This window comes from Antechinus flavipes, chromosome 1 (genome assembly GCF_016432865.1).
Source record: "Antechinus flavipes isolate AdamAnt ecotype Samford, QLD, Australia chromosome 1, AdamAnt_v2, whole genome shotgun sequence".
NCBI lineage: Eukaryota > Metazoa > Chordata > Mammalia > Dasyuromorphia > Dasyuridae > Antechinus > Antechinus flavipes.
In genome coordinates this window covers 650,846,875-650,949,204 of record NC_067398.1, presented here as the reverse complement: position 1 = coordinate 650,949,204, position 102,330 = coordinate 650,846,875, and the positions used below count along the sequence as shown (strand labels likewise).

Genomic DNA, 102,330 nt, shown 5'->3' with positions numbered 1-102,330 from the left:
ACTAGATATACAATTTCAGATATAGTCAATGTAGGGATTTGTTTATTGACTATGTGTATTTGTTACAATGGTTCTGTGCTGGGGGTGGAATAATTGGGATGGGAGGAAAAAAGGAAGGAGGGAAAGAAAAAGGAAAGAAAGAAAAAGCAGGGAGGAAAGTAGGAAGGAAAGCAGGGAGGAAAGGAGAAAAGAAGGAAAGAAAGCAGACAGGAAGGAAGGAAGGAAGGAAGGAAGGAAGGAAGGAAGGAAGGAAGGAAGGAAGGAAGGAAGGAAGGAAGGAAGAAAAGGAAGAGAAAATAAAGGGAAAGAAAGAAGCAAAGGAGAAAAGGATGACTACAACTTTTAAAATAATTTTCTATTAGAAAGATGGAATTATCAGAATCATACAGAAGCAAGAATGTGAAAGTTACATATTTAATTTATTATTTATTTTTAAAGAAAGCTTTACATAAAAGAAATTCAAAGTTTCAAATACAATCTTTTTTTTTTCCACTATGAATTTGGGAATGTACAATTGGTGCTGATAAAAACATTTAAAAAATAAAGTGCTATAGAACTTCAACTACCATTTCTATGAAGATGTCTTCCAAATATCTTGCCCCGAACTCTACTAGTTTAAGATGTTCATCAAGCTTTTAGTGAATATATGAAATGAAAAACATGCTCAACTTGGAATCAGAGGATCAACTTGAATCCCAACTTGACTCTGTATTATTTGTGTGACCTTTAATCTTTTTGGACTTGCTTTGGAGGAGTAAACTGGATCAGGAGTTCTTAAATTTTTTTGAACCCTTTGTCAGTTTGGTGAAGCATATGGACTCTTTAGAATAGTATTTTTACATGCATAAAATAAAATACATAAGTTTATAAAAGGAATAAATTGTATTGAAATAACAATTACCAAAATATTAAAAGAAAGCAAGTTCACAACCCCTGAACTAGGTAATTTTTGAGCTCTAATTGCTATACTCTCCAATTGTTTCTGCTTTGCTCTTCTGACCTCACCTCAAGTTCCATTAAACTTAACTCATTTTTCTGACTTCCTTATTTTATATGTGACAGCTGTATCATTTATCCATTCTCTCATGTTTGAAACCTTTGCATTAGTTAGCTTTTCTCATTCACCTTTCATATCTAATCTGGTAATAATTCATGTCCATTCTATATCTTTAATCTTTTTCACATCAATCCTGGTAAAGATGAACCTGATGCTATTATTTCAAGTAGAGACACTTTTAGATCATTGAACAATTAAGCAAAGGGATTTACTTAGATATAGCACAGAAAAAATATTAGCAAAGACACAAGTGGCACTTAGCTCAAGCTCTAGTGAACACAACCTTTGAGTCAGATCGCTAGAGCAGGTAACCAGGGAGACATATCAGTACAACCAGAGGTTATCAAGAACTTGTGTCAAATACTACATAAACTAATCTATTTAGTGCCATACCTATCAAACTCCCAAGAAACTATTTTATTGACCTAGGAAAAATAACACCAAAATTCATCTGGAAGAACAAAAGGTTAAGAATTTCAAGGGAATTAATGAAAAAAAAAATCAAATGAAGGTGGCCTAGCTATACTAGATCTAAAAATATGTTATAAAGCAGTGGTCACCAAAACCATTTCGTATTGGCTAAGAAATTGATCAATGGAATAGGTTAGGTTCACCGGACAAAGTAGTTAATAACTTTCATAATCTAGTGTTTGACAAAACCAAAGTCCCCAGCTTTTGGGACAAGAATTCACTATTTGACAAAAACTGCTAGGAAAATTGGAAATTAGCATGGTAGAAATTAGGCACTGATCCACACCTAACAGCATATACCAAGATATGCTCGAAATGAGTTCATGATCTAGACATAAAGAATGATATTATAAACAAATTAGAAGAACATAGGCTAGTTTACCTCTCAGATCTGTGGAGAAGGAAGGAATTTGTGACCAAAGAAGAACTAGAGATCATTATTGATCACAAAATAGATAATTTTGATTATATTAAATTAAAGAGTTTTTATAACTAATACAGACAAGATTAGAAGGGAAGCAATAAACTGGGAAAACACTTTTACATTCAAAGATTCTGATAAAGGCCTCATTTCTAAAATGTATAGAGAAATGACTCAAATTTATAAGAATTCAAGCCATTTTCCAATTGGTAAATGGTCAAAGATATGAACAGACAATTTTCAAATGAAGAAATTGAAACTATTTCTAGTCATATGAAAAGGTGCTCTAAATCACTATTGATCAGAGAAATGCAAATTAAAACAACTCTGAGATAACACTACACACCTCTCAGATTGGCTAAGATGATAGGAAAAGATAATGATGAATGTTGGAGGGGATGTGAGAAAACTGGGACACTGATATATTGTTGGTGGATCTGTGAATGGATCTAACCATTCTGGAGAGCAATTTGGAACTATAACCAAAAAGTTTTCAAACTGTGCATTACCCTTTGACCTAGCAGTGTTTCTGCTGGGCTTATATACCAAAAAAATCTTAAAAGAGGGAAAGGGACCCACATGTACAAAAATATTTGTGGCAGCCCTTTTCATAGTTGCAAGAAACTGAAAACTGAATGGATGCCCATCAACTAGAGAATGGCTGAATAAATTATAGTATATGGGTATTATGGAATATTATTGTTCTGTAAGAAACAATCAGCAGAATAATTTCAGAGAGGCCTGGAGAGAGTTACATGAACTGAGCAGAACCAGGAGATCATTATACACAACAAGAAAACTATACAATGATCAGTTCTGATGGATTTGGCTCTCTTCAACAACGAGATGATTCAAACCAATTCTAATTGTTCAGTGATGAAGAGAGCTATCTACACCCAAAGAGAGGACCATGAGAACTGAGTGTGTGATACAACACAGCATTCCCATTATTTCTGTTGTTATTTCCTTGCATTTTGTCTTCTTTCTCAATTTTTTCCCTTCTTGATCTGATTTTTCTTGTGCAGCAAGATAACTGTATAAATATGTATGCATATATTGGATTTAATGTATATTTTAACATATTTAACATGTATTGTGTTACCTGCCATCTAGGGGAGGGGATAGGAGGAAGGAGGGAATAACTTGGAACAGAAGTCTTTGCAAAGGACAGTGTTAAAAAGTTACCCATGCATATGTTTTTTTAAATAGTTTTTTATTGACAAAACATATACTTTTCCCCTCCTCTCTACCCCAACGACACCACCAATTCCACCAACAATGCATCAGTGTCCCAATTTTCCCACATCCCCTCCAACATTCGTTATCTTTTCCTGTCATCTTAGCCCATCTGAGAGGTGTATAGTGATATCTCAGAGTTGTCTTAATTCATGCATATGTTTTATAAATAAAAAGCGTTAATTGTTAGAACCCTTACAAAGTGATAAGTCAGTTGCCTAATTTAGCATAGTACTTAGCAAATTCTCTAGCTCACTAATTTAAATACTCATTGGCGTTCACACTTTTGGGAGATTCATAAGTCAGTATTCAGTATAAGATTCACAAGTCAGAAACCCACAATCCCACTCTCTCGGAGGAGGAGTCAACCTTTTACACTGAGCATAAAAAAGAGCCAGAAGTCACTTCAGAAGATGGACAGAGTGAGAGTCAGTTCAGAAGAAGCCCATTCTCGGAGGTGGAGCCAGATTCATTCACTTCATTTCACACCATGGTGGTGGCTGGCCTCCTTCACTAACCCCACTGAGACCAAGGCTGGTCTGAAAGGCTCTCCAGGAAGCTGCCCAGCCCCAGGCAAGGAGACAAGATTCAGAAGGAGAAAATAAACATTTGGATTTTATCAGCTGGCTGTATTTGAAATGATTATTACTTGGAACTGAAACTAAGGCTGCCTCCAGAAACCTCACCAAGAAACCTGCTCACAGAGAACCATCATATATTATATAAAAGAACACCACATTTAATAAAAAAAAAAAAAGAAGAAGAAGAAGGAGGAGGAGGAGGAGAAGAAGAAGAAAAGAAAAGAAAAAGAAAAGCATTTGTGTCAAAGGAAGCAGAAGTCAATGAGGTCCTGGGGATATTGTCACCATTGAGGGAAGACTAATCCATATTAGGAGTTCTGTAGAGGGATAGGCCTAACTCAGAAGAGACATAGGTGGGGGTGAATATAGGGAAGGGACAAGATGAAGCCTGATAGGTATTAGTTCTATCATACAATCTCTTTTCTCCATTCCTACAGAGGTCCTCATCACAACTCCCAGACCACTTTATTAATCTAACAACAGTCTAACAGCTTCTCTAACTACTTCATACTGATGTCAAAATAATTAGCCTGAGGCACAGAAAAGCATGATACCTTAAGAAATCACTCCTTTGCTCAAACCCTCCAAGGTTTCTGACTTGCATATACCAATTTCACATTTCTTCGCCTGGTATCTAAAACCCTGCACATCCTTGTATTACTCTCACTTTCTAGCCTTATCTCATTACTCTCATCCATATATTCTACTCTCTATACAGACTACTTCCTTTCTTCTTTAACAGAATCCAGAAAACAGTTCTCCTGCTTGTTTTTCCTTATGGATACTTTTCCTTCCTAGAATTTTCTCCCTCATCCCTACCACAAACTGAATTCAACCTCTACTTTCCCTATCCTCAGACTTCTCAGCCTAATGCACACTAATTATGCACTTATGAATAATTATATGTATCTGAGTAGACTGAAGGGTCCTTTGGGACAAGGACTTGGTCATTCCATCTTCCCTAGCTTAACACAGTGTTCTTGAATAAACACAACGGGGATTTCATAAATGTTTTTTGAATTAAAAACAACTCTTGTGGGCTTTTGAAAGTCACTTGATTGAATTTCCATTAAGTAGAGAATGAAATAGTGGTTAACAGTATTTGTATTTTACAAGATGAGCTATTTAACATAAATTAGTCTACAATTATCTAAGAAAATTTAAGCTTCAAAAGATTTAGTGATCTGCTCATGGGAGTCACACTGCTGGTCAGATCAGCAATTGAAGTGCAGATATTCTGACACCAGATCCAGTGCTTTTCCCACTATCCCCACTGTTCATAAGCAGCCATGGTACACAGGACAAAAAACTGGAGGAGAGCTAGGACACCTTGTCTGTGTCACCATAAGTTACTTCATATTTCAAGTATTCTAAACAGGATGGGACTGGCTGGCATTCCTACCAAGAGCTCCCTCAACCCACCAATGAACTATAAGTCTAATCTCTTTTCCACTGCAAAACTTTGTGTTGGGCCCTGGGGTAATATAACAGATAATTAAGACAAAGTTCCAGACTCAGAAGAGCATATAGCAACTCAAAGTTGCCAGAGGAAATCAGTAAATACAAAGAGCTACAGGATGGGAAACCCTTAATCACAAATGTGGAGGACTCAGGAATTTAAAAAGTTTTTTGGAGGGAAGGATGATTCAACTAAAGTAAGGTGGTCATAGATAGCAGCTTCCTGGCCTCAATTCCTGGTGTGCAGCAAAGTATAGTGAGTAGGAAGGCATTCCAAAGGCACCTGGGCAAAAACAACAGGACTTAGATGCACCAGTTTTTATGTCATTTTCAAATGATGAGAGCTTCTCTGGGGCTTTCTCTGAAAGTCATCACTAAAATTCTTCAGCTTCAATATAATATTCAATATAATGTGGTATACACAAATCAAACTCTGCCTCTATAAAGGTATAGAAAAGTAGGTAGGAAATGCACAGTGATCCACCTTTTCAGGGAAGTTATATGTCTTAGGATATGATTGATGCAGCTCACTCCACATACTGAATGAGAATGTAAACTGGACAGGTTACTTCTTAAGTAATGAGTCAGTCATGAAGTGACAACTTTTTCATGGGGTCCTTCTCCTATGTGAACTCTCTGATGTTGAATGAGGGATATTCTGTGACAAAACGATTTGCTACATTCTTTACACTCATAAGGTTTCTCTCCAGTATGAATCCTCTGATGTGTAAGAAGATGAGAGCTCTGACGGAAGGCTTTTCCACATTCATTGCATTTATAAGGTTTTTCACCTGTATGAATTCTCTGGTGTCGGATAAAGCAGGAGTGTACACTGAAGGATTTTTCACACTGATTACATACATATGGTTTTTCTCCTGTATGTACCCTCTGATGCCGAATAAATTCTGAGCGTCTACGGAAGGCTTTCTCACATTCACTACACTCATAGGGCTTCTCTCCAGTATGAATTCTCTGGTGTTGAATAAGGGATGCACGAGCACTGAAGTCTTTCCCACATACATTACACTGAAAGGGTTTTTCACCATTATGAGTTCTCTGATGAAATAGAAGTTGAGAGTCCTGACGGAAAGATTTTCCACACTCATTACATAAATAGGGTTTCTCTCCATTATGTGTCCTCTCATGTTTAATAAGAGTTGACAACTGGCTAAAAGTTTGTCCACATTCATTACATTTAAATGGTTTCTCTCCAGTATGAATCCTATGATGCAGAATAAGGGATGAGCTCTGACTGAAGGCTTTTCCACAGTCATTACACTCATAGGGTTTCTCTCCAGTATGGATTCTATAATGCAGAATAAGAGATGAACAGGTAGTAAAGGCTTTTCCACATTCATTACACTCATAAGGTTTCTCACCAGTGTGAATTCTCTGATGCCGAATAAAAACTGAATGCTGACGGAAGGCTTTTCCACATTCTGTACACTCATAGGGTTTCTCTCCAGTGTGAATTCTCTGGTGTGTGCTAAGGTTAGAAAGCTGACTAAAGGTTTGCCCACACTCATTACATTCATAGGGTTTTTCACCAGTATGAATTCTGTGATGAAGATTAAGGGCTGAGCTTTGACGGAAGGTTTTTCCACATTCATTACATGCATAGGGTTTCTCTACATAATTAATTTGATGATGTCCAGATTGGGTTGAGCTTTGCTTGAAACTTTTCTGATATGCATTAGGTTTACAAAATTTCTTTTCCAATTGTCCCTTCATTTGGTCTAAATCTTGTTTGAAGCTTTGGCCCATTTTAGCACATGGCTGAGTATTCCATACAGAAGAAATTTCTTTGTGTCCGACAGGATTTGACTCCTTTCTGAAATTTTTCTGAAATTCATCACATTTTCGTTGTTCCTCTCTGATAGATTTCTGGTGGATCATTTTCACTGGCTTGAAACCTCTTCTCTGTGAGAAAAGTTTTCTCAGTCCTTCTGTTAGACATTCCTGATTTTCCTTTGATTTATGTTTCTGGGGAAGATGCCCTCTAAATCTTTCCAAAACTGTTGCTTGCAATTCCATCTCTTCAAGAATTTTCTGCTTTTGAGACAACCTCCCATTCTCAGTCCTGGTCTCAAAATCTATAACAATGAATATAAAGCATATATATTACCTGTTTATGTTGGGAGAAAGGAAATTACAAGAATAGAAATGAGACAAATCTTATCTCCTAAGAGACTTGGGGCTGAAAGATTTTAATGCTAGCATTATAGTCTCAGCAGAGGTTAAAAAGGAGGAATAAAGTGAAAAGAAGAATTATAGACACTAAGTTTGGATGAAGGCAGAGAGTAAAAGCCTAAGGAGGAAGGGGGAAAGTGTGAAGAGAACAGAAGAGCTAAAAAAACACCATACAATGAATAGTAATATCAGAGAGGCAAACTGAGAATAAGAGAAAAGAAGTTCTTGGAAATCATGAGCAGAATGATTGAAAAGGTAATAAGCTAAAGATATTAAAAAACTAAGAATATTTAGAGAGTTGCATTACAAATACATTATTGGTAAAGCTATAAATCAGGACAACCATTTTGAAAAGCAATTTGAAATCATACAAATGAAAGGACTAAAATGCCCACAACTTTAGGCCCAGAGTTTCCATTACCAAAATATTTCTAGATAAGGACATTTTGTGATAGCAAAGAATTACAAAAAAGATGCCCATCAAATAGGGAATAAATAAACAAACTGGTATGTAAATATAATGGAATATTACTGTGCTGTAAGAAATGATAAAGGTGATGAATATGAAGAAACATGGAAAGATCATATACATGAACTGATGCAGAATAAAGTGAGCACAGCCAAGAAAAAAATATACACAGTGACTACAAGAATGCAAATGAAAACCATAAAAAAAAAAAAAAGTGAACATTGCAAAAATATAAAGAACAAGCAAGGCTTGAAAGAAGATCTATGAAAAGAAACTCCCACAAATGTCATACTTATTTTCAGATTTTTTTTGATGTATTAATCAATTACACTGATTTTTTCCTTCTTTTTCTTTTCTTTTGTCTTAAAAAAATACCATTAGTTATATGGGATGCCTCTCTTCAAGGAGTCATTTTACACTTATCTGGCATGGATGTGACTGTAATCAAAACAGATTATGGAGGACAAGCCAAGAATTTGACAGAATTAATGGAAAATTAATTAATGGGAAGAATATCACCAATATCTGGTGATATAAAATCATCAATTAAAACTATTTTTAAAAAAGCAGATGATGTAAAATTATAAAGAGCTTGTATAGCTTAAAAGAGATATTAGAAGATACCCTCATTTCTTCCCTCTGCAGAGGCAGAAGATGCATAAATATTACACAATGAACATATTTTCAGACCTCTTCAACAAACTGATCACATACACTGATTTTTTGCTTTTTTCTTTTTTTGTTCTAAAAATAAATAACGTGTATTTGTATGTATGTGTGTATATATGTGTGTGTATATATGTGTGTGTATATATATATACATATATATATATATATACACACACATATATACACACACATATACACACACACATATATATAAAACTATATATGTGTGGGTGTGTATGTGAAACTATATTTTAGATGGGGATGTTGAGGGGAGTCACAGTGACCAAAAAAACCCAGAAGACATCAATAAAAATTTATTTAAAACAAAAGAATGTTGCATAAGGCCTTCCTTTAAACGCTGTCTATAAAGTGTTATGTTTATGTATTCTTGAGAAGGACAAGCATAGGCAGAGGTACTAAACCTGAAATTTCATTAATATAGGGAATTCCTAGATAAGAAAATTACTTCTGCCAACGAAAGTCAATAGCTTCTCTGAAATACAGTAATTGAAAGTTGTTTAGAAGAATGAAAGATCAAGTGGCTTGTGTAGGATCACATACAATGGTCAGTATATGTCAGAGACAAGATTTAAATTTGTGTTCATGAGCCCAAGGCTAGCTTTCTATGTACTCTGCTGACTCAAGGCTTATTATTACTTTAAATTATGATTAATTCTTTTTATTATTTAATAAACACCTGTTAAAATTTAAGTGTTGAAAGGCCAATAGGGAAAAATCTATATGGGAGAGGCAAACTTTCTTAGGACTAGCGAAATATACATAGAGCAGCAAAAAAAAAAATAAAATAAATGAAGATACCATATCGGTTGTTAACTAATGGCAACTGACTAGGGAAGTAAACAGCAGAACCAAATTCACAGTCTCACTAAATCAAAAAGAATGAGATGAACATGTAAAGGAAGATTGGGTCAATGGCCAAAGTCAGACAACTGGGTAAGGACCTAGATTACCTAACAATTCTTTTTTGCCCAGACTCATAGCTTTATTAGCTGTTACAGCAAGCCCCATGGTGTGGAACCTCCTTTCACAAATATAGATCAGTCACTCTTCTATAAAGTCTTAGTGTCCTTCTCTTACTCATATCCAGGATATCTCAGAGGCTGGACTTGAACCAGATTTTCCTGATTCTAAGGCTGTCTATCAGCCTACCTATTATGCCACATTTCTTCCTCAGTCTAAGAATAATCACTCATATTTCTCTAGCACTTTAAGGTTTGCAAAGCATTTTCCTCCCAATCCTGTAAGGTAGAGAGTACAAGTATTTTTAGACCCATTTTGCATATGAAGAGTAATTTGCCCATGATTACACAGACAAAATTCAAACCCAGTTTCCTAACCTGATCAAAACCTTTAAGGGAATAAGATGTAGAGAAAACACCCATCCTCCAGTACTTGTGCAACAACTCCAAAGGTCTGTAGGCAGCAATGAAGAGAGAGACCTGAATGAGAATTGAGCCAGACAAGACCAAGATCTCAGTCCCTTCTCTGCCTCTCAATACCTGTGTGACTCTGACCAAGCCATTAAATGAATGAATGGACAAGCAATGGTTTATAAAGTAGCTACTATGTACCAGGCCTACGGATGGGCCTTGGAGATACCAATAGGAAACCCTCTGAGAGTTAGTCTCTTCATCAGTAAAATGAAGAGGATGGACTAGATGGTTGCTAAGATCCCTTTTTATGCTTAATCTCTAATTTTAAGTCATCTTAAGGGAAACAAAGTCATAGTAATTGCAAAGTTATTATACAAGGCTGTCCTTTTTGACTTAGTGTTCAATTCTAAAATCAGTGATTAAAGCAAAAAATCACATATAATCAAAAGTGGCCTATCTTAAGAACCTTCAATTGCCCATAAAAGACAGGAGATATGGATAATTCTAAGCTAGATCTGTAATTTCAGTTTAAATATTGGTTCTATAGTCAGGTAGGTAGAAGTGGAGCAGAAATAAGCAGAGCATAAGCCAAAGCTAAGATGAGATGCCACCATCTTCCTGCTTAGTGACTTTTCCTTTATTTTCCCCTCTTGTGCTGGCCCTTTCCTTACCCTTCAGAGGAACAAATTCACATCTCATTCTCATTCTGGAGCATATGATTATTGAGTGTTATTATTTATCTCTCTCTCTCGCTCTCTTTTTCTGAAGGGTATATGTAATTTAAATTGAGTAAAATTAATACGGTCTACTCTATTGTGCTCAATTTTAATGAGAAACACAAAGCCAAAAACCAAAGGTAAGAAATGAGAGGATCCTATGCCCTAAAACTGGAATAGATCTGAGGGTACATCTAGCCATCCCTTTCATTTTAAAGATTCAGAAACTGAGGTCCACTGAAGTTAAATTGCTTATTCTATAAACTCATACAGATAGTGTTTTTGTGGTGATAAGAATTCAAAATAAGAAAACAATAGTTGAGACAGACCATCATTGCTGTAGGTATTTTTAGAAAATTAAGAATTTAGCTCAATAAACCTCAACAGAGAAGTCTTCAGATAGTTTTCTCAGACAAGGGTCTTAAAGAATCACTAGGGTTGACTGAGGTGGTACTGCTGGTTATCTGAGTGGTCATTGCTAAAAAAATTTTTTAAAAAGCCACCCATCACTCGGGATATGATGTGATATCACCACCTTATAAAGGTCAGGTAATCCTAGAAGCTCATACATGTTGAGCACTAAGACTTACATAGTCCTTTTCCCACTAACTCTCTGAGACAAGTTATATTATTATTTATTATTCCTATTTTGCCTTATGGGGAAAACCAACAATCAGAGGGACTAAATTGCTTAAGGGTCATACAGCTGGCAAGTCTCAGAGTCAAACACAACAGTCAATACATCTAAGACCAATGCATTCCAGAACTAAAACAGAACCACAGTAGGAGGTAGATTTGTTAAAAGTGGGAACCTCACACAATATGGCATGGAGGGTACAAATAACATAATTTAAGTCAACATTTATTAAACACCTGCCTTTTAGACATTAGGTGAGACTGTAAGTTAAAGAGAAGGTGTTTTATCAGTACTGGTGGAGGCAAGTGCTCATTCAGAATTTCTCTGGGTCAATGAAATCACAGGTCTAGTTTCTATTCCTATTTCTATAAGCCAGACACTATAAATAAAAATAAAAATAAATTAATTATTTATTTTAAAAAATAAAAATTAAGCTGTCTTTGACTTAGTGAGTTTATATTATCCTGGGGAACAAAACATGTACACAAGTGCTATTGAACCTCTCACCTAACCTCAATCCCTACAAAATAAAGGGGTTAGTCAAAGTGGCCTCTAAAGTCACTCCCAACTCTAAAATTCTATAATCTTATGACTCTTTGAATTAATATCATATCCCCCAAGAAGCCTGTCCTGCATACTTTTCCTTTGCTTTAAAGCTTCACCTCATCAGCCACTATGAGGCTAGTGAGACTCCATACACTGCCTTCACTTGTTCTCTAGAGTTTATTTTTACTGTCCTTAAACAAAGTAACCTCCTTTAAAGAAGAAACTGTCTCTTCTAATTACAATAAGCTTGACTCAAAAATTATGCCTAATGCCCTACTAAGCACTTAAGAGATGCTAAGTAAAAAAAAAAATCCCTGTTCAATGACTGAATGAAGAAAAGGTTCTCACACACTCACCTGAACAATCTCCTTTCAAGGTCACTTTTTCCTGTGTGTGCACAACCCATGGCTCTTCCCCTCGCTCCAGATGGGAGATCACATCAGGTTTAGATACTGGAAATCCTGCTCATAGGAAAGGAAATGGTGTCTGGTAGTTTGTCCTGAATATACAGAATATACAGAAATGCCCCCAGCATTAGAGATTTGGATCTCTAAGAGTATTAACAGGTAAGGGGAAAAGTTATGAAAGTCTCCTAAGGCTTTAGGAATATGCTGCATGTCCTTAAGCACTGGAAGCCTTGGGGAACAAAGGAATGATGGGAAGGGAAGTAAGGGCACAGAAAACAAAATAGCTCATGTGTCTTCTTCCTATTAAAAGGATAAGAAACTCCCATCTATAGGTACACTCAATTCAACAAACATTTATTAAAGTTCCACTACATGACAAGAACTATGTTCAGTGCTGAAGATACAAAGACAAAAACAAGAAGCTGAAGATACAAAGACAAAAACAAACAAACAAAAAAAGACAAAAAGAAGAATGCCTTTATGATCTATGGGAGGGGGGAACATGTATACACAGAGGGAAACATAACATACATACAAGGCATATATAAAGTCATGAGAATGGGCAGAGTGAGATCTTAGCAACTAGAGTATGGGATGAATTTCATAACATTGAGGCTAGAAAGAAATGAATGCATTCTAGCCAAGACTATGCAAAGAAACAGAGATGAAATGTCAGGTACAAGAAAATGACTAATAGACCATTCTGCTTGGAAAGCAAAGTAATCTGCAATAAACCAAAAGGCCAAGTTGAAGCCAGACTGTGAAAGGTTTCAGATGCTAAAAAGAGGCATTTTCTCTGGAAGTAACAGAGAGCCAATGAAGCAGCGGAATGACAGGATTACATAGCTCTTTTAGGAAGATCAATTTGGAAGCTATATGGAGGATGGAATAGAGAGGAGAAAGGCAGGAGGAAGACCAATCAGGAAGCCAAGTAATTGAGACCTAGACTAGGTGACTTTGATGTTAAAGGAGAAAAGAAGAAAAATACAAAAGATCAAGTGAAAATTAAATCTTCAAACCTATCAGCATTTACTAACTATCTACTATGTACCAGGTTCTGTGCCAGGTCCAAGGAGACAAAGAGCAAAATGAAAGAGTCTTTGTTCTCCTCTGTTCCTATGACTTCTGGGCAGTTCTCTTTGATAATTTCCTGGAAAATAGTGTCCAGGCTCTTTTTTTCATCATGTTTTTCTGGGAGTCCAATGATTCTCAGATTGTCTCTCCTGGATCTGTTTTCCAGGTCTGTTGTCTTCACATTTTTCTCCATTGTTTGATTTTTTTGGATTTGCTTGACTGATTCTTCTTGTCTCCTCGAGTCATTCAATTCCACTTGTTCAATTCTGATTTTCAGTGAAGTATTCTCTTCACTCACTTTTTAAAAATCTTTTTCTAATTGTCCAATTGAGTTCTTTTGTTCTGTGGAATTTTTTTCCATTTCGCCAATTTTGTTTTTTAGAGAGCTGTTTTCTGTTTCCAGTTCACTAATCCTATTTTTCAAGGATTTTACTTCTTTATCCACTCTCTCTTTAACTGACTTCTCCAGGCTCTTTTGCCAAGCCTCCCTCTCCTTTTCCCAAGCCTCCCTCTCCTTTTGCCAAGCCTCACTCTGCTTTCCCCATTTTTCTTCTAGCTCTCTTGTGAGAGCCTTTTTAATCACTTCTATGAGGTTCATCTGTGCTGAGGAACAGATGATCTCCTCCTTTGGGGATTCACCTGGGGACTGCCTGTTTTTAGTCTCCTCAGGATTTAGAGTCTGCTCTCTATCTGTATAGAAGCTGTCAAGGGTTAAAGTTCTCTTCAGCTTCTTGCTCATTCTGTCTAATAATCAAAGACAAACTACCAAAGAAAAACAGAAAAAACTGGAGTCTTTCTTTTGGGGGGCGGGGCTGTGTGTGTTATCGAGCTTCCTCTACAGACTGCAGGGGGCAGCAATGAGGCACTAGCAGGACTGTGCTGCGCCTGCGCTCTGAGATCCCAGAGCGTGCTGAGTCACTGTGGGGGGGGAAGGGGGGGCGGCCAGGTCCCGAGAGACTCCAGCTGTTTGGGGTTGTATTCCTCACTCCTGGTGTTTTTAGCTTCTCTGCTGGGCTGCTGACTTGCTGCCGGAGCAAAGTATCCAAACCTGTAGCGAAGCTGTCCCCTCAGAGACGGCTACGATCACTCCCCACCCCCTCTCCTGTCTGCTCCCGTGCTCTCACTGCCGCTGCCCTCAGCCTGCGCTCGATCTAAAACCGTCCCAGCCCTCCAGTAAAGACAGACCTTTCTTGGCGGATCTCAAGGATGGCTTCTCTTGGTAACTATATGTGGGTTTTTTTCAATCAAGCATTGATTCAGAGGCTTGTAATGAAGTGGGTAGTGAGAGAAAGCGTGGAGCTTATGCAGCTGTGAGCCTCTTCTCCGCCATCTTAACCGGAAGTCCAGAGTCTTTGTTCTCAAGGAGCTTATATTGTGCTGGCAAAGTTCTTGGTGGTTTCTAGACAAATGACTTCTGAAGGATATGGGGTACAGGAAGTAAATGAGAGCAGTGCCTTGTGTCCCATGATGGCATCTAAGAGAGGCAAGCCCCAGGAAGTCTAGGAAGAGGGTAAGGAAGAAAAGGACCAATAATAGTAGCTGATGTTGTACTTTGTAGTACATAAAACATGATTCATACATTATTTCATTTGATCTTTCTATAAGGTTGTACTACAAGCTTATCCTATTTTACAGATAATGAAAACAAGGTTCAGAGGGGTTAAGGGACCTGATTATGCTCACATAGCTATTAAGATTGAGAGGTAGTATTTGAACCTAGTTCATCTAATTATACTATGTCCCACTGCCTTTCAGAACCTCAAAAAGCCGAGGTGAAGACTAACAGCCTTCAGAGTAGGAAATAGAAAGAAAGATCATAGGACTGAAGGGTACATGGGCCTGGGAAAAGGGCTTCCCAGAGACTCAGGGCAGCAAGATTTGGTACTAACTGGACATGAGGGATAAGAAAGGGGGAAGAGTCCAGGATGACTCCAAATTTGTAAACCTAAGTAACTGGATGGAAGATGTTGCCTTCAACCTTTCCAGTGGAACCAAGAAGAATTATGGGACTAAGGCAAAGAAGCTGGACTTCCTACAGAGAACTTGAAGCAGAGAAAATTATAATTCCAGGAATCCTTAAGAAAGTTGTTCATTTTCAGTTCTCAGAAGACTATGCTTGTTGAAAACAAACAAGTAAACAAATGCAAATATCCATGTTTGAGTCTCAACAGGACTAGTGATTTCTGATTCCTGAACCTTTCAAACAATACAAATGGCCCATCAGAACACATTGCTATTCACTAAGCAGGAAGTGAAGCTGAGAGCTAGAGGACAGAACTTACCCAAAGACAACATGTTTTCATAATTCTCCAGCATCACATCCCTGTAGAGCCTCTTCTGAGCAGGGTCCAGACAGTCCCACTCACCTCGGGTAAGGTATACAGCCACATCCTCAAATATCATGGGTGCCTGAAATAATATGTTCCTGTTGCAACCCATACACAGTCCCACTTCTCAGATCAAAGGTGAGAGAATAGGAAGAGAAGGTGCATGTGGGAGCTCATCGAGTTATATTTAAGAAGGTGGACGGTATCCAATTTATACATGTTTTGTTGAGCTGAAAGGAACAGAATATGTAAAATGCCTTTCTCAGCAATGGGCTGGGGCTGAAGGAGTGAGGACAGTCATAATTTGGGAAAGGCCCAGACTTTCAAAAATTCTTTCCAAATCCAAAAAGAAGCAAAGTTATTCATTCTACCTATAATGCTTTTTTTGAAAAGGCCCTTGAGCTTCAAACTCTTGTAGCTGTATGGATAAAAGGTCTAAGTGTATGCATATATACTGGGGACAGCTTAGATATCTGGGATACAGGTCACAGTGTTTATCATCCCCAAACCTGGGTTAGACCCCAAGGAAAGGGTATTTGGGTTCCAGGACCTGAAGGGGAAAGAAACCAACAGAGAGATTCCTGGTCAAGGAAAGAAATCAAAGCCACATTGGGTCTGGAATAATTAGGTAAAAGATTACTCACCTGAGGCCTGGTTGACAGACATTCAGCCTCCATCATCAGTTTTCCTGGCCTTTCTGTGGGGTAATAGGCAAGAACCTAGGAAGATTTAGGGAGGGAGAGAACTTTGTGAAGACCAGGACAAATCCCAAATTTCTAGCCCCTATCATCCCTCAAGAGGAAAAGTCTATCCTCACTGTCTTTATCAGCTCCTTCTAAGCCAATTTACACCATATCTACTTGTTACTTACCTATATTTTTCCCCACTGAAAAGGTATTTTGAAAGAATTTGCCTCAGGTTTATGGGGGAAGTGTTTCATCTATATTTTTTCTAAATATGCTATTTCAATAAATGCCTCTGCTTATGCTATGTCCTCGAGCTGATTAGTAAATGTAAACACATCAGTTGGGACTCACAAGCTAGAATTATTGAGCCATACAAATCTAAAGAGCCCCAAAACTGGGTACAACGGCCTTGTTTGAAGGGATCTCTTTAAGAGTTGGGGATGCTTCCAGCCTGGGATTACAGCATTGAGTCATATTCTCTCTATAATTTGGGTTGAGTAATTTACAACCCACTCAAGTCATTTACCATGTAAAATTTTGTATTACAGTTACTTCTGATGATCTCTAATTCCCCTACTATGAGAGTCTGACAAGCATGATCTAAACTTTATATCTCTTCTGACACTGCTGCTGACCTTTACAGTGAAATTCCCTGTCCCCTCTGCCAATGTGGAACCCCCAGACTCCTTTCAAAGCTCAAAACATCACAAGTCTCTTTTGGTTCCCCCAGCTGTTAGCCACACTCCTTCCCGTAGTGTGCTTGGTGGGTTTTCCTGGAGGTCTCTGAGAAGCCTTTGTTTCAGTTCTGTATAATCACCGGGGAGAACAGCCAGGTGTTAAAGCCCCAATTCTTTATTGCCTCCTTGCCTGGGCCCGGGTTAGCTTTCTTGAGGCCCTTCAGAAGGGCCTAGGTCTCAGTGGAGGAGCAGGACAGGCCAGCCACCACAAAGCTGATGAAGATGGCAATGAATCTCTCTGAGTTCGGGGGCTTTTGCTTCAGCCTCCAGTCACCACAAAGGTGGACGATGGAATGAATCCCACCCTGGCTGAGTTTGTCCCAGTTCATACACTCTATTACGGTTAAATCCATTCATTATATTGAGTGTAAGCCAATCATATCACTAGGGAACCATTATTTGTGATAAGATTAAATCAATCATACTGAATGAGAGAACTATTAATCACCATGCTAAACTAGATAACCATTGTCTCATCAGTTCCACTGGGTTAGTTCCTTGTAACGATCCTTGTTTCAAATACAGAGTTCTGGCCCAAAACATCTCCCAAACAGCGATTTTGTGTTTTATGGGGGCCCTTTGCCTCTCCAATCACCCTGATCTATATCCGGCCATCGGACCCAGATGGCTCTGGAGGGGAAAGTAAGGTTGGCCCTTCTTATTCAGATCCAATTCACCTGCACGCCACGGCCTCCCCTCTCTGATGTCACCGTGCTCAAGAATAAAGGACAAACAACAGCGCTTGGTACAGCGTCCATCACACGGTAGGCGCTGTCTGTCTATGAGCACAGCTATGTACACCTACGTAAGATATATGCGTGCATGTAGATTGTTACTAAACGCTTGCTGTATTGCTAGGTTTGATGTTTGTAGGGAAATGCAACCCCTGCCGGTCTCAGGTGGGAATTCGGCTGCGCTGTGTGGGGGACTGGGGTGGAAGGGAGTGGGGCTGTCGGCGGGGGCTCCGGGGAGAGTCGGCGGGGGCAAGGTCCGGGAGAGCGCTCGGCGGCACCCTCTTCCAGCCGGCCACACAGGCCAAGGGAACGTCACCCGGAGGGACTGGGTAGGGCGCGCGCGCGCAGCCCTGGGTTGGCGCTTGTGGGAGGGCGGAGGGCGGAGGCCACGCCAGCCCAGCTCGCCGGGAATTAGAGCCCCTCCCTGGGGGAGCCGCCCCAGACGCCCAAAGACCCATCTCGAAGTTCGCCCCCTGCCGGCATGCCGGGCCAGGTCTGGCCGCCAGGGACTGACCCGCCCCTCTCTCCCGGGAGGCAGGGCGGAGGAATCCCAGGCGCGCGCGCGCGCGCACAAGTCCCCGGGGCGTTCATCCTCACACCCCTCCTCCGGCCTAGGCCACCCCCGACTCACCCGCCACTCCAGAGATGCCCGAGACTTCCCCCGCGAGACAGAAACCTCTGACCGGAAGCGAAGGTCTCGCTGCCTTAGCCAGGCCGGCAGGGCCCGCGCGGCCCCTCTAGGCGGCGGGGAGGATTCGACATCTCAGTGGCCGGCCTCTGCCCCACCTACAGTTTCAATATCCAATGTGAGGCTTTCCCAAGCTTTTTGTTTTCATCTTCCCGTTATGTATGTACCAGGGTTTCCGTCTTCTCTGCTTGGCTGTTTAAGAAGTTAAGGTTGGTTGATTCTTTTTAGATAGCTCCCCCTCTTGCTGACAAAAACTGATTCTCTGTATGTTATTTACTTCCAAAGAGCTTGTCCCCCCCCCTTCCTCCCTCTCCCCCCGCCTCCCCCAAATGATTTTCTGTCACAATCCACAGTGCCCCTCTTTCTCCTTATCCATTAGCTCCCTTCCCGGTACTGCAAACTTTCCCCATCCTTAAAAAAGCCTTCATTTGCTCCTGCCAGCCTTCTCACGCTCTCCCCACCCCCGCCCCCTTTCATAACCAAACTTATTTAAAGCTTTGTCGGCTGAATCCACTGTCATACCTCCCACCGACTTCTCTTCACCTCACAAACTTATTTCACACCTCATTATCTTAGCTTAAACGGGTCCCTCCAAAGCTATCCATGATCTTTTCAGTGCTAAATCATAGAATTATAGATTGAGAGCTGGAAAGGATCTAGACTTTTATTCTACAGATAAGGAAATCCCACAGAGTGTCTGAGATAAATCCTAAACCCAAGCAGGTCTTCCTATTTCCAAGTCCTGCACAAGACTATGCTATACTGACTCCATCCCATCCTGGTTCTCCTCCTACCTATTGACTACATTTTTTTTTATTCTTTGTTGTCATACTGCTTACTAAATGTGGTTGTTTTTCTAGAGTGATGATGATGATAGGCTTCCTCACCTTTTCTTTATCATTTCTTCCTAGTGATTTTATAAGTTCATTTACCAATTCTATGCAGATGACAATTCAGTTAATACATCCAGCACTATTCTCCTGAAGTACCATATCAGTAAACCATGCTGAACAACTCCATCTGGATGTCCCATCAGCATCTCAAACTTAACATATCCAAAATGGAATTCATCTTTCACCCCAAACCCATCCTTTTTCCAAATGATTCCATTTTTGTCAAAACTCTATTATTCTCCTAGAAGGGGACTGTTAATTTTTAAATCTAAAGCAGATTAAAGCCCTTCTATCTTTAGCATTCAGGAAGTTAACATTTAAAATGAAAAAACAAAAACAAAAATTTTAATGTATCAGTATTCTGGGTCTGTTCTAAGTCTGGAAGAATTAATTACCTGGAGTGAGGACCCTTTTGAAAAAGCCATTGTAACCAAAGCAGAATTGAGGTACATTTACTATGGGAAGAAGAGGCAAACGTGGAGGGATTTTTCTCCTAGTATAAAATCCCCTGCCTTTCTGAGAAGGTTAAAGTAAAAATTCCCTGAACTTTAAACTGGAATTGAGAATGGCAAGTCCATTCTCCATTTTATAGCAAGAAATAGCACTTCCATCAAGTCCATCTGAAAATTAAAATAGCACAAAGTTATTACTTTTTGAGTAGTGGAGATACAGCTGTTAGTAACCAGCAGAGAACCAGAGATCAGCAACCATGTTATAACAGCATGGAGCATGGCTCACAAGAAATTACATGGCATACTGAAGCGGGAGTGTAACTGTTCCCTTTAAAATTATCACTCTTAAACTGTGTTCCCTTTTGATCTTGGGAATCTCAGGCCCTCCTGGGAAAGCATATCTCCCCAGATTAAGTTAAATGTCATTATTCAATTACAAATCTTGGTCAAAAGCACCCCTTTGATCTTTTGGGGATGCCAGATCCTTTGAATTCTAATTGGAGATCTGGGCCTGGGAACTTTGGCTTTCTTTTCAACCTGAAATCTGAGCTTCAGGATTCCTTTTTAAAAAGCAATTTCTGCACTCATTCTTTGCAGAAGGTCCAAAGCAGGACCCTGCCTGCTAAAAAAGCATTCTCTTCTTAGTGCCAGCCTACATTTCCCTAATAGGACTTTGCCACTAAAGAAGTCAGTCTCTTAGCAAAACTGGCTTCCTATTTAACAATTAACTAACATTTTTGCCAGTTAATATTTGCCTTCACGAAGAACCTGCGTCTACTAAAAGGGGATTTCCACAACTTTTTGACTGCCACTAACTTCATCAATACCCACATGTCTTCTGGGACTATAAGACTGGAGCAATGTTGGTCTCCATGCAATGGAGGTGTAAACTGCTTCTGCATACATGTATTTGCATACACACACACACACACACACACACACACACACACTGTATGTTATATAGTGTAGTTTTAGATGTGGGTCCACATCTATATATAAAAGTATATGTATATATGTATACACACATGTGAAACCCAAGTTTTTAGGGAAGTGCTTTATTGGTAGTCCTCTATGCTACTATATTACACGTTTGAATGAATTGTCATCTAGCTGACAAGTAAAGTTGATACATGGTTAAAGGCTCATAAGTTATGGTATTTTTTGTTTTTTTATTAAATATGTACTCTTGGAATACAATAAACTTGGTATTCCAAGGCCTCTTCTTCAAGATCTACCATGTGAATTGGTGGCTGCCCCAAGGTTATTACTATCATTTCATTTTGCACATCAACACTCCATCTTCTCCCTTCTTATATTTACATGCTAAATAACACATCAGTTATGATGGGCTTTGTAGTTCACAGATTGGAATGTGGCCTCTGTGGGTGTCAAATACTGACCTTGTCTCCTTAGCCAACCTTTTGTTTTTACTCAAATTCATTTCCATGTATTTTGAAAAGATCTTGGAAATAACTGACCATTAGATATGTCAGATACGGACCTTGTCTCCTTAAACAACCTTTTGTTCTTAGTCAAATTCATTTTCATGTTGTCTGAAAGGATCTTGAAAGTAACTGATCATTAGATAATGATCTGTTAAGGACTTTGATATCTCTTCTCTTCTTTCTTCCTCTCTTCCTGTCACTCCTTCTGCCCCATTCTTTGGGCCAAAAATGGAAAGCCTACTATTAGCCTGAGAACACTGCCTCTTTTTTTTAGCTAGATGTAATGGCTTAAGAATTAGCCTATCTTTATCAATCTCCACCCTACTATGACAGAGATGGGCCCAGATGATAGCATAATAGGGCTTTGCCCTTGCCCAAATTACCTAAGATAGTCACACTCATGAAGGAGATCTACAGAAACCTGCTTCAGAGAGAAGACATTCTGAACTCTGTGTGTGTGAAGCCTCTTTGCTGGCTTCTATAATAGTATCAAATTGGAATAGTCATTCTCTCTTTCCAGTTGTTTCTGATAGCTAAAGGTCCTGTTTACAGTACACAGTGTGGACACAATGAACAGAGCTGGGTGTCTGTCAGGAAATAGAGGCCAGAGTAATCAATATCAGAATAGTCCTGGGAGCTACAGAGTAGAAACTTTACGTTCAATACCACTTGAATAATATTCACCTGAGACCTTTAGGATCTATTGCGGAATGTGCCCAAGATACCACAAGACCAGCAGGGTGGCATTAGTCACGCAGTAATCACCATGAGATAAGCAAGGATCAGGGGAGCCCATCAGAAACCCATACCATCAGTTACAGGGCCTACTGAGAGCAGCACAATGACATTACCAGAAGATGATCAGTGATATTGCAGCATCAGAGGGATGTTGCTCTTCCACAAATATTCTTTGTGTGTGGGCCCTTTGTATGTGTTCACTCTTGTGCGGGTTTAAGAGGGGAGTGCCCTATTGCAAATCTTACTATTTTATTCCATCGGATTCCCTTGCTTTGAAATAATTGCATCTTCAATCCAACTAGGCAAAAAGTGAACACTTCAATGGGAGCTAGTGAGTCTTCATTTTAAATGGAGTATAGAACTACAGAATATTTTGAAACTATGTTAGCTATTCTTGGGGTCCCACATTTCAGAGCAGGGTATCCCAGGAGCAGTACATGCCAGTGATCATCCTCCATGGCTGGGATACATTCCTTCTTCATCTTAGTTTCTTGAAATTCTTATTTTCCTTTAGTATTCAGCTCAAATGCTACCTCCTCTGTGAAATATTCCCTAGTCCCCCAATTATTAGTACTCTCTCCCACCTCCAATTGCCTTTTACTTATAAATGATTGAAAACAAGATATTAAGCTCTTACTACATTATGCTATTATGCTAAGAGAGAGAGGCTAAAGACACAAATAGAAGAATAAAAATGGGTCTGTCTATGCTCTTAAGGAGCATACACTCTAAATGAGGAAGACAGCCCAAGGGGAACAACAATGGGGAATTCTGCCTCTGTGTGATGGAAAAGCCTTCTTTACTTAAGCATACAGAATAAGGATATGTAGTGGTGCTCAAGGATCATTAGGGTAGAGCATCAAGAGAGCCCATGTATCTTAAGGAAACAGTGTCAGGAAAGATAATAAATTCTGGAGGATTTGAGGATGCCTTATTGAATCAGTTCAACTCTATACTAAAATCCTTTAGCCTCTGTCCTATCATCCATCATGTCTTGCCAAGCTTCAACCAGACTACTCTTACATTTTCACCTTCAATCTTGTTCACCTGCTGCTGAATAGAAGTGAAAGTCATGAAACTATAATAACTATGAGCATTACAAAAGTATTATAATATAACAAATTTTTAAATTAAAAAATAAACATTAAACATTTAAAAAATAAAGACAGAAAAAGGTTTTCAAGGCAGAATAACCTATAATCACGTTCAAGAAAGAACTCATTAATATCCTCAAAATTAAATCAATATATGCTTTTAATATTCAATGACTTCAATACAAAGGCAGAAACAACAGAGAACATCAAAATACATCAGAAAATGTGGCTCAAAATTATGAAATGAAAGAGGTTTACAGAGCACATACAAGCTTCACATTTATGTTTCATGAATACTTTCTTTGAGAAGTATCCAAGAGTTGCTGGACCTAGCAAGCATCAAATATCACAAAAAAATTTAATTGACCATATCATAAATATGGATATTACTACCAAAAATGACAAATAAATATAAATCTTAAAATCTTTGTAAGAATAATTTACAGACATATCAAAGGCATATTCAATGAAAAGTAAGAAGGCAATAGACAAGCAATTATAAAATGGCACTCTACAGTAGTTACACAACCATATAGTATAGAGAATATAAAATCCCATTATGTTGTGTTAACTATATAACATTATTTTATTTCATAGGACAAAATGCTATTTCAAAGAGTCTCCTCCAATAAGGTGCCTCCTGTGCATGTCAACAAATCAAGTCACTTCTCTATAACTGTCCAGGACATCCAAACTCACAACCTCATTGTCACCCTCAGTTCTTCACTCATCTTACATGTCCAATCTATTGCCAGTCTTGACATTTCTACTTTCATATTTCTCATATACAGTTATCCCTTACACATTGTGATATTTCCTACTGCAGTTTTGGCATAAGAAATTAAATGGGAATTGTTTGACAATTTTGTAGAAGCCATGACCAACATACAAAGGCCAGCAGATGACACAGAGCCTATGCTCAAATAGCTAACCCAGATTTTATTATAATATACTATAAGCATCCCATAAAATAAAAAGAAAATATTCAAACTTCTTCTCTGCTATGAAGGGAAAGCAAAAAAATGTTATGTGGATTTTTCAGATCGTGGAGGTAGTGTAACCCTAGTCCTAGAAATATGAAAGAGATAATTATATGTACCTTTCTCTCTTCCAACACAGCTATTTCCCAGGTACAGGCTTTTATCACCTCATTTTTAGACAATTGTAATAGTCTCCTGGCTGGTCTTCCTGGCCCAAGGCTCTTTCCATTCAAGTTCATCTTCTACTCAGCTACCAAAGTATTCATCCTAAAGAATAGATCTGACCATGCTACTGCCCTATGAAATAAATTCCAGCTGCTTTCTTGTACCTTCCAGAACAAATATAAAATCCTGTTTGGGCTTTTAAAGCCTTTTATAATCTGACTTTAAATCCAGTTAACACTGGCCTTCCTATTCCTTACACAAGCCACTCCATCTCCCAACTGTGCCTTTTCACTGATTATCTCCCATGCCTGGAATATTCTCCCTTCTCATTTCTATCTCCTGACTTCTTTTAAGACCCAGCTTAAATCCTAAAACTGCAAGACTTTCCCAATCTCCCTCTGGGACTAGTTTTCTTTGAGATTGCCTCAAATTTATCCTCTCAATAGCTTGTATGTATATAGTTGTTTGCATGTTGTCTCCCCACCAGAATATAAACAGGGACTATTTTGTCTTTCTTTGTGTTCGATGCACTTAAAAGAGTGCCTGGCACAAACCCCTCTTTTGACATGAAAGAGGGTTTATCAATAGGTAGTAATATTCTCTATATCATCCTCTTTGCAGATAATACTGTGTAGATCATTTAAAACACTAAAATATTGCAGAGCCTCCTAAATGAGGTCCTCATAATAATTCAAGAGTTTGCCTACACTATCCACACAAGAAAAACAAAATGGGAGAAAAATCTAGAAAATGATATGTAGCTAGATAGTTAATATATAAAGATGGTCTATTAGTACAAAATCTTGGATTAAAAATGTGCATGGACAATGAACTGCACCAAGAACTTAAGAGGGAAGAGAGTAGGCTAGATTATATTTGGCAAGTTGAGCAATATATTTAATAACCACAAACTTTTTGAAACAAATGCCCCTCCTTTTTTTAAAACACTAATATTCTTCTAGTGATATTAAATTGCTGTAAAACAGGAATACTGGTCTCCAAAGAATCAAAAGTTGCAGGCCACCCAAAAATTAAGAAAGATATGATCAACATAAGTAATATATAGCACATTACCAATTAAAAAAATGAATGCCATTGTTGGTGTAAAAGATATTGTTAGAACAATAGTGTCCTGGAAAACTGAAAGAGGAAACACACCCTTCCTCCTTTTGAAAGAGAAGCAGTGGTTATAGATATGGTATATAACATGTAGCTATTGTATAAATTTTCTTTCCTTGAATTTTTTTTTTAATTACCAGGAAGGATTTAATGGGAGTGATCTGGAGGTCAGTAGGGGTAGAATTTAGAACTCCTATATAAGGTTAAGAGAGCTAGAGGCAGCAAACTGAGTGGATAGTATAGAGTATTTATGGTAGGAAATTTATGGGAAGGTATAGACCAGGATACTACAGCATGGGGTGTAGATATAACTTGTATTATTGGAGTTCCCATACTGATGAAATTTCAGATCTGAAAAGTACCAATGAGCAAGAAAACTTTTTTTTTTTAATCTTACAGGTTTTTATTTGTGCCCTTCACTATTTTCTATACCACTGCTTAGATGTTGTTTTCCTGAGAGGATTATCTTCTCCCTGTCCTTTTCATTAATCAAATACAAATTGTCTGGTAGTACTCATTTTCTCCAGGTCATCTATCATAGGGTTTAGAGTTGAAAGGGATTATAGGTATTATTTTATCAAGTAGCTTTCAAAATATGGCCTAACAATGCCTAGAGGGCCTCAAGAACTTCCAGTGCTTAGCATAGTGCCTAGAATACAGCAGACAATAAATTTTTATTGTCTGAGTGAAAATTACTTTCATAGTAATACTGTTTTACTTTCTAATATGATGAATATTGATAAATATAAGCTACATAAACAGAAGAAGTCTTTTGGGAGAAGTCCTCAGTAATTAATGAATGCAAAGGGGAGCTTGGGTCAAAAAGTTCAGAAAACTGCTGAATCCATTCACCTGCGGTTTAACAGAAGAGGACACTGAAATTTAGAGATTAAAGATTGCATGCTCAATGTCAAGTAGTAATAAATAAAGCTGAGATTTGAACCCATCCTCTAATTACAAATGAGGTGCTCTTTCCTCTGCACCATGATGCCCTTTTTTAAGAGCACACAGAGACAATTGAATTTTGTTTTCATAAGACAAGGACTGGCATTTACAAAAAACAACCAAAAAAAACCCCAAAGTTGGAGATAGCCCATCTGGTAGGGGGTTATGGGGCAGACTCTACTTCTGTTCATTTTGTTCCTATTTTGGCAATGTACACGATTCTATTTCATTTCAGTAATACAAGTCACACTTTTTTCATCATGATGATTCTCCTAACAACTAGTTGGCACGCAGAAAAAATAAATTAGTTACTGATTTGATCTTGATGACATTTTGAGTCTAAGAATTATTCCACCCTTATATGTTGAAAATGAGACCTAATAGCAGGTGTAGGCAACAGCTGCTTGTCAACTTGGGTTGTGCAGCTTGGGTCATGTGACTTTCCTGGCCACAGCTGTAGTTCTAGCAAATAGCTTAGAGTAACAGTAGTAATGAAGCAACACCCAAACCTTGGACAATTTTCAAGAAATAAAACTGTTTAGGAAACAAATGGGGAAAAGGATATTAGCAGAATTCAGATTTTGGTTTGGATAAAACAGAATCATATATTGTGGGAAGTGGGTTAAGGTAGCTGTCTCCTATTTCCCAGGAGCCAACAAAAGTTTCTGGTGACTCCCACTGTCTCTCCTCACCCATTCCCTAGTTTTGTGGTTTTCTTAGAGGAAAGATGGCTACAAGGGCTACACAGTTGCCCTCGATTTCCTGAGCTGACTTAAGGGCACTAATACAGGAGCATGATTACAGACTAATAATCAGATTTGGTCTTAAACTGCTTATCAAAATCACTTCATGGCCCAGGAGCATGACCATGAGTGATTAGATTGTCCAGATCACAATGGCGACAGCTACCTCTATTTATTACTCTAGAAGTGGGGATGGTGATACAAAACACTGAAGTAGGGATAGGACGGTGCCATATATTTAGCACTAAATTCTTGGAGCAATTCGATCCAACAAATATAACTAAAATGCTTTAGCACACATGGTACAAAACTCAGGGATCATATCCCACATATTTTCTAGGGCAAGTAGGAAACCCTGTCCTTTTGGAGACAATATCATTAATCATCTAAGTGCCCAACATTTTTTGAAACTGACAGTTTCTGACATTGTTGCATTTTTTAATGTCAGTATCATTATGACCCAGCATCAAACAAGAATGAGACTATTTCTGGAATTTATTTAGGCTTATGAGAACAGTAAGGAGTTAGGAGTGTGGGAGTCTTAGTATATACTGGGAAGCAGGGATTGAGTGATTTATTCCAAAATCACTTTTGGAAGACACTCCGTTTCTAATGACTAGACAAATCTAATGGATATGCTTATCCAGCTGGACAAATTTGCAACATCAGAGAAGGCAAAAATAAGATCCAAAGGACTTGAGAACTATTAATGGTGATGAGGTTTAGAGTGGTCTAGGTTCCCGGTGGTCTAGAGGTTAGTGGCTGGCTATAAGAGAGTTATTAAGAATCCCCTTTAAATCGGCCACAGGTTTTAGGAATGAAAGAATTCACTCATTCCCGAATGTTAGTTGCAAAATGAAAGTTTATTATTAGGTAGAAATCAGTTTACCCAGAGACTGACTTCTATAGTGGCAGATCTATGGAAAATGGAGTTTTGCACTGAGAATGCAGTTCTCAGTGGACAAAAAGTCCTGGCAGCTGAGCGAGCCACTGAGGTCCATCTGCAAAGACTTTAGTTGATGGAAGCTTATTATATTGGGTGTCTTGGTGGGAGTTGGGAAGCCTGAGCACATCAGAACCAGTGGGGGCTGGGACAAGTCCGGATCTCCTATTGGAATTCAAAGGTATGCTTTTTGACCAAGATTTGTAATTGAATCAAAGGCTCTGGCATCCTGGAAAGACAACTTATCTAGGGAGGCTATATCTCAGCCAGGAGGGGCTGGGACTCTGAAAGGACTCACAGATCAGTAGGAAATACAGTTTCTTAAAGGGACCCCAACCTGCTTCAATGAGTCTAGTCTAAGTATTACCAAGCTAAATAGTGATCCCATACAACTAGAAGCCACCTGAAAATGGCATCTTAACATTGGTAGTATGGGGAAGTTATGGAATGTACTTTCAATATATCCTGGAGGTCTAGGATAGGAAGAAGTTTGTGAAATGCAACAGTAGAAGTAACTACTATGGACAGCATAGACAGTAACCACTGTCTATGAATCAGTAGAATGTGCTACTGTAAAATATGGTAGAACACAGAATCACTAGAAAATAGAATGTGCTATATTGGGCCTGACCTTGAGCTTATGTTTTTTCATCTGGGAGCCTAGACATTCAAATTTCTGGTGCAAGCAGGTTTTCCCTGATGGGAAAACTATGTAATTACTCTCCACCACCTGAATTCAGGGGCTAAAATCTGCTGGCAGCTTGAGTCTAGCATTATCAGTGGAGAGAATCATTGAGTGCTTAGAATAAGGCACAGAGCACATAAAAAAAAAGACTATTTTTTCCCCCTCAAGAAGAGTAAGGGAGGAGAGGTGAGGCTTTATATCCACTCTTAAAGGATTATGGACATGTTTTTTGACTCCAAATCATTCTGAAGAATACTTTACAAAGAAGTGTACTCTTGTAGAGTGCAGAAAGCATTATCTTCTAATTTAGCAACACAAGGCCATCAGAAGAACATTATCAAAAAGTATATTATTAAACACTACAAGCACATAATAGATGATTAATAAATGTTAGTTGACTGGCTAGGGAATACAAAACAAAACAAAAAACCTTTCCCTGCTCTCCAGACTTCATCAGTATGAGAAACAAAATGGAGAAACTGAATAAAGTCTTACACCAGTAAATCTTAAGGAAGTTTTTTATACTTTTCCCTATGCAACATTGCAGTCTGGTGATAGAGAAAACTGTGAGGAATATATAAAAAAAGGAAGAACTGCTTTTCTAAGCTTGTGGGAAACATAGCTGCCTTTACTTCTGCAGTATTATTTAGGGGACCATGAAGGAACTTCAAAGATGTGGTTGGTCATCTTGGAGTTAGAAAACTAGCCTGGCTAATTCCAACAGGTTTGTGACAGAAAAAGTCATCTGCATCTAGAAAGAGAACCATAGGGACTGAATGAGGATCACAATATAGTTTTTTCACCTTTTTTTGTTGTTGTTATTTGCTTGCATTTTTTTCCTTTTTGATCTGATTTTTCTTGTGCATCATGATAACAATGGAAATATATTTAGAAGTGCACATGTTTAACTTATGTTACTTGCTATCTAGGGGAGGGAGGGAGGGAAAGAGAGGGAGAAAATTTTGGAACATAAAAGTTTTGCAAGGGAGAATATTGAAAACTATCTTTGCATATATTTTGAAAATAAAAAGATATCTTTTTTTTTACCCAGAGGATACAATTTTTTTATTATAAATTTTTATTGAAAGAACATATGCCTGGGTAATTTTTTACATTATCCCTTGTACTCACTTCTGTTCGAATAAAAAGATATCTTTTTAAAAAGTAAGAAAAAGTGGTGGGGGAAACTAGAAAAGTTTGGACAGAGAACTAGCCTGTTACTGAACAAGTTTAATTAGAGAAGGTATTAAATATTTGGGAGATTTAGGAGAGCTAGAGGATTCAGGAGAGATGTTACATGAAGAGAGAAGTTAAATTAGCATAAGGAAGAGATGGCTTAGAGGAAAGGATTCCTTGACTGGTGCAGTGGAAGTACAGAATGAAGGCATGTGTGGATTATGTGAGATCTGACCAGAGAGAGGTTATTCATAAAAGCCTAGTAGAACAGGAAAGCACCTAGAAGATTCACCTCTATTAATAAACATTCATTAAACCACTGTGTGCTTCAAAAAAAAATTTCAAGAAAAAGAACTAAAAATTGGCAGGATAAAGACATGCAAAAAATGGCACCGAGTTGTGCTCTGAAAGCGAGTTGGGTGATTCTAAGGACATGTACATCAGCCACCTTGTATAGAAAACACCTATGTAAGGTCAGAGGTGGGAGACAGAATACTGCTTACAGGGAATAGGTAGTAGGTTAGCTTGCCCTGAATAAAAAACATGAAAAGAACAATATAAGATAATCCTAGACGTCAGGATCACAAATTTATGTTTTATTGTGGTAGTAATGTGAGGCCCTTGAAACTTAAGCAGGCAAATGTGATGGTGGATTTGTAACTCCCCATTATCAACTAGACAGCTATGAGGAGGATGGAGTGAGGAAAAAATGGAGATTCTAATTGGGAGGCTATTTTAATAATCTAGTGGAGCCTGAAATAGGATAGAAGCTGCCTAAATAGAGAACAAGTGGGTGGAAATGAGAAGTGACACATCTTAACAACTGGTTGAATCTGAGAGGTGAGAGAGGGAAAACATGGATAAACCTGTGGTTATAAAATTTGGAAGGAAGGATTTGGAGAGAAATAAGAGCTCTATTTGAACCTGGCTGGGTTTGAAATGTCTACAGGACATTAAAAGAAAATCCGCAGTTAAGTGAAGATGATTTAAAAACAGATTAAGGCTAAATAGATTTTGGTGCTATTTGCACAGAGCCAATATCAAAACCAAACAAGTGTAAAGACAACGGCCCACCCAGGACAAAGCTTTAGGGGTTGCCCACATTTAGTGGTTGAAAGGATGATGACCCAAAACTGATTAAAGAATGATTAGGCAGATAGAAGAACCAAAAGAAAGAATAACATCATAAGAATAAAGGAATGATGATGTCTTCTAAAGTGTCAAAAGTTGCTGAGGGGCTACATAGGACTGAGAATAATTCTTAGTAACCTTGGTTTTAATTAGAAGTTGACATATGGGTAGGAGATGAGAAAAATGGAGGCAGCAAGCATAGATAATGCTTTCAGAGGAATTTGGCTATAAAGGGGAAAATACTGATAGGAACATGAGAAGATGGTAGGGATAAGTGAAGATTTTTTTTTCCTTTTGTCAACATTATTTTAATGCAATAAAGTTATTGAAATGACATTTAAATCACTTCCCACTCCACAAAAATCACTTCCCCTTCCTACAATGACCAGTGAGAAAACTCAATGCAAAATTGTTTGTAACAGTAAATTATTTCATCCAATAAAGACATGTGTGCCCACATCTCCTGGATCAACATCTCTAACAAGTTACACAAGTTAATTGTGATATCAGATTACCCTCATCGAAGAATAAAACAGAAAATCCCCATTATTATTTGACATCATAACAATTTAACATTCTTCTAAGGCATTGGTATGTGCACAGAAAGCTTCTAAGTGAAAAATGGAGAAAAGATTTCTTACAGAAATCAAATATTCCTCTGCTGAATGCAACAATGTCAGATAAATTTTTTCAGGCAAAATCTGGCTTATATATTCTCTTCACTTGAATATGGCTACAATTCAAGTGAAAAATTTTTAAGGATGTGGGAAACTCTGGCATGTTATCAGCCAGTGGCAAAGAGAATCAAGAGAGATTGAAAATAAAGAGTATAACAGAGGGAGCAAGCTCTCAGAAGCTACAAAAATTAAAGGGATCCAATCTAATACCTCATTTTATAGAAAAGATGTGACTTAACCTCATGCAAGTAAATCAGGATCACAGACCAGATTAGAATATAAATCTTATTTGCAGTCCAAAAAGATACGCTAGAAAATCCATCTAAGATCAACTTTGCTTGCTTCTTTCTAATGCTCTCATATAAGGTTGTGAATTACTTATCTATGCACTTGTTATGTACTGAACTGAGCTCAATAGTTGTATCATGCCCACCCTACTAGGTTGCAAAAGGATTAAAAGAGGGCTCCTGTAGATAAATCCATCATAGAGGATTCTTGTCAATTCTAAGATTTTGTGGGCAGCAGAACAAACATTTTTAAAGCATGTATGTGCATTGAGGAGATAGAGACAACCCTGTTCTCAACATTAAGTACTTAAGTCAGTCAAAATAAGGGAATATGAGGGAACACCATTAATCACTGATTGATCAGAGGTGGCGTGTGGTTAAAATCTGAGCTGAGCCTTGAAATGTTTGGCAGGGTCTAGAATGAATGCACAGAAACAGGAGATAGCATGTCAAATTTAGTACATAAAGCTGGTATGCCAGTTTGGTTGAAACTAGCATGTGAGGAGAGTAATATAAAATAACTATCAATAAGTTATTATTTATTAATAATTATGAAGGGTTTTAAAGATTAGGCTGAGAAAATTTTTTCCGCCCCTGAACATAATGAGAGAAGAGACAAAAAATCAGACCCATTTTAATAAGTTTTGGTTGCTGTGTACAAGAGAAATTGTAAACAGAAAATTGGGTTATTAGAATAGTCCACATTATATGTAATTAGGTTCTGAACTAAGGTGATGGCAATTTGAATCAAAAAAGAGAACTGATAGGAGGGACACAAGAGAAATAAAATAGATTTGATTAACTGGGGCAGAGGTTGGCAAATATGGAAAAGGAAGAGTCAAGGTGATAAACTTGGATAATTAGGATGGATAGATCTTTGAGGAAATATGAATTCTGCTTTCAATCTGAATTTTAGATGATTACTAGACATCCAGTGGAAAAATCCAGAAAAATCCAGTAGTGAGTTTCACCTCTTAAGATAAAGCAATACTTATGCTTGGCAATTAATGACCTTTATAACTTAGCCCCAACCTATCTTTATGAACCAATTTCACACTGTTATTCCTCATATTCAAGTGTTTGAGCATATTTCTTCTCCATCTCTTTGCCGAAGCTGTCCCTTCTTGCCTGGAAGCCCTTATTCCTCACTTCTGCCTCAAAAATCCCCCTTGCAAACTCAGCTCAAAGGCCAACTCCTAAAGGAAGCCTTTCCTGATTTCTCCCATGTAGAATATAAGCTCCTTCAGAGCAGAGACCATCTTGTTTATTCTTTTATCTTCTGCATCTATCAGTGCCAGGCAACAAATGCTTTTTGAATTGGATTGAATGCAAGACTGGAATTCAGGAGCATTCTCAAGATGGAATATATAAACTTGGGAGCCAATGATACTTAAACTTTCCATGTAGTCTCAAAGACAGGATAAACAGGAGCCGAAGTAACCTTGTTGCTTTTCTTTATAGCTCTACGGCACTGTTTTTATTCTGGCTATTGTCCAAACCTGAATTATAGTTCTGCTCACCTCCACCTTTTAGAATCATTCTAGTTTCTTTCAGGACTTAGCTCAAGCACCCAAAAAAAAAAGTTGGTGCTTCAAGTTGAAGCTTTTCTGTTCCTCCCCAGCAATCAGTATCTTCCCTCAAATAACATATATATTTTAAGAATATCTATATATGCATGTAGTCTAGCCCAGCTAGATTGGAAACTTCTCAAAACCAAGAATTGTTTTACTTTTATCTCCCAATTCCCTAACAATTAACAGAGTACTTGGCACATAGTAGGTCCTCAATATATGCTTCTAGATTGACCCAAGTACTAAGACAAAGCATTAAGGAACATCCACATTTGGGGCAAAAAATGGATGATGATTCAGCAAAGGAGAATAGGAAATCAGACAGAATAACATTGAGAGAACAACAAACTGAGCCAAGAGTAGAGTCAGAAGAAGGGGATGGTTAACAGTGTCTAATACTGAAAAAAGGGAAAGCCCATGAAGAATGAGAAAAGGCCATCACATTTAACAATTAAAGAAATTATTGTAACTTTAGAAAGAGCTGCCTGAATTTCCTAGTGAGAAAGGCAGTCACATTTGCAGGGAATCAGAGAGTGGCAGTAAAGAGATTGATGCATATGGCTATTCATTTCACCCTTCCTGCCCAAACTTGATTATCCATTCATTTTCTATTAATGTCTTACACAGGGATCTTCCTTCAGCTCCTGAAAGCAGGCCAATTCTGACCAGGGCATGCTGGCTCCTTCTCCCACCTTCCTCTGCAGTTTGGTAAAATAAGTCCTTTACCTATTTTCCATTAGCTTGGAAAAATGTTCAGGACACACATGGATGGACACACACATACACATATCTCTCTCTTCCCCCCTCTATCTGTCTCTCTCCCTCTGTCTCTTTCTGTCTCTGTCTCCATTCTCTCTGTTTTACAGATGAGTTAATTGGGACCCAAAGAAGTTGTGAGAACTGCCCAGAGTCACAGATAGTGAGCAAAACAGCCAGAATTTTAATCCAGATTTTCTAACTCCAGATCCAGTGTTCTTGGTATTACATATATACACTGTCTTACATGGAGTTCCTACTCTGTCTACTATGTATCCCCATAAACTGCATTCTAGAAGTTGGAAAAGTAAGAGAGCCTGGTGGGCAGAAGATAATAGGAACAAGGATTATAATTGGAAAGGACTTTTTAGGTGAACTTTCTATTTCTATATTTCTGTCCCCCGAAGAGAGGGACAGAGATGAAGAGGTCCTAGCTCTTTCCATAGATATGAGATCAGATTTATGAGAAAATCTAGGTCACACCTGGGTCATCTGAATCTTGAAGAGGCATTCAAGTGCCAGACACAGCAGAACTGGAATGAGGCATGCTATTTTCAGGTATCCCTCCCACTAGGATTTGGGGCCTTCTGCTAGGGTAAAACTCAGAGGCACTTCTTGGTTTTAGATTGGCTTCCTAATAACCCCTTTCTTCTTTCCTAGGTGCCACTACTAAACCCAGGTTCCTTCAAAAACAAAGAACTCAGTTTCCCAGTTATCTCTGCACCCCCTGGTCCTGAGGCAAGAATATGTAGGTATCACGGGGTTTGTTAAGGTTTTTGCTGCTCTTTATAGGAAGATGGATTGGATGCTTGGGAGATGGAGGTCAATGAAAAGAACAAATGAGGGGAAAGTTACAAGCATCGTTAAACAGATTTCCTCTGGGTTCACTGGAATGTCATAGGAATTTCATCTCTCAGTTCTCTTGACTCTGTTACCATAGTATCTTTTTGTTTCAAGAGCCACACCTGAGTCCACTTTCCTCCTTGTACTCAAGATAGTACTTTTGTAACCTCCCTCCATTCAATAAGGGAGTATCCTTTTAGGACACCCTTAATCCCCAGCTTCTTTTTTTGCATTAGATCTTATAAGGTAAGTAAGACACTCATATTCAGAGAGACTGACATAGTTCTTTGTTGGGCAAAAAGGACACAACTGAAATTAATTTATGTTTTGGAGTTATCCAAGATGAAGAATCAGTTTGAGCCAATGCTGCCTGCCTTGTTCATAAAGGAAGGTGCTATATGCTGGGTGGATGCTCACTGCCTAGAATGACTCCTCTGGTGTTCAACAAGCCCTGAGCTCCGCAGAAAGGCTTTCCCACATTCCTCACATTCAAAGGGCTTCTCTCCAGTGTGGATTCTCTGATGTTGAATGAGGGTCGAGATCAGCCTGAAACCTTTCCCACATTCACTACATTCATAGGGTTTCTCCCCAGTATGAATTCTCTGATGTTTCCTAAGGCCAGAACTCTGGCTGAAGTTTTTCCCACATTCATTACATTCATAAGGTTTCTCTCCAGTGTGAATTTTCTGATGTCTGATAAGGACTGAGTTCCGACTAAAGGCTTTCCAACACTCAGTACATACATAGGGCTTCTCTCCTGTGTGAATTTTCTGGTGTCTGACAAGGTGTGAACTTTGATTGAAGGCTTTCCCACATTCATTACATTCATAGGGTTTCTCTCCAGTGTGAATTCTCTGGTGCTGAATAAGATGTGAGCTTCGACCAAAGGCCTTTCCACAATCATCACATTTATAAGGTTTCTCTCCGATGTGAATTTTCTCATGTTCAATGAGCTCTGAGGTTTCTTGAAAGATTTCACCACACGTATCACAATGAGCATCCTCTTCAATAGGAAATCTCTGATTTGTAATATGGTTTGAACTAAGACTGAAGCTTCTCTCAAATTCATCAAATTCTTGATTTTGTTCCCCTATAGAGGCTGTCTGATGAATTGCTGTCACTGGTCTGAAACCCCTTTCCAAAGAAAGGGGTCTGTTCAGGCTTTCCTCCCCAGGTTTTCCTAGATGCCTCTCTAACCTGACCTCCTGTTCAAGGACTTCTCCAAACATAGGTCCCTGGGGAACTTCCTCTGTGGATCTTTCTGAAACCATCCACTGAGACTCCACTTCTTCAGAAATTTCCTGCTTTAGAATTAACTCCTCAGTCACATTCCTGGTTTCATGATCTAAAATAAAGAAAACCCAAATGTTTAGTTAACTTGAGACAAAGGACACCATTAAGGCATGAAACAAAGGACTTTATCTCCCCCCCTCCCCAATTTTAGTTTATCCTTTTCCAAATTTTTTTTCCTTATAGCTCAGGGCAATTAAAGCCTCAACAAAAGGGTGATGACCTTTTTAATAGTGATTTCATTATGGAGAAACAATGAGAAAGAGAAGAATGAAAGGGACACAGCACACCAAAATGATGTGAGAGATGATTGGGAAAAAAGGAGAGTAGGAGAGAAAAGCAAGAAGATAGAGCTCAATAGGATTATCAGGGATGGGTAGGGACTCATTCTTTCATATTCCTCAACCTTTCTCCTGAAACGTCTTCCTTTTTTTCATATTCAATTTATGACTTTTACTCTTCAATTCTTTTTAAAATACTCTTTCCTTCTTCCCTCCAGTATCAGAGTAGACCTCCTCTTTGATAAAGATAACCCATCCCCCAGATCCTTAATCCTATTAGATTTCAACAAATGAATTTTCATCATTAATTAATTCAATTAGTAAATGTTTCAATAAAAATTTATTAAGCATCTAATAAATGTAAGGTAGTTGGGGCGGGGGGGGGGGGGATAACAAAAGGTAACTCTGAGCCCATAGTTGTTAGGAGCTGGTGATATTGGCCTTTTGGTTTTCCCTATGAACAAAATACTTCATATCTTGATTCCCAACATTCTATTTGGTTATTCCCCATGTTTGGAAGTGTCCCTCCTTCACTACTGACCTTTAAGTTTCAACTAAAATCTCACCTTCTCCAGTAGGAAGTCTTTTCTAACCCTTAATTTAATCTTAATTCCAATGCCTTCTTCTATTATTTCCTATTTATCTTGTATATAGCTTGTTTTGTATATATTTGTTTGCAAGTAAATTCCCTTATTAGATTGTAGGTTTTTCAAGGGCAGGGACTATCTTTTTGCCTCTTTTTTGTGTTTCCAGTGCTTAACCCAGCCAGTGTCTGGCACATAATCTTTACTGATTGATAAAACAATGCTACTAAGGCAAGTTAAAGCTAGATCTTAGAGAGGATCTCTATTCACTAAAGACTTTGCATTTCATCCAATAGAGCTTTTTTTTCAATTTCTCTGTTGCTTCTTAGCCCTTAATTTACAATATATTCTGCTTTATCATCTCTTATAAAAACTTTCCCCTGATCATGTCAACTTTCAAATTATGATCCTCACCTTTACATCACTACTGCCACATTTCCTGGGTCTGCTTCTTCAAAACTTAGTCCTTAAACCTCCCTCACTCTGATTTCTGCTCCACTTCTCTTAGTGGGGGACACATCAGTTATCAAGGTCTTCTTATTAATAAATGCAATGACTTCTTTTTTTGTCCTTATCCTCTTTTAATCTCTCTGTGGCATACAGCATTGTGGACCACCCCGATATTTTTCTTCCTTTGGCTTTAAGGATACTATCATTATTCTCCTTCCATTTTCTACTTCTCTGTCTTTTGATATCTCTTTTTATATGCAGCCCCTAAATATGGGTGGTTCTCTAGACTTTCATATACCATCATAGTTTTAATTATTGCCTTTAAGCCCAAAATGCCACATGCCATTTCTCCTCAAAAGTATTGTATTTCCAACTGCCTGCTGAACATGTCAGTATGTTCTGCCAGTAATGTAAATTCAACCTACTCCAATCCAAACTCATTTAGCTCTCCCCCTGACCCTTCCCCCTACTCCAATTTCTTTCAGTAGTACCACTGTTCGTCTAATAATACTAAATCCCAATTTTTATATCTGGTTCAGGCTGTTTCCATACAAATACTCAAATTAATATTCTTTTCTCTACTCAGAGCAATCACTCTAATTTAGATGCTTATCACTTCTCATCATCAAATCTCTTCATTTCCACCTCTGTTAATAACCCTATCATCTAGCCTGTTCCATTCCCCCCAATCCCAATATTGCTTAAACTTTGCTTCTTGCCAGGAGGGAGGTAATGGTGTCACTGGTTCTAGGTTCACCTTCTGGATAGTCACTTCCAAAAAGTTATCTCAGTAATCTTAAAACAAGACTAAATGCAAGTTATTTTTCTACTAAAAAACCTCCAATGGCTCTGAACACCTCACAAAGGATAATCTCCAAACTCTGGCATTCTAAACCCACCACAAATTAGTTCCAATCAACCAGCCCAATCTTAACTTTCTCTAATCCCTTTCAAGTACTTTACATTCCAAATAAACTGGGCTAATCTCAGAGTAGTCCAGAGCTTTCCCTTTCCTTTATATTCTTGACTGCTCTCACTAAAATCCTACCTTGGAAAAGATACTTTCTAACTCTCATTTGTTGAAGTTATTCTATTTCTTCAAAACCCAGTTCAAAAGTCATCCACTGCATGAAGTCTTCTGTGACTTTTTCTGTGACATTTCTTTCCTTTTCCCCCATGACAGGTGAAAGTCATTTCTTCCCTTTTATTTCTCACAACATAGTTTTGTGCCACTTACCTCCTTTTCTTTGTATCTCAGTTACTTTATATGTCTATATAGGATGCTTGTCAATAGGATTTGTGCCTTATCTATCCTTCTCACTCCCAGAACCTAGTAAGGTGTGTCAAAAAAGAGGAAGATGAACTGGGGAATGCAGACAGATGAAGAGATGGGGAAGAATTCAGAGGCTGTAGCTATGAGGAAGGGTAAGGATAGTTCTATTTCTCCTGTAGCTTACTTATAATTTATATTATATATCTTGGCATTACCTCTTGAATGGACCAAGAGTTTTAAAAAGACTCAAGTTTGATGCAACCTTGGGCTAGTCACTTTTATATCTCTAAATTTTACTTTTAATCTCTATTTAATTGAAGTTTTACTACTTGTACTATATGTCTCACAAGGTTGTTGTGACTCAGGCTAACTTATATCTATGAAAGCTCTTTGGAAATGAAAGGCTTTATAATTATCACTGTGACATGCTGTAGTTAACTGATCAAAGTTCTACTGTCATTTTGGCATATTAGTGATTGAATTTTCGAAGTCTATAGCAATAGAATATCAGCAGTTTTACTAAGATACTTTTATCAAGACTTGCATAGCCAGATTGAACAGAACTCATTACTGGGTAAATTGAAAAATGATTATTTGTCTACAGCAACTCATAGAGCAAAGAGAGGCTGTGATCTGTGTTCAGTGGATAGAATGCTGTAATGGGCTGAGGCTTGAGTTGATGCACTGAGGTCCCAAGCACATGAGGCTAAATAGTAATTGGACCATACTCTATTAATATATAAGCTTGGAGAAAGAATGGCCCCCGCCCACTCTTTGTGCAAGTCCTGATGTGTTGTATAGGAAATGACGATTCTGGTGGGTGGAGGCAGGGGAGTGAAAAAGGAAGGGGAGGAGAGACTGCTTGCTTTTGCCATTGCGACGACGACTTTTCTGTTTGTTTCTCTTCTTTTTGCTTTTTTTTTTTTTTTTTGCTGAGGCAGTTGGGGTTAAGTGACTTGCCCATGGTCACACAACCAGAAATTGTTAAGTGTCTGAGGCTGGATTTGAACTCAGGTCCTCCTGACTTCAGGGCTGGTGCTCTACTCACTGAGCTATCTCTTCACCCACCAGAATCGTCATTTCCTATACAACACATCAGGACTTGCACAAAGAGTGGGCGGGGGCCATTCTTTCTCCAAGCTTATATATTAATAGAGTATGGTCCAATTACTATTTAGCCTCATGTGCTTGGGACCTCAGTGCATCAACTCAAGCCTCAGCCCATTACATCTCCCGCTTTCTTTTGTTTTAGAACACAGGTGATCATGCCATCCCTGACTCCTCAGGGAGGTCAGAACCCCCAAGGGGAGGTGATCACACCCTCCCTGACTTCTCAGGAAAGGAGGTGAAAGCACCGAAAAGGAGGTGATCATGATCCCCCTGACTTCTCAGGAAGGGAGGTGAAAGCACTAAAAAGGAGATAATCATACCCTCCCTGACATCTCCTGGGAAGGGAGGATGAAAAGCACCAAAGGGAAGTGGGAGTTGCTAGCAGGTTTCTGGGCTGAAGGGTCTTATTATGCATAAACCCATCAGCAGAATGCTTGCACCAATGATCATAGATTTTTGAAATCATTAAGTCCCACTAATGGGAAAGACAGAATACCTTGTTGGGGATCCTGGAGGGAGACTAGGGTTCCATGCTGAAGTGATTCAGACTTTGTTCTTGAGGAATCACTGATTGGAGGCAAAGTCGATGATTCTGGCACTGCTCCCAGGATTGCCATCTCTGTTGCTTTCTCTTCTGACAACACTTCTGGTTGCTGGGCAAAGCCTGGTACCTAGGGGACCATTAGGAACATGGCAGGTGAGAACACAACTATGAAGAAAGGGGAAGTCTACCCTTAGTTTAGTGACAGGAATTATCCCTGGGCTCTAGGGAAGTTTCCATTTTTCTGGGAACCTGGAGCCAAAAGTACACCTAGAGCTCTTGCTTCTAGATTTATTCAGAGGGGAAAGAGGCAGGAGAGTAGCAAAGACAATAAATACTAGTAAATCATGGAGGCATCCAGGAAGCTCCAGCAGGGCTCATGAAGATAAATACCATTCAAGTATATAGGACGATAGACAATAGAAAGCATTTGAGAAAAACTTTGGGTGCTATAACAGATAAGGTATATGGTATAGATATGGATCATGGATTCAGAATTAGAAGAGACCTCAGATGGTGAATCTAATCCTCTGATTATATATTCAAGGAAATTGAGGCCCAGGTTAAATGACCTGCCCAGAGAGTGTCTGAGGCAGGCTTTGAAATCAACTCTTCCTAACTCCAAGCCTACTGCTCTAACCCATTCCCCCATGAAAATGATACAATAGATTCCAAAGAGACAAATAGGAAGGGTTCCAGACACAGGAGATTTAGGTGAAGAATTCTAACACCAACATAAATGGAATTTTCTACTTGCAATTTACCTTACCCACATTTTGAGAAAACTATATTTAAATATAATCTTCTTAGTCTTAATTCAAACCCACTCCCTGCCTTGTATAATTCCTGCTTTAAAAAAGTTCCTGTTACTAGAGATGGCTCTGAAATTTGGCTACATTACATCTGTCTTAACAGGCAAGTGAATCCATGAGAGCTGCCTCGTAGAATTTGGCCCTACCTTTTAATCACCATTCCTGTTTTTATCATTTCTCAAAGCAAGGGGTCTCTAAGCTTGTATGACAGGCCAACTTCTGATTTATTGGGGAAAAAAAAAACCCAGTCATAGAATCTCAGACTTGTAAGGGACTAGAGATAATTTTCTTTTACGTCTTCATTTTATGAGAAAGTAGAGCAGAAAAGTCAGTTTGCTTAAGATCACAGAATAAGCAGATGGCACGAGGATTCAAATTCAGTCTTATTATTGAAATTCAGTTTTCTTTCTAAAGCAAAAGGTAGAAAATGTATGGTGGTGGTAAGAAAAAGTTTTAGGAGTCAAAAGTCTGCTATTTCTGGCTCCATTCTGGGCCAGGACAAATCTCTGAATGGGAATATTTTGTACCCTACCCTACAAACATTTAGCATTCTCTTACCTCTGTGCCTTTTTCTCCCCCATTCTTTGCACTTAAAAAAAAATCTTCCTTCCCATTTCCTCATCCCCTCTACCTTCCTGAAGTACGTACCAGCAGTACAGTGAAAAATGCTGAATTTGGAGTCCAACAATGTGGATTCAAATCCTAGTTCAAAACTGACTCTACAGCATGGGGCAATCCACTTGACCCCTCAATGCTAGTTTCTTTGCCAGTAAATCATGATATAGGAGGGCCCTTCCAGCTCAGAATCATTGAGTCTTTAAAACTTAATTAAAATGCTACCTCTTCCACAGAGATTTTTTTTTTTTTTGATCCATCAGTAACAGCCATGCCATGACTTCACACTATGTTTTAAAATGCTAAGATTCATCATGAATTTTTGTGTATTAGAGTTATTTGTGTTTATCATCTCTACTAGACTAAGAGCTTACTTAAACTTTGTATCCCACCTTTTCTGCCCCTAGAATCTAGAGAGGTGCTTTGTACCAAACAAATGTACACAGTGGCCTTAAGAGTAAAACCTTGAACAAATTTTCTCCCCTTTTATATCTCAGTTTCCCCATCTGTAAAAGGAAGAAGCTGGACGAGATGCTCTTTAAGGTCCCTATAGATTTAATGATCAGACCTTCTCTAGTTCTGTTTTTCCTGAGCAATTCCTAAGTGTTCAACCCTGCACAAGGACACTGAAGATAGTCTCTGAACTTACAGATTTTACAAATTCACTGAAGAAGATAAGAGGAATAATTCTACACTGCTCTCTCTACTACCATACAAGAGTTGTAGTTTGTGTCAATAGTTTTACTTACCCTGAGGATACTAAAAAATCAATCAATTTACAGTATTTATTGGACTCTAATATGTGTCAGGCACTATGCTGAACAGAAGAAACACAAAGACAAGAGTGAAAAGTACTTGCCCTTGAGGATTAGCCAGGTACAGACAAAATATTTACAAGGTGATGAGGATGGGATAAGGAGAAGGGTTAAGAAAGACTTCATGTAGGAAATGGCATCTGAGCTGAGCTCTAAAAGAAATTATTTTGAAAAGAATTTTGAAAAATGAAGGTGAGGAAGGTGTGCTTTTCAGGTATGAGTAATAACTAAAACAAGACTACTTGACTCCTGATCTCTAAGAAAGTAAACTAATATGTTGACACTGATCAAGGTAACCTTCCTGGATTGTAGAACTAATTATATTGAGCAAAGGAATCCAACAAAAAAATCACTTATTTAATAGCTCCACTCACCACTGTTTGCTTCTCTGTAAAGTTCACTTGTATTGTCACACATACAACTTATAAAATATTTCTTTTTAAATAAGGAATCTAAACATATGCAATGAGAGACATCTGGAAGTGCGAGATATTTTTTATAGGTCTATACTCTTGAAAATTAAAAATAAAAATAAAAGTGAGTACAGGAATCTCAACCTATAAGTTCCAAAGCTAACAAAGGACTGTTAAACTTCAGTTTTAGAAAATTAACCCTCTATTTCTTTGTTGTTATTCGGTCACGTCTGTCTCCTTGTGATGCCATTTGAGGTTTTCTTGGCACAGATACTGAAATGGTTTGCCATTTCCTCCTCTGGTTCATTTTACAAATGGGAAAACTAAAGCAAACCAGATTAAATGACTTGCCCAGGGTCACCCAGCTAGTAAGTGTCTGAAGCCAGATTTGAACTCTGAAGAATTTTCTTGACTCCAAGCCTGGTACTCTATTCACTGTGCTACTTAGCTGTCCTTATTTTATCATCAATTCTACTGACACTTGAGATTCCTTTTATCATTAAAGCTAAGATCTCCAGGATATAATTAGGCAATTACTCTATTATCTGTATGTATATAAACATATACACATAATATATACATCTATGTATATATAGCTAACATATACATATATATAAATATGCTTTCAAGCCCTGTCTTTGGGTCAAGGTACTCCTGTGTATGAAATAACAGGCAATTATATATTTAACTTGAAAAACCAACTCAATGAATGGTTGAATGAATTACTTTACTATTCTCTGTGTACAGTTTCCATCAATCTTTCTCTCTTCTTTTGCCATAGATAGAGAGCTCTTTATTTGGCAGACCTTATTTTTGACATTTAAAAAATCTTGTCTTGCTGTTACTATGGACCTTGTTTGAAATTTGTGTACAGATGACCTCCAAAGAATTTTAAAACCTCTAGCAGAGGATTCAAAGGGAAAACACTAACTTTGACATATCCAAGTACCTTAAAAAATTTGTGTGCATAAGTATGACAGCTTTAAAAGCATCAGTCAAATTTTAGATTTTAATATTTTCACTGGTGAGAATGGCGCTGAATCCTGGTCAAATGGACCCTTAAGAATTTTCAAATACTATAAAGGACTGCTTGCCATCTAGGGGAGGGGGTGGAGGGAGGGAGGGGGGAAAAAAAATCGGAACAGAAACGAGTGTCAATATAAAGTAATTATTAAATAAAAAATTTAAAAAAAAAAAAAAAAGAATTTTCAAATACCTGCTTGTATATCTGTACAGCAGTATCAATCCCTATGGTGGAAATGTATACTGGAAAAGTATAAAGCATCTAATTAAACTATGTAATTACTTACAGTAATTAAAAAGCGATAAGTCAAAAACTGAATTTTCATTCAAAAAGTTCTAACCTGCATTCTCTCAAGAATTACTGCTAACATCTGTCCAGTGTAAGATCTGGATGGATTGATCTAGGTCCATATAGTGATGGTCCCTTCCAAATCGTTAGGAGTATCTACTTCTATTTCAGCAGCAAACATACTCAGTTTATAGAATCTAAACAGAACTTCTTAAATCCTCTGGTCCTGGATTTTTGATCCAGTTTCATGTTTGATGGCAGTTTCAAAAATTTCTAAGATCTTCTCTGTTGTCAAGTAACTATCCCAAAAGTATGAATATGGTATTTCCAAAGGCAAAAGCTGTTCCATTTCTCAAGTTCCTTAAAGAGATAACTGCATTGTTTGTGGATTTTTTTTCCCAAAGGAATTCAATTTCCTCTTTTTTAAGTTTACAGATCATATGTCCTGAAGTACTGTATACTACTTTAAGGTAAAATCCATAACAGATTTTTAAGCTATATACATGATGTGCTTTAAGAAGAGGATGTGCAAAATATGCAAACAGAAAACATGAAAGCATCAAAGAGTTCATCCAATTTGGGAAGAAAAACTTCAGAAGAAAGCAGGCTTCCCTCACACAATAGGGCTTACAGTATGGCAGAATAAGTTCATGTTGGAGATGATGCAAAAGGGATTTTTGGACTGGGTGAACTCAAAGATCCTTTCCAGCTATGCGATTCTGTGGAAAGCTGAGCCTGGAGAAGATTGAGGGGGAAATTTAGGGAAGAGAGCTGTAGGACCACTTGTTCAGATGAAGCAGAAAAAAATTCCTGAATTAGATGAGATAGTCTTAGAATCACTAAACAATGAATAAAAGTACCCCCTGATGTCAATCAACAAGACTGGACTCAACTAAAAAGCCTAAAATTCAGAACCCTCTCAAAGCCTTGGAAATTCCACAGGGATTTCTCTTGAAGGAGGCTCAGTTCTGGCAATGTGTTCCTATTTTCAAAAGGATAATGTAAAAATCTGTATAAAGAAAACATTCACAGAAGGCCCTGGAAAATTCTTCACTTTCCTGAGTACAGATTTGACTAGCACATTAGAACAAAACACTCAGAAACAAGTATGCTTTGTCTAGACCTTAGTTTTGGGGATACAGCATCTTTCAAGGGAAGGAGACAACTGTCCTATGACAATTCCATGAAAAGCAGTTCTAATACTGTGAAACCATAATTCTAGTTAAAGCCAGAAAGCTCAGGAAGAAATATGCAAAAACAGTATTAGTAGCAAACCAGAAAACCAAACCCAAATAGTTATTAAGATTGCTTCAGTTGGAGAAATACAGAAAAGCAATGAGCAGTGTGCCAAGAACTCAGAGTGGAGTCTATTTTAAAGCTTGCATTCTGAAGCCATGGTTTGAAGACTATAACTAAGGGTTCTAAAGAGTTTATCCACCTACACCCAGGAAAATCCCAGCTCAAACTAAAGGCCTATACAACTGTCTATAGCACAAAAAGATCTATCCCAGAAATGGAAATACACTTGATGAACTAAATGAAGGATTCCAATTTCTGTGGGAATTTGGTTTGATTGAGGAAGCACCTGCCCTCACATGGAGACAAACAGGTAGACTCAAAGCTGAAACAAATACACAGCGACTCCCATACGGTGCCATTCAAAAGTCTTTGGTTTAAAGACCTCTACAGCATGGCCTAGACCAACCTTTCTTAGCCTCACAGAATTAGTCATAATCATAGATCACTAAATCTAGTTGAAGTGACTCACTCAAAAGTCACACAAGTAGTAAAAGAGCCAGAATCACCATTCCATGTATCTTCCATTCCTGCCAAAAAAATTACTCTCTAGCTTCCAAACTATATCTGATCTTCTTTCATCAAGGCCAACCCTTCTTCACAGTTAGCAGAAAGTCATTTTCCTCTTCTTCCCCCTCTAATCTTCAATCTCTTTCTTTCTCCTGGTTCATTCCCAGATTATCAGGCCTCCACCAATCTTCAATCTCTTGCCCCTTTTACAGTCAAACTCCTAGATAGGAACGGTTTACTTTTTTCTGTATTCTCAGCACAATTCCTGGCATGTATTAGACCCTTAATAAATGTGCCATACTTTTTTTTGTCAGGCAGACTAACCCTGCCTGGAATGCTCCCTCCCTTCCAAATCCAACCCGACCTTCAAGTTTCTCAATGAAGCCTTCGGGGGATACTCCCCAGTCAGGAATGAGCTTTCCATACTAACCTCATAAAAGTATTTGGTTTATTATACTTAGCTAAAGCACTTCTAATAATGTATTGTTTGTTTTTGTTAAAGGACCAGTGATTTTTTGGAAGTGGGCAAAACTTACAATGCAGACTAATACTTCTGCAATTTGTTGTCTTAGCATTTCCCCAGGAGGCACCAATGTTAACTAATTTGGTCAAAGCCACACATGGTCCACATAGACCAGAGGATGGACCTGACTCAAGACCAGCCCTCTACCCATACATACTGAGAGTACATAGGGTAGCTGATAGGTGGCCAGGAGGAGTGAGGAAGTTCAGAGCTCAGACATTTTCTAGCTGGATAATCCCATGCAAATACCTTCACCTCTGCCTGCCTCAATTTCCTCACCAATGAAGTGCATACATATAAGGCACTGGAGATATTTTATTTCCCTTTATCCTCACAATAATTCTGAGAAGCAGGTGCTACTATTATTCCTCTTTCCTTCTTTCAAGAGATGAAGAAAATGAAGCATATAAGACTTGCCCAGATCACCTAGCTACTGATCACCTTCAGTAAATGTCTGCGGCTGCATGTGAAATACAGGTCCAGCACTCTATCCCCAAAATAGAATTTATAATATAATATAATGTAATATGCATATTATGTTACATAAGAAAAATATGGCATGATGTGTATGACAGATCACATAAGATGACAGGTCATGTTACATATATCACATAACAACATGTGATATGAGTATAACATATTGACTTAATACATTAAGTGCTGGCCCTTGTAATTCAAGGGCTGCCACGGAGGCCGCTATAGGAGGAGGACTGCCTGCCGTCCATCTTCCCATCTCCCCGTTGCCCCTCCCCCTCCCTCGGGCCTGTCCCGTCGAGGCGCTGACCTGCGGCTCAGCCCCTTGCTCCTGCTGCAGCCTCAGCCGCAGCAGCAGCTCCACGCCGGCGGCCGCCTCGTCCCCGGAGCGTGGGCTGCGGCCTCGCACCCAGGCCTGCACGTCGGCCGGCAGGATGGTCAGAAACTGCTCGAGCACCAGCAGCTCCAGGATCTGCTCCTTGCTGTGGCGCTCGGGCCGCAGCCACTGGCGGCACAGCTCACGGAGCCTCCGCAGCGCCTGCCGCGGCCCGGCCGCCTCCTGGTAGCGGTACCAGCGGAAACGCGGGCCCGACGCCGCCCACGGCTGCGGCGGCTGCAGAGGCAGCTGCAGAGGCTGAGGAGGAGGAGGCGGCGGCTCCACCCGGGCCCCGAAGGCCGCCATGGCCCCGTATCTGCTCGATGCCGAGATTGCCGCTTCGCTCTGGGACCGGGACGTTCCTGACGCACGGTGCCCGAAGGTCAGGCTCGGGGGGACCAGAAGCGCACACAGCCAAGGGCCCGCGGGGTGACGTACGAGCAGCGCCTGAGTCTCGCTCGGACTCAGTATTCCCCATGTGTAAAATGGGCGGGCCGGACTCCGGGACGTCGGGGCCACGCCCGTTCGGCTACCCTAGAACTCCACCTCTCGGCTGCGGGGGGCGGGACCCCGGGCCCGCCCCATAGCACAGGAAGTTCCGTTCTCGAACACTGGGGCCGCTCTAGGCTGCGAGGAGGACTCGAGGTGTCAGTAGTCCATCCAAAAAACTTCACGTGCAAGGTCCTCCTCTGTGCTAGATCCTCCTCTAGATACTCTAGGAATGTCGTAATTTTTTAATAGTTGTCTCTACAGATTTTTTTTTAACAAGTTTACACGAAATACATTTAAGTTTGATCTGTATTATCAACATTTCCCTATCTTAAGTCTAAACAAAGAACAAAATGTTAAATTGACCTCTTGAAAATTTAACAATCAGCTCTTGTAAGCCAGGACTAGCTGGCTCTAGCATACCCCTACTCCTGAGTCCCTAAGCTTGGGTGTTCCCAGGGGCTCTGCGCTGAGCCCTCTTATTCCGTGAGTTACTAAAGCCACTCCTTTATTCTCAGCTAGCTGCTATGTTAATAACTCAAATATGTCCTGCACTCACTCTCCTGAGCTCCAGCATCACATCTCCAGATTTAGAACCGGACTGGACTTTAATTATCATCTAATAAAATTTTCATATTGTTTTTTAAATTTAATTTGAAATTTTAAAAGACATTTTTTCCCACAAAAGCCCCAAATTTCCTACCTCACATCTAAAAAAATCTTTTAAGTTACCTCAATATGAATAACTTTATTATGAAACTGTTTCATTTTTAAAGTTCACATTATTTGGAAACATATGAGGCAGCAGCTTATAAAATTCTTTTGATTCTTGCAACATTGTTTCATTGTGAATTGTTGGTTTCCCTTTTGAAGTGTAGTTTTTTTTTTTTTTTTTTTCTCACAAATGTGGAAGTTAAGGGAGATCATTTGAGGCATGAAAAGTCACTAGTGGAAAAAGTATAGAAAATTACATGTTGGGCTTCCAGCCTTGTGGCCAACCCCTTGAGGCCCAGAAGTGACTGACATGTGTAGTAAAGTGGCAGAACTGGTCTTCTGACTTCTAATCAAATACACTTTCAATTGTACCATTTAAATGGTACCAATAGTACCAATTGTACCATAAGCTTAAAATCAAACATCTTTTCTCTTTAAACCTACTTATTTCTCCCAAATTTTCCTATCTATATTTAGGACATCACCATCTTTCAAGCCACCCATCTTCAGGACCTCAGGATCATCTCTGATTTTTCCCTATTGTCTATTCCCAAATTCTCTTCCCCATCAATATCTAATCAGTTGCTAAACACTGTTTTGTTTTTTTTCTCTCCACAAATATCTTTTGTATTGTATTGTATTTTTTGAATTGTAACAGATTCTCTCCACTCACATTGCCACCAACTCATCACCTCCTATCTAGATTTTTTTTTAATATCATTTGTGCCCCATAACAATTATAATATTTACGTTGGTGCTATTAATATGCTCATTTAAAAAATGAAGAGACTGAGATTTAGAATGGCGAATCTATCTGCTAAGATCACAGAGATCCAAAATGACATTCAAACATGAGTCCTGGTGCTAGGGCCAGCACTCTAGCCATTTTGTAGTGACTATCTAGGCAGGCAGCAAAATGCAGGGGAAAGAGAATCTGTAACCCGGGTTTGAACTTCTGGGGTTGATGACCCAAATTCTGATGACTCTGGAAAAGTCTCTTTTTATCTCAGGGCTTCAGTTTCTTTCTTTGTAAAATGAAGATGGACAAGTCCCTCTGCTGGATACAGATGTGACTTTATCCCCACCTTACCCAAATTTTTAGGAGCTTCCTGCTGCCTTTTGGAGAAGGAACAAATTCCTAATCCTGTCATTTAATGATCTTCATATTTACTTTCAGTATTGCTTCAACCTACCTTGCGGGATTTGTGATATTAGTACCTTTTTAAAAATAGTGTTTTAGTTAAACTGAGCTATGAGGCATTTCAACTACTTAACCAAATTTGATAGAGCCAAATTAACTCTTGATAAGTATATGATCCTGAAAAGATGGGCTGAACACTTCCATAGTATTCTCAACAGCCCATCATTAGCCAATGCTGAAGCCATTGACCCATATATCTCAAGTTGATGTCAATCCTACTCTAGCTGAACTTTCAATTGAAGAAGAGGTCTTGAATACCATTAGGTTCTTCTTGTATGACAAAGCACCTGATGATGATTCTATTCCAACTCGAAATGTACAAAATGGAGGGAGAGAGGGTACACTGCTTACAAAAGCTGATTGAAGAGTACTGGTCCTGAAATCAGGAGGACCTGAGTTCAAATCCTGCCTCAGACACTTAACACTTCTTAACTGTGTGAAACTGGAAACTGAGTGGATGCCCATCAGTTGGAGAATGACTGGATAAGTATGGAATATTATATGAATGTTATGGAATATTATTGTTCTGTAAGAAACTATCAGCTAAAGGCCTCATTTCCAAAATATATAGAGAACTGACTCAAATTTATAAAAAATCAAGCCATTCTCCAATTGATAAATGGTCAAAGGATATGAACAGACAATTTTCAGATGATGAAATTGAAACTATTACCACTCACATGAAAGAGTGTTCCAAATCACTATTGATCAGAGAAATGCAAATTAAGACAACTCTGAGATATCACTACACACCTGTCAGATTGGCTAAGATGACAGGAAAAAATAATGATGAATGTTGGAGGGGATGCGTGAAAACGGGGACACTGATGCATTGTTGGTGGAGTTGTGAACGAATCCAACCATTCTGGAGAGCAATCTGGAATTATGCCCAAAAAGTTATCAAACTGTGCATACCCTTTGATCCAGCAGTATTTCTATTGGTCTTATACCCCAAAGAGATACTAAAAGAGGGAAAGGGACCTGTATGTGCCAAAATGTTTGTAGCAGCCCTGTTTGTAGTGGCTAGAAACTGGAAAATGAATGGATGACCATCAATTGGAGAATGGCTGGGTAAATTGTGGTATATGAATGTTATGGAATATTATTGCTCTGTAAGGAATGACCAGCAGGATGAATACAGAGAGGCTTGGAGAGACCTACATGGACCATCAGTCCTAAGTGAGATGAGCAGAACCAGGAGATCATTATACACTTTGACAACGATATTGTATGAGGATGTATTCTGATGGAAGTGGATTTCTATGACAAAAAGACCTGAGTTTCAATGGATAAATGATGGACAGAAACAGCTACACCCAAAGAAGGAACACTGGGAAACGAATGTGAACTATTTGCATTTTTGATTTTCTTCCCGAGTTATTTTTACCTTCTGAATCCAATTCTCCCTGTGCAACAGGAGAACTGTTCGGTTCTGCAAATATGTATTGTATCTAGGATATACTGCAACATATTTAACATATATAGGACTGCTTGCCATCTTGGGGGGGGATGGAAGGAGGGAGGGGAAAAAACAAAACATAAGCGAGTGCAAGGGATAATGTTGTAAAAAATTACCCTGGCATGGATTCTGTCAATACAAAATTATTATTAAATAAAATAAAATTTAAATTAAAAAAAAAAAAAAAAGAAACTATCAGCAGGATAATTTCAGAGAGGCCTGGAGAGGCTGACATGAACTGATGCTAAGTGAAGTGAACAGCACCAGGATATCATTGAACATGGCAACAACAACATTATACTAAAATCAATTCTGATGGACATGCCTCTTTTCAACAATGAGATGATTCGGGCTAGTTCCAATGGTCATGTGATGAAGAGAGCCACCTGCACTCAGAGAGAGGTCTGTGGGAACTGAGTTTGGGATCACAACATAGTATTTTCACCCTTCTTGTTGCTGTTTGATTGCATTTTGTTTTCTTTCTCATTTTTCTCCCTTTTTGGTGTGTTTTTTCTTGTGCAGCATGATAATTGTGAAAATATGTATAGAAGTATTGTACATATTTAACATATATTGGATTACTTGTCATGTAGGAGAATGAATAGGGGAAGAGAGGGAAAAAAATTTAGAATACAAGTTTGCAAGGGTGAATGTTGAAAATTATCCATGAATATGTTTTGAAAATAAAAAGCTTTAATAAAAAAAAATTATGGTGTTCTTTTCTTTTGTATAATATACGATGGTCTGGGAGAGCAGGTTTCTTGGGGAGGTTTCTAGAGTCAGCCTTAGTTTCAGTTCAGATCAATAATCACCTCAAAATACAGCCAGCTGATAAAATCCAAACGTTTATTTTGTCCTTCCAAGTATTGTCTTTTTCCTTGGGCCAGTTAGTTTTCTTACAGGCCTATCTCACTCCTTGGTTCCAAGAGCTCTTGCAGCTTGTCTGCCAGCTTCTGCCTCTAGCTCTTTCTGAATCTTCTCAGCTGATGCCTCCACTCACTCCTGGCTCTCAATCTCCCAGAGGGCTCTTTGGCCCTGAGAGCTTCTTGCTTATATGCTGTATACTGAGTACACACCAATCATTATATCACTGGGAAACCATTATTTGTTGTAGGAGTAAATTAATTCTAAACTAGATTTAAACATTGTCTCCTCAATTTTACTTAGTACCTTGTTTCAAGTTCTGGCCCATAACATCTCCTCGTAGGATCAGATCAATCATACTGAACCATGCTAAATTAGATAATTATTGTCTCTATCAATTCTAATGACTTAACACTTTGTAAGGATTCCAACAAAAAATAGTTCCTAAGAAAAGATTGGGTGGGATAGAAATACCTAAATTGACAAGAATATTATTCTATCTGTTGTCATCAGCCTTGTCCTTCAGAGGCTAAGCCTTGAAATAAGGACTTTGTAAAAGGGGGTCGAACTTTTTTTTTTTTACTTTTTACAAAGGGAGAACCTTGGGGATCTCCCCAAATTATTATGAACTCTATTATGAACATATTAATTATGAACTCTCAATCTTGAAAATAAATCATGTGGTCTCATTTATAGTGAAATGCATTTTCCCACTAAGATAATTGTGGTGAATTAGAAATAAGTGTATCTGATATTTGGTAATAAGGAGATATGCTTAAAAATGCATGGAGCAGAAAACCTGAATTAAATCTGGACTCGGAAACTTATTAACTGTGTGATCTTCAGCAAGTCACTTCACCTGTTTACCTCCATTTCCTCATGTGTAAAATAGGATAATGATAACATCCACTTCCCAAGACTGTTGTGACAATACTATGATTAAAATTGTTTAGCACAATGACAGACACATGGCAAACACTATATAAATGTGAGTAAATGTAAGCATGCTATATTGGTCTTAAATGCCATCGATATAGAATGTCAAAAATGTTAAAATGATAATTTTGGAAATACATTCAACTGAACTGATGTCATCTGAGAGGCAATAAGATTTGTTTTGTAATTTAAATAAGTAATACTTATATGTTATTGTGTTTCTAAGTTTTTTTTTTCCTTTTATTGTGAAATCTGGGAAACCATTGTATCAGAAATGTTGTTAGAAAACAATTTTTAAAAAATTTTTATTAAAGCTTTTTATTTACAAAATATATGAATAGGTAATTTTTCAACACTGACCCTTGCAAAACTTTCTGTTCCAAATTTTTCCTTCCTTCTCCCCACCCCCCACCAGATGGAAAGTAGTCCAATACATGTTAAATATGTTAAAGTATATGTTAAATCTAATATATGTATACATTATCTTGCTGCACAAGAAAAGTCTGATTTAAGGTCTGTTGTTATGAAGGTGGTTCAAAGATGTAATTTCCGGATATACTATTTATTAAAATATACAATTTCATAATGTTCATAAGTGATAGATAAAGTTCATTCTTTATTATAAGAAAACTTGTAAGATGATCCAATTTGGATGGGACTGCCCCAAGTTTTTCAAACTTTAGTTTTGAGTCAATTATCATATAGTCACTGTATGTATGAAGCTCCAGAATGTAATTACTATTAATTTACAAAAGAAAAATAAATGAAATAATTTTATATTTGCTCATTGTTAATTGTTGCAACATGAGAAATATAATAACTTAGTCTCAAGCTATAATTATTGAAAATTTTGCTATTTGAGGTAAAATCACTGGGACTATAATTTGATATTGTTCTAAGTTTTGATTTTATGTATGATTATTTGAATTGTCATGAAGCCAATTGTTCACCTTTCAAGACCATCTTAATATTTTCCTCCTTTTTTCTTACATAGCAAATTTTTATCATCAGGACAAGTGAATAATGGAGGCCTGAAGGAATCTTGACTGAGTAGGAATGCCAGGTACAGCTGTGCTGTAGAAAATCAGCCCTGGGAAAAAAGGAACCAGCACAGTTGGGTAAGTGCAGAAGCAGTGGGGCAGGGATACTGTTGGCTGCCAAACTTGCAGAAGGGTAGAGCTTTTGATCTGTGGTTCCAGGTCAGAGAGGAGAGATGAAGTGAAGCTGGAGGGACTATCTGCCTCTACCCCACAATTAGAGGTGCTTACACGAATAATTCTCATTTGAAATAAATGACAGGCAAAGAAGAAAAAATCTAACTATAGAAACTTGCTATGGGAACAGAGAAGATGGGTTCATCTTCAGAGGAGGTCAGTGAAGTTAAAAAAAAAAAATAAAAAGACGTCTCTTCTACACCAAAGAGTATCATTAAATGGTTGCCTGTCCAGAAAGAATTTATGGGACTCAAAAAGATACCTTAAAAATCAAACATGAGAAGCTGAGGAAAAATTTGTTTAAAATTAGGGCTATCAAAGAAAAATAAGAAGAATAAGGAAAGGAGATACAGAGTCTTAAAAAAGAAAATGACTCTGAAAATTAGAACTGGGTAAGGAAAAGCCAGTGAAGCTATAAAAAACCAAGAAATGAAGCAAAATAGAAAAAATGAAGAAAATAGAAGAGAATGTGAAACATAAGAATATCAACAGATTTGGAGAAGAAATCAAGAAGAAAAAAAAAAGAATAATTGGATTATCTGAAAGCTGTTACCAAAAAAAGGACTTGGACATAATAATGCAAGAAATAATCCAAGGAAATTGTCCTGAAGTAATAGAACCTAAGGGAAAAGTAGAAATAGAAAAAATCCACCAATCACCACCTCAGAGAGATCCTACAAGAAAAACACAAAGGAATATTATTGCTAAATTTAAAATCCCCAGATCAAAAAGAAAATTTTACAACAACAACAACATCAAAAATGAATTCAAACATGCTGGAACTACAATTAGAATTGTACAGGATTTATCAGCAACTATAATAAAAGACTTGGTATAATATATATTGACAATTTAAAAAACTAGACCTGCAGGAGAAATTTCATATCCAGCAAAACTAATCATAATATTGAATGAAAAAAAGAACACTTAATGAACTTACAGATTTTCTGCACTTTGTCTCAACCAAACCTTAACTCATTTGAAAATGTAACATATAAGAGCCAATCTGTGGGCTTATATCCCAAAGAAATACTAAAAAAGGGAAAGGGACCTGTATGTGCCAAAATGTTTGTAGCAGCCCTATTTGTAGTGGCTAGAAACTGGGAAATGAATGGATGCCCATCAATTGGAGAATGGCTGGGTAAACTGTGGTATATGAATGTTATGGAATATTATTGTTCTGTAAGAAATGACCAGCAGGATGAATACAGAGAGGACTGGCGAGACTTACATGAACTGATGCTAAGTGAAATGAGCAGAACCAGGAGATCATTATACACTTCGACAACGATATTGTATGAGGACATATTTTGATGGAAGTGGATTTCTTTGACAAAGAGACCTGAGTTTCAATTGATAAATGACGGACAAAAGCAGCTACACCCAAAGAAAGAACACTGGGAAACGAATGTGATCTATCTACATTTTTGTTTTTCTTCCCGGGTTAATTATACCTTCTGAATCCAATTCTCCCTGTGCAACAAGAGAACTGTTCGGTTCTGCAAACATATATTGTATCTAGGATATACTGCAACATATCCAACATATATAGGACTGCTTGCCATCTAGGGGAGGGGGTGGAGGGAGGGAGGGGAAAAATCGGAACAGAAATGAGTGCAAGGGATAATGTTGTAAAAAAATTACCCTGGCATGGATTCTGTCAATATAAAGTAATTATTAAATAAAAATTTTAAATTAAAAAAAAAAAGAGTCAATCTGAAAGATTAATTTTTAGAGACTCAACAAGGACAAATTGTTTACCAATGAGTTCCTGAACTTGCTATCTTCTTACTAATAATTATATATTCATGTGTAGAATTGGGTCCTTCCAGTACCCCTTTCTTTCAAAATGCTATGAAGATTATGTATGTGTATGTGTATGTATGCATGCATGTATGTATGTATATATATATATAAATGCTCAAAAAGGGAAGGAAAGACATAGATGTGAAAAAAATTAATTTAATGGAATAGTAAATGTTAAGAAGGCAATAAAATTGAATTGTTTTATCTAAGAACCAGAATATATATGTATATCTATATGTATCTATCTATCTATCTAAATCTATATTAGCCAAGTGGTACTATGGATAGAATATTGGACATGAATTAAAAAGACTCATCTTCACAATTTTAAATCTGATCTCAAACACTATTGGTGACCTTAAGTAAATCACTTAATTCTGTTTGCCTCAGTTTCTTCATCTATAAAATGAGCTAGAGAAGAAAATGGCAAACCACTTCTTTGCTAAGAAAACTCCCCAAGGGGGGGGGGGGTCACAAAAAAATAGGATCCAACTGAATAAGAACAGCAAATATGTGTATGATGTGTATGTGTGTATACATATATATATATATATATATATATATTATAGCACATGTATAAATATATTATACACAAAGTGTTTTTTGTTAATAAATTCTCAAAATTAAGGGTTTTTTACATGTAAAAGTTTATTAGGAATTCTAAATCATGTCTTTCCCCCAAATTTTGAAGTATCTGTATGAGAATATTAAAAGATGGGAGAGTTTACTTTCCAAGGCAGGCCCTGATGGGCCATTTTAAGATTCCTTTTTTTTTTCTGAGACATTGGGGTTAAGTGACTCACCCAGAGTCCTGAAGCCAGGAAGTATTAAGTGTCTGAGGTCATATTTGAATTCAGATTCTCCCGACTTCAGGGCTGGTGCTCTATCTACTCACCAACTAGTTGCTCCTTTAAGATTCCTCTTTTAGCTTGTTGATGACATTGTCCATATTAGATTCAAGGTTGGGGAAGATAAAAATGTGCAAGCACTATGCAAAAATTGAAATTCTCTGAACATTCAGGTTAATTATAGGTTCTTAATTTGGTGTTCTACTTATAGGTCTGTTGTTATTAGCATTAGTTTTTTTAAAATCTGAATCCATCTGATTCAATTGTCATGATTTACTAAATTATGCAGCCTTATCACTAGGAGATTTTAACAGCATTACCTAATTACCTAAGGGTCTCTGCCTCAATTAAATCCAATTCATGTGTGAGTCAAGACATCACTCCATGATGTCATTGGTTCTTTTCAAAAACTGAGGACAAACAACCACAACAGGACCTGAATAGGGTTGAGGAATTGCCTTTATTGGCCTGTCCTGATCTATGTGCAACTATCTGAGAAATATACAGGAACTATTTGCCAAACTCTTTGAAAATCATAGATGCTGCCAAAGAACTTCATACCCCTTCTCTATTGCTATGTTGGATTTCTTTATTCACCTGTTATAACTCTGCTTGCTATATTAGTAATGTCATATTACAGACCTATTACCCATTATGCAAGCTTATCATTTCTCCTTGGACTGATACCAAAGTAAGAACCTAAGCCCTTGAACTGTATATATATTTTTTCATGGTCTGGACACAATGTAGATTCAGAAACCCATTGTATGGTCTCTAACTGCTTTTCTTGTCAAAAGTCTGAGCCCATGTGGAAGAGAACCATGATGAAAGAGGAGAGGAAATGGGCACCTTACCATGTGAACACCCACAGAGTGATTACACCGAATTGCCAAAATCCATGGTCTACAGAAATATTTTGAGGTACAGAACTTTTCACTGGTCAAAATCCCTGTTTATTTTTACAGTGCCTTCCTTGGTACAAAGAACTGATCCCTAAGCCATCCTCCACATTTATAAGTAATAGAGTTTGGGATGTGCAATTGAGAGTAGAGAACTGACAGAGGTCTAATTGTAGTGCTGCACCATGCATATGTTTAGCACCACAGTGGGTAATTATTTTTTTTTCTTTTTTAATATTTTATTTTATTTTATAATAACTTTATATTGACAGAATCCATGCCAGGGTAATTTTTTTACAATATTATCCCTTGCACTCGCTTCTGTTCCAATTTTTCCCCTCCCTCCCTCCACCCCTTCCCCTAGATGGCAAGCAGTCCTATACATGTTAAATATGTTGCAGTATATCCTAGATACAATATATGTGTGCAGAATCGAGCAGTTCTCTTGTTGCACAGGGAGAATTGGATTCAGAAGGTAAAAACAACTCGGAAAGAAAAACAAAAATGCAAATAGTTCACATTCGTTTCCCAATGTTCTTTCTTTGGGTGTAGCTGCTTCTGTCCATCATTTATCAATTGAAACTGAGTCTTTGTCAAAGAAAACAGTGGGTAATTATTAAAAATTGATACTGACTCAGTCCTTTGACCCCATTATTTCCAATATGGCTTGTCTTTAACCACTCTTTGGGGAAGTTCATCAGCATTTTGATCCCATCTCTTACCTGCTATTCAACACATAGCCATATGTGCTCTCACCCTATCCCCTAACCTCTAATCTTATTTTCCTATGATTCAGCAATAGGGGAGGAATGAATTACAATGTCCTTTTAAATATATATATATATATATATATATATATATATATATATATGTTCCTAAGAGGATTGTCTCATTTAAAAAAAAAAGTTGTTTATAAAAGGAGCAGCATATTTGAGTTCATTGCTTGGCTATATTCCACACACTTTTATTTGAATGTTACAATAAACTCCTGTTGCAGGAACAACCCCAGTGGCTATTGGGGTTGGCTAATTCTGACCAGCAGAATAGATGCCTTCATATGAGAGGATGGTAAGGATATAAGGAGACTGAGAGGCAGTTGCATTCCTTGACCTCTCCCCTCTTCTCTCTAGCATCTAATTTATTTCACTCCCAATCCACAAGTAACATCTGAGTCAGTAAAGGCTGATTTGTAATTCTTTGAGGGGTGTTATGATTCACTGCTATAAGGGCTTCTGGAGAATCAACCCATTCCTTCACAAACTCAACAAACTCCTTTAAATTTTCCCATCCTGCATTTGCTTCTTTATTCAGGACAAGGCCTAAACAGAGCCCAAGAATTGTCCTCTCTGCTTCTTCTCTCCTCTCTCCAATGATCCTCCATAAAGCTACTAACAAAGTCTGCCTCAAGTACATTCCCATCTCCAAAGACTTCAGTAGCTTTATATTTCTTCCTTTTCCCTCCTTCCTACCTCAATCCAGGCCTATGATTTTGATAGTATAGGGAGGTGATGGCATGGAACTTCTGCCACTGTTGCAAGTTGTTGATGGATCTTAGCCACCTAGAGCTCTGAAAAGTTAAATGACTCATTAATGGTTACCTACTTAGTGTAGATTAGCTATGGTTACCTACTTAGTGTAGATTAGCTATAGAACTTGACCATAGGTCTCCCTAACATCAAGGTAGTCCTCTCTCTCCACTATGTCAATCTGTTCCTCAAAGGTGGCTGTTGATAAATAATTATAGAATTGATTCTTCTCCTCCCTGCTCCAGCTACATCTCCACACTTGCTTATGTTTTTTTTTTCCCTTTGAAATTACCCTATTTTCCTCTCTTATTTCTGTTGAATGAAATCACAATAATCTTTCAAATCTGAGCTACAGTGTTTCCTCCTCCATGAAGAATCTCTTATCCAGAAGTGTTCTCTCCCTTTTCCAAATGTCCATAGTTCTGTGTTCTCATGGGATTTCTGCAGAGTAATCCGGTTTATAGCCTAATAGCCTGTGAACTCCCAGAGAGAGAAACATTCTCTGAATCTCTATAGTATGTGAGGACCCCATCTGGGTGCTGTGGTAGGAACCTGTCTGCTGAGGATCTATTCAATGAATATGAAATATTCATTGTGAAATGATCCAACATAAGTGGAAATGAGGAAATTGGGAATGAGAGGAAAGGTTAGCTTGATACAATAGAATGAATGATTCAGGTATGTGATTTCTAATCCTATAGTAATATTTAGTAGACGTGAAACTTGGACAACCTTATTTTCTTCTCTGGGTCAATTTCCCCATATGTAAAATGAGGAGGTAAGCTCTACCTTTAAAGTTCCTTTTAGCTCTAAAGTATCACAGATTTTGAACGAAATGAGAAAAATAGGAACAAATTTTGGCCATACTGATATCCTCTCTAGGATTACTGCCTTCAGCCTTAAAAGCCCCCTCTGCCATCTCTAGTGATTCATTTCTTACGTTCTTACATGTAAGGTATGGGCCTTGAATATATCTAAGCTAGTTTATGGGGTTTCACCTGGCATCAGGAGATGGTACTATCTCTGGACTGGATTTGATTAGGTATCTGTCCAAAAGTCTTATAGGTTTTAGAGATGGAAAGAAATTTATAGATAATTTATTCCAACTACTTAATTTTACACTTAGGAAAACTGAGATTTAAGGTCATGAAAGATAGCAAGAAGGCAAATTGAAGATTAAAGCCTCTGACTTTCAAAGCTAACATTTTTCCCACTATTCAACACTGGTTATTCCTTCTTGGTATTTTCCCACATTTTTTTGTTTAAAGGAAAACACATATGTCTTCTGTTCTTGCACATTTTACTCTAAAATAAGAGGACTTTTATGATAACTTAGTATTTCTTTCTTGCCAGAGTGTCCTCCATTTATAGCTTTAGAATATGACCTATAAATCTTTTTTATTGCAAAAGTCATAAATTTCTATTGTAGAAATGTACACCTTCCAAACAAGAGGGTATATGTTTCACATTAACCTTTGACATTAACAATACTGACACCTCACTCTCTTAACTTATTAGAGATAGTTAAATGACACAGTGGGTAGAGTCCTAGATTTTGAGTCAGGTAGATCTCAGTTCAAATCCGGTGGTTGCAAATCTCTTACCCTCAGTGGATAATAGTATATATCTCCCAGGACTATTGTAAAGATCAAATGTGTTGACACATGTAAAGGGCTAGATAAATGCTACCTGAATAGTTCTTCCCCACTGGACATGCAGAAACTATAATTAGCAACTGGTTTCCGATGAAACTGGTGATCACAAGAGGATAAGTGTCTTTTGTCACTCACTATAGGGATCAAAAAGCATACACTTTAAGAAGAAAGCCAAAAGACAGAGTGCTAGGACATGTGTATGTTGATGTCCAAAGTTGCTAACTCTTCTTCTGCATCCCTTCACAATCAGATTTCCTGGTTGTCATGGAGAAGACAGGATACAAGTAGCCGTTGCTCTGTGTTCTGGCTTTCTCTGCTTCCATGAGGTAGACTGGAGTGGTCAGGATTGTGCCTACTGGGGAGATCCGTATTATGGAGGCAACATAGATCAAAATGAAAGGAGCATCCTACATCCCCAAACTGGCAGCTCTTATGACAACAATTAGGCTGCTAATCAATTTTCTCCTGCTTTCCCTACTATTTTTCCTCACCCCTATAGATTCCTTTCCTTTCTTTAAATCCTCTTGACCACACTCACAAATCTAGAAAACCAATAGGAAGTATGTAAAGATGGCCAGAAAGAAATGGCTTTATATAGGTATACTAGAGCTAGTCCTTTTCATCTCCATATTCAATAAGCTATGTAATCACAGTATTTTAAATATCTTAGTCTTTAGCTAATTCTGTGGAATTTACCTCCTTGACAGCAGACTTGCACTTCCTTATACCTCCATTTTGAGTTCTGCTTTGATTAGTGAGCCCTTACCCCAATCCATTATTTCATGAGAGTTCCCCAGCCATATTCACTTAATTTCTGGATCAACTTATTCTGTGGATTTCTACATCTCTTTACTAGAGCCTTTATTTTTCAAAGGCACCCTTTCCATTTATTTTATGTATTTTTTTCTTTTATTATGATGCAAACTCCTTGAAAATATGGATTGCTTTATTTGTTTGTATTTGTATTCTTAAAACTTAGCACAGTGCTCAGGGCATTGAAAGTACTCAATAATTTTTTTTTTTTATCTCTGCTTCATATGTAAACAGAAAGGAGAAAAGGGGACTAGAGCAGTGGCTATGCCAAGGATTTTATATTTTAATATTTCAGGTTATATTCATTTAATTCCTAGGAATTAGTTTTGCATCCAGCAATAGGACTGTTCGTGTAGTCTTGGGCTTAATAATGAGAAAAAGACAAGGAATCTGCAAGCTAAATTTTCTTTGGCAGTCAGTGGCAATACTCCAGCCACAGAGACTCCACTAAGAATGCGGGGCTGGTGATGGTTCAATCAGTCAGTAAGCATTTAAGAAATGCCTTTTATACTCCAAGTACTTTGTTAAACACTGGGAATATAACAAAACAAACTGAACCAAAAAACCTCCCAAATTTCCCTCCCCAAAACCCAAAATAAATCAAAACAACAACAAATGTTCTTGCTTTCCAGAAGCTCAGACTTGAATGGGATAGACAAGGTACAAATAGCTATGTGCAAGCACAGCATGTTCAGCATAAATCAGGGATAATATCAGAAGGTGGGGACTAAGATTAAGGAAAACTGTGAAAAGCTTCCTGAAAAAGGTGAAACTTGGAGACTTTTGAATACTAGGGAAGCCACTTAGAAATGAAGAGAGAAAGCATTCTGAAAGTGCCTAGAGTTGGGAAATGGAGTTTCTTATGTGAAGAATTGTAAAAAGGCTAGTGTCACTGTACTGCAGAATATGAAAGGGTGGTGGGATTCAGGTATAAAGTTTGAGAGGACTGGAAAAGGGGAGGCAGAGCCAAGATGGTGGAGTAAAGTCAGGCACTAGTCTGAATTCTTCCCCAAAGCCCTTCAAATACCTTTAAGTTTGTTTAAATTGTAAACAAATTGTACAAAGATGGAATGAAACAATTTTCCAGCCTAAGACAACTTAGAAGTTTATCAGGAAATGTCTGTTGCACCAGGATGTGAATGGAATGCAGTTTAACACAGGCTGTACTACCATAGACTGGTCCCTAGAAAATCAGGAGCAGATCTCCAGGCAACTGAATCAATGGCAACAATGGCAATTCCAGACCTTTCAACCCATAGATGCTAAAGACAACTTAGAAGGTTAGTGGGAAAGGTTGAGTTTGTATTTGGGTAAGAATGGCACACAGTCCATGGTAGACTATAGCAACATAGCACTGGACTCAGCAAACCAGAATCAGGCCTTGGGAAGCCTGAATCAGCAGTGGTTGCTTCCAGAGCTTTTAGGTCACAGCCAAGACACAGTAAGGAAGTCAAAAATTGACTAGAAGAAGATTATAGGGGTCTCCTTGCCAGCACTAAGGCAGGAGTTGGTAGTTTCACATACTCAAATCTGGATTGAAGTTTTGGGTGGCAGTCCCTAGGCAAGGAAGAGCACTAGTATTACAGAACTTGTGGCCACAGTGAAGTGGAAACCCTCTTTATAGTTGCAGGGCAAAAAAGAATGTTTGTGGTCAGTGGCAGACCAGAGCACACACCAGAAGAATAGTAAACACACTTCTTAGATAATACCACCTTGTAAGAATTGGAAACTTATGGATTTTTAGAAGTATTTCTGAAAACAGATATACAAAAACTTTAAAATTTGGGACAGCGCAGCCTCCACCTTGGAAGCAGAATCCTACTTTAAGAAAGAGTTAAAAGTCAAGTAACAAGGAGGGAAATAAGCAAACAACAAAAAAGTAACTATAGTTACTATGGTAACAAGGAAGATCAAAATACACATTCAAAAGAATTATCTGCAAGAAAAATATGAATTGGTATCAGGTCATGGAAGAGTTCAAAAAATAATTTGAATTTAAGTAAGAGTAGAGTAAAAATTGGGAAGAGTAATAAGATTGATCCAAAAAAAATAAGGAAAAACAAGTTAGCAGTTTGGTAAAGGAAATACAAAATTTAAGAGAAGATTGAAAAAATATATACTAGGTCAAATGGTAATGGAGGTACAAAAAGCCAATGAAGAGAAAAATTCCTTAAAAAGCAGAATAGGTCAAATGGAAAGAGTAGTACAAAAAATTCATCAAAACAAAAATTTCTTTAAAAGTAGAATTTAAAAAGTAGAAATTGAAAAGGAGGAACCAATGAAGAAAGTCCAATGAAGAAAATAAATCCTAAAAAATAGAATTGAAAAAATGGAATCTGATGATTTTATAAGAAATCAAGAACCAATAAAACACAACCAAAAGAATGGGAAAAAAGACAACATGAGATATCTTATTGGAAAAACAACAGACTTGGGAAAAGAGATTCAGGATAGATAATTTTAAAATTATTGGATTAACTCAAAGCCATGATTGAAAAAAAAAAAAAACCTAGACATCATCTTTCAAGAAATTATAAAGGCAAAGATGATAGAGAGCAGACATGACTCTCTGTGATCTACTCTGACCTTCTCTCAAATCAACAGCAGATCAAGTCTCTAAACTGGTTTTGGAGTCAAAAAATCCACAAATATTTGGAGTACAACACATTTCTAGAGGAAGTTACCTTGGAAGAACTTCAGACCAAGTCTGTTTCAAACATGTAGAGGGACAGTCTGCCAAGTCCAGGCCACAGCACAGGGAGACTGGAACAAGAAGCTGGGCTCATGAATCAGAGCATTGTAGCTCCTATGCACCTGGGAATCTTCTGTGAGGCTCTTAAGCCACTCTGTCCTGGTTGCAAGCAAGTGGTTTGGCAGATTTTCATTTTGTAAAAGGCAAATTGTAAACCACTGAGCCTGGAAGAACAGTGGATCTAGCCACCATTACGAAGCACTGGAAATCAATCAGTAGAACCGCAGCGGTGCAAATTAAAGCAGCTGTCCCTCTTTTGTATTCAACAGACTTCAAGCCTTAAAAAAAATGAATACAAACCAAAAAAGAACTCTTGCCATAGACAGCTTTCATAGAGAGAGAGAAGAACAGACCTCAAATCCTGAAGTTCCTAAAGGCAAAGCAACCCCAAATGAAGCCCCAAAGAGAGACATGAGCTGGAGCCCATTTCACAAGACTTTTTTTTTTTTTTTGTAGATTGCATAAAGGATCTTAAAAGAGAGTTAAAAGAAAAATGGGGAAATGAAATGAGATCATTGCAAGAAGAAATGAAAAAAGTATATGATACCCTACAAAAGAGATATGAAAAAGATACCAATTCACTGAAAAACAAAATTTTTGAAGTAGAAAAAGAATGCAATGAACAAAAAAATTTAATTGACCAATTGCAAAAGGAACTAAAAAAGGTAATTGAAGAAAATAATACACTAAAAATTAAAATTGAACAAATGGAAGTGAATGACTCAATAAGACTTCAAGAATTAGTCAAACAAAAATAAAAAATGAAAAAAATAGAAGAAAATATGAAATATCTCTTAGGAAAAACTAGGAGAGACAGTATAAGGATTAGTGGATTTCCTGAAAGCCATGATGAAAAAAAGAACCTAAACATTATCTTACAGGAAATCATAAAAGAAAACTGCCCTGATATTTTAGAATCACAAGGTAAAAGAGCCATCTAAAGAATTCACAGATCGCCCCCTGAAAGAGACCCCAAAATTAAATTCCCAAGGAATATCATGGCTAAATTCCAGAACTATTGCACCAAGGAAAAGATTTTGCAAGCAACCAGAAAGAAACAATTTGAACACTGAGCAGCCACAATTAGGATTACTCAGAATCTAGCAGCTTCCACCTTAAAGGATTAAAGGGCCTGGTACCTGATATTCTGAAAGGCAGAGGAACTTGGATTACAGCCAAGAATCAGCTATCTAGCTAAAATGAGCATTATCTTTCAGGGAAGAACATGGACATTCAATGATATAGGTCAATTTCACCTATTTATAATGAAAAGACCAGAACTGAAAAAAAAAATTGATCTCCAAACACAGTACTCAAGAGAAGCATTAAAAGGTAAAAAGGAAAGTACTCTTGAGAACTATATTTCTGTTATGGGTATATTTAGAGAATGCAGGTATAATTTGATTTTATTATGATAATATTAAAAAGAAACTAGAGGTGGAAAGGGGATCATACTGGAAAAAGAAGAAAAAGGAGGTAAAATAAGGGAAATTACATCTCATGAAGAGGCAAAGAAAATATATTATAATTGAGGGAAAGGAAGAAGGAGGATGAGCATTGTGTGAATCTTACTCTCATCAGATTTGACTCTAAGAGAGAATATCAGACATATTTGGTTTAACAGAGAAACTTGTCTCACCTTATAAGGAAGTAGAAGGGAAAGGGGGAAAAGAAAAGGAAAGGCTAATAGAAGGGGAAACAGAAGTAGTAGGAGAAAAGTGTAAGAAAAGGGAAGGGCCTCTAAAGAGGGAGGTGGTGATCAGAACCAAAATACTGGGGAGGAGGGATAGAGGAAAAGAAAGAGAAAAGCATAACTTATAGTTATTTTAACTGCGAATGTGAATAGGATGAACTCTCCCATAAAACAGAAATGGATAGCACTCTGGATTAAAAGCCAGAATCCTACAATATGTTATTTACAAGAAACACATTTAAAGCAAAAATGATACATACGGAGTGAAGGTAAAGGACTGGAGCAGAATATATTATGCTTCAAGTGAAGAAAAAAAAAAGCAGGGTATCAATCCTTGTATCAGATCAAGTAAAAGCAAAAATAGATCTAATTAAAAGAGATAAGGAAGAAAACTATGGCTTACTAAAGGATACCATAAATAATGAAGCAATATCAATACTAAACATATATGCATCAAGTGATATAGCATGGAAATTCCTAAAGGAGAAGGTAAGAGAGATGGAAGAAGAAATAGATAGCAAAACTATACTAGTAGGGGATCTCAACCTTGCTCTCTCAGAACTAGATAAATCAAGCCACAAAATAAATAAGAAAGAAGTTAAGGAGGTAAACAAACTGCTAGGAAAGTTAGATATGATAGATCCTTGGAGAAATTTTAAAGGTAGACTACCTATACGTTCTAGAGCCAGAGGAGAAAATAAAAATGGAAAGAATCTACCAATCAATCCCCTTCAGAAAGAAATCTTAAAATGAAAACTTCCAGGAATATTATAACTAAATTCCAGAGTTTCCAGATCAATTTGAAAAGAAAGAAACAATTCAAGTGTTGTGGAGCCATAGTCAAGATAATACAAGATTTGTCAGCCTATATATATATATATATGTATATATATATATATATATATAAAGATCAAAGGGCTTATGATATGATATTCTGGAGGGCAAAGGAGCTTGTATTACAACCAAGAATTACCTACCCAGAAAAATTTAGTATAATCCTTCAGAGAAAAAAAGTGGATATTAAATGAAATACAGACTTTTCTAGCATTCTTGATGAAAAGACCAGACAAGAATAAAAAATTTGACTTTCAGATTCAAGACTCAAGAAAAATACAAAATGGTAAACAGGAAAGGGAAATCATAAGGGACCTAACATGGTTAGAATGTTTATATTCACATATGGGAAGATGATACCTTCAATTCATAAGAACTTTTTCTTTATTAGGGAAGTGAGAAGGAGTATATATCAACAAAGGGCACAGGTATGAGTTGATTATAAAGGGATGATATCTAGAAAATAAAATTAAGGAATAGGAGAGGAATGCAGTAGGAGAAAAATAAAGGTAAAGGTAGAATGGGATAAATTATTTCACATAAAAGAGAAAAGTAAAACTTTTACAGTAGAAGGAAGATGGGGTAAGTAAGAGGGAAAGTGAATCCTACTCTCATCAGAATTGGCTCAAAGATGGAATAAAATTCATTCTCAATTGTAGAAATCTCTGACCACAAAGGAAAGTAATTGGAGAAGGGGATAAAATAAAAGGGGGTGATAGAAGGGAGGGTAGATTGGGTGACCCGATGGTCAGAAGCAAAATACTTTTGTGAAGGGACAGGGTGAAAGGAGAGTGAGAGAATAGACTAAATGAAGGGTGTAGAAATAAGATGAAGGGAAATGTAATTAGTAAAAATAACTGAAAAAAAATTTAAAACAAGTTTCTCTGATAAAGGCCTCATTTTTCAAATGTATAGGGAACTGATTCAAATTTGTAAAAATAAGGACCATTCCCCAATTGATAAAGGATCAAAAGATATAAATAGTTTTAAGTTGATACAATCAAAGCAATTAAGGGTCATATGAAAAAATATTTCACTATTGATTAGAGAAATGCAAATTAAAACAATTCTGAGATATTACTTTATAATTATTCAATTAGCTAATGGGACAGAAAAGGAAAATGGCAAAAGATGGAGAGAATTTGGGGAAAATGTGACATTAATGCATTATTGGTGACATTATAAACTGATTCAGTCATTCTGTAGAGCAATTTTAACTAAGCCCAAAGGGCTATAAAACCATGCATGCCCTTTGGCCTAGCAATACTACTACTAAGTCTATATTCTAAAGGAAATGGGAAAAAAAAAAAAGGAAAACAATCTATAAGTACAAAAATATTTATGCCAACTCTTTTCTGGGTACAAAGATCTGGAAATTGAGGGGATGTCTATGGACTGGGAAATGGCTGAACTAATTGTAATATGTGATTATAATGGAACACTACTGTGGCATAAGAAATGATGAGCAGTATCCTTTTAGAAAAACCTGGAAAGTCCTCCATGAGCTCATTTAAAGTAAAATTTACTGTGTACAAAAAAGAAATTGTAGGAAGATCAGCTGTGAATTTTCAGCAACACAATGATCCAAGATAACTTTGAAGGATTTATGATGAAAAATGTTGTCCATACACAGAAAGAACTGATTGTATCTGAATGCAGATTGAAGCATACTTTTTTTTTTACTTTATTTTTCTTGAAGGCTTTTTTTTGGGGGGGAGGGAGGAGGAGAAGAAATCTGTGTTTTCTTTTTCAATATGACTTTTATAGAAATGTTTTGCTTAACTTCATCTGGACTTTTCAAGGGTGGCAGAGCAAGAAAGGGAGAGAATCTGGAACTCAAAGTTTTAAAAAACAATTGTAAAAAATTGTTTTACATATAAATGGAAAAATAAAATATTGAAAAGGGAAAAAAGAAATAATGAGCAGGATGGTCTCAAAAAACTTGGAAAAACTTATGTGAGCTGTTGCAAAGTCAAATGTACTGTGTATAAAGCAACAACAATACTGCAAGAAGATCAGTTGTGAATGATTTCGCATATCTCAGAAACACAATGATCTGAGACAACTCTGAATGACTTATTACAAAAAATGCTATCTTTTCCCAGAGAAAGAACTAATGGTGTTTCAATATAAACTGAAGAACACATTTTAAACTTTATTTTTCTTAAGTTTTTGATTATTTTTTTGTATTTGGTTTGGGGGCTATGTTTTCTTTTACAATCTGACTATTATGGCAATTATGGCAATATTTTGCATGACTACACAAGTATAACTTCTATTGAATTACTAGCCTCAATATGGGAGGGTGTAAAGGGCTAGTGTTGAATAAGTCCATGTACAAGAAGGTTCCGATTCAAGTATTATTTTAGACTTGCTCTCTTTAAAGGTCTCAGTTCAAAGCATTGGCTCACTATCTCCCATAGCAATGAATGAAAGACATGCTCAAGATAAATTTAGGATAATCTTGGTGAAGAATGCATGCTAACAGGAACAAGACATCATGAACTATAGTATTTAAGACTGTTATGATAGATACATTGTTACTGCTAATTTCTATTTCCAACTCTGTTATTGTTACTACTAGTTACTGTTTAAAGTTAATGTCAATCTGAAATGTTGACGTATGGTATATATATTAGCCCTGGGATGCACACCAAGAGGTGAAGGTAGTTTATCACCAGGCTAACACAAGTATTAAAATGTAGGACATAGATATGGAAATATAAGACTGAGATATAAGATTGATTCTTGTCCAGCTAATATCAATATAATGCACATATTGAATCAGAATGGAGTAAAATCAGTCATGTGGCAGGTTCAGAGGGATATCCTATACAAAAATCATGCAAGGATTCAATGAGACTTTTGCTGACTTTGTCAATTGCTTAATGATGGCAATTCAGCACTCTGTCAGTGATAGGGAAGTAGCTCAAATTTTACTGAGACAACTTGCCCTTGGAAATGCTAATAAATCTTTGACTTTATGTCCAAAATGCAGGAAGGACAGACATTGGCTTCTGAATGTGGCTCTCAGAATGAGAAGGAAAGTAATCTGATATCAGGAAGCTATTCTTGGGGCCAGCTTTAGCCTGATCAAACAATGGAAGCTGCATTTTTCCCTTATTCCCCTGTTTGAATCAACACAGAAGAATGAATTATATTAAATTATTACTGCATTGTATACTGTTCACAAATCTCTTAATATTTTTTCCAGATAACAAATATTCTGTTTATATAGTCAATAACAGAAACAGCCCCAGCTCTGGACCCCCTACTGGTTAAATGAAATTCCTTTAACATTCATTGTTTCTCTTGTTTAAAAGAATGGTTTATGTTTGCATGCTGTTAATAACTGAGTAGTTGTTTTGATTTTTTAAGTTTATGACTTTTGGCAAAGATGGGATAGTCCTCTTTTATCTCAGTTTTGTCTGTGTTTGTGTCTCTGTGCAGAATATCTGTGTCATACTTGTTCTGTGAGCTAGATTTTATTTGGAAAGATCTCTTAACATCCTTGACTTCTACATTAAAAGGGGAAAAGACTGACTTTTTCCTGTGGATCCCAGTTCTGGGCAAGCTGGGGGCCATAGAAATAAAGTTAGCTAATTAAAATTATAGAACTGCTAAAATAACATTTTAGCAGATTCTCAACGTTTTGAGAGATTTGATTAAGAAGTTAAGTAGTAAGATTCTAAAAAAACAAAACAAACCAAAGAAAATTAGGTAAATAGCAAGTTTTTGTTGATCCTCTTTGACTTCTATCTTGTCTGGAGTCTCCTTTTACTCCACTGGGAAAGCACCCCAGAAAGTATTAAGGGACCCTCTTCACAACCCTGATCACTAAGCATGCTCTGCTCCCCAGGGTCCTAACTGGGTGCATATCAGTTAGTTGTAGGGATTGCTAACAAAATCGATATAGCCCAAATCCTTCTGTTTGCTAACTCCTCTCATGTCATATAAGATTAAAAGAATGCTGAAGAATTGTAGGGAAATTCAAATTCTGCCTTACCCATAGAAATGGGGTAAGTAGCAACAGCTATGGGGCTCCCATACACCTAGACCAAACACCTCTCCAATCCAGCTTGAGCAATGGAGTATAGGGTCATACCCCATGGTCAGCATTCCCTAAGCCTTGGCACCTGTAATTACCATGAAAGGAAGATCCTGGCACCAGTTATGCCAACCTTCAACAGTTTCTATTTAGCAACTGCCTGGGAAGAATCTGGGTGTCTCTGGCAGCATCCAGCATGGCAATGTGAGGTGAGAAAGCCAGTCAGTCTCTGCATTTAGTAAGCCCACCATTCTCTGTTTCAGTTGCAGATATGTATTAGCTATGTAATTTATGGCAAATTATTTTATCTCTGCCCAGTTTTCTGATTTGTAAAGAGATATAATAAGAATTGTTATCATGAAGATCACATGATTGTGAAAGGTGCTTAGCATAAAACAAATGGTATATGAATGTTAACTTCTTCATTGGAAATAATTGCTTCATATTTGTTAACTTTATGTGGGTTTTTAAGTGTGGCCAACACACAATGCTATTGTTGAGATAAATGATTTGTGTGTGTAAACTAAATTAAGCCAATTCAACTAATTAAGGCCTCCCTAGGATTGGGAAGATAGTGCATAGTGGAAAGATAGTCTCTTTCTCTTTTTTCCCCTTCTCACCTTCCCTGACTGCAGCAGGGGTATATAAATAAAAGGGTGAGAGGAAGAGAAAGAAAATATATGCAGTTCAATGAAATTTGTTAATTGAGATAGGATAGTAAAAACATTTTTAAAGAATAATCAAAACCCACTAAAGGGATATATACATTATAATCTATTTGCATTGACTGTGTTGTTATAAGATTTAAGAATTTGGGAACCTTAGAAAAACAGAAAAGCAGTTCACTGCTATTTTAAAAACATGGTCACAAACAACCTACTTTTGAATTATCTACAGTCAGACTTCCCAGGGTCCAGTCAGTAAAAACTCACCTTAATCCTTTCCTAACTCACAAAAGAGAAATGGTTTGTGTATATAACCAACGACAATTCATTTTGTCTAAAACATTTAATTAAAATTCAGGGAATATCATGAACTAAAGTTGTCAATTTTTAAATCTTTTCTATCCCAATTTTCAAAATTGTCTTGCTTTCTCCCTAAAACAAAAAGGAAACTTATTTAAGAGAATGGAAATCTCTCAGAACTTCCATTGCTCAACAACCTGGGAACAGAATAAATGTAACAACTAAAAGAAGGTGGAAAGTTTATTTAACCTTTCTAATCCCATTTTATAATGTTGTGTAAATGTGATTTAAGAAATTAGGTATTTTCACCTTTGCTAGAAAATTAAGAGGAAATTACAGCTAAGACTATTTGTTTATTAGAAAATTCTAAGCTACACCCAAAGAAAGAACACTGGGAAACGAATGTGAACTATCTACATTTTTGTTTTTCTTCCCGGGTTATTTATACCTTCTGAATCCAATTCTCCCTGTGCAACAAGAGAACTGTTCGGTTCTGCAAACATATATTGTATCTAGGATATACTGCAACATATCCAACATATATAGGACTGCTTGCCATCTAGGGGAGGGGATGGAGGAAGGGAGGGGAAAAATCGGAACAGAAATGAGTGCAAGGGATAATGTTGTAAAAAAAATTACCCTGGCATGGATTCTGTCAATATAAAGTAACTATTAAATAAAAATTTAAAATAAAATAAAAAAAGAAAATTCTAAGATTGTTAACTGAATTATTTGGAGTCATTGTCATCATATTAAAACTAAAATTGGTAATTTGTGTGTGTGTGTGTGTGTGTGTGTGTGTGTGTATGTGGTGTGTGTGTGTATGTGTGTGTGGAATAAGAAAGATAATGTGAAAGCCTTAACTTCAAGTTTGAGGGTATGGAGCACTTGTTCCCCTCTTCACAGAGTATGAGAAGGTGTCAAACAGCATTGCCCATGAAAACATTAAGAATAGTTTGGGTGAGCAACAATAAGCTCAGCCCCTTCCCTGGAGTCTCTGTTAAACTCCCTTCAATTTGTAAGCTTGTCAGTTTTCTTGAAACTATCAGGATAAGCAAGACCATCAGCCCTTAGAAATGAGCCTGTCTAGGATGTATAGTTCCTAAACAAATGTTTAGGATGTGCTTAGGAATATATTTACTAAGAATCTATAAGCTAGTTTAATGATTGACCCTTTGCACCAGGATGTTTAAACATCTTTTATATATTAAACAAAATCTCCTATGTGTGTAAATCCAGGTAAACTTTTTAAAATAATTTATTTAGCCTAAGCTCAGATTAGTAGAATTTCCTATTTAAGATAAAATCTCTTGGGACTGTAACTGATATTCTTTTGAGTTTTAAATTTGATTGCCTGATCATTAAGTCCATCATTTGAGAAAATTCCATAAACTACTCAGAGAAATGTGATCCTGAACTGTTACAGGTAGAAGTCTGTATATGGATAAGAGTTGGGAGGATAACCTTGGCTTCTGCTCAAGTTGGTATTCTTCTGATTTTTTCCCAGTTGTCTCTCTTTGAATAAGAACCCACCTGATTATTCCTGAGTCTGGCTGTAAGGTGGAACTATTATAATTGGTTAGCAGACCAAGCTAAGGATACTTTGTCTTCTCATGTATATGCTCCCAGGATGAGGCCTGAAGAATCAGTTTTGATAGTATTATAATTATACCCCTATTTTTTCCTCTTATAGCAAATTTCTATAATCAGAGCAAATGGTCAATAGAAGCTATGATCATAATCCAATTATATAATATCTTGCTGTTTTTCATCTTAAAATAGATAGTCATTATGTCCTAAATAATATTTGGCCTAGTCATCTATATGTTATTAGATGTTTATGTCTGTATGAAATAAGGGTTTTAAAAGGTTTCCAAAATAATATAAGAAATTAACATGATTATCTGAGACTTAACTATTATTTTATTATTAATTGAAACATATTTAACATTTGTGACACAAATATATTTCTTTACATGCAAAGTTGCTCCCCAATTTTTATTGGCCTCTTTTACAGCAGTCCTTGTGGGCTTGTCTTTCAAATTATCCTAACCTCTATTTGTTAGGTTTGTTTTTTATTCTAGATTTTGATCACTTACAGTTACATTGACCAGTTTCAAGGAGCTGTATCCACCACTGTATGTTTCAGTCAGTTCCAGCTTACCATCCCCTCCAAAAAAGAAAAAATGGGACCCTGTAGATGACTCAGCTCTATGCCCATTCTCAATAGGAAGTGATTTCAGAAGATGGGATCATCACCCCTGTCTCCAGAGGATTTGGGGCCCCATTGCTGTGAGGAGGAATTGGAACTGGTTGGTGAATGGATCCCAAATTATTTAGTGTCTGGATGGGCCCCCTGTTATAATGTATTTGGGTCGTAGGATGAGGCAAATTTTCACATCTCAGATATAGGATTACACAATATTTCAGACTCCTCAGATAAGTACTATACAAGCATGTTTAAAATATCCACAAATGTTTCTAACTACAGATACCATTTTAAGAAATGACACTGGAATCCAAATCATGAAAGCACCAGGAGGATATATTGTAAAATGTTACAATTGTGTTTTATCCATGTGTCTTAGTTCTAATTCATTGCCTATTGTTCTTATTATTGAACACCCATTTTATGTAATAGTGCTTACTAAAATTAATCAAAATTGGTACAGGATAGCAGGTAAAAATGTTTGTGATTACATCACAAGAAAATTAAAAAGCAATAGAAGTAAAAAAAGATTTGTTGGATTATTCATTGCTGGAGTTCTAGCAGCTATAGCGATTATGAATTCATTTGCCATTTTCAGCTGCAGCTCTAACAGAATCTGTTCAGACTGCCCATTCCACAGATCAGTTAGCAAAAAATATGTCACAAGCTCTTAAAGAACAAATTAATATAGATAATGAAATAAAACAAGAACTAAATTTAATGGAATAATCATTTATGTTGTTAGGGGATCATTAAACAATCTAGAAACTCGATTACAACTAGCTTGTGGTTATAGCTTTACACAAGTATGTGTAACTCCATATAAATGAGATAATGATACCACCAATGTGAGATGGATTCAAATAAGGAACAGAATAAATGGAGTATACATAATTCCAACCTCACTTGGAATATATCTCAGCTGCTTTAGCAGAAAAAAAAAATGGCAGAAAGTCGTGTCCCTGGAACTTATCCTAATAGCATAGCGAAACAAATATTTGAGTGGTTAAAAAAGATAGATCCTGTAAATAATCTCACTTCTATGCTTTTGCATTTTGTTCCTTTTGCATGTATCATTCTTATACTTATTGGCTTAACCCCTTGTGTTTTCTGGTATATTTTTCAATCAATGTCATCTATGGGAACTGAAGTTCATAGGCTTCAGTTTATAAATAAAAAACAGGGAGATGTAGAAGGGTAGTATTGAATAAGTCCATGTACAGGTAGGTTCCGATCCAGGTATTACTTTAAATTTGCTCACTGTAAGGGGCTCAGTGCAAAGCATTGACTCACTATCTCCCGTAACAATGAATGAAAGGCATGTTCAAGATAAATTTAGAATAATCTTGGTAAAGAATGCATGGTAACAGGAACAAAACATCATGAAATATAATATTTAAGACTATTATGATAGATACATCGTTATTGCTAGTTAGTGCTATTTACAATTCTGTTATTGTAACTGCTAAATACTGTTTAAAGTTAATGTCAAACTGAAATGTTGAAGTATGGTATATATATTAGCCTTGGAATGTACACAGTGCCACCTGGAGACATCTGATATTAATGCAACACTGGCTAGTTTTTGGTGTTAATGCAACACTACCTTCATTCTAGTGTTAATGCAATACTAGTTTACTCCTGACATTAAAGAGTATGTAAACTCTGCCTTTCGGGTCAATAAATAGACTGCTTAGACAGATCTGTCTGTCTTGTACATCTTCATTTCATGTCCACTGTCATCCTATTCACTAGAATTGGACTCCTACAGGAGGGCATTGGAATTTACTAAATAGGGGTGGAGGCTGACGTGGTTAGATTTGTCTTTTAAAGATATGAATTTTATAGCTGGGTGGAGGGTACAATGAAACAGGGAGAGATTTGAGAAGATAAGGCTATTGCAATAGTACATGGTGAAATGATGAGGACCTGGAGATGGTGTCAGTGTCAGAGGAGAAAAGAAAGCAAATATAAGATATGTTACAAGACTTAACAACAGATTGGATATTGGGAGAGAGGGAAGGATGTAGTGAGAAAGAATGAGGAATCCAGTAAGACAACTAGATCAGGAGTCTAAAGAGAATTGTGGTACCATTGACAGTAATAGGGAAGTTAGGTAGAGGGAAGTAGTGGGGACAAGGGAAGAAAGTTAATTCACTTTTAAACATGCTGAATTTCAACTAAGAGTTATCCAGGTGGAGATACCCAATAATTTGTTATGGATGTGAGCCTGTAGGTCAGAAGAAAATGTAGATCACCATCTGGTGGGAACCTCAGGTACTGCACCCCTTTGCTGGAGAACAAATACAATAGCATACAATCTTTTTATAGGCTTAAGAAAGGAAGCATTTGAGGCAAAAAGGAAGGCATCCTCTGAATTACAGGTGTTTTAGACATATGAAAGTAAAACTTTTTTTTCTCCTTACTAACAAAAGAAAGCCTTTGTTTCCTGAGGATTCTTGGCCAGAAATACTAATGAAGGTTAATTTAAAAACTAACCAAAAAACATGTGTGTATCTGCCTGTGTACATATAGATGTACATATATGTAGTGTGCATAATATATATGCATATATATGTGGAATAGCAATATATGCAAGAGCAACTTTGGTATAGTCACAAGAATGAAAGGCAAAGGCTACCTACTGTTTCACCCTCTACAGTGTCCCTAAATATCTCTTTCAGGTTTGTCTAAGCACCAAGTCAATTTATATAGCTCTGTAATGTTAACAGAATTTTTACTGTCTCGATCTCAAAACTGTGAATAGCCACACAAAGCAGGTCTAGAGAAGGTTTTAGAGATTAAATAGAGGCTTAATTAATCACTTTCAGAATGAGGAATACAGTTTACAAATTGGAAGTTCTTCTGGGAAAGAGACCTTCCCTCTTGAAGGAAAGGTAGAGATTTTATACACAAATCATAAGTAGGAAGAAAGAAGAAAGGTGGATTACAATACAATCGTTTTCAGGATCTGAGTGGTTTCCCATGACAAGCCCATGAGTGAAGAACTATATGGATGTTCTTCAGTCATATGGGAATGATTATTTCAAATCCTGGGAGTTGTTACTTGGTGGGGAAGAGAATCAGAGTTCTGCGACAGGAACAAGTTCTTCAATCCATGATTCACTTCATTTACCATATACAAGAGAGTATTGTCAAGTTAAATTGTAAAACTACCAAACCAGAAAAGGCACCTCTGAGAAATCTAAATTATTAGCATATTCATTAAACATACCATCTTGATCATTATGAAAGTCATAATCATATTTACAGTAGCTAATTGATAGGGACTAGAGTGGAGCTGAAAGGAATTCCTTGATCCGAACCTAAATATCAAGACAGCCTAGCAGAAATTTAGATGACAGAACAAGGGAATTGGGAGAGAAGTGGGAAACTTTTTCTGTGCCCATTTTGTATGGCTACAACCTACTGAAAAAGTTAAAGTGAGAAGATTAATTTTAAGCAGAAGGCAATCTTACGACAGAGCAAAAAAAGCTAAAGAAGTTCCAGTAACCAAGGATAGCTAAAATAACTCATTGGAGAAGTGCACAATAGCAGATGTTGATAGCAGCTTACAGTGAAAGCCCAGAAGCAAATGAGAAAAGTGGTTCTTCAGAAATGTAATTAGTAAAAATTTCAGAGGCAAAGAGGAGATGCAGTTTTGATGTTAAAGTGGAACAACAGTAAGGTGGAGTCATTTTCTAGGAACCAGTTGTGAGAAGTATTCCAGTCAGACAGGATCAAGATTTGCCTAGAAAACACTGCTAATGTAGAAACCATTGTGGGGTGGTACCTCTGTGTGTATAAGGAGGAGAGAATATATTCTCTTATTTGCTTTTCTATTCTGTCCTAGTTAAAAGCACTGGACTAGAGATTAAGCTATAATTAATAATTATAATTACCCAAATCCTGACACTGAACCTGGAGGTAGTAAGAGATCCCAGAGAGGTGGGAATCTTCCTACATGTATTTGCATGGAGGCTTGAAAAACTAACCAAAAGTGACTTAAACTGAAAATTGAGAGGAAGGGAAAAACTCCCATTTCCAGTTGCCTATTAGACAACTTGATCTGGATGTCCCATAGACAGTTTAAACCCAACATATCTGTAATGGGCTGAGGCTTGAGTTGATGCACTGAGGTCCCAAGCACATGAGGCTAAATAGTAATTGGACCATACTCTATTAATATATAATCTTGGAGAAAGAATGGCCCCCGCCCACTCTTTGTGCAAGTCCTGATGTGTTGTATAGGAAATGACGATTTTGGTGGGTGGAGGCAGGGGAGTGGAAAAGGAAGGGGAAGGAGAGACTTTTGGGATTGCCATTGCAACGACCTTTCTGTTTGTTTCTCTTCTTCTTTTTGCTTAGGCAGTTGGGGTTAAGTGACTTGCCCATGGTCATACAACCAGGAATTGTTAAGTGTCTGAGGCTGGATTTGAACTCAGGTCCTCTTGACTTCAAGGCTGGTGCTCTATCCACTGAGCCATCTCCTCCCCCTCTCTTTTTCTTTTTGCTTTTGCTGAGGCAGTTGGGGTTAAGTGACTTGCCCATGGTCACACAACCAGGAATTGTTAAGTGTCTGAGGCTGGATTTGAACTCAGGTCCTCCTGACTTCAGGGCTGGTACTCTACCCACTGAGCCATTTCCTCCCCTGATCAGAGTCACTCAAAAACCCCTGGAAATATCAGTTTTTGCCACACAAGAGGCACCCACAGCAGTCCTTCATCAAGGAGACAGTGTGATAGAGTGGGTGAACCTCCCAGTACAACCAGAACAAAGCCTTACTCCTTACCCAGTGCTTGTGGCTAGAATTTTGTTAAAGGCCATTAAGCGAGCAGTACAATTATCTGGGGCAAGACCTGATAAGATATACACCTTTTACACCAATACACAAATTAATGTGTGTTGTGAGACCATCCCAAAGTGGCAAATTTTATTAGCCATGGCTCCAAATTTTACACATGGGTCTCCATTAAAGATAACCAGACTTTTACATAATTGGCGATGGATTCTTGAAGAAAAAGTTTCTAAAGTTCCTCTTAAAGGACCAACTATCTTTACAGATGCGTCCAAACACAATATTTGCGCTGTATACTCTCATGACTTAACAATAAAGAGAATAGTCAGAACTCCTTTTCAGTCCACTCAGCAGAACGAATTATATGCGATCATGTTAGCTCTCACTTATTACCCAGGCGACATAAATATAATATCTGATTCAGCCTATTCAGTAGGTATGGTACAAAGAATTGCCACAGCCCAAATAAAATTTGCAGCTTCTAATATATATCAACTCTTTAAGGAACTTCAGGAGCAAGTGAGAAAACATCCAGGTAAGATTTATATCTTGCATGTCCACTCACATAGTGGACTCCCAGGCCCTATTTTTGATGGGAATTCAAAGGCAGATAGCCTTTTAACTATGTTAGCCAGTACGCCTTTATTTCAGGAGGCCCAGGAATCCCATTTTAAATACCATCAGGCTGCTCGAGCTTTGCGTTTACAATTTGGGATTACAAAAGAGGAAGCTAGGAGCATAGTAAAAAGCTGTACAGCTTGCCTTCCTTTTCACGCTCCTACACTGCCTCCAGGGAAGAACCCTCGTGGTTTGAGACCCAATGAAATCTGGCAAATGGATGTGACCCATTATAAATCTTTCGGTCGTCTGTCTTTTATCCATGTTGTGGTAGACACCTTTTCAGGATTCACTTTTGCCATACCATCAGCAAAAGAGACAGCCTGAGTGGTCACTGAATTCCTCACGCAAGCATTTGCCATTATGGGAGTGCCACAAGCAATAAAAACAGACAATGGTCCTGCATACACCTCCAAACATTTTGCACGCTTTTGTGCACAGTATAAGATTTTACACACCACTGGCATACCCTTTAATCCTCAACGACAGGCAATAGTAGAGAGGAGAAACAGAGACAATTAAGACGCTGCTCCAAAAACAAAAGAAAGGGGGAGCCACAGGTAACCCTAGAGAGCTTCTAAATCTAGTTCTTTATACTATTAACTTCTTGATTTTTGACAGAGATGCACTGGCTCCGGCAGACAGGTTTTATAACCCACCGGAAGGGCAGTGTCCAGTGCGAGCAGCTCCACTATCTTTAGATAATCGCCAGGTGATGTGGAGAGACCCAGAAAGTGGTGAATGGAAGGGACCAGATAGGCTAACTGCTTGGGGGAGAGGGTTTGCTTGTATCTCTACAGGTGGAGAAGGAATCAGATAGGTGCCAACGAGCCATATTCGCCTTGTCCATTGCAGAGAGACAGAGCAGACCCTTGAAATGAAGGAGAAGACCCAAGAAACATCGGGTGGTTCTGTTGCTGATTGTGCTCACCATTGAAAGAGTGTGGCAGTTATGGTGTTTGACTCATGGACATAGAAAATCATTGGACTTCAAAACCCTTAGAAATCATTGGATTCTCTGAGACATTAGATTGTTGTAGGACTTTAAATCCCTCAGGAATCATTGGATTCTTTGAGACATAAGACTTGATAGCGCTCAGGAATCATTGGATTCTCTGAGAACTGATATGACTGTTATAGGACTTCAAAATCTGCTGGAATCATTGGATTCCCTAAGACATAAAAAGACTTTTGCTGGACTTCAAAAACTTGGGGGGATCATTGGATTCCCTGATATGTGAAGCAATGGACAATAGATTGGTTTTGGACTATCTCTTGGCTGCTGAAGAAGACATATGTGTGACTGCTGTTTACATACTCTCCTTCTAGGACTTCTGGCAATCTTTTACAACACAATGTTGATTCATATTGTTTGTTATACCATTAATTGGGTGAATAATTCATGTTTGTTACACCACATCAAGCCTGCACTGACTGTGGGGAGCATCATCACTAATAGCCTCTGCGTTGTTGCTATGTGCTTGTGTAATACTTCCCATGCTGATGGGTTTGTGCATAATAAGACCCTTGAGCCCAGAAACCTGCTAGCAACCCCCACTTCCCTTTGGTGCTTTTCATCTCCTTTCCTGAAATGTCAGGGAGGGCATGATTATCTCCTTTTTAGTGCTTTCACCTCCCTTCCTGAGAAGTCAGGGGGGTCATGATCACCTCCTTTTCGGTGCTTTCACCTCCTTTCCTGAGAAGTCAAGGAGGATGTGATCACCTCCCCTTGGGGGCTCTGACCTCCCTGAGGAGTCAGGGATGGCATGATCACCTGTATTCTAAAACAAAAGAAAGCGGGAGATGTAATGGGCTGAGGCTTGAGTTGATGCACTGAGGTCCCAAGCATATGAGGCTAAATAGTAATTAGACCATATTCTATTAATATATAATCTTGGAGAAAGAATGGCCCCCGCCCACTCTTTGTGCAAGTCCTGATGTGTTGTATAGGAAATGATGATTTTGGTGGGTGGAGGCAGGGGAGTGGAAAAGGAAGGGGAAGGAGAGACTTTTGGGATTGCCAATGTCACGGTTAGCTCAGCTCACATCTCTCTCTGTTAGCTGATTTCCTGTTGCAGCTGCCCATATTGCTATCGCAATGTTTCTTGCCTATATTTGCTATCGCAATCTTTATTCACCTCTTCACTTGAATAAAGACTGAAGATTTTTCCCTTAACCTGAGTTCCTGACTCCGGCTGATTTTAAATACCCGATCATTACACATATCCAAAATTGCATTCATTGTTTCCTCTACTTCAACATTTCCTTTTTTAACTTCACTTTTATTATTGAGAGCACTATCATCTTCCCAGAATACATATATTCTGAAAAGATGATAGTGCTCCATATATATATATATATATATATAATCTAAAAGTTATGTTCTACTCTTCACTCTTATTCTTCTCATCACTGACTAAGAAGTGGTCAATTCCTATGAGTTCTTCATTTATAACATCTCTCCTGTATGCCTTCTTTTTTCCCTTGACATTATTCGCATTCTGGTACAAATCTTTATCACCTTATTCTGTACTAATACAAATACCTGTTCAGTCTCCCTATCTACTTCATACCTCTCCCTTATTCCAGTCCATAGTCCATTCTGATAATCTTCCTAAAATGTGGTTCAGATCATGTCAAGAAACTCCTGTGGCTACTTATTATGACTAGATCAAATATGAAATGCTTTACTTTTAAAAGCAGTCAGTCAACAAACATCTATTAAGTACCTACTATGTGCCAAGTACTGTGCTAAGTGCTGAGGATACAAAGAAAATCTTTTCTTTCCTGCACCCAAGGAGGTCATAGCCTAATGGGGGAGGCAACATGTAAATAACATGTACAAACAAGCTGTAAAGCTTTCCCTGAATTGACCCTGGGAATTTGTCAGCAGGTTTCTAATTTTTTCTGCTGTCCATACTTTTGTGTAGTCTGCAGTGGTGTCTAGACCTCTCTCCTGTGCCTGGGAAGAAATTTTGTGTTCAGTCTATCAAAATGGGCTTGGCTCTTTTTAAGCCCACTGCAGGATCACCTGGAAAGTTCCTTAAACTGTAGAACTACAGGCTTCAATATGTTTGTTCAAATAGCACTTTTACATTAGAAGGATTTGGTTTTACAGTTTCCTGAAGAAGGGTCTTTAGTTCTAGGGATGAAAATAAAAGGAAATTAAAGCAACTCATAAAAATGCTAAAATTTAAGCTTCCAGAACTTCTTTGCTCCAGCTTCCTTGTCTCCAAGTCTCCCAAAAGCCTCTTAGAATTCATAGTCTTCCTCCCATTCCCAAAGATCTATTAAACCTCTACATGCTACTGCCTCCAGAGCCCCAGCTATTGCACCCATATCTACAGAATAACTATGAGACATGTTCTTTCTCTCTTGATCTTTACAACCTTGGTGGCAGATTATCTTTATAGACAGGTAAGGAAATCTTTCCCCAGATTTATAAAAGTTTATGGCATCATAAACTGAAATTTGTAACTGACATGTAACAGCTTTATTATAAATTTCCATATTGTGAATTAAAGGGTTTTTTTAACTAATAAAATCTCTTTAGGGGATTTTTGGCGGTTTGCAGCTGGGATTAAAATTAAGGGCAAACAGTACAAAGCCTCTCTCCCTCTTGGAGAGCAATAGATGTGTTGTCCTAGTAGAAGGTGATTTGACCTTTTAGAGAAGAAACAGAACTGAAGCTAGTATGAAATGATTCAACAGAATTTAATTGATTAGGTAAATAAGTAGTTAAAATGCCAAAAGTGAAATAGATTCTGTAACTTAAGAAGTTTAGCAATTAAATAATGTAGAAGGAAATTTGTACAGAAGAGATTCAGTGGAATGTTAGACTAAAATATGATCGGAAATGAGATGGATTTAAGAAAACTAGTGAGGGTAAAATGAAGTATAGAATCAGTGTAACAAGAAGGTGCAGTGTGGAGTTTGTCCAGTTGAAGAAAAAAAAAAAAACCTGCGAGAGAGAGTTTAAGCAAATAGAGATAAGAGATTAATGAGTAGAAGATTAAGGAATGGTGGAGCCCCTTTGTACTGACTGTGTGGATGGAGGATAAAGTAAATAAAAGACTTCAAGTTTTGGGAAAAGAGGTTGAGAAGTTTTTATTTTTAATCTCATTGAAATAAGAAGGAACTTTTTAAAGAAATGCCTATTAGCAATTTCAAACCAATGACATTCTACCAAGTTATAGCATTTACTAAATAGACAATATCAATATGTATATATATATATGCATATATATACATACAATATGTATATATATATTTAAATTTTTATTTTATCTTTCATTTATGGAATAAAATAAGCATTTCTATAAGATAGTAATAAAAATATGATTGAACACAAAACTGCAAATATACTATGTGCAACTTGTTATTCCTTTTTGCAGCATGGGATTATTTAAGCATAGTATATTAAAATTCTTGCCTTGAAATAACATTAAAAGAATGTATCCAGTCCAAGACTAATGAGCTCCAAAGCAAAAAGGATGGAAAGGAAAAAGTTCCATGATCATTTTTTGAAAGCAAACCAATCAACAATAGTGGGCTCCATGATTTGAAGTGCTGGCAGCTACTGGACCTTAGAAAAATTGAGATTGCTTTGAATGTGATCATTTATTTTTATAAATTTATCATTTATTTGGTTGAAGCTTGTTTTGAAACTTAAATTATAATGTATTCTCATTTAAGAGGAGATGGGTTTTTCTGCTAGGTAAATTGTGGTAAATTCTAGGTAAGATATAGTAAACTTAACAAAAAATATATTTGATACTTACCTTTCAGGGGATCTGCTTGGAAAGTGCATGGATTAGAAAAACCTGAGTTCAAATTTAGTCTCATTCAGCAAGTCATTTTTGCCTTAGTTTTTTCATCTGTAAAATAATAAAAGCATCTGCCTTTTAGAGTTGTTTTTAGGATCAAATGGCATAGTAATTGTGAAGTGCTTAGTACAGTGCTTGGCACGTGGTAATAACCACAAAAATGTTAGCTATTATTATTTTATTAAGTATAATTATTTTATGCTGGTTTTTAAACATGATTGGCATGGGATGCCAAATTGATAGATAATGATTTTTTATATACATGAGGAAATGCATTTGGAAATACATTCAAATGAAATTGATGTTATTTGACTGGGGGCAAAAGATTTGTGTTATGTTTTAAAAATCTATAATGTTGTTCATGTTATTAATCTTTGGGGGGCAGCTAGATAGTGCTGATTCTGATTCTGTACTGATTCTGGAGTCAGAAGGATCTGAGTTCAAATCTGACCTCAGACACTTAATACTTAACTAGCTATGTGACTCTGGGTCACTTTACCCCAATTGCCTCAGTTAAAAAAAAAAAAGTAAATAGAGATTAATTTTCTAATATTTCTTGTATTATGTTTTTTGGGAAATCATTGTGTAAGAACTGCTGTTTCTTTAAGAAAATGATAACAAAGACATTGCAACTACAGAAATGTATCTTCTCTTTTTAAAAATCTTATTTACCATTTTTCCCAACTACATGTAAAAAACAATTTTAACATAAATTTTTTTAAAAAATTGAGATTCTCACTATTTGACAAAAACTGCTAGAAAAATTAGAAACTAGTATGGCAGAAACTAGGCATTGACCCACACCTAACACCATATACCAAAATACAGTCAAAATGAGTCTATGATTTAGACATAAAGAGATATTATAAACAAATTAGAAGAGCATAGGATAGTTTACCTCTCAGATCTGTAGAGAAGGAAGGAATTTGGGACCAAAGAAGAACTGGAGATCACTATTGCTCACAAAATAGATAATTTTGATTTTATTAAGTTAAAAAGTTTTTGTATAAACAAAACTAATGCAGAGAAGATTAGAAGGGAAGCAACAAACTGGGGAAGCATTTTTACATCCAAAGGATCTGATAAAGGTCTCATTTCTAAAATATATAGAAAATGAACTCAAATTCATAAGAAATCAAGCCATTCTCCAACTGATAAATGGTCAGAGGATATCAACAGACAATTTTCAGAGGGAGAAATTGAAACCATTCTAGTAATATGAAAAGGTGCTCTAAATCACTATTGATTAGAGAAATGCAAATTAAAACAACTCTGAGATACCACTACACACCTCTCAGATTGGCTAAGATGACAAGAAAAGATAATAATGTTGGAGGGGAGGTGGGAAAACTGGGACACTAATCCATTGTTGGTGGAATTGTGAACGAATCCAACCATTCTGGAGAACAATTTGGAACTATGCCCAAAGAGTTATTAAACTATGCATATCCTTTGATCCAACAATGTTTCTACCGGGCTTATATCCCAAAAAGATCTTAAAGGAGGGAAAGGGACCCACATGTGCAAAAATGTTTGTAGCAGCCCTTTCTCCAGTGGCAAGCAGCTGGAAACTGAGTGGATACCCATCAATTGGAGAATGGCTGAATAAATTATAGTATATGAATGTTATAGAATATATTGTTCTGTAAGAAATGACCAGCAGGATGATTTCAGAGAGACCTGGAGAGACTTACATGAACTAATGCTGAGTGAAATGAGCAGAACCAGGAGATCATTATAAATGGCAAAAACAAGACTATACAATGATCAATTCTGATAGACATGGCTCTCTTCAACAATGAGATGATTCAAACCAATGCCACTTGTTCAGAAATGACAAGAGCCATCTACATCCAGAAAGGACTGTGGGAAGTAAGTTTGGACTACAATATAGCATTTTTACTCTTTTTGTTGTTGTTTGCTTACATTTTGTTTTTTTAGTTTTTTTTTTTCCTTCTTGATCTGATTTTTCTTGTGCAGCAAGACACGTATAAATATGTATACATATATTGGATTTAACATATATTTTAACATACTTAACATGTATTGGACTACCTGTCATCCAGGGGAAGGGTAGGAGAAAGGAGGGGAAAATTTGAAACAGAAGGTTTTGCAAGGGTCAATGTTGAAAAGTTATCCATGCATATGTTTTGTAAATAAAAAGCTTTAATAAAATTTTTTAAAAGGAAGTAGTGTTTAATGTCTTCCAATTACCTGTAAAGATAATTTTTTAACATTCATTTCTATAAGATATTGAGTTTTAAATTTTTCTCTCTCCCTTCCTTTCTTCCCTCTCCAAGATGGCAAGCAATCTGATAGAGATTATATATGTATATATGCAGTCATGGAAAACATTTTCATATTAATCCTGTCAGAAAAGAAGAAACAAAATAAAAAGGAAATACCACAAAACAATGACAACAGCAACAACAAAAGAACTATATATGTACTTTGATCTCCTTTCCAATAGTTCTTTCTCTGAATATGGATAGCATTTTTCATCGTGAATTTTTTGGAATTGTCTTGGATTATCATATTGCTTAGAAGCTTCTCATCATTTCTTAAAGCACAATAGCATTCTGTCACAATCATATACAACTTGTTAAGTTATTCCCCAATTGATGGAAATCCCTTGAATTGCTAGTTTTTTTGGCCACAATAAAAAGAATTGTTATAAATATTTTTGCATACATAGGTCCTTTTCCTTTTTGTTTTTTTAAGATATAAACCTAGGAGTAACATTGCTTGGTTAAAGGGTATGCATGGTTTTATAGCCTTTTGGGCAGTTCCAAAATTGCTCTCCAGAAATGATTGAATCAGTATACAATGTTACCAGTAGTGCATTAGTGTTTTAATTCTCCACATCCCCTCTAACATTTGTCTTTTATCAGTTTTGTCATATTAGCTAATCTGATACATGTGAGGTAATAGCTCAGATTTGTTTTCATTTGCATTTCTCTCATAAATAATGATTTAGATCCTTTTTATATGACTATAGATAGCTTTGATTACTTTGTCTGAAAACTGCCTATTTATTTCCATTGACCATTTATCAGATATTAAGACAACTAAGATAAATTGGTTTTATTTCTTTAAATTTGACTGTTTTCTATGTTTGAGAAATTATTAGAGAAACTCATTGTAAATTTTTTCTTTCTCACAGTAATGATTATCAGCATTTCCCCACTCATTTCTTATTTACCCCTGTTTATTCTATTTTCTCTCTCCTTTTACCCAGTCCATGTTTCTGACATCTCTTAAATCTATTCTCCCTTCTATCAACTCCTTCCTGACCCTATTTTATCCTTTTCCCTTCCTACTTTACTGTATGGTAATATATAGTTTTCTAGACCCAATTGAGTCTGTATATTATTCTCTCTTTGAGCCAATTTCTATGGAATAAAGCTCATGTGCTACCCTCCCCACTTTCCCTATTTTCACCTCCACTGTAAAAATTTCTTTCAGGAATTTTTTATATCAAATAATATATCCCTTCCTCCCTGCCCCTTTCCCCTTCTCCCAATGCATTCTTCTTTTTAATTTCTTAATTTTTTTTATGTTATCATACAATCACATTCAACTCATATCTCGCTTTGTGTCTATATATATTCTAACTGCTCTAATAATGAGAAAATTTTTAAGAGTTATAAATGGAGCAAAACTACAAAACACTTTCCACACAAATTAAGTCTGATCTAACCAACTGGAAAAATATTAAATGCTCTTGGATTGGGTGAGCAAATATAATAAAGATGACAATACTACCTAAACTAATCGATGTATTTAGCACTATACCAATCAGACTCCCAAAAAAACTATTTTGATGACCTAGAAAAAATAACAACAAAGTTCATACAAAAAAACAAAAGGTCAGGAATTTCAGGGGAATTAATGAAAAAAAATCAAATGAAGATGGCCTAGCTGTACCAGATCTAAAATTATGTTATAAAGCAGCAGTTATAAAACAGTTTTACTAAAACCATCTGGTATTGGCTAAAGAATAGACTAGTTGATCAATGGAATAGGTTAGATTCAAAGGACAAAACAGCCAATAACTTTAATCATCTAGTGTTTGACAAACCCAAAGACCCCAGTTTTGGGGATAAGAACATATTATTTGACAAAAATTGCTGGGAAAATTGGAAATTACTATGGCAGAAACTAGGCATTGACCCACACTTAACACCATACACCAAGATAAGATCAAAATGGGTTCATGACTTAGGCATAAAGAATGAGATTATAAATAAATTGGAAGAGCACAGGATAGTTTACCTCTTAGACCTGTGGAAGAGGAAGGAATTTATGACCAAAGAAGAACTAGAGATCACTATTGACTACAAAATAGAAAATTTTGATTATATCAAATTGAAAAGTTTTTGTACAAACAAAACTAATGCAGACAAGATTAGAAGGGAAGCAATAAATTGGGAAAACATTTTTACAGTCAAAGGTTCTGATAAAGGCCTCATTTCCAAAATATATAGAAAATTGACTCTAATTTATAAGAAATCAAGCCATTCTCCAATAGATAAATGGTCAAAGGCTATGAACAGACAATTCTCAGATGAATAAATTGAAACTATTTCTAGCCATATGAAAATATGCTCCAAATCATTATTAATCAGAGAAATGCAAATTAAGACAACTCTGCGATATCACTACACACCTGTCATATTGGCTAGAATGACAGGAAAAGATAATGCAGAATGTTGGAGGGGTGTGGGAAAACAGGGACACTGATACATTGTTGGTGGAATTGTGAACACATCCAGCTGTTCTGGAAAGCAATTTGGAATTATGCCCCCAAAGTTATCAAATTGTACATACCCTTTGATCCAGCAGTGTTACTACTGGGCTTATACCCCAAAAAGATACGAAAAAAGGGAAAGCGACCTGTATGTGCTAAAATGTTTGTGGCAGTCCTGTTTGTAGTGGCTAGAAACTGGAAAATGAATGGATGCCCATCAACTGGAAAATGGTTGAGTAAATTGTGGTATAGGAATGTTATGGAATATTATTGTTCTGTAAGAAATGACCAGGAGGATGAATACAGAGAGGCTTGGAGAGACTTACATGAACTGATGCTAAGTGAAATGAGCAGAACCAGGAGTTCATTATATACCGCAACGATACTGTATGAGGATGTATTCTGATGGAAGTGGATTTCTTTGACAAAGAGAAGATCTAACTCAGTTTCAATTGATCAAAGATGGACAGAAGCAGCTACACCCAAAGAAAGAACACTGGGAAATGAATGTAAACTGCTTGCATTTTTGTCTTTCTCCCAGGTTATTTTTACCTTTTGAATCCAATTCTTCCTGTGCAACAAGTGAACTGTTCGGTTCTGCACACATATATTGTATCTAGGATACACTGTGACATATTTAACTTGTATAGGACTGCTTGCCATATGGGGGAAGGGTGAAGGGAGGGAGGGGAGAAGTCAGATCAGAAATGAGTACAAGGGGTAATGTTGTAAAAAAAAAAAAAAAAACTACCCAAGCATGGGCTCTGTCAATAAAAAGTTATTATTAAAAAAATAAATAAATAAAATAAAATAAAAAGTTATAAATGTCATTTTCCCTATAAAAATATAAAGTTTAACTTCATTGAATCTCTTATGATTTCTCTTTCCTGTTTACCTTTTTATTCTGTGAATAATGTGGAATCTTTCTGTGTAATTGGTTGCTAACTATGAATTTTTACCTGGAGTAAAATAGAGCTATTGGATTTTAGTTTTCTCCCCTACTGCACTTTTTTCAGTCATCTTTTGCCTTTGATGAGTCAGTCTTGACATTGTTAAAACCATGTCTTTCCTCTTTTCTTTTATAGAAAATGTCTATAATAAGTCAGGTCACCAGTAGAAATTTTTGTCATTGTAATACTAAATCTGTTACTTAATAAATATGAAATATTTCTGAGTTGCTAAAGTAGGATGCAAGTATGAAATATTTTACTATTTTTCTCCTGAATTTGTGATCATCTCCATATTCTAAATGGCTGGGTGAATGAGTTCTTAGGCTTCCATTCCTTTGTATAGTTATATATTCAATGTAAGGTTAGGTCCTTAAAGAATCTCATTCTTTCAGTATGATATGATCATAGTATATATCCTCAAAAGAAAGGGATATGATAAATATGTAAAAATAAAATTTCAAAATTTTAATGTAGTAAACTCAGAGAAAGCAACAAAATTATTCTTTTTTCTGAGAACAAGAATATCTTTATGATTGGCTTCTAAATGTTTCAAATGGGATATATGGACTTTGAGTATATTCTAGCAGTAAATTCTCAAAATTGGATTGAGAATTTTATATGAAAAATTACATTAATAAATGTAAAAAATATTTTAAAATCACATTCTTTTCCTGCTTTGAAGATTCTCTCTAATAATATTAAGAGATAGAAGTGCTCATTTTTCGAAGTCAGGCCCTCACAGATCCTTTTGAAAATTCTTCTTTCAGCCTGCTGATGGCTTTGTCCATAATATGTATAGGGTTCAAATAAAGATAGTAAGAACAAGTGGGATCTAAAAGTTGAAATTCTCTAAAGTTTCACGTGAATTATGAATTCCTAATTTGATGTCCTATAGGTCTGTTGTTAGTAGGATTAGCTCTATAAAGTCTGAAGTAATTTTCACCATATGAACTAATTACTGAAAACCAAATTTAGGATATTATACTAAATTGAGACTTATTATTGTTAGATTTTAGCAGTATTAAATAGGGAATCTCTACAAGTGACCTAGAACCAGAAAAGTAAATCTATTAGAAGGAGAAGCTGCCCTGGGAATGAAACCTATTCCATAATTTCCCAGGGAAGATGTTTTCAGAGTTCAGAAGACTACAGGGGACAGCTGCAACTCAAAATGACTTTTCTTATATGGACACTGGGAATGAGTTACCAGGAACAAGGAAATTTGATGTTATTTAATACTGATGATCATTATTGCATTACTTTACTTTAATGTTTCATAGTGTTTATGTTTTTTTTTTGTCTGTGTGTAAATAATTTTTTAAATTTTTATTTAATGATTACTTTATATTGACAACATTATCCCTTACACTCTTTTCTTTTCCGATTTTTTCCCCTCCCTCCCTCCACCCCCTCCCCTAGATGGCAAGCACATAGTGTTTATGTTTGCCTGCAAGAGGAGTATGCTCAAATTCCTCTTATTTATTGTTCATAAGTCAGGGCCATTCTTCCTGCAATTTTTGATCAACTAAAAGCCTGAATTGTGTTTATATTAATTTTATCTGACCAAAACTTGATTTATGAAAATAATAATGCTAACTTTGTTATTCTTCAAAAAGCTAAAAGGAAGTTACTACTAAAGTAATTTACTTATTTGTAAACTACCTTAGCTAACTGGTATTATAGCAATGTCTCCTCTCAATCAATCTATTGTGAACCCTCTAAATTAGTAGTTTAATTTGTAATCTGATTTACAGATTCTGCTTAATGATGTTTGTCTGCTTAAGGAATGCATGAGACTATGATTACTTATCTAAGTTTATTCAGCTTTTATGACATTAAAGGAAACATGGCATTATGATTTGTTTCTTTTTGTGATACTCACACAGTGTACTTGTTTCCTAGTAAAAGTTTAAGTACTTTGATTTATAGCCTCCTGAAACTAAAAAGAGTCTTTGTGCTCTCTTCTGGTTGCTTTACTATTGAACCGTAGGATCTCTGACTTCTTTATGATTGTTAGATGCTTGGAAATTTTTATCTCCAAGAGCACTTCTGACCATTCCTTATACCTCTTCAAATCAGTCTCTTGACCCTGTCTCCTACAAGGCCATTATCCCTTTTTTACCCTAATCATTCAGTCACTTCAGCTCATTTGTAAGAATTTGATCCATAAGCTATGAACTGATTCAACCATTCTGTAGAAAAGAACCCATATGTACAAAAAATGTTTGGAGTAATTCTCTTTGTGGTGGCAAAGACTTGGAAATTGAGAGGAAGCCCTTCAATTTGGGAATGGCTGAACAAATTGTGGTATATAAATGTAAGAACAATAGTTCTATAAGAAATGATAAGCAGGTATATTTCAGAAAAACCTGGAAAGACTTACATGAAGTGAAATGTCACAGTATGACTAATGTAGAAATTTGTTTCCATAATTTCACATGTATAACTTCTAAAAGATTGCTTGCTGTCTTGAGGACAGAAGAGGGAAGAAAGGAAAATTTGGAAGAAAATGTTGAATGTTGAAAACTATCTTTACATGTAATTGGAAAAAATAAAATAATTTACAAAAAAAGCCTTAGAATGCATGAATCTAATATTCTTCTTATGATTAACAAGGAATCAGATATCACACTGAAGTGTGTTTGAATAATTGTCATCTGTTTTTTAGAAACAATGTGAAAGACTCAAATACAATATGAAACATGAGAAAAAAGAATTTGATCCTTGCTCCTTAGTTTAGTCTGGATGTTGTGTTTATATAACATAAAGGAGGGGGAAGGTATGAATCCAGAACTACTCTATTTTGAGAATTATTCCATTTTATTCACATATATATGTCTAATTTCTCATTAGAGCTTGGAATGCAAGAAACCCAAAATTGAATGTGCTATATCTTGTTGTGTAATCTGTTCTGAGAAACAGCCTAACCTAACCCTACCCCACCTCACATCATATTATGCTCCATTCTGGAAGAAACCCCAAACCTTAAATTGGGTAAAAGATGTTTTTGTGCCAGATTACTTTTTATACTCAGTGACAGAGATCTTGACAAATCAGTTTCACCCATTGTCCTACCCTGAAATCTACATGATTTCATCTTCTATGCTAATTGTGCTGTATACAAGTCTTTGCATTTTGGATTGAGATTGTCTTGCAGGCAAATTCAATATACCCTAGTTAGTTTTTTTTTTCAAGGTAAAAAGCAGAAAGGAATTTTATTATTTTTTTTTATTATAGCTTTTTATTTACAGGATAGATGCATGGGTAATTTTTCAGCATTGACAATTGCAAAACCTTTTGTTCCAATTTTTCCCTTCCTTCCTTCCACCCCTTCCCAAGATGGCAGGTAGACCAAAACATGTTAAATATATCAAAGTATAAGTTAAATACAATATATGTATACATGTCCATATAGTTATTTTGCTGCACAAGAAGAATAGGACTTTGAAATAATGTACAATTAACCTGTGAAGGAAATAAAAAAAGCAGGCGGACAAAAATAGAGGGATTGGGAATTCTATGTAGTGGTTCACACTCATTTCCCAGAGTTCTTTTGCTGGGTGTAGCTGGTTCAATTCATTACTACTCTATTGGAATTGATCTGGTTCATCTCATTGTTGAAGAGGGGCACATTCATCAGAATTGATCATCATATAGTATTGTTGTTGAAGTATATAATCTCCTGGTCCTGCTCATTTCACTCAGCATCGGTTCATGTAAGTCTCTCCAGGTCTCTCTGAAATCATCCTGCTAGTCATTTCTTACAGAACAATAATGTTTCTTAACATTCATATACCATGATTTATTCAGCCATTCTCCAATTGATGGGCATCCCCTCAGTTTCCAGTTTCTGGCTACTACCAAGAAGGCTGCCACAAACATTTTTGCCTATACAGGTCCCTTTCCCTTCTTTAAGATTTCTTTGGGATATAAGCCCAGTAGTAACACTGTTGGATCAAAGGATATGCACCGTTTGATAACTTTTTGAGCATAGTTCCAAATCCCTCTTCAGAATGGCTGGATGTATTCACAATTCCACGAACAATCCCACTGTGGGAACAGTGTCCCAGTTTTCCCACATCCCCTCCAACATTACGCATTATCTTTCCCTGTCATTCTAGCCAATCTGACAGGTGTGTAGTGGTATCTCAGAATTATCTTAATTTGCATTTCTCTGGTTAATAATGACTTGGAGCATCTTTTCATATGGCTAGAAATAGTTTCAATTTCTTCATCTGAGAATTGTCTGTTCATATCCTTTGACCATTTATCAATTGGAGAATAGCTTAATTTCTTATAAGTTAGAGTCAATTCTCTATATACTTTGGAAGTGAGGCCTTTATCAGAACCTTTGACTGTAAAAATGTTTTCTCAGTTTATCACTTCCCTTTTAATTTTGTCTGCATTAGTTTTGTTTGTACAAAAACTTTTCAGATTTGATATAATAAAAATTTTCTGTTTTGTGATCAATAATGATCTCTCTCTTTTTTTTTTTTAGCTTTGAATTCTAGGCCATTTTCTTTTTTTTATTATTTTATAATAACTTTTTATTGACAGAACCCATGCCAGGGTAATTTTTTTTTTACAACATTATCCCTTGCACTTGCTTCTGTTCCGATTTTTCCCCTCCCTCCCTCCACCCCCTCCCCTAGATGGCAAGCAGTCCTTTACATGTTGAATAGGTTACAGTATATCCTAGATACAATATATGTTTGCAGAACCGAACAGTTTTCTGGTTGCACAGGGAGAATTGGATTCAGAAGGTAAAAATAACCTGGGAAGAAAAACAAAAATGCAAATAGTTTTCATTCATTTTCCAGTGTTCTTTCTTTGGGTGTAGCTGCTTCTGTCCATCATTTATCAATTGAAATTGAGTTAGGTCTCTTTGTCAAAGAAATCCACTGTATACATCTTCATACAGTATCGTTGTTGAAATGTATAATGATCTCCTGGTTTTGCTCATTTCACTTAGCATCAGTTCATGTAAGTCTCTCCAGTCCTCTCTGTATTCATCCTGCTGGTCATTTCTTACAGAACAATAATATTCCATAACATTCATATACCACAATTTACCCAGCCATTCTCCAATTGATGGGCATCCATTCAATTTCTAGTTTCTAGCCACTACAAACAGGGCTGCCACATTTTGGCACATACAGGTCCCTTTCCCTTCTTTAGTATTTCTTTGGGATATAAGCCCAGAAGTAACACTGCTGGATCAAAGGGTATGCACAGTTTGATAACTTTTGGGGCATAATTCCAGATTGCTCTCCAGAATGGTTGGATTCATTCACAACTCCACCAACAATGCATCAGTGTCCCAGTTTTCCTGCATCCCCTCCAACATTCATCATTATTTTTTCCTGTCATTTTAGCCAATCTGAGAGGTGTGTAGTGGTATCTAGTTGTCTTAATTTGCATTTCTCTGATCAATAGTGATTCGAAACACTCTTTCATATGAATGGTAATAGTTTCAATTTCATCATCTGAAAATTGTCTGTTCATATCCTTCGACCATTTATCAATTGGAGAATGGCTTGATTTTTTTATAAATTGATCAATAATGATCTCTAGTTCTTCTTTGGTCACAAATTCCTTCCTTTCCACAGGTTTGAGAGGTAAACTATCTTCTGTTCTTCTAATTTATTTATAATCTCATGCTTTATGCCTAGATCATGAACTCATTTTGACCTTATCTTGGTATACAGTGTTAAGTGTGAGTCAATGCCTAGTTTCTGCCATACTAATTTCCAATTTTCCCAGCAGTTTTTATCAAATAGTGAATTCTTATCCCCAAAGCTGGGGTCAAACACTATATTAATAAAGTTATTGACTATTTTGGAGAAGTCACTTTACATCATTTATCTTAGATTCCTCATCTGTAAAAATGAGCTGGAGAAGGAAATGACAAATCACTCCAGAATCTTTGACAAGAAAACTCCAAACAAGGTAACAAAGAGTAAGAGAGGACTCTTTGAAAAAAATGATTGAACAATACCTAGTTCTTTCTTTATTTGTTTATTTATATGTTATATCTTAGTTATTTATAAGTTATATCTTTCTCCCTCATCTTAGAATATAATCTCCTTGAGGGAAGGGGTATGGGAACTTGTCCATTTATACCTCCAGTGTTTATACTTAGTAAGCAATTAATAAACACTTGTTGACTAATTGACATCCTCAAAGAGTTGGGAGGATCAAGTGAGAAAACAGGATGATAACTGAGAAATAACCACCAGAAATAACAGTCAAGAGTTCATTAACAACCTTGGAGAAAGCAGTTTGTTGAGTGGTGGGGTCAAAAGTCAGAATGCTATGGATTCAATAGTGTGTTTGAGGAGAATTATCCTATATTGCTGATTGGCTTAGAAAACAGCCTAATAGGTTCTCTGGAGGAAACACACCTGAAACATAGAGATAGATAAATATTTAAAGTGAGAAGCTAGAGTAAAATTTAATCTATTTCAATTGAAGCATCCCCAAAAAAGTAGTAAAATTTGTTTGTAAAATTATACATTCAAAGCTGGAAAAGACCTTAAAAATAATCTAACTCCCCATTTAACAAATGAAGAAAATGGGCCCAAATAGACTGTCTGGCCTTCTTAGACTTCAATCAATCTTTTCAAGCATATTTCATTTTATTCCCCTTCTTTATCTTACATCCACACTTAGTCTTCTTCCTATTTCCTGAACACAACAATGTATCTCTCACCCATTTGTCTTTATATTTCTTTACTTAGGCTTTTTATCTTCTTTCAAGGATCTATTCAGGAGCTACTTCATTCAACTTTCTCATTGTTATTGCTTAGTCCCTCATCAAATTATAATATTTTTATTGTCCCAAACAATGTACACAGAAACTTTAGGAACCAAGTATATGTAACCCAACTTGTGCTTCCCCAAAAAAATGCCCATTATATCTTTGAGAAGTGGTCAACTGGCCTTTCCTTAGAGAGCTCCAATGCAGGGTACCCTACCAACTGACGAAGCAACTCATTTCATAAACACACACACACACACACACACACACACACACACACACACATCGTTGTTGTTGTTTAATCATTTTAATCATGTTTGACTCTTTGTGATCTCATTTGGGTTTTCTCAGCAAATATGCTAGAGCAGTTTGCCATTTCCTTCTCCAATTCATTTTACAGATGAGGAAATTGAGTTAATATGAATATCTGTAAATGTTTATAATGGGGACAAAACAGAACACATGAATAAAATTTTAAAAAATTAAACTGGTTTGCTACTAATTGGTTCTATCACCTCCACAATTTTTGGGCTTACATTTGAGCCATTCTATTCCTCCAAGAATCAACCATTAACAAATATTTTTCCACAATTGTTTCAAATAGTCAAATATTATGCTTGTCTTTTTTTTTTTACTGATTTTATATCTAATTTTGTAGATACCACATATCTTGTCATCACTTTTATTGACTTTATTAATCACCTTAAATATTCTTCAAGTAGCTTCATTTTTCCTTCTGTGCATCTATTGTTTTTTTTCTGGAAATTTTCACTGTATTGGGGCATTTTTTCATTATCACTTTTTTGTTACATTTTATTTTTTTAAGATGATTTTTTTGCCCTTTTAGGTTGTTCTAAATATTCTTAGTTATTCTAAATATTCTTGAAATCTTTATGAAATCTTTATGAAAATGATCCCTATGTATCTACTGGATATCTAATGAGAATGGCAAGGTAAAATGTTATAAGTTTTCTGATAGAAGACTTTAGAGTCATATAGTTGATAAAAATACAGTTTATATAAAATGTCATTGTGTTTGATTACAAAAAAAGCTTTTGACTCATTAGAGCAAATTGCAGCTTTAAAGATTCTCCCTTCCACAAGAAATCTCTTGTGTCTGTTGCAATCATACAAGATTCCTTGATAAATTCAACAAAGAAAACTCTATTCAGTGATCCTCTGTTATTAAACATTTCTCATTTTTATTCAATTCAGGACTAAAATAGGAACATATATATCTATATATATGTATATAGATATATGTGTGTGTGTGTGTGCACAAAAGGTGGTATTTCTGTCATGGAGAATGTTCTATACAAGATGCTAAAATGAGGGATTCCCTACCAATGATCCCTTCCAGATGCTCCTGTTTGTTGTGTTTATTGCATCACTCCTCAGGAAAATAGGGACCTGTCTCCCCAAAGAGGTCCATGATTACCAAAAGGAGTTAGCCTAACCATCCACAAAAGAAACATCATATAAATTTTTAAAAAACATACTCCCCAGAAAATGATGCACAACTTGATGGCCAGTCTATTGGGTCTGGGATGGTGACTGCAAATGGAGAATGAGTTAAATCAGAACTGTACAGGGAAGATTGTGGGCTGCCCTACATTTGAGAAATTAAACAATGCTTTTAACTACCCCAAAATGAATCTGACAAAAAAAAGCCTATCTCTGAAATAAGTTTTCTTGATAATACTAAATGGTTTTGAATTTGTAACTTCATAATCTTCAGAGCATCAAAGTTGCTGGTTTATATCAGGAAAAATATTGCTATATTGGTCGATCATTAAAGTACTAGTGGAAGCAAATAAACTGGGGCATGTTTCCACAGAGAGCTTATACAGAAAAAGTAAAATAAAACATATTGTTTAGGTTATAAATAAATAGAAAATTAAATCAGAAGTCATGTGACAAAAGAGATGGACAGTGGATTGCTATATTAGTACTCATAAAATGTCCTAGAGAAAGGCCTGCAGCATTGAGTAGATTATCTGTGGAAGATCTATGGAAAAACATAGATGTTACTTGCATAAGATGAAAAGGTCTTTGAGGGATTGCAATTTAGAGTAAGTAAGAAGAATACATTGATGAAATCATAGATCTACTGAAGTATTTGAAGGCTAGGGTTCAGGATACAGGCTGAAAATCTGCTTTCTGTTCCCCTCTCTCAAGGGACCAAAAACACTGGCATTTGGCATATAGGGGCAAAATCATAAGAACATTATAGGAGCAATAGAGACCTTCCTCTTGTATTGCAATCTCCAGAAAGAAGCCCCCGTTGGACATGACCATCCTTTGCTTCTGTGGCATCTAGGTAAAATTGAGGTTAGAATGCCAATTTTGGAGTTAGAAAGGCCTTGGGTTCGAATTAGGAATTAGGTACTTACTGTAGTTGTACAACCCTACTCGAGTCACTTGACTTATCTCAGCCTTTTTTCTCATCTGCAAAATTGGGATAATAATAGTACCTATATTACAGGATAGTTGTGAGGATCAAGTGAGCTAACATAAAGTGTTTTACAAACCATAAAACACTATATAAATGCTACTTAGAACTTATTCTCCCCCAACTTCAAATAAATCTCAGGATCACATAAGAATGTCATGTATGATGACTTCTAAAAGCGTGTTCAGGCCTGAATGGCAAACCCTACAAAAGTATATGTTGAATGAAACAAACAATCAATCAACAAGCATTTATTAAATACCTACTGTTTGCAAAGCACTCTACTAAGTTGTGGAGGTGTGAAGATAAATTCTCTATCAATGCATACAAAAGGAATCCTTGGGGCAGCTAGATGGTAGAGTGGATTGAGCATTGGCCCCCGAAGTCAGGAGAACCTAAGTTCAAATTTGATTTTAAACACTTAATACTTATTAGCTGTGTTACCAGCTCCATCTCCATCTCAATTGCCACTCCCTCTCCTCTCCCCCCCCAAAAAAAGAATCTTTATCCTATACTCATCCAGGCCATATGTAAACTGGGAAAAGAAGACTTTGCAAAAAGAACTGGGAGAAGCAAATCTAAAGAGAAGAGAAAAAAAGGACCAGAATGGAAACAGAAAAAGAGGAAAAGTCTAAAGAGAGGAAGGGAAGAATGAAGGAGAAAGACAGGTTTCAGGTGAAAGAGAAGAAAACAACAGAGAAAGAAAATGGTCCTGGTAAAGGAAAAGGAGGAAAGGTTCAGCCTTAGAATGAGAAAAGAAATTGTAAAAATATGCTGAGGTCCAGGGAGAGGAGAACAAAGGTACAAAAAGATGAAGGTAGGATAAAGGAAAAGAGTTGGAGTCAGAGCAGAATGCAGGAATTAAAGGAATGGGGAGAAAGGGGAGAAGGGAGAGACAAGCACAGAAGGGTCTGAAAGGGTAGAGTAGAAATGTTGGAGCAGAGACTAAAGTGAATTGGGGAGGCCTACTATATCTATTATTTATACACTTAATTTCCATAAAACTGCAGTTTGCCCATAAAGTGAGAAGGGATTGGAAGAGAAGGCATAATCTCTGTGTTTGCTTATTGTTAGAATAACACAGTGATGAAATGTAGTAACCTAGTTAACTAAGGGTGAGGTGAGGCAAGGTGTGAAAGACTAATAGGAATAGGGAAATATTTTTTATAATTTTTAATATAAAATGGGAAGCATCAAGAGAGAAACAGACTTTCCATTTGGAAAAAACAGATCATAATCTCAGTCCCAGTATGTAGTTTGTCTTTTTTAAAAATTTAGTAATACAAAAAAGTTAAGCTGTTAATCTAAACAAGGTAACATATATGAAAAATTTCCTTGAAGTTGGCTTTTGCCAGCTTCAAAAGATTCTTAATGTTTGTAAACATCAGTTCACAGAAGTTTGCTTCTCAGGGTTGTAATAATGTTATTTGGTCTGCTCACTCTGTGTAAAGATTAGGATGGATGGACAGTTTTGGATTGAAAATGGAGGAACAGAAGGAGAAGAGGATGAAGATGATGCATGGGCAGAAGACTGAAGATATGAGATGGGAGGAATATTGAAGAGAGAGAAGATGAGGGAATGAGATGCAGAGAAGAAGGTATGGAGCTTATGGAGCATAAGAGAAAGGGACTGAGAAGACAGGAAGAGTGGAGATGAAGCAACGGAAGAGAAAAGGAGGAAGGAAAGTGAGGAGGACAGGGGATTGAAGAAGATGAAAAAGTTAAGAATGTAGGTATGGAGACAGGAGTGAGGAGATGAGGAGGCAGAGGGTGTGGGAGTAGAGAGAGGAAAGGAGCAGGGAAAGAATACAAGAATGGGAAAAGAATGGACAAAAGCCTAAGGAAAAAGAGAGGGGTGTGTGTGTGTGTGTGTGTGTGTGTGTGTGTGTGTGTGTGTGTGTGTGTGTGTGTGTAGAATGGAAAAGAGAAGTAAGAAGGCAGAGGGGGCAAAGAGGAGGGGAATGAAGGTTAGAAGGTTCTGAAATGAAGGCATAAGGGAGAAAAGGTAGGAAGGGGTTGGATAGGCATGAGACTAAGGAAAATAAAAGGAAAGATGGTGAGAGGAAGGGTAGGAAGCTGAAGAGGAGGAAGAGAGGAGTAGTAAAAAGGGAAGAGTAGGAGATGGAGGGGCTGATCTAGGGCCAGAGGAAGAGGAGGGCCCCTCGCCTGGAAGGTCTGGGCAGGATAGAGATGGAGGCTCACCTGGGGCAGGCATCTCAATACGCTTCGCACTCGAGGTTCTGGAGGTATCGAGCAGTCTCTAGAGTAAGAGTCAAACCAGAAGAGCGCCGCAGACCCTATCCCTGAGGTCAGCTTATTCCGTTGGCAGTAGGGGCCTGCGGAACCCTCGCTGTCTCAGTGGTCCTCTGGCTGTAGCGGCTGCCTATTGCAGCGCTCATCTGGTCCAACAAGATGCCCAGGGCAGCCTTCCAGGG

At 37.0% G+C, this 102,330-nt stretch overlaps 3 protein-coding genes across 9 annotated transcripts; 1 reads left to right on the top strand and 2 right to left on the bottom strand.

Annotated features, from left to right (window-relative positions):
* Positions 1-400: 400 nt before the first annotated feature.
* On the bottom strand, positions 401-15,832 carry LOC127544649 (zinc finger protein 501-like). Of its 2 annotated transcripts, XM_051971410.1 has the most exons (3): positions 15,609-15,832; positions 9,975-9,976; positions 401-6,745 (listed from the first exon to the last, which is right to left on the bottom strand). In XM_051971410.1, the coding sequence occupies exons 1-3, from the start codon at positions 15,763-15,765 to the stop codon at positions 5,813-5,815; spliced, it is 1,092 nt and encodes a 363-aa protein (XP_051827370.1). In that variant the 5' UTR covers positions 15,766-15,832; the 3' UTR covers positions 401-5,812. The 2 variants fall into 2 exon arrangements, 1 of the variants encoding a protein (XP_051827370.1); XR_007949494.1 differs by lacking the exons at positions 401-6,745; positions 9,975-9,976 and adding an exon at positions 12,208-12,306.
* A 1,192-nt stretch (positions 15,833-17,024) lies between these two features.
* LOC127544650 (uncharacterized) lies at positions 17,025-70,785 on the top strand. Of its 6 annotated transcripts, none has more exons than XR_007949496.1 (4): positions 17,025-18,616; positions 34,959-35,046; positions 54,474-54,597; positions 70,518-70,785. XR_007949496.1 is itself a non-coding variant. In XM_051971411.1 (3 exons), the coding sequence occupies exons 1-3, from the start codon at positions 17,780-17,782 to the stop codon at positions 54,497-54,499; spliced, it is 951 nt and encodes a 316-aa protein (XP_051827371.1). In that variant the 5' UTR covers positions 17,025-17,779; the 3' UTR covers positions 54,500-56,335. The 6 variants fall into 6 exon arrangements, 2 of the variants coding, with proteins under 2 accessions (XP_051827371.1, XP_051827372.1); XR_007949495.1 differs by lacking the exon at positions 70,518-70,785 and adding an exon at positions 54,679-56,335; XR_007949497.1 differs by lacking the exon at positions 70,518-70,785 and having other exon boundaries at positions 17,025-18,707; positions 54,474-56,334.
* On the bottom strand, positions 23,263-48,382 carry LOC127544648 (zinc finger protein 397-like). Its single transcript, XM_051971409.1, has 3 exons — positions 47,751-48,382; positions 40,626-40,800; positions 23,263-36,486 (listed from the first exon to the last, which is right to left on the bottom strand). The coding sequence occupies exons 1-3, from the start codon at positions 48,120-48,122 to the stop codon at positions 35,555-35,557; spliced, it is 1,479 nt and encodes a 492-aa protein (XP_051827369.1). The 5' UTR covers positions 48,123-48,382; the 3' UTR covers positions 23,263-35,554.
* Positions 70,786-102,330: the final 31,545 nt, after the last annotated feature.

Excerpts from the sequence above, each read along its gene's own strand:
- LOC127544650 (XM_051971411.1), top strand. The coding sequence starts at position 17,780 with ATGTCACCGTGCTCAAGAATAAAGGACAAACAACAGCGCTTGGTACAG. Across the intron at positions 18,617-34,958 it reads CTACAGTTTCAATATCCAAT|GTGCCACTACTAAACCCAGG; the intron begins GTGAGGCTTTCC and ends CTTCTTTCCTAG. Across the intron at positions 35,047-54,473 it reads TGGTCCTGAGGCAAGAATAT|CAAATTTTTATCATCAGGAC; the intron begins GTAGGTATCACG and ends TTTCTTACATAG.
- LOC127544648 (XM_051971409.1), bottom strand. The coding sequence starts at position 48,122 with ATGGCGGCCTTCGGGGCCCGGGTGGAGCCGCCGCCTCCTCCTCCTCAG. Across the intron at positions 40,801-47,750 it reads AGCAAGGGGCTGAGCCGCAG|GTACCAGGCTTTGCCCAGCA; the intron begins GTCAGCGCCTCG and ends ATGGTCCCCTAG. Across the intron at positions 36,487-40,625 it reads CCTCCAGGATCCCCAACAAG|ATCATGAAACCAGGAATGTG; the intron begins GTATTCTGTCTT and ends TCTTTATTTTAG.
- LOC127544649 (XM_051971410.1), bottom strand. The coding sequence starts at position 15,765 with ATGGGTTGCAACAGGAACATATTATTTCAGGCACCCATGATATTTGAG.